At 38.6% G+C, this 144,179-nt stretch overlaps 2 protein-coding genes across 4 annotated transcripts; both read right to left on the reverse strand.

The window, feature by feature from the left end:
* Positions 1 to 26,962: 26,962 nt before the first annotated feature.
* LOC113118824 (extracellular calcium-sensing receptor-like) lies at positions 26,963 to 31,326 on the reverse strand. The gene is made up of 6 exons (XM_026288232.1): positions 31,154 to 31,326; positions 30,449 to 30,740; positions 29,499 to 30,317; positions 29,025 to 29,255; positions 28,183 to 28,306; positions 26,963 to 28,031 (listed from the first exon to the last, which is right to left on the reverse strand). The coding sequence occupies exons 1-6, from the start codon at positions 31,324 to 31,326 to the stop codon at positions 27,133 to 27,135; spliced, it is 2,538 nt and encodes an 845-aa protein (XP_026144017.1). The 3' UTR covers positions 26,963 to 27,132.
* A 40,627-nt stretch (positions 31,327 to 71,953) lies between these two features.
* LOC113118535 (neprilysin) lies at positions 71,954 to 117,075 on the reverse strand. Of its 3 annotated transcripts, XM_026287778.1 has the most exons (24): positions 116,724 to 117,074; positions 105,165 to 105,222; positions 103,494 to 103,664; positions 102,153 to 102,188; positions 101,844 to 102,005; positions 95,722 to 95,802; positions 94,832 to 94,927; positions 94,618 to 94,736; positions 94,269 to 94,334; positions 93,346 to 93,480; positions 84,355 to 84,456; positions 84,099 to 84,235; positions 83,358 to 83,451; positions 83,139 to 83,267; positions 81,397 to 81,495; positions 81,084 to 81,161; positions 80,896 to 80,999; positions 80,696 to 80,754; positions 80,433 to 80,552; positions 80,208 to 80,341; positions 79,950 to 80,015; positions 79,328 to 79,423; positions 73,410 to 73,486; positions 71,954 to 73,306 (listed from the first exon to the last, which is right to left on the reverse strand). In XM_026287778.1, exons 3-24 carry the CDS (start codon positions 103,624 to 103,626, stop codon positions 73,207 to 73,209), a joined length of 2,223 nt encoding a protein of 740 aa, XP_026143563.1. In that variant the 5' UTR covers positions 103,627 to 103,664; positions 105,165 to 105,222; positions 116,724 to 117,074; the 3' UTR covers positions 71,954 to 73,206. The 3 variants fall into 3 exon arrangements, with proteins under 3 accessions (XP_026143563.1, XP_026143562.1, XP_026143564.1); XM_026287777.1 differs by lacking the exon at positions 105,165 to 105,222 and having other exon boundaries at positions 116,724 to 117,075; XM_026287779.1 differs by lacking the exons at positions 105,165 to 105,222; positions 116,724 to 117,074 and adding an exon at positions 103,752 to 103,766.
* Between the last annotated feature and the right edge of the window lie 27,104 nt (positions 117,076 to 144,179).

Below are 144,179 nucleotides of genomic sequence, written 5' to 3' on the forward strand. Positions count from 1 at the left end.
ACGTGAATACCTTTACAGTTCTGTAACATACAGTTCACTGTATGTGATGACGCTAGTGTTACTCAAATGCTCATGAAGTGACTCTCAGAACAGTTCTGGAGATGTTCCTCATGTGTTCACGTTCTTATTTAGAGAGACGACAGAAGCTGAAATCACTGCGAGTGTCGCGCGCGGTTCCGTGTGTGTGATGAATGAAGCCGCGCTCCTGCACCATTCATTAACACAGACACACAGAACATGCAGGATTCATATTTAAATAGACTTTTCCGGCTTAATATTTACAGATACTAGTCCATATCGCGATTTGATGTAAGTGCAATGAATTGTTAACAGTGCATTCTGAGTAAATATGGATAGTTTCGCGACTTTACAACACTGTATGGATAACAGAAAATTAAAAAACTGTCAGACATCTCATCTCACTCTGTCCCTCTGTTTGAGTATATGTGCTGAGACTTACATTGTCTGAGAGAAATTGCGCCCCTACAGGTGCAATTCCCGGACTGAAGACTCTCTTTTACTTTCACTTTTAAATCGGTTAAAAATACAAATAAATACTTAGATTTAATTCACACTGACAAGCTAAACCAACATATCTGATTATTACTGGTTCAGGGCTCATGGATAATTGATTTCTGGCCAGAGATACGTGAGAAAGACGAGAGATGAATCACCGCTGTGATCACGAGCGTCTGGAGTCAAGAGCTCAGAAAAAAACTAATTTATTCTTGTTTTAAAGCTTTTAAAAATAAAATATTACAGCGATATCACACAATACACCAATTAGAACACACCAATAGCTAAATTCAGATGTTTTTGAACTGTTTGTGTGAAAATGAAATATTTGCGGCTGTCTATGTGAAATCACTGCCTCTGATCAGTGCGTACAGTGTCTCAGAGCTCAAAACAAACAAATTTATTCTTGTTTAAGAGCTTTTTAAAATAAAATATTACCCCAAATGCACACAATACATCCATTATAACACAACAAGAGCTAAATGAATGTATTTGTGAACCGTTTAAGTGTGAAAGACTATTTGAAACGAACCCAGACAACAAGCAGTTTTGGCCCAGAACCGGCCCACATTTGGCCCGCGTGAAATCCATGCGGGCCAAATGTGGGCAAGATCTGGGCCAAAACTGCTTTCTGTCTGGGAACGAACACATCACGGAGAAGATTATTTCAAAATACATAATAGCTTGGCAAATATAAACGAAAACAGCCATATGAACATAAACTGTTGAGAAATAAATCTGTAGTGGATCTACTGGATTTGAATATTAAAGTGACAGCATTTACCAGCTGCTTCAATTTTAATCTATAAAAAAATACAGAAAATCATTTGTCTTGGCTGCTTTTTTATTTGTGTATGTATGTATGTATTTATTATTATTATAATTATTATTATTATTTATTATATAAAGTGTTTTAATTATCATGGCTACGACTTACATCTTAAGAAAATAAAATAATTCAGTATCTCAAAAGTTTTTATATTCTATTTTGAGTATAAATACAGGGTACCTCCTGGGCTAGTTTAGAACATGCAACCACAATTATGGGAAAGACTACTGACTTCAGACAACTGAGTTCATCAACACCCTCCACAAGGAGGGTCAGCCTCAGAAGGTCATTGCTGAAAAGGCTGGCTGTTCACAGAGTGCTGTATCAAAATATATTGATAGAAAGTTGACTGGAAGTAGAAGGTGTGGTAGGAAAAGGTGCACAAGCAAGCAGGCATGACCACAGCCTTGGGAAGATTATCATGAAAAGCTGACTAAAGAACTTGGGAGTGTCAAGGAGTGGACTGAAGCTGGAGTCAGCACATCAAGAGTCACCATACTCCGAAGTCTTCAGGAAAAAGCTACAGCTGCCACATTCCTAGAACCAAGCCACTCCTGAACCAGATAATAACGTCTGAAGCATCTCACCTGGGGTAAGGAGAAAAAGAACTGGACTGTTGCTCAGGGGTCCACAGTCCTCTTTTCAGATGAAAGTAAATTTAGCATTTCATTTGGAAATGAAGGTCTGGAGTCTGGAGGAACACTGGAGAGGCACATAATCCAAAGTCCAGTGTGAAGTTTCTGAAGTTAGAGATGATTTGGGTGCGTGACGTCTGCTGGTGTTGCTCCATTGTGTTTTATCAAGTCCAGAGTCATGTGACGGCTGGTGAAAGGACAGTCTGGAAACAATAGCGAGTACAAGTATTTAATGAGAGGATATGATTTGGTACAAAGTCACACAAAGACGATGATACAGCAACACTCCAGAGGGATGGTAAGGCGGTGAGAAGTCCAGACGGTAGTGGAGAGAAGGTGAGGAATCCGGGTGTTGACGGCGTGAGGCAGCAGGAGAGAGTGGCACAGGAACTGCGGGGAACAGAGCCGAAGGTAAGTGTCCGTGGCTGAGTGATCGTGCGGAGAGTGGATGAGGTTCTGGGGAAACACAGACATCCAACGCAAACTACACAGAAGCCAGACGGGGATAAACACAACGACATGAAACAACGATCTCACAAACACAGGACGTGAGACAAGCCATTACATAGTGGATGAGTAATGAGTGGCAGCTGTTGCTGATACAATTAACGGAGACGCCCACAACTAATCAGTGCAGACGCAGAACACACAGAATTCACCACAAAGTGTAAACAACCCGAGATCACGGTTTACCAACCGTGACAGTACACCCCCCCCCCCCTCTAAGAACTCCTCCTGGAGTTCCCAGAAGGGCCTACCTGCTGATTGAATTCTTTAATAAGGGAGTGATCCAATATGTCCCTAGCAGGTACCCAACTCCTCTCCTCTGGACCGAAACCTTCCCAGTCCACCAGATACCGGAATCCTCGTCCCCTCCGTCTCGAGTCCAGAATGCGATTAACCGAATAAGTTGGTTCCCCATCTACGAGACGTGGCGGCGGGGGAACCGGAGTAGGCGGATTAATACGTGCATAAAACACGGGTTTAATTTTGGACACATAAAAGGCGGGGTGTATCCTCTTGTACGCAGGAGGTAGTTTGAGGCGGACTGTCACCGGACTAATGATCTTGGTGATAGTGAACGGGCCGATAAATTTGGGAGCTAGTTTATTAGAAATGGATCGCAATGGAATGTTACTGGTAGAAAGCCACACTTTTTGACCCACAACGTAAATGGGAGGCTTTGACCGGTGGCGATCGGCCTTGGCCTTAGTGCGGTCCCTCACCCGGAGCAGAGTCTCACGGGCTCTGGTCCAGGTGCGGTGGCACCTCTGGACAAACGCATGAGCGGAGGGGACCGCGACTTCAGATTCCAGACTGGGAAACGCTGGTGGCTGGTACCCTACACTACACTGAAACAAGAGAGGCCCGTAGCTGACACTGGCAACGAATTGTGGGCGTACTCCACCATACAGAGTTGTTGACTCCAGGAAGAAGGATTCTTGGAGACCAAACATCTCAACATCCTCTCTAAATCTTGGTTGGCTCGCTCAGATTGTCCGTTGCTTTGGGGATGATAACCCGATGACAAGCTAACTGACGCTCCTAATAATTAGCAAAACTCTTTCCAAAATTTGGATATGAACTGTCTATAAATATAAATATAAATAATCCCCTGTCTGAAACTACGTCTACCGGGAGGCCATGAAGCTGAAAGACATGATCTAAAACAGTAACCGCTGTCTCCTTGGCTGTAGGTAATTTGGGCAATGGAATGAAATGTGCCGCCTTCGAGAACTGGTCTACTACAGTCAAAACGACTGTCATGCCATTAGAGGGCGGGAGGGCGGTGACAAAATCTAGAGCGATATGTGACCAGGGTCTCGAAGGGACAGACAGCGGTTGAAGAAGCCCATCAGGAGGTCGGTTAGATGACTTACCACTGGCGCAAACTGAACAAGCCAAAACAAAATCGCGGACATCGCGAGCCATACGTGGCCACCAGAATCGTTGTCTAACCAACCCATTAGTTCTACTTATCCCTGGATGACAAGCCACGTTGGAACAATGACCCCACTGGACAACTTCGGACCTTAACTCTTCCGGCACAAATAAGCGGTTCGGTGGGCAACCGGACGGAGGCATTACACCTTCTGAGGTCGTCTTGACCTTCGACTCGACCTCCCATACGAGTGCTGAGACTTCTAATCTCTCAGGCAAAATACACTCGGGAGTAGCGGGACGGGCGGAGGGATCAAAAAGACGTGACAAAGAATTGGGTTTAACAATTTTGGAACCCGGGCGGTACGATAGGGTAAATTCAAAACGGCCGAAAAAAGGTGCCCACCGAGCATGTCTGGAATTGAGTCTTTTGGCAGATCTAATGTACTCTAAATTCTTATGATCGGTCCAAACAATAAAGTGAACCCCTGAACCCTCTAACCAGTGGCGCCACTCCTCCAACGCTAATTTGACCGCCAACAACTCTCTATTGCCAATGTCATAATTACGTCCAGCAGGAGATAATCGATGAGAGAAAAACGCCAAAGGGGTGGACCTTATTGTCTGAAGCAGCACGTTGGGACTTACGGGAATCTGGAGATGGCCAATCTATCACAGCCTTTACCTTGTCAGGGTCCATTCGTATTCCCTCAGACGATACGATATACCCTAGGAAGGGGACCGACTGTGCATGGAATACGCACTTCTCCACCTTGAGAAAAAGCCCATTCTCTAATAACCTCTGGAGCACTCGTCTGACGTGTTGGACATGTTCCTGGAGAGATGAAGAAAAAATCAGTATGTCATCCAGGTAAACATATATAAACTGAACTACCATATCTCTCAACACGTCATTCACGAGTGCTTGAAAAACCCTGGGCGAGTTGGAGAGCCCGAACGGCATCACCAAATATTCAAAGTGGCCTCAAGGGGTATTAAAGGCAGTTTTCCATTCATCCCCCTTCCTGATGCGGACCAAATGATAAGCGTTACGTAAATCCAATTTTGTGAATACTGATGCTCCCTGCAACCTCTCGAAAGCTGAAGACATGAGTGGTAACGGATAAGTATTCTTAATAGTAATGTTGTTCAGCTCTCGGTAATCAATGCAAGGTCGCAGAGAACCATCCTTCTTACCCACAAAAAAGAACCCCGCCCCCGCTGGAGAAGAGGAAGGACGGATGAACCCAGAGGCTAAGGAATCAGAAATATATTTCTCCATGGCCTCCCTCTCAGGAATAGAAAGAGAGTATAACTTGCCTTTAGGCGGAGATTTACCTGACACTAAGTCTATGGCACAGTCGTAGGGACGATGCGGAGGAAGAGAAGCAGCCCGGGACTTACTGAACACTTCCTTCAGGTCCAGATACTCAACGGGCACATTTGGCAAAGCCATGGTCTCCTTCTGAAAAACAGAAACAGGAACAACAGGACAGGCAGAAACCAGACAAGACTCATGACAACTTTCACTCCACAATGTGACAGTGTTAGAACCCCATTCCACTCGTGGATTATGTTTGAACAACCAGGGGTGACCTAAAACAATGGGAGCAACAGGGGAGTCCATGAGGAAAAAGGATATGGTTTCTTGATGGTTGCCAGATGTGATGAGTGTGATGGGTTCAGTATGGTGGGTGACATGAGGCAGTTCTTGGCCGTTGAGTGCGGTGACATGGATGGGAAGAGACACAGGAAGGACAGGAATGTTCAGGTGATGTGCAAGTGAAGAATCAATGAAATTACCTTCGGCTCCGGAGTCCAGAAGGGCTTGGCATTCATGATGGTGATTCTTCCACCGCAGTTTCACCGGAAGGAGGGTCGATGATGTGGGTGAGGACTTCTCAGCGGAGATCCCACCCGATAATAGCCTCAGGTTTACTATCGGGCTGACTCTTTTACCGGGCAAGAGTAGTTGTTATGGTCAGAGCCTCCACAGTATAAACATAGTCCTTGGGACCTCCGCCATTCCCTCTCCCTCCGGGACAGCCGAGCTCGACCCACCTGCATGGGCTCGTGATCGTCGACAGAACCGACCATGTTCTCTCGACTCAAGCGCCCCCTACTGGGAGAGAATGGAGGTCTGGAAGGACTGTGTTGGCGGCCCAGGCGATTAAACCTGGCCTCCACCCGCAACGCCAGGTCTTTGAGTTCGTTGAGAGTAGGGGGCAGCTCGAGGAGGTAGATCTCCTGCTTAACACGGTCGGATAACCCATGAAGGAATCTATCCCACTAAACCGCCTCGTTCCACTGGCACGCGGCCGCCAGGGTACGGAACTCGATGGAATACTCGGTGACAGATGAATGTCCTTGTCGGAGTTCCGAGAGGCGATGGGCGGCCTCCCTGCCGGTCGCAGCCCAGTCGAAGACTCTCTTCATTTCATCAGATAGGAGGTGGAACGAGGCACAACACGGATGTTGATTTTCCCACACCGCCGTTCCCCATAAGGCAGCCTTGCCAGAGAGAAGTGTGAGCGTGAATGCTACTTTGGATTCTTCCGTAGCGAAACTGCGGGGCTGCAGCGCAAAATGCATCGAGCATTTGTTAAGGAATGTTCTACAAAAAGTTGGCTCACCAGCGTAGTTCTCCGGCGCCGGAAGTCGCGGCTCTGGCCAGAAGTGGTCCTGGGGAATCCCCGGGGGAACGGTCGGTGCAGGCGGTGCGATGGGCGCAGTGGGAGACGTGAGCTGATGGATCTGCTGGGTGAGCTCGGACACCTGTGCCACCAGCGCTTGGACAGCGCGTCCGGTGTTCGAGATGCTCTCCTGCTGCTGATCCATTCTTTTGACGCCGTGGTGCATGAATTCGGTGAGGGTATTGGTGCTCGCTACTTCCATGTTGGTGAGATCGTTCTGTGATGGCTGGTGAAAGGACAGTCTGGAAACAATAGCGAGTACAAGTATTTAATGAGAGGATATGATATGGTACAAAGTCACACAAAGACGATGATACAGCAACACTCCAGAGGGATGGTAAGGCGGTGAGAAGTCCAGACGGTAGTGGAGAGAAGGTGAGGAATCCGGGTGTTGAAGGCGTGAGGCAGCAGGAGAGAGTGGCACATGAACTGCGGGGAACAGAGCCGAAGGTAAGTGTCCGTGGCTGAGTGATCGTGTGGAGAGTGAATGAGGTTCTGGGGAAACACAGACATCCAACGCAAACTACACAGAAGCCAGACGGGGGTAAACACAACGACATGAAACAACGATCTCACAAACACAGGACGTGAGAAAAGCCATTATATAGTGGATGGGTAATGAGTGGCAGCTGTTGCTGATACAATTAACGGAGACGCCCACAACTAATCAGTGCAGACGCGGAACACACAGAATTCACCACAAAGTGTAAACAAGCCGAGATCACGGTTTACCAACTGTGACAAGTCAATGTAGCCATCTACCAGGAGATTTTGGGAGCACTTCCATCTTCCATCTGCTGACAAGCTTTATGGAGATGCTGATTTCCTCTTCTAGTAGGGGTTTAGCACCCGCCCACAGTAAAAAAAAAAAAAACACTTCCAAGTGCTTTGCTGACCATGATATTACCATGCTTGATTGGCCAGCCAGCTCACCTGACCTGAACCTCACAGAGAATCTATGGGGTATTGTGAAGAGGAAGAGAAGTAACATCTGACAAACAAAGCAGAAGAGCTGAAGGCCGCTATCAAAGCAACCTGGTCTTCAGTAATGCCTCAGCAGTGCCACAAGCTGATCGCCTTCATGCCATGCTAAACCTGAACCGCCATCCAAGTATTGAGTGCATAATTAAACCTACTTTGGATTTAAATTTTTCTTTTTCTTTAAAAGTTTTCCTACTATTCATTTTTCTAAGCTGTAGGTCACCATCAGAATTAAAAAAAAAAAAAAAAAAACTCATACTGAAATATTTTCAGTCTGTGAATCTAGAATATAAGAAAGTTTGCTTATTTGAATTAAATTAGAAAAAACAAAGAACTTTTCCATGAAATTCAAATTTTTTGGCATGCACCTGTATATGATCACTATGGTTACCGCTAAAGGCACAATTGAGGCAGCTACCAGCTCCTCGTAGGACCCCGGGGTCAGGAGTCATAGCAATACACATAAAGAGAACATAAACGTCAGTGGAAGCACCATCGTCATGTGTGTTTATTGACAACAGAACAGTGTGTAGTGAGAATGTGGGTAAAGTAATGGCTAGACTATTATTGTGCTTCAGCCTGCATCTGCCCTAACCCGATTCTTTAGCACCAAAACAAACACACCCATACCCCAACAGGACCTGCTACGGTGGTCGAGAGAGCTAAACATGCTGCAAATGACAAAAATACCTGTAAATTATGAAAACATCTTCATCAGTTTGACAACACGTGCTGCAAATACTCACAATACAAAAAAAATAAAGAAATGTGCTGCAAAAACACAGACCACATCGGAAATATTTCAGGGAACCGTGAAGTGACAAATGTGGCTGGGACATAATTTATAAATCTTTGCTCTGAAAAAATATTTTTTTAAAACCGGAAGGTTGGTGGTTCAATCTCCGGCTCCACCTGACCAAGTGTCGAGGTGTCCTTGAGCAAGACACCTAACCCCAGCTGCTCCCGACGAGCTGGATGGCGCCTTGAATGGCTGACACCGCAGTCGGTGTATGAATGAGTTTGTGAATGGGTGAATGTGAGACAACTTGTAAAGCGCTTTGGATGGCCATCTGGTCTGTTGAAAGCGCTATATAAATGCAGTCCATTTACCATTTACCAAAAAATGGTTACTGTAATCATTAACAAATTAACCATGGATTTACTACTATAACCATAGTTTAACCATGGTATTTGTACAAATATGGTCATTCAAATGGTATCAATACTCAAAATACTCTTTTTGTTGGGGTAATTTTGTTTGTGTTGAGTATTTGCAGAGCGTTTCTGTATTTGTTTGTGTTGTGAGCATTTGTAGCTTGTTTTTGTATTTCATTGAGTATTTGCAGCATGTGTGCTGTCAAACTGATTAAGAGTTTTTTTTTTTTTTATTTGCTGGTGTTTTTTCTATTTGAATGTGTTTTGTGAAGTTGAGCTCTTTCGGCCACCGTGCATCGCCCCTATTTTGAAATCTTCACCCCACACGTACATACGCAACCATGGTAACAACGATCGCGGAAACAAGCAAAGATGACACACAAGCATATTCAAACAAAAGCCAACATGGATAAGTTGTGTGAAACAACGCAAAATCGTTACTCACCTATCAAAAAGAAGCAAATAAACCTCGGCATACGATTCGAGCCCTTCCCAATCCTTGAGTTTCTCTCCACCGCTGGAAAGCTGCTCCGATATTTACGCGGGTCCTACCTCTTGCTTGATTGTAATCCCTCTTTTTTATCCGCCATCTCTCTCAATAAAAGCGTCAGCTAAATGACTAAATGTAAATGAAGCTAATGTAATATGTGTCCTGTGCACTAAAATTGAGCACTCTCTTCTCGCCATCAGGACAAGACACGTCCCCTTACCGCTGATTGGCTACAAGTGTGTTTTGGGACTCGGTCAAACACAGCTGTCAAAAGCGTGTTTCAAAAATCGTTTAGTTAGTACACGTTTAAAGGAGTGGCGGGCCGGGTCGCTTCTACTTAGACAAATGTAAATCGCGGAAACTCGCGGATTAATCCTCTGTTTACCAATACAACCATTCATTGAGAAAGTGAGGGGGACGGATCTGGTTACTATGAATCTGGGGGGGTTATGTCCCCCCCGTCCCTCGTGCCATCTGCGTGCCTGCTCATCAGTTCATGCTATAAAAAGTCTTGTCCCAACATTAATAGTCCTTAGTAAGCAGCTTATAAATACAGCTATAAATATATATATATATGTGTGTGTGTGTAGTAGGAGCCATTTTGGGGATGGTAAAGGTTTTGTCCACTGGGTGGTGCTGTGGCTATGTTTAATTAGAGCACCTGTCCTGAGCTTGAGTGTGTGTGTTGGTATTTGGGATGCAAACAGTTTTTGAGTGCACTGCAGAGTAGTTCGCAAGGAGGATTCTAGTTGTATGCGGTCCATAAAGTATGGCTTTGTTTGACATGTGAACAAGGAGAGGCCAAAAGAAGTTTGAGATCACGTTTAATGGAGCTCAAGTAATAAAGAAAGACATTTGTTATGCATCTACATCTGTCTACATGGACTCTGTTTGTACGTGTTCTACACTTGCTTAATCCTATTATCAACAGCAATGGCATTGGAAAGCTATTATATATATATATATATATATATATATATATATATATATATATATATATATATATATATATATACAGTATTGTTCAAAATAATAGCAGTACAATGTGACTAACCAGAATATTGAAAATTGAATTCAAGCCACAGTACACAGTGACGACAGTGAAGCATGGAGGTGCAAGCATCATGATATGGGCATGTTTCTCCTACTATGGTGTTGGGCCTATTTATCGCATACCAGGGATCATGGATCAGTTTGCATATGTTAAAATACTTGAAGAGGTCATGTTGCCCTATGCTGAAGAGGACATGCCCTTGAAATGGTTGTTTCAACAAGACAATGACCCAAAACACACTAGTAAACGGGCAAAGTCTTGGTTCCAAACCAACAAAATTAATGTTATGGAGTGGCCAGCCCAATCTCCAGACCTTAATCCAATTGAGAACTTGTGGGGTGATATCAAAAATGCTGTTTCTGAAGCAAAACCAAGAAATGTGAATGAATTGTGGAATGTTGTTAAAGAATCATGGAGTGGAATAACAGCTGAGAGGTGCTACAAGTTGGTTGACTCCATGCCACATATATATATTAGGTGTGTAACGGTTCACAAAATTCACGGTTTGGTTCGATACGATTCACTGGTGTCACGGTTCGGTTCGGTACGTTTTAGATACAGCAAAAAGAAAAAATTGGCAGATAAATTTCCTTGATTTTTTAAAAATGTTTTATTTATTAAAACTAACAAAGTATGTGTTTTTTTTTTTTTTTTTTTACATTGAACAATGATGGAGCTATTCTTTACCCATCTTCTATGGTGTTTTCTTAGCAGCATACTGTATAAAACAAAAACAGCTCATAAAAAAATGAAAATGTTATATTGTTGTAGTAGTTATGAACAAATACAAAGATATAACTTTTTATATGAAACTCTATAACTCTTTATATTGAGTGTGTTTTTACTCATTTCGTTCTCTATAGGGCTTATGTTTTTTGGAACAAAACAGGAATTACAGTCTGGCTGAAATGGGCTCATGAAGGAATATTGTAACGGGGCTCAATTACGCATGTTCTTAAACCTGAGTTTTCCACTACAGAGTAAGGCGCTCGCTCACTCAGTACGGGCTTGAAGGCTTGTTGCAAAATGGCTAAAGGGTCTTTCACACAGGACGCGGTATGCGCTGCGCTGGACCCTGGGCTCAGCGTTGCCCTTCAGATACAACGCGATTTGCGCTGCACTATGCCAATAGCAAAGTAGGTGGTGTTTTCAAAACTGCCCGTGCATATGTTCTATTTATAACAGTTCTTTTATCTAATAACGTGCAGGCCTGTTAATTGTATCGTACTGTTTAGGAAATTCCGACACAGTACAGTACTAGTCCATTTTGATTTCCGTGCTTGTTTGGATTGGTAAAGTGGACCCAAACACCAGACCTGTTGGTTATTGGAGGATCTTCTATTTCTGGTCTGTTAAACGCATTGGCCATTTTGCAACGAGCCTTCAGTGCGTACTGCGTGAGCGAGCGCCTGACTGAGTAGCCTAACATAAACATATAAGTTGGTGTTTTTTTTTCTTCTTCGGGGGTGTCTGGGGCATTGCCTGTTACGTCATTTGTGTTATTGGGCTACCTTGTTGAATGCATATCATTATATTTCACAATTTTTTATTTATTTTCCAAACCTTTCGGTACATAATGCATACCGCGTACCGAACCGAAAGCCTCCTACCGAACGGTTCAATACGAATACGCGTATCGTTACACCCCTAATATATATATATATATATATATATATATATATATATATATATATATATATATATATATATATATGAAATATAAACATGTGCAATTATACAAAAATCACTTTTTAAAAACTACAACAAATTGGACTACATCAAGCATTTTCTGTGATTTGTGATATCACAAATATTGACGAATGGGATGTGAATTGGTTGAGCTGCACTAGAGAAGGCAATGAGTGTGATATATACGTAGTTGACCATGAAGACTGGAAGAGAAAAAATAACTCCTTATATTCAAGTGTGCAGAATTATTAGGCACTTTTCCTTTACTGATAAAATGAGCCAAAAAAAGACATTTTACTCACACTGAAAAAAAAAAAAATTATTAGATCCTCATGAGAAATATTCAAAATTAGATCACTACAGTAATTGCAAAGTAAAGACATAACCACTGGACAGCAAAATGCTTACTGGGTCAGAAGGGTCAGAAAAAAAACAGGTGGAGAAGAACAGAAACACATAAACTGCAAAAGAATTAAGAATTAAAGTGAAGAATTAGGTGTGACAGTATCAGGGAGCATTTAGTCTACAGTGCCACCATTTCCAGAACTGCAACTTTCCTGGAGTCTCAGAATTACAATGTGTCAGGTTCTGAGAGATGTAAAAGATCCCGAAAAATGACTTAATTAGAATAGCATGACGTATTGTGGAATATTATTTATTAAGACCTTATATATTAACCCTTTTAACTGCCGTATCCCTTAAAACTTGATTGCCAGAGGGTTACTGTAAATGCTTATGCCTGTTGGGCTGTTACAAACTAAGGTAGTGCTAAACATAAAACAAAGTGCGAGAAGAGGATCTGGAACAAATAAGGAGTTTACTGATGAAGAAGGGGAAAACAGACAATATACAAGATTACATTTAGCATTAACACTCAGATGCACATTCAGGTAAGGTAACACGTTTACACATCTACATTCAAACACATCAACATCTAAACATTATCTGGTAACCATACAAACAAGCAATCAGACCAACAAGAGAACAACAACAGTATACAAATGATGTGACAAGTCTCAGTTAGTCTATGTTACGATCGGAGACCCAGGGAAACACAGGAGAAGAGAGATCCAAATGCAGTGTGGGTTTATTTGGGTAATCCAAATCAGAATCCAACATGCAGGGGTCAAAACCAAAAATCCATCCAAACAAACAAACAAACAGGAATAGGAATAGGAACAGGAACAGGAACAGGAACATGACTTGAAACTCGGAAGGCGAGGAACCTGGGTGACGGAAAGAAAGGACTCTATGAAGACAAACAGAAAAAGACCGGTGAATATAGGCAGGGTCAAGTGAAGACACCTGAGTGCAATTAACAGGAGTGCAATAACTGTGATGAAGGGGCAAGGCTTTGTGGGAATTGTAGTGCCAACGGTGAGGTGCCTATGGGGAAGTGAGACCACTAGTGGAGACTCAGGGAAACAGAGACCAGACAGCATGACAGTCTAGCACAGAACACATAGCCAGGTTTTTTTTTTTTTTTTTTTTTTTTTTTTAAGAATATGATAGACAAGAAAAGAAAAGGTAATGATAGTATTAGTTGGTTAAGTGCTGGCGAAAAAGCCAGTTTTTTGAAAATGAGTAAAGACTCTAAATTGAGATTGGGACTTCATTCCATCAGCTGGGCACAGTCCAGGAAAAGGTCTGTGAGAGTGATTTTGAACCTCTTTGAGATGGCACCTCAAAGCGTCGTTCATTTGCAGAAAGCAAACTTCTGGTGGGCACATAGGATTGTACTAGTGAGTTTAGGTATGTTGATGCCATGCCAGTGGTTGTCTTGTAGGCAAGCATCAGTACCTTGAATTTGATGCGAGCAGCTACTGGTAGCCAGTGTAACCTGATGAAGAGAGGAGTAACGTGAGCTTTTTTTGGCTCATTGAAGTTACAGAGACTTGATAGTACATGCAGGAAGGCCCGCCAGGAGAGCAAAAATATCAGTACTGACTCCAAACATTCTATTTTTAGCAAATATCAGACACTGCCACTGGGAAAGAGACTAAGAATGCTAATGTGTAAAACTAATAGACTGAAGCTTTTGTTTGTTCCTGCCTCGATAAAAATGCTGAATTCTACCAAAAATAATACCTATATAAAATATAGGAACTTTGTATTTTGCACTGTATGTATGTTTACATCTTAGGCTTATACATTGTTGTATATTAAGTTTATTTTTATTTGTATTATTATTATTGTCTGTTCAGAACAACACTGTAAAACTTTGCCCAAGACAAATATCCTTTGGGGGACAAATAAAGTTTATCCTTATCCTTATCCTTATAGTACTCGATGGCGCCGCACATGGCTGCTTCAGTGCTTGGCTCTCCAGTGTTTGTGCTGTTTTTGTTCGTTTTTCCTGTTTTTTGTTTAACAAACACGATCAGTTTCACCAGGGATGAACTGCTGAACATTCGGCAGAACACACCACAAGATCTTTTACCGGATTTAAATTATTCAGACGTTTTACTGAACGTTGTTATCGGAGGAGCGGCAGCGCTGATCAAGCGCTTCAGGACGCGCAGGCGGGGGAAGCGAGCGGGAGCGCTCGTCAGACTCAGGAAGCGCGGATTTCGAACGCCGTTGCCTAGCATCCATCTAGCAAATCTCCGCTCTCTACCCAACAAAACAGACGAACTCCTTCTGCTCTCTCGGACAAATAAGGATTTCTCTCACTCTGCTGCTCTGTGTTTCACGGAAACCTGGCTGAATGACGCCATACCGGACAGCGCGCTCCATCTGCCGGGCTTTCAGCTGTTCAGAGCGGATCGCGAATCAGAATCAATTGGGAAATCGCGCGGCGGTGGGACATGCTTTTACATCAATGAACGGTGGTGTACAGATGTAACTGTGTTAAAGAAGAGGTGCTGTCCTGATCTAGAAATGCAGTTTGTCAACTGCAAGCCGTTCTATTTGCCGCGGGAGTTTCATTCGTTCATTCTGGTCAGTGTTTACATCCATCCTCAAGCGCATGTGAGCTCAGCTTTACAGAAACTTGCTGATCAGATCACAGACACAGAACAACAACACCCGTACTCTGTTTTAATCATTCTTGGGGACTTTAACAAAGCCAATCTCTCCCGTGAACTGCCAAAATACAGACAGCATGTTACATGTCCCACCAGAGACAGTAATATATTGGATCACTGTTACACCACAATAAAGGATGCATATCACTCTGTTCCACGATCAGCTTTGGGACGTTCTGATCACTGTCTGGTTCATCTCATACCGTCCTACAAGCAAAAACTTAAATCTGCTAAACCTGTAGTAAAGACCGTGAAGAGATGGACCAGCGAAACAGAGCAGGATTTACAATCTTGTTTTGACCTCACTGATTGGAGTGTTTTTGAAGCTGCTACCACCGATCTGGACGAACTCACAGAGACCATAACCATAACCTATATTAGTTTCTGTGAGGATATATGCATTCCTACCAAGACTTATTTAACATTCAACAATGATAAGCCATGGTTTACAGTAAAACTCAGACATCTTCGTCAGGCCAAAGAGGATGCCTACAGAAATGGGGACAGGGTCTTGTACAATCAGGCCAGGAACACACTGAACAAAGAGATCAAAGCGGCTAAAAAGACCTACGCTAAAAAGTTGGAAGACCAGTTTACTTCCAACGACTCAACTTCAGTGTGGAGAGGTCTAAGAACCATCACGAACTACAAGACACCATCCCCTTGCGCTGAGGCTAATCAACGACTTGCTAACGACCTGAATGAGTTTTATTGCAGATTTGAAACCCCCAACACCCATTCTGACCACCTCCCTACACAACCATTAACACATCCTGCAATCCCACCCTCCACACCTCCTGCTCTTCAAATCTGTGAAGATGATGTGCGCCAGGTCTTCAAGAAGAACAAAAGAAGAAAAGCACCAGGCCCAGATGGTGTTACACCAGCCTATCTGAAAATCTGTGCTGACCAGCTGGCCCCCATCTTTTCACAGATCTTCAACAGATCCCTGGAGTTGTGTGAAGTGCCTTCCTGCTTCAAACGCTCCACCATCATCCCCATCCCAAAGAAACCCAAGATAGCAGAACTTAACGACTACAGACCTGTGGCTCTAACGTCTGTCGTCATGAAGTCGTTTGAAAAACTGGTTCTGGCTTATCTGAAGGACATCACTGGATCCTTACTGGACCCCCTCCAGTTTGCCTACCGAGCAAACAGGTCCGTGGATGATGCAATCAATTCAATTCAATTCAAGTTTATTTGTATAGCGCTTTTTACAAAACAAATCGTTACAAAGCAACTTTACAGAAAATTCTGTTTCTACAATATTTAGTAGTAGCTAGTAGTTTGTGCACATTTGACAGGATTTTAGAAAAAATAAAAATAATAATAATAATAATACAAGACGTAGTCAGCTAGACGATGAACTATCAATATTATTAATTAAGTTATTATATGATTCAGTCACACATTTAGCAATAATTGTTAGTTCTGTTTGTTGATTCAGGGTTAGCATCATCTGAGGTCCTCTGAGGGTCAGCATCATCTCTTCTCAGGTGTTCTGGATCCAGACTGGAGCTTGTGTAAATCCTAGTTACCACGGGATGTGAATCCCGTGGCGAAACATAGAAACAAAATACAGACATCATTAGCATAGCTGCTGATCCAACAAAGTAAAATTAGTTTAACCCAAGCTAATGAATAAAAAAAGCACCTTTGATCAGATGCAACTACACTCACAATTTAAAAGATAGATTATTCGAATGCTTGACAAAAGAGATGTGTTTTTAATCTAGATTTAAACAGAGAGAGTGTGTCTGAACCCCAAACATTATCAGGAAGGCTATTCCAGAGTTTGGGAGCCAAATGTGAGAAAGCTCTACCTCCTTTAGAGGACTTCGCTATCCTAGGTACGACCAAAAGTCCAGCGTTTTGTGGCCTTAGGGTGCGTGATGGGTTGTAGCGTGGTAGAAGGCTAGTTAGGTACGCTGGAGCTAAACCATTTAGGGCCTTATAGGTAAGTAATGATAATTTGTAACTGATACGGAACTTAATAGGTAGCCAGTGCAGAGACTGTAAAATGGGGTAATATGATCATATTTTCTTGACCTCGTAAGGACTCTAGCTGCTGCATTTTGGACTACCTGTAGCTTGTTTATTGACGAAGCAGGACAACCACCTAGAAGTGCATTACAATAGTCCAGTCTAGAGGTCATGAATGCATGAACTAGCTTTTCTGCATCAGAAACAGATAACATGTTTCGTAGCTTGGCAATGTTTCTAAGATGGAAGAATGCAGTTTTTGTAACATTGGAAATATGATTTTCAAAAGACAAATTGCTGTCTAATATAACACCCAGATTTCTGACTGTAGAGGAAGTAACAGTACATCCGTCTAGTTGCAGATTGTAATCTACAAGATTCTGTGTAGTGTTTTTTGGTCCAATAATTAGTATCTCTGTCTTATCCGAATTTAATTGGAGAAAATTATTTGTCATCCAATCTTTTACATTTTTAACACACTCCGTTAGCTTAGATAATTGGGAAGTTTCATCTGGTCTCGTTGAGATATATAGCTGAGTATCATCAGCATAACAGTGGAAGCTAATTCCGTATTTTCTAATAATATTACCAAGGGGCGACATGTATACTGAAAATAGAAGGGGACCTAGGACGGATCCTTGTGGAACTCCATATTTTACTGATGATAAATGAGATGACTCCCCATTTAAGTAAACAAAATGGTAGCGATCGGACAGGTAGGATCTAAACCATCTTAGAGCCTGCCCTTGAATACCTGTATAGTTTTGTAATCGATCTATGAGTATGTCATGATCTATGGTGTCGAACGCAGCACTAAGATCAAGTAAGACTAGAAATGAGATGCAGCCTTGGTCTGACGCAAGGAGCAGGTCATTTGTAAATTTAACAAGTGCAGTTTCTGTGCTATGGTGAGGCCTAAAACCTGACTGAAATTCTTCATACAGATCATTTTTATGTAGGAAGGTGCTCAATTGAGCAGACACAACTTTTTCTAAAATTTTAGACATAAATGGAAGATTTGAAATAGGCCTATAATTTGCCAGTACACTAGGATCTAGTTTTGGTTTCTTAATAAGAGGCTTGATAACCGCCAGCTTGAATGGTTTTGGGACGTGTCCTAAAGATAACGACGAGTTTATGATATTGAGAAGCGGTTCTTCGGCTACAGCTAACAGCTCTTTCAGTAATTTAGTGGGTACAGGATCTAATAAACATGTTGTTGGTTTAGATACAGTGATAAGTTTATTTAGCTCTTCCTGTCCTATGGTTGTAAAGCACTGCAATTTATCTTTGGGTGCGATGGATGAAACTGAAGTGTTAGATGCTGTAGAATCTACATTCGCTATTGTATTTCTAATGTTATCTATTTTATCAGTGAAGAAATTCGTAAAAAGTCATTACTATTTAACGTTGGTGGAATATTTGAATCAGGTGGCGTCTGGTAATTTGTTAACTTAGCCACTGTGCTAAATAAAAACCTTGGATTGTTTTGGTTATTTTCAATGAGTTTGTGTATATGCTCTGCCCTAGCAGTTTTTAGAGCCTGTCTATAGCTGGACATACTGTTTTTCCATGCAATCCTAAAAACTTCTAAGTTAGTTTTTCTCCATTTGCGTTCAAGACTACGAGTTACTTTCTTGAGAGAGTGAGTATTACTGTTATACCATGGTACAGTACGTTTTTCTCTAACTTTTTTCAATTTGATTGGGGCAACAGCTTCTAATGTATTAGAGAAAATAGTGCCCATGTTGTCAGTAATTTCGTCTAATTCATGTGTATTTTTGGGTACAAATAGCAGTTGAGATAGATCAGGCAGGTTATTTGCGAATCTTTCTTTGGTGGCTGGAACAATAGTTCTGCCCAGACGGTATCGCTGTGACATATAGTTAATATCAGTTATACACAGCATGCACGATACAAGGAAATGGTCTGTAATATCATCACTTTGAGGTACAATATCTATAGCAGTAAGATCGATTCCATGCGATATAATTAAATCTAGTGTATGATTAAAACGATGAGTGGGCCCGGTGACATTTTGCTTGACTCCAAAGGAGTTTATTAGGTCAGTAAACGCAAGTCCTAATGTATCATTTGCATTATCAACGTGAATATTAAAATCTCCCATGATTAGCGCCTTATCAACTGTAACTAGAAGGTCTGAGAGGAAATCTGCAAATTCTTTTAGGAATTCTGTATACGGCCCTGGTGGTCTATACACAGTAGCCAGAGCAAGAGATACATTCGATTACTTTTGCATGTCTGACAGTGTAACATTTAGCAGAAGTATTTCAAAAGAGTTAAACCTGTATCCTGTTTTCTGGGTAACATTGAGAATATCACTATATATTGTTGCAACACCCCCGCCACGACCAGTCTGACGGGGCTCATGCTTATAACAGTAGTTTGGTGGAGTAGACTCATTATCTGTGATCATTTCATTTACAATAACTGCTTTTGGTGTGAGTGATCTAATATTTATGAGCCCAAACTTTAAAAATTGTTTTTGTTCATTTACTTTACATTTTTCTGGTTTAATTACGATAAGATTTTTTCTAGATCCTACATTATATTTATATTTATATTTTGACCTCACTATTCGGGGAACAGACACGGTCTTAATAGATTTTACAGCGCAAGTACTTTTAGCATTTAAGCGGGTGGAACAAAACTCATCATAATGGTTATTTGAGAATTGTCTTACTAGTCACATGGAGCAAAGTGTCCTGGAGATGTTGTCAGAGAGAAGCTCCGCTCCAAATCTGCTGGGGTGTAATCCATCAGCGCGAAACAGTCTAGGACGCTCCCAGAAAAGATTCCAGTTATTAACAAATAGCAGTTTCTGTTCTTTACACCATGACAACAACCATTCATTTAAAGCAAAAAGTCTACTGAATCTTTCGTGTCCTCGTCGATACGTGGGCAGTGGTCCTGACACGACGATCGTCGCCGCGGGCGTCGTGCTGCGAACCGTCTCGATCAGGCTCCTGAAGTCCCTCTTCAGCGTCTCCGTCTGCCGCAGCGTGGTGTCGTTAACCCCGGCGTGAAGCACGACCGCTCTGGGGCTCTCGTCGTCCTTCAGGATCGCGGGTATCTGCGCAGAAACATCGAGAACACGAGCACCAGGCAAACAATGAGTGTGCACTTTACCTTCAGCTAACGTAGCACTTAGGTGTCGGACGATGGAGTCTCCGATGATCACAGCGTCACGTCCTGTCTCGCGGAGGGGAGCGAAGCGGTTCTGGATGGAGATCTCGAAGGCAGGAGGGGGAGAAGTCGTCGCACGGGACCCAGCTCGCGTCCTCCACTGTGGATGCACCCAGGGTCCGTGGTGTCCCGGCGTCGGAGTGAAGGACATCTGGGAAGATCGCGTCCTGGGTGCACCGGGCCTGCGCAGAGAAACACACGGAGTAGACGTGGTGGGACTGTTAACAGCACGCTGTATACTTATCAACATGGGATTGCACTTCATCCTGCAACATCTGGACAAAACAGGGACTTATGTGAGGATCCTATTTGTGGACTTTAGTTCGGCATTCAACACCATCATCCCAACAGCCCTTCAGACCAAACTGACCCAGCTCTCTGTTCCTAGCTCTATCTGTCAGTGGATCACCAGCTTTCTGACAGATAGGCAACAGTTAGTGAGACTGGGGAAATTCACATCAAACAGCTGCTCCACCAACACTGGTGCCCCTCAAGGATGTGTTCTCTCCCCTCTGCTTTTCTCCCTGTACACCAACGACTGCACCTCTAAAGACCCCTCTGTCAAGCTCCTAAAGTTTGCAGACGACACTACAGTCATCGGCCTCATCCAGGACGGTGATGAGTCTGCTTACAGACAAGAGGTTGAGCAGCTGGCTGTCTGGTGCAGTCTTAACAACCTGGAGCTGAACACGCTCAAAACAGTGGAGATGATCGTGGACTTTAGGAGAAACCCACCTGCACTTTCCCCACTCACCATCATGAACAGCACTGTGACTGCAGTGGAGTCATTCAGATTCCTGGGAACCACCATCTCTCAGGACCTGAAGTGGGACAATCACATTGACTCTATTGTTAAAAAGGCCCAGCAAAGGTTGTATTTCCTTCGCCAGCTGAGGAAGTTTAACTTGCCACAGGAGCTGCTGAAACAGTTCTACTCGGCCGTCATTGAGTCTGTCCTCTGTACTTCAATAACTGTCTGGTTTGGTTCAGCAACAAAATCAGACATCAGAAGACTACAGAAAACTGTTCGGACTGCTGAAAGGATTATTGGTGCTCCCCTGCCCACCCTTCAAGAACTGTATACATCCAGAGTGAGGAAAAGGGCTCAGAAAATCACTCTGGATCCCTCACATCCAAGTCACCCCATCTTTGAACTTTTGCCATCTGGCCGGCGCCTCAGAGCCGCAAACACCAGAACAGCAAGGCACAAGAACAGTTTCTTCCCCCAGGCAATCTACCTCATGAACAGTTAAATGTTCCCTACTTATGCTTATAAACGTGCAATATCCTTATATTTATTTGTTAACCCTCCATCCTAGAACATCCCTGCATCTCACTCAATCCTATTCCATTATCATTTATAGCACAATTGTTTATACACTTATTTATTTGCCAATTTGTACATTTTTTTTTTTTTTTTGTCTGTGTGTTGTTGTCTCTGTGTACTGGAAGCTTATGTCACTAAAACAAATTCCTTGTATGCGTAAGCATACTTGGCAATAAAGCTCTTTCTGATTCTGATTCTGATTGAGAGTTTCTTCCCAGTGGAAAGTTAAATAAAAAAAAGAGATCCTAGGAGGGTCTGGCACATGCTTAGGGTATTCTTAGAAGCATTCTAGCTCACATCCTCATCTGGAAGACAGAAGATTTAGCAAAACATGGGCGGCACTGTACGTGAGCCCTTTAAGGTCTGAGAAGATTCACGCCTCTCAGGATGGGCTTTTTTAATGAGAAAGGCTGAAATTTCAAGCGGGAGGTTGGAGATACTGGAGAGAAAGTCCTTTGTCTGAAAGCATGGTAATTTGCATATGGAACCCTGTTGAGTCTTAATGCAAAATTACTAAAGATTCTTAAATTAATTAATATACACTATTGTTTAAATCATCAGAAGATGAATTCATAGATACTAAACATGGTTAGATTACATATAGGTAATATTACATCAATGAGTGGTTCTATCATAAGCATGCATAAAACAGTATGCAATACAAAAAAACAATATACAAGAAGAGTAACAACATACACAGTTACCTGAAGTATATATGTGTTCATTAAAAAGAAAGGTTTTCCTATTAATTAATTTGAGAAGAGTCCTGTTTTATGGACATTATGTCTCTGTTTTAGAGAGACTTGAGTAAGAGTTGCTTTACCCACATTTCTTTAAAGCCATAAAACTAGTGTTATCAGATAGTTTGTCTTTGGTTGCTTTAGAACAGAGGTTCCCATCCGAATCCATGAGTTTTATCACTGAGATGATATGTAAAAAATTTTTTATAGACGTCCACATGAGAAACAATTACCATCCGAATCGGGCTATAGTTGGCACTTTGGTTAGGTGAAGGGGGTGTTAGGGTCTATTTGTTAAATATAACAAATAGTTGTGTGTCTGATTGGTCCAAATGCTACACCGTTGTCACTTGTGAAATCAAATGACAGTGCCGTGGATGAAAATTTAGAGATTAAGGGGCGGTAATATTATAATGAGATCCCTCATTACTGGGTTAATCTTTTTCAACTTTCCTTGGTTGGTAGATTCATCATGGTTTATGATGACCTGATTATAGCACTTAAAACCTGGAAAAGTCAGATTTTTATGATGTCACCTTTAAGTATAAATGTCTTCACTACTGACTCACTCATAAAAGCAGTCTCGTCACCATCTATGATGCTAATCTGATGCTGATCTGATGCTGATCTAATGAACAATGAAACTAAAATCAGCATCACAAACAAAGAACATTTCTCAATGCTAAACACTACTATTAAATACTATTATTATTTAAAATAATATCTAAATTAAATATTATTTATTGAATAATAATATTTAATAAACAACAACAACAGCCATAAAAGTTGCTAGGCAATTCAGTCAAAAGTACATTGCTCTGATATACAACACTGAATTTACATAAACATGGGATTTTGCCAAAACCATCTTCTCTGGAACAAATTATAGATTAATGAGGCCAAAGACTGTCCATTAGATTTACACAAAATTAATTACATCTCATGTTTAACCACAACAGATACATCTGAGCCAGTGGTAAATTCCAGAAGATCTGGCCGAGGTGAGGCACTCTTGGGCGGCTTCATGAGCACAGAATGGGTGTGGACGATCTGGAGCTCACGTTCCAAAACGTTGAAGCAAATTTTCAAATAGACATTATTGGTATTAACAAACTGCATATTTGAATTATAAACAAGTACATTCTCGCCTGAAAACCACGTAAAACTACATTCATGACACAAAAACAGTAATATTTATGAAATGATACCGGATTTTGGCATCCACCATGACACTCACTGTAAGAAGTACTACAAGTGGAGTGATAAGATTTCAAACGGTGAAACGGTTGTTGGAGTTCTGATATCACTCTACTATCACACTCTTATCAGCAAATTAGATTTGAGGACCAGAAAGAACTGTTGTAAAATGTTTTTACAATATAACCAGTGGTGGAATGTAACGAAGTATTTGTACTTCGTTACTGTACTTAAGTAAATTTTTACGTATCTATACTTTACTTAAGTAAAAAAAATAATGCATACTTATACTTTTACTCAAGTAGATTTTTCAGCAATTATCTGTACTTTCTACTCCACTACATTATTAAAATGCGTGTCGTTACATCCTTCCGAATCTTGCATAAAATTTTTTTTGGTCGACTGACGTTTTGGCGTTGCTGGCCAATGCACGTTGAAACAGATCGGAGATCTGATTGGCCAAAGAACTCACGCGCTCAGCGCGTGTTTTGAAACAACACAAGCGGAACTGATGTAAATCGAAGATATTATAATATTTGTTTGACGTAAGTTAGTGGTAACTGTTACCCTAACAGGGCAACTTCTTTAGCTGGTTATTAGCACAGCAGGGACGATAGCTTGCTAGGACGTTACATTTTTGGAGATGAGCAAACTACTGCTATATCTGTACATTCGTAGTTGGCTAAAATAGCTGTTTGTTTTGACTCGATGAAAAAATGTTCAAACTATTTATACGTCGTCGGCTCCTAGCTTCTTTACCAGACAACATTGGGTATTTATTTGACATTCACAAGTAAGCATGCAGGCAAAACTATATCTTGGTTTGATTCGATTGTGAACAATTTTGAACTATGACAGTGGTTTTTCGTCAATATCATGATATTATATACATATATATATATATATATATATATAATATAAAATTTATATAAAAATTATATAAAAATAGTAATGTTTCCAAACTTTTGGCCTGTACTGTATGTATGTATATATATATATATATATATATATATATATATACATACATACAGTACAGGCCAAAAGTTTGGAAACATTACTATTTTTAATGTTTTTGACACAAGTTTCTTCTTCTTATCAAGCCTGCATTTATTTGATCAAAAATACAGAAATAAATGTAATATTGAGCAGAATAATATTGTGCAGAATAAACTGGTCATACAAATTTGATTAAAGTGTTCAGTATAACACTCACCTGTGTACTTTTGAGTTTTTTTTACTGCTCTTAATAGTATAGTAAAAATAAAATAAATTGTATGTCATAATAAAATAAATTGTACGTCATAATTGGCTTAGCCTAATTATTATTTAATGAGTAATTAGTAAATAACCAGATTTTTACAGTGTCAGTATTGCACAACAACTTTTTCCAGTACACAATAGATATTGTTTGTGATTGTTACAATTGAACAGCCAAGACATTGAGACAACTGATTGTACTTTTACTTAAAAAAATACTTTAAAGTAAATTTAAAAGTATGTACTTATGACTTTTACTTAAGTAAGATGTTGATGTAGTAATTATACTTTTACTTAAGTATATATTTTGCAGGGTAGTTGTACTTTTACTTAAGTACTAAACTTAAGTACTTCCTCCACCACTGAATATAACTCAGCCCTTTTCAATGTCTTCCAGTAAAGAACAAATTAATAAACAGAGGCGAGATTTTTGTGTTCCCAAAACAAACCAGGGCACAAAATTAACACGTGCCATTTGTGCTAAATGCAAGTAAATGTTCTGTTTGGCCATACCACTGTGGAGAGTGATAATTTAATTGTCAACTGTGTGCTGTCAGTAACTCCACTTACAATACAGTAGTGTTTGTATTGCAGCTGAGAAATGGACACATCAATAAAATACACTAAATTATTTTTTTAGAGTATTTACAGTCCTGTTCCCCATGTACATACTATGTACCTATTATAATAATTACAATAACTATGTAATAACTAGGTACTAACCCTGAACCTACCCCTAAACCTAACCCTACCCCCCATGTATTTACCTTGTATTACCAGAACTTTCTTAGATAAATACACTGTAAGTACACTATAAGTACATGTAAGTACACGTACTGTAAAATAAAGTGCAACCATTATTTTGGTTTGTAGATGTAGGTAGATGTGTTGGTGTGTTAGTAAAACAATAAATAACAATGTTTTTAGAGGAGTGTATGTGTGTGTTCCTAAAGGTGACATATTAACATCTAGATTGCTTTTTCATTGTCTATATACTATACTTAAAACTTTATTTATAACTGTAGATAGTTAGTTTATAATGTAAATACTTATACACTTTTTACCCGACACACTAAAGTAGTAATGTTAGCTACCTAATCAGCATAGATGGGAGGAAAGTTTATTTTAAAAAAAAGTGCATCTGGTACCACATTAGTTGTATGGTAATAAAGTATGTAGTAGGCCTATTAAAATTAAATAAAAAATAAATCATTGGATCCATCTAGGGGTATTTGCTTGATTCAGTCAATGAAATGTAACTACACCTGAGCAACCAAAAATTGGCTAAATTCCATGGATCTAAGTCATGTTTTTGAGTCATACTGTAGGTTACAGTATTTTTTGTAATACATCTATGTCACAATTATTGATTTATTCATATGTATTCATTATTCATGGCCAAGTCAAAAGAGCTCTCACAAAAGCTATAGAGAACTAATTGTTTTATTACATTAGAAAGTTAATGGATACAGGAAAACGTATAAATAAAAAATAAAACTCGGTTTAATTCCGAAACGCTTGCAAAATGACCTAGTAAACGGAGGAGAAAAAAAATTAATTTCAATGAATGAGTTTAAGAAGAATACTAGAAACATGTGGCCTTCATTTCAGGTAATCTTGCCACTCTTGACCAAACAGTACATAAAAGGGTGACTTGAATATGGTAAATGTGTATACACCTGTGGAGTTCGGGAAGAAAGCTTTATGGAATGAAAGTAGAACTTTTTGGATCAGTGGTACGTCTGATGCAAAAAAAGCCAAAGCTTATAAGCAGAAGAAAACCATCTCCAATTGTCAAATAAGGAGGTGGACCAGTCTTTTAATGGGGCTGCTTTGCTGCATGGGTGATTGTTTGAAGTATCAGGCCATTGTGGCAAAGACTGGGATGCCTTCAGTGCAGAAACTGAAGCTTGATGATCGATTGTCTTTCCTTCAGGACAGCCATCCTAAAGTATACATCCAAATCTACTTAAGCTTGGTTCTTCAGGAATCATTTGTAATGTTCTTAAGTGGCCTGTTCTATCTTCAGATTTAATTCTCATTGAAAATATTTGACTGAATCTGAAGAAAGCAGTGGCACAATGAAAACAAAAGATTATCAGTGATCTGGAAAAGAAATGGGCCAAGTCTGCAGTAAAGAGGTAAGAGCCTATTTGAATGTATTTATTTATTTATTTATTTAATTTCAGATTTATTTATTTATGTATTCTCAAAATCATTCAAATGTGTATTAATAAACTTTTTTGGTAGTTTTTTTTTTTTCATATTATAATCATTATTTACTGAGACGGTGCATGAAAATACACATATAAAGCAAAACATCTCTAATATTTCAGTTAGAATGTTTCATCAAACTGATTAGTGCACATTTTTGTTGTTGTTATAGTGATAATATGCAAATGTCTAGTTAAATATAGTTATATATTGCTCTCAGGAAAATTGTTGCCAAATCATGTCTTTGATTTGTAAACCTTATCTAGCCATCATGTTCTTTTTTGTATTTTTCTCAGGTTTAAGTAGAATAATATAACATTTTGGGGTGAATATACACAGCAACAGGCCATAACTGGAAGCCAAAATAGCGAAAATCTCCACAGCTACTGTGTACTTCCCTGGTGAGCTGACGTAAGCTGGCACAAATGCAATCCACACAGCACAGAAGATCAGCATGCTGAAAGTAATGAATTTAGCTTCATTGAAATTGTCTGGGAGTTTTCGAGCAAAGAAGGCCAGCAGGAAGCAGACCACTGCTAACAGACCGATGTACCCCAGTACTAGTACAAACCCCACAACAGATCCCACCGTGCACTGCAGGATCACTCGAGCACCAAGCTCACCTCCTGCACTCTCTGTGGGCAGAGGGGGAGCCAGCAGCAGCCACAGTAAACATATGACAATCTGAACCAGCGTGCAAAGGAAGATGCCTGCCCTCTGCTGGATGGGTCCAAAGTACTGCATCAAGTTAGATCCAGGCAGAGTGGCCCGAAAAGCCACTAAAACCACCACAGTCTTACTGAGGACACAGGCAATGCAGATCACAAAGCTGACTCCAAACAAGGTGTGACGTAGCATGCAGTTCCACGGCGCAGGGCGGCCAATAAAAACTAGTGCACACAGGAAGCAAAGGGTGAGCGATACCAATAGCAGAAAGCTCAGCTCCGAGTTGTTGGCCCGTATGAGGGGTGTGTCACGATGATGGAAAAAAGCTGCCAGAATAGTTGTGGTCAGTGTTGCCCCGGTGACAGATAAGACTGTCAGGACAATTCCCATGGTATCTTGCAGGGACAGAAACTCCACAACCTTTGGGATACACTTTGTTCTTTCATTGTTTGACCAGAACCTCTCAGGACATCTCATACACACTGTAGAGTCTAAAGAACATTATGATACAGATAAAGACATTGCACATTCTAAGTGTGGTCTTACATTTGAAAGACCAGAAGTTCTTAACTTGTGAATCATGACACACAATGGCATTCTTGGAATTATTTAAATGAAAGTATGTACAAAGGTTATTAATACCTGTCATATTGCTGATTTCCCCTGCTGCACAAGGGAGACAGTCAAAACAACAGACAGGTTTTCCTTTTTGTGCAGCCTTTCTAGTGCCTGGAAGACAGCTTGCACTGCACACAGATACAGGAACCTGAATGATTGAGAAAGAAAGTTTGTCAGACTAAAAGCACAATATCTATCAAGAATCAAATAAAGATAAACAAAAATAATACAATTTAAAAAAAATAATAAATAAACAAATAAATAATAATAATAATAATAATAATATATATATATATATATATATATATATATATATATATATATATATATATATATATATATATATATATATATATATATATATATATATATCCACACACATATACAAAACGTTTTAGACTAATTTCCATGGAATATCTCCACTTTCTCAACAGTCTGTCCATTAAAGGATTTTATCGACTATGTCCCTAACTGAGAGGATAATGGACACACTCACAACATTTTACAAATTAATGTTTTCTGAATAGTGAAATAACAGGAGTAGGATTAATGCACAGGATAATACAATATACACCTCACATACAACAAAAGTAACACAACATTTTTATTAAGCTTTAAAAATAACATTTGCATGCATTTTTTTTATTAAAAATAACGTTTTGCAAAATTACAATCTACAAATAAATCTGTATTTATTTATTTGTTTGTTTGTTTTCAACTTTGCTGATATTATAAAAATAAATGCTACTTGGTTAGATTTTTTGTTATTTAATATAACATTCTTATATTATGGCTTAAGTGTCCAAATCCTGTTTTTTGGGGGGCCGGTGTAGAGAAAATAAATAAATAAAAATCAAATCACTTACCTTGTCAGCCCAGCCTCCTCCCCAAACAACTTTTTCAAGGTTTATGCTCAGTTCCTGGCCTGGTCCTTTGGCTGCATCAAACTGTCCAATCTGGATGAAATTCACTGCTGCACTTTCATCTACATGCCAGTTCATAATGTCATAAGAGGCAGATGGCTCACCGTTATCTTCAAAATAGAACAGCTCACCCACTGGTGTGGTGAAGTTTACTGCATTTAAGTAGTACAGAAGCTGTGAAAGGAAAGATGATAGAACATGTAACAGTAAATATATTTAAAAAAATAAATAAGAGTTAATGCTATCAAAATTAAAGTAGCAATTCTACATCTAAAAGTTGTTAATGTAGACAAAATAAAATAAAAATATGTATATATTATTTTTTCTTTTATAACAAAATATATTATACATTTGTTATTTTAAGAAATTTAAATATTATTTAAAATTAATATTTTAAGACTCCCCTTCCATCTGTACCTGTCTGGGGTTTATTCGGGTCACATCAGGACATTCTCCATCTTCAAATGGCCCTCTACCAGGCTGACAGGTCATCATGTTGTGAATAGCATTGGCAATAGCATACACAGCCTTATACACGTTGTAAGTGACTCTCAGCTGTGAAACATCTGTGTAGATGCGACCATGTTTCTCCACATTCTCTGAGCCTGTGCACTTTGGTCTCTGAGATGAAGGCTGCCAGTCCTGTGCCAGCAAGCATCCAAAAATTTCTTCCCAAACATCTTTTACAAATGGTTCATTTGGCTGCTTCACAGGGTTCAGCCGGGCAAGAAAAGCACCAAGACCCTGAATATCAGCCCGACGCAAGGCAAAACCGATTGTACCGGCCAGGAGAGGAATGCTTGCTGGAACAGAATACTGAATAGAGGTGCTCCAGGCCTCTGTAGCTATCCACTGCTTGTTGCTCACATTCTGCACCACAACTTCCTTGAACACAACTTCAAGGTCTGGGCCAATGGCAAATGTTACCACAACATGAGCTGTGGAACTCTGGATCCTCTCCACAATCCGCCTGATCCGGCTTTGGGAATGTGATTTAGGAATAACTTCCACATAGTCCACACAGACGCCTGTATTTTCCAGTTCTTTCAAAAGCAGCTGCGAGCCACTTTTACCATATTCATCGTCTCCTGCAACTACCCCCACCCAGGTCCAGCCCAGCAGGTGCAGCAGACGGGCCATAGCCTTGGCCTGGAAAGCGTCACTGGGAACAGTGCGCAGGAAAGAGTGAAATCTGCGACTGTCACTGAGACAAGCACAGGATGCAAAATAACTCACCTGCACAGATGAAGCAGAAAGACAAGCATTTAACTGAAATGTATGAATTTCTGATTACTGAAATTGTTGGTCAAAAATAATATAATAAATATGTAAATCACATCTGTAAAATACAGAACACCTCATTTTACCATGGGGATATCAAACACTCCCAGCGTGTCAGCCACCACTATTGAGGCAGAGGAACGAGCGTCACCAATAATGACAGGCACAACTGGGGCCTTGTTGCATTCTGCTCCCAACACTTTCTCATCCTGCCCCGTAACCAGAGCTAAAGCAGCACTCAGTGTTGTGCCTTCAGCTAGGCAGGTGTCAGCTACCAGGTACCCCAGAGTAATGTTTGAAAGCAGTACAGGGTCCCGATTAATCTCCTCCACTGTGAAAATCATAGATTTGAGCCAGCGGTATGAGCGAAGGTCAACACTAAGGGAAAACAAAAAATGTACAGTTTAATGAGAGACATATTGTAGCATTTTCCCAAAGAAGATTCTTGACATTATATTAAAGTATACACTGTAAAATATAAAATAGCCCAGTTGTGCTTTATCTAAATTAACTGGTAGAAAATATAATTTAACTGATGGCATTTAATCAAATTAATAAATATAAATTAATAAAAAAAAGAAAGAAATCATTATATGCTAGATTAATTTTTCCACTTTATTTTTTTATTTAATTGTATTTTTTTTTTTTTTTTTTTTTTACAAATTATTATAGGTAAATTGTAGTTAGCAAAATCCCTTAAAAACTACATAAAATTGTTGCATTCAAAATGTGTAAATGGCTTCTCTGCAGCTCTGCCTTTCAGTTCATTTCAACACTAATTTTATACTCACCCCTGGCAGCGAGAACCATGCTGTATATGAGTGAAAGCATGATCAGGTTCTGGTGCTTCAACATGAACTGGAAAGAGACCACCAATTATCACATCTCCCTCTTTATACAGGCTTTCTGAAACAGATCTGCCCTGCAGACCACAGGACAGTCCTGCACCACAAACCCTTGTCATCTCAACAATAAATACCCCTACCCAAAACCACATAGTAAATCCCATCACTTTACACAAACATACAGAGAGACAGAAAGAGAGACCATGAAAAATTACAATCTCACACTTTGCCTGCAAAGAAAGAAGGGTTGGACAATTTCTCCACTTTTGTAGACTTTAATATGCCTGGGGCAAAATAACATGCAACAGGAAAACAGGTGAGTGGGGGCATAATTACTGAAAGCCCTTGTGGAGAGTAATTCTCATGTAGAATGGAGTAAAAAACAGCTTTTAGAACTGATATTTTGAAGATGAGCACATTATTGAAATAAAAAGACACAATAATATATATATATATATATATATATATATATATATATATATTCATGCTGATAGAGCTTAAAAACAATTATTTTGTGTTGTCAGCCCTCAAAGCCATTTTGCATGTCTGTGCTTTTGAGGACATTGTTCAGCCTACAGGGAAAATTGAGGTCATTATAGCAATTTAAGCTATTGCTATGATGCCAGAGTTAATCATTATGATTTCTGGAGCTGTGTGAGTGTTCTACACACAATTTCACTCATGGTCCACACACACACACACACACGCACACACACACACACACTGACTCCTTTTCAGAGGAAGTAACGAATTACATTTATGTGCGTTACTGTAATTGAGTAGCTTTTTGGTTTCTTCTAATTTTTTAAGTAATTTTTTTAAATCTGTAATTTTACCTATGCTTAAATATATTTAGTTTGAAGTATCTCACTTTTTAAAACACATTAATTACTGAGTAAAATAAATAAATAAAAGGCTCCTTGGAAACTACTGCAGTAAATAATGGGCAGGAGAACAAACTCACGCTAAAATCATAAGAAAGATGCAGACAGACAAGACACGCATTATAGTGCAGACCCAGCTGAAAACAAAACCGTCGTGTTCTGCTGAAGCTGAACTCGAAGGAAATGAAGTGAACCCATGGCCATATTTATGCTCTATTATGCAGTGTAAGCTGCGTTTGCCTAAGGAGACCAAACTAGCAGCTTATAAAATCTCAACATCAACCCTTCACAAGAATGTATAGGTCAGGTAAATACTTGCATTGTTGCATTGGTGGTTAAAATGAAGTGTTGACTGTTTAGCAAAAGGTTTTGCACAAATTAGCCAAAAAGACAGTGGTGCAGGGTGTGCGATACATATTGTCTGCGATAATATCGTAATTGTTGTTTTAACCAAATCGCAATTTGACATTATCATTATTTTGCCAAAAACAAAACAAAACAGTCCCACAGAGTGCTGTGAATTTTAGTAGATTAGAATAGTCGACTAGACTAAATGAGACTAGCATTTAGAGTGTGTTCTTTTACTACATCATTTAGTCTGTTAAAACACGTTTAGAATGATCACAAAATGTCAGATATAGGGGCAGAAAATGTATAAACTTCCTGTCTGTTTGTTTATCAGTCTGGCTAGTGACGCCGGCTACAAATGCAGTTTCCCTTACATTTATTTGTGGCGATCCGTCACAATATCAAAACTTACCTTTGCTTTGTTGAATAAACATGAGCTTGAACTGCATGTTTAAAAATCTAAACAAGGCACAGGTGTTTTAATATCACAGTATTTCGGAAGAAATTTTCGATGTCATTTTAATTTCATCTTGCATGTTATATGCCTGATAAAGCAGGGCTTGTAAGATCACCACTTATTATATGAATTTGTATTTTTTTTATATATATAAGTCTGTCTACACAGCAAACATATTTTGCTTGTTATCAAAAATAATCTACACTAGAGGGACTAAGTTGTTTTTATTGATTCTATTTGGAAGTCTACCAGAAGTCAAGTTAGGGGCACAAAAGTGCAGTAACATTTGTTTATGTTGTTGCCAACAACAAAAAATTCCAAACACAGCCACCATAGCACAGTTCTGTGTTTCATCGCAATGACTCACTTGTTAACAGTGACTTGCTGACATCTACTGGCAGTTTTAATTTCACATTTAAAGTATCTTTTGATATATATAATTTCAAATGAGTATTCAATGTATTGTCTTGCATTTGTAATTTCCAGAAGGGCCTCAGCCTTTTAGAGTTTAGTTACAAACCTGCTCCAACACACATACCATGTAGAATATTTTCATACTCTTTCCACTTCTGCTCCTTTTGAGATGGACTCACACATACACACATACTTGGTATTTAGTAATAGATCATACCCCAACCCAACTCCATATAATTTGTTGTCTTTAGTATTATTTATATACCGCTGTACTATTACATTATTTATTTGTAATTAGCTTTTATTGTTATAGTATATTCATTTTAAGTTTAATTAAAGTTATAGTAATTTTGTTATGTTATTACTTGTATTTTTTATATATCCGTTTAGCTTTTGTTTTATTGTTGTTTTAGATTTATACTTATTCAACTTATATTTCAACTTATTTCAGTTAGATGCCAAGGCATTTTAAAAAGTTTAAAGGGAACCTATAATGCAAAAATCACATTCATAAGGTAAGATCATAAAGTGTTTGAACACATCTGTGTGGACATAGTGTGGGAAAACAATCCTTACACTCAGTTTTTGGTTTTTAATCCCAATAAATCATAAACAGTTTCTTAAAACAAGCAATTTCAGATTTCTCCCTTTGTATAGGACATTTGGGACTCTGCCCTATTAGCATAAACAACGTGAGAAGCAGCAGTCCGGCATTAATGTTTTCTTGCTGTAACTGCTGGAGATGCAATATTAGTGCAGAGGTTAAAATATGACAGAATCAATTTGATTTAAGTATAATGTCTGGAGCGTCTACTAAGGAGATTGAAGGTTGCAGGTAGATTGCCATATGATAACATCCCACCTTGCCACCACAATAGGAGGTCAGTGGTGTGTGGTCAGTAGTCTCACAACCAGACGGGCAGAAGTCAGAGTAATATGAGGTTCCTCACCCAACCAGGAGAGCTACAAGTAGACATTCTACTTTATACTGACACTAACCACTCATCCACAACCAACATGAACACATTGGAGGTTTTGAGACTTAAAGTAGTGGGGACACTTTACTCACTAAACAGTGATTATTTGTTTGCAATTTGTGATTTTCTAAATATTGTCGGTACGCAAAGAGAGAATGTTTCCAGGAAAAGTCTCTAATTTCTAATAGTACATATTGTAAAGTATATTGAAAGAGATGAGACAGGGGAACTTGAAGACCAGGGTTTTCAAACAAACAGGCTAAAGTTCAGCAATCTAAATAAAAGCATCATTCAGCCGGTCTGTGTTCTGTCATGAGATCTCGACTGTATTGTTTGCGATTTTGTTCGCTGTATAAAATGACCTTATACAATTGGTGTTGTGTGAATAGAGAAATATAGGCCATAGCAATGTGGAATGACTATTCTACTATCTATCTACTGTATTTTTCAGATTATAAGTCACACCAGTCCAAAAATACATCATGATGAGGAAAACTTATATAAGTCGCACTGGACTATAAGTCGCATTTATTTAGAGAGAAAACCAAGAGAAAACATTACCGTCTACAGCCGTGAGAGGGCGCTCTATGTTCTCACAGCTGGAGACGGTAATGTTTTCTATTTGTTCATTTCTCTTGGTTCATTTCTCTTGGTTCATTTCTCTCGGTTCATGTCAAATTAATTTTGATAAATAAGACGCACCTGACTATAAGTCGCAGCACCAGCCAAACTATGAAAAACAAGTGAAAGTGAAAGTGAAGTGACATTCAGCCAAGTATGGTGACCCATACTCAGAATTTGTGCTCTGCATTTAACCCATCCGAAATGCACACACACAGAGCAGTGAACACACACACACACTGTGAGCACACACCCGGAGCAGTGGGCAGCCATTTATGCTGCGGCGCCCGGGGAGCAGTTGGGGGTTCGATGCCTTGCTCAAGGGCACCTAAGTCGTGGTATTGAAGGTGGAGAGAGAGCTATTCATGCACTATCCCCACCCACAATTCCGTCCGGCCCGAGACTAGAACCCACAACCCTTCGATTGGGAGTCCAACCCTCTAACCATTAGGCCACGACTTCCCCTATAAGTGTGACTTATAGTCTGGAAAATATGGTATCCATCTATCTATCTATCTATCTATCTATCTATCTATATATATATATATATATATATATATATATATATATATATATATATATATATATATATATATATATATATATATCTGAGAGGGTTTTTAGTGCCAGTGGTAACATAGTTTTTCCATAGAGCTTCTCTTAAACCACAGACAGTAGACAGACTTGTGTTCTTAGCTAAAAACCTGTAAAAAAAATAAAAAAAATACTTATCCCAGTTTATTTCCCAGAGTTGCACAGTGTAAATTGTGAATTGCATGCACTTTAAAAAGTTGACAGAATGCACTTTCTGTACTTGTTTTGCACTTCTTGAGTTACATATACGTGACCAATCACGGAAAGTAGGGACACAAGTCGGTTCTGGGGCATTTTGAGTTATTCACAGATTCTGAAAGTGTAGTCTCCAAGCTTTCCAACGATGTGTAACACATGGAAATCTGATAATATTTGGAGAAGTTGTGGCCATTTGAAGGTAGGCACTCAAAAAAGCTCAAAAAGCAGAAATAGCCTCTGAAGATTGTGCAGTTTTCACTGCTGCGAGTGACAATGGGGCTCATTTACATCTCATTTAGATAAGCCATACCCCCTGCATAGCAACAAACAAATAATAAAGGAGAATTTGCATTGTAAATGTCAGTAATTTATCTTTTTTGACTTTTATAAAAATGATTTAGAGGCAGAAACATGTGAGTTTTATCTTTTTATAAAAAATCTTTAATCTTTCAAATGTGGCCATCATTTTTAATGTTATTATTTTAATGTTTATGTAACCAAAAAGTACATATTGATGCTAATTTTATTTGTTATTTGCTGGTTTTCTACATAAAACTTGGTGAATTGATTTCATTGTGTAGCATTAGGACTTTTTTAACAGGATTCTGTGATAACCGATGAGCTAGCTAATAACAATAGGTAGATATGGGAAGGTCTAAACATGGACTAAACATGAGATAACGTGTGTTCTTAGAATGAACACAAAATGACAAACTTTGATGTTTATGGAAACTCACCCCATAAGAAACAGAAAAGTATTCTTGCAGATCCGAAGTTTGCACTTTGTGCGTCTGTTTGCCCCTAAATGTTACGGATTTTCCCCATTTCTCTGTCTTTATCCCCATCAAATGTTACTATCGATATAGCCTCTGATATCTTACGGTCCAACTCGTCTGACGCCAGTCCAATACATTCTTCCTCGTTGTCATCTTCGCTCAGTTGTAGATTAGGGATATTATACAGTCTTGTTATGCCGCTTTCATCGTCGCTCAGATCGTCTTCAGAATCAGTGTGCGCTTTTTCCCTAGAGCCGGCCAGAGCGCTGCATACTAAGTAGCCACGCTTCCCTCGGAGGGCGGTGGCAATAACAAAAGAAACAAAAGCCGGCTTATCCAGTATGGAAATACAGACAGACAATGAAACGGCCCTAATGCGTGATAGAATCTCCGACAAACTAGCTGATTTCAACCTCAAAATGTACGCTTTTAAATATACCAATACTGCTATCTCAAACACGGAGAGGCTTCTTTGTGATATCAACTAACAGATTCTGCAAAAAAAACAAAAATCACCAATTTTGAAAAAAAAAAAAAAAAAACGCTTCTTTCTCACTTTGCTCGAAAGTTGTGCTGCCGACTTGTGTCACTGGTTTCTGGGTCACGTATTACATGTAATACATGTTCATTTAATAAAAAGCAGTAAGTGATCACTTGGTCTATAGTTTTTATATGATGCAAATGCAAACATTTCAAGATATATATTGAATATTGTAGAATATTGTAAAAATTTTGACAAATCGAGATATAATTAATAATATATATATATATGTGTGTGTGTGTGTGTGTGTGTGTGTGTCCTACCTGGCATGCAGTTACACAGCTATCTAGAGGGCAAAGCAAACTTTACACTGCCTACCTTGAGAAGGATCCTTTGCTCACATTACCAGGAGAGGGGTGCCAAACTTTACAAGCAACTGATGTCAGAAGTTGAAGACAGAAAGGAGACAATCAGAAGATTATATTTGCATCACAGGAAGCTGAGTCTAGTCTCAAATATAACCCAATTTTTGTGCAAAATATGTTTCTGCATAAAGTTCTTACCTGTCTTTAAAATGACTACATCAGAGGGGATCTAAAGCCATACCTGCAACAAACAGAGGTGAGTGATGAGCCGTTGTTAGAGAAATTAAACTGTGCACGCATGACTGAAACAGAGAGACAAAACAAAAATAAAGCTGCAGTCCAGCATCACCCAGTGGTGGTACATTCGGCGGAATGCAACAATCTCTCTGCACCTGATGAAAAGAAAGGAAAAACATCTCTTGAGGAATATAAAAATAAGAATAACCCTGATTTGTAAAATAAACTCAGACATGGCACTATTAAAGAATCTGAGCATTGAAGTGTCACAAATCAGAGAGCTGGTTCAGTTGCCCCAGACAACTGCAGAACAGGCCCTCAAGGCTACAGAAACTATGCCTCTGTTACCCACCCCAAATTCTCATTACCTGGGTATTGACCCAATTACAATCCAGGACAGAGAAGAAGAACAGCTCAGTTCCAGCTTGGATTTGCAACACACCATCTTTCTGCCCAGACAAGGATATGCTTCAACTGTCAGCAGTGACAATGAAAATTATTGCACCCACTGCTATAGATGTGGAAGTAGCAGCAATGTTCACAGGTCTTTAACTTTGAGTCCGTGTAAAGACTGAAGTCTTTATCATTGTAGTCTAAGTAAAGTCTTGAGTCTTTGGTCATGAGTCCGAGTCAAGTCCCAAGTATTTTAATGGCTTGCTAAAAAAAAAAATCTCATTCAGGATCCTCATGTATTGAAATGTTCCTATTTATGAAGCTGTTTTAGAGGCTATAGACAAATTATATATTCTATGATCTGCTTTGTAAAAAAAAAACTGATATTTGAAAAATGACAGATATTACAAACCATAAAAATATATATATTTTTATTATTATTAAATTAAATTTTATTAAACTTTTTATTTTTCTAATATTATTTCAAACAAACAGGGAAGAGGGAACAACAGACATATTATCGATAATTACAATCCGAAAGAGAAATGTATTTATATTATAATTAAATAATATTATTGTATTATCATTCCTTTATATTGTCAGGGATCTGGCAAGCCCGGTCTCCACCAATCAGCAATGACCACAGTCACCTGAGTACTAACCAGCCACACCTGCCACGCTTTACCAAACCAATCACCACCAGTATAAATACACTCACCCGCACCGCAGATCCCCATCAAGCCTCCAACAGGAACAGTCTCATTCCTCTTGTCTCCAGAGCTCCAATAAGCCAAGCGTAATGTAACGTATACTCACCTTTTGGTGTTACACTAACCTGTGTCTTTGTTCTGCTGCCCTCAGGACCACGGATCACCTGTTTACTACCAGTGATTCAATGGTTGCTGAAGTCTCCTATGATTACCCTCAGTTGATACTGTCTTCGGCACCTAATGAGAAAGATAATAAAAGTGAGTGATCAGTGACTGTGGCTTTGACATTACAAGAACCAAGCGAACTCACCTGTTTGCATGACCAACCCATGTGACTCTCATACAGCCCATATCTCATTATTGGAGATTCTCCCGAGTCATCCTGACAGAAGGCTTGACCTAACAAAACAATAGGATGAATTCAGCGCAGTCTGAGGATATAAAAGCTAGAACAGCCCTATTCCATCTACATGCTCACAGGAGAAATGATCAATAGGGGGTACGTGACAGATCAAATTGCAACAAATGTCAGAATGTCCAAGAAAGTCAGTCCATGTCCAATGTAAATAACAAACCTGTTCTAACGCCATTGAATTCCACGTCCATTGAAAGTCCCAAGGAAAATCAATCTGTCAATGTCCCACCTTGTTATGCCTCCTTTGCAGATGTCTTTAACCCTCTCACAGCCTCTAAGCTCCCGCCACATCATCATTGGGATTGCGCAATTGATCTGGTCCCCGGAGAAGCCATTCCGAAAGGTTGTATATACTCCCTGTCCATTCCGGGACAGAAGGCAATGAAGGAGTATGTAGACGAAGCCTTTAGGCAGGGGTACATCTGACCATCTACCTCACAAGCAGTGGCTAGTTTCTTCTTTGTTCCAAAAATGGATGGAGGATTAAGGCCTTGCATCGACATCGAGCTCTAAACAAAATAACGGTAAAATTCAGCTATCCTCTTCCACTAATTCCGTCCTCTCTTGAACAGCTCTGAGATGCCCGTATGGTCTTATAAACGCCCCTTCTGTCTTTTAAAGTTTCATGGATGAGGTCCTCCATGAGTATCTGAACCGTTTTGCTCTCATCTACATAGATGACATCTTAATTTACTCACCAAATGAAAGAGATCACCAATGTCATGTTGCTCAAGTGCTCCAACGATTAAGAGAATTCTCTCTCTATGTAAAGGATGAGAAGTGTGTTTTTCACCAGCAATCCATAGAATTCCGTGGATATACAATCACCAGGGACGCAATACCTTATGGCGCACACCTAAAACCATCAAAGAGCTCCAGAGATTCCTTGGCTTCGCCAACTTTTATTATAAGTTTATTCACAACTACAGTATGATAACTGCACCCCTAACCTCCCTATTGAAGTGGAAGCCCAAGTCTTTGCAGTGGAGTCAAGAAGCTGAGAACGCATTCCAAACGCTGAAAACCGCCTTTACCACAGCCCCGCTACTTCAACACTCAGATCCCAAAAAGAAATTCATTGTTGAGGTGGACACCTCCACTACTGGCGTCAGCGTATCCGGATAATGCAACCAAACCTATGCCCTGTGCCTATTTCTTGAAGAAACTGTCTCCAGTAGAAGGAAATTATGATATAGGCACCAGTGAGTTCCTTGGAGTTAAACTGGCATTGGAAGAGTGGAGACACTGGCTAGAGGGGACTAGACAACCATTTCTTGTACTCCCTGATCATAAGAATCTGCAATTACTAAAGGAAGCCAAGAGACTCAATTCACGACAAGCCAGATGGGCTTTATTTTTTTACCAGGTTCCATTTTCAGATAGCCTATCGACCAGGCTCTAAGAACACCAGAGCAGATACTTTGTCCCTTCTTCACAACCTGGAAGAAACCCTTGAAGAACCAGAACCTATCCTACCCACTAGAATCTTTGTGATTGAGATGCTCTGTGAAAGGGCTCAACAGCGACCCCCTCCTCCTACATGTCCACAGGGTAAAATCTGAGGGTAAAACCTGAGTACTATCCAGTCACACCTGCCACGCATTACCAAACCAATCACCACCAGTATAAATACACTCACCCGCACCACAAGCCTCCAACAGGAACAGTCTCATCCCTCTTGTCTCCAGAGCTCCAACAAGCCCAGCGTAACATATACTCACCTTTTGGTGTTACACTTACCTGTGTCTTTGTTCTGCTGCCCTCAGGACCGCGGATCACCTGTTCACTACCAGTGATTCAATGGTTGCTGAAGTCTCTTATGATTACCCTGAGTTGATACTGTCTTCGGCACCTCAGGAGAAAGAGAATATAACGGAGCGATCAATGACTGTGGCTTTGATGTTACAAGAACCAAGAGAACTCACCTGTTTGCATGACCAACCCATATGACTCTCAAACAGCCCATATATCATAATTGGAGATTCACCCCGGACTAAAGGAAAAGGATTCACCACACACTTGTATATATATCACTCAATGAATCACTGTTCTGAATTTACCTACCTCTGTCTCCCGAGTCATCCTGACATATATAGTCCAACATATCAGAAGAAAAATATTGCCATGCATCAATGGTACTAGGTTTAGCCTTGTTAATTTGTGCTGTTGTGTATTCAAATTGTGAAATCCAAAATATTTTTGCACACATTTGCGGAGTAAACCAGTTTTATATTATCGTCTTCTTTGCAGCTGTAAAACTACAGTAGCAAACATCAACGAACTTATAAAGGAGTTAGAATCGCCATTAAAGAGACATTAACCTGGTTTACACATGTAATCAGTTTGAAGTAAAAAGGACAAAACAGAATTCACAAGTCCATAGGTTGACAACTGGACATAAACGTGGAAAAAAGAACCTGATAAGTATTTCAGTGTTTCAGATATGACAGTTAAAGTTCGATTGCAGTTTCATGTTAAACCTCTTATAAGGAGTTATGTATGCTCTATGAATGACTTTGAAAAGTATAAGATGTTGAGCCAAGTTTTTAGAAGTTAAGATTATATTAGGCCACACCCTCTCCCAGTCTACCTATAAGTCAAAATCTGTTAATTAGCGATTCCATATATGATTAACAGAAAGAGGCTTTGCAGTGTGATCATTAAGTTTACTATATATTAAAGAAACAGATGGCTTGACCAGAGGGTGGTGCAATCCAATCCCACATAGGATGATAGGAAATGGGGGATGCCCAGGGAACTCCATAGGCTTTGAGAGCAGAGCATAACTGACAAATTCATTTTTATTTCCTGTGCCAGCTGACAGAATATCTTGGAGCTTATGTTGTTTAACCTTGTCAGCTTCAATCACTCTCCGTGAAACTTTAGATTGAGGATCGACCCAAGCATGAAGAGCCTTAAATTGAAAAGACAAATAATATAATAAAAAATTTGGTACAGCCAATCCATCTGTAAGTATAGGGCACTGCAGTTTGACAAGTTTTATTCTGGGTTGCTTACCATTCCAAATAAACTGGGAAGTATGTAGTTGATCTCCTTAAAGTAACCTGGAGGAGGGAAGAGCGGCAGCATAGAAAAAAGAAAATGAAGCAGAGGAAACAAATTCATTTTGCCTGTGGAGATTTTGCCTTGGGGAGAAAGACTTTAAGATTATTCCAACTTTGAGTATCACTCTTAATCTTGACTAACATATTTTTGAAATTGTTTCTGGCAATTTTATGAATATCTTTACATATGGTAATACCCAAACAAATGAAAGAATCTTTAATATAAATAAAATATAAGAGAGTTGACCTTAACATTGTTAATTAGCATTAAAGCAGAGTTGGTCCAGTTTATCTTGTACCACGATAAAATACTAAAGTGATCAAATTCCTTAATTATACCGTTATTAACATATCATCATGATCTAAATATAAGATAATGTCATCAGTGTACAATAAAAATAATATGATTGTGGTCATGCATCTTAATTGGTCTAACGTCAGATTTCCTTATGGCTTTTGCTAGTGGTTCAAGCGATAAACAAAACAATAAAGGGGAAAGTGGTCAGTTAAGACTGATGCCTCAGGTGAGTGGTAGAGTGCCTTAATCATAGAAATATAGTGTTCACCAAAACCAAAACACTACAGAACTGTCCTACAACATGAGTCCTACAACATCACCTATTTCTAAATGTAATTCAGGAGGAAGGACATTTAGGCCTGGTGATTTGCCCTTCTGAAGGCTTTTTAGTGCTTCATGCATCTCCTCCAAACTTAACGGGGCCTCCAATGAGTCTTTATCCATATGGGTGATCCAAGGCAGTTCTAATTTATCCAAGTACTCTCTACAAACTGACTCATCAAAATCGGTTTTAGTTTTGTACAGATTTGTGTAAAACCCCTTAAAGGTCATGTTGCAGGTTAACCACCACTTTCGATTAATGAGTACATAAATCACTCAAGATATGTATATATTTTTTAAAATGTCTCAAAAATGTCTTGAAAAGAAAAGTTGAAAAGTTTTTGGTATTAACGTTTTTTTAAAGCAATTTGGTGATGACGTCACGTTGGGGAGAATGGAGGAAAGGTAGCCTCAGCCTAGTATGATGCCGCATTCCAGGCAACCCGTAACCCGTGTTTTTCCAACCTTAAACCCGTGAAAGTGCACTGGAATGGCAGTCAAACCCATGACTTCCCACCCGTGAACTTGTACTAGATCGATGTACTCCGAATTCTGAGGTCACCCAGCACGTAAAACAACGATGGCAGCCCCTACGAATAATACTGCCTACGGATGCAGTGTTTATGATTTTAGGTCAATGTAACGTTGCAATAAAATAAATAATCTAGCTACAATTCCTTGCGCTCAGAAAGTTTGGCGTAACTTACCTGGAACGGTACAAAGTCGTTAGTCGTGGTATGAAATAGTGATTTCGAGCTCAAAAACCTACCTGGAACGCAGCATCAGAACTAACGTTATAGCGACTTACTGGGATGAGGAAGAGGTGGCAAGAGCCAACATGTATGATGGCCCGCAGCCGTGTAATTTCGAACATGCCAGACGTGAGAGGGCAAATGAGGAATTGCCAAGAACTGATGTCCATCAAAGCTAATTAAATGCATGGTCCAAAGAGAATGAGTGGAGAGTTGGTGAAGTTTCCTGGTGAGGTGCTATCATTTAGCATCGCAGCAATGAGCACTGGAGCTAGTCTACGAGCAGCAGTGCACAATAACGACACATATATTTTTTACTGTCATTGAATGAACGTTAAAAATCAACGTTTTCTTCATAATTAGTGGCAGTGATCATGACATTAGTTCAGATAAGTACCGGTAACCTTTGTCATAGTGTCGAAGAACTGGTTAACTATGTTTTTGTCAACTAGAAATAGAAGCTATCATGCTAGCTATATGGACGTTTCTAAGCGTTTAGAATGGACGTCTCTTCCTCTAGTGAAAATGTTGTTGCAAACGTTGCTGATTGTCAGTTGCTGTTTTTGGCAGGTGCTTGTGTGGGCGGTGCTGTCCCATGGAAACTGCATTGGAAAGGTTAAGATAGATAGACAGACAGATATGTCTATCTATCTGTCTGTCTATATATCTATATATTGTCTATCTATCTATCTATCTATCTATATCTGTGTATTTATCTATTTATCTATAATCTGCGCTATCTGAATAATCAAGTCTACGACTCGTCTCTCTAGTCACTCTCAATGCTCTCAAGGCGGGCTTTGGTAAATTCTCTCCCCAACGTGACGTGAAGCAATGCGTTGTGGGGGAAAGGAGACCGCTGTACGATAGTACCTACTTTTTCGTATTATATTCCGTTTTGTGATACCCAACAACATAAAATACAATGGATAACAGTTTAAATGTTTATTACCAACAAGCAAATTGCACAAATTCATTAAAAATTAACCCTGCAACACGGCCTTTAAATATGTTGTTAATTAACATAGGATTCATGGTTACCTGGTCATCTGAAGATTTTATTGCACTGATATATGCTTTAGCCTCACATTCCCTCAGCCTGAGGGCCAATAAGTGATTAGGTCTCTCCGGTTCAAAATAATATTTGTGCCTCATCCTGTGTAAAATAAACTCTGCCTTTGATTGTGAAAGTAAGTCATATTCCTCTTTCAAGGAGGTTAATCGTGCAGGTTGTTGATCATAGAAATTTAGTTTTTGTAAGTTTTGTAATAATTGAATCTTATTTTCGAATATTTTTTTTTTTTTTTGCTTTGGCAAGAGCAGAAGAAAATTATATACAGATTCTCATGTTGCACACTTTGTCATTTCCCACAATATTTGAGTGTTAATATCACAAGATTTAGTAATTTAGAGAAACTCCTTTATATGCTCTTTTAGCAAAGCAATGAATGTCTAATTATTTAGAAATTATGTGTTAAGACGCCATCTAGTGCCCTTGGCCTTTATGTCAGAGAGGTGAACGTTCTATAACACTGCAGAGTGATCAGACAATGCAACTGTTAAAGCTGCGGTAGGGAACTTTTGACGCTCTAGCGGTTAATAAACAGAACTGCTTGCGTCTTGCGGAAGAACATTGTAGCCAGAACTACTTCTCTCTGTTTATGTCTATGAAGAATCACAAAGGTACTGGGTTACTCCGCCGCGGTATCCCCGAAGCAATCTAAAATAGTCCGAATATAAACACTTATTATAGGTGCACCCTAGTGATTCAGGACAAGCCAAAAACACGGTTTGGAAAATGGATTCATGGCGTACTCGCTTATTATATACATTTTTCTACATTTTGAACACAAACAAAGTTACGGACTGCAGCTCTGATTGGTTGTTTTTTACCGGGAGCGGATGGCTTTCTGCAAATGGCAATAGGACCACTGGGAGGAGCCAGAGGAGCTTGATTTTTTTCACAGATTATCTGTCTCATATTCTACTGTCAGGACATAATGACAGGTTTAATAAATATGTAAAAAAATATGTTTTTACAAAAGCTCCCTACAGCACCTTTAATATAGAGATGGAAGAGTTAGATTAAATTAGAGATGGGCTGAGAAATATGTATTCTATACTAGAGAAATTCTTATGATTCTCCAAAGATCGATTACATTAAGTTCTGTGATAAATTTATTAAATAACTTAGATGATGGATTAGCTGTGGTATCAGGGTGATATTTATCCAATGCAGGATTTAAGAAAGCATTCAAATCACATCCCATCACTAAAGGACAATCAATTTGCTCAAGTAATATATTTGATATTTGATTATATATATTTGTCGAAAATGTATTGTCTGCCTCATTCAGGCAGTAAATTAAGAAAAAATTAACAATTAATAATTATGTACAGAATCCAAAGCAGACTGCTCATTACCAAGAGTGTAGGTCTGCATAAATGAAACACATGTTGATTTCCACTTCAACACAAAACATATTCCCCGGCCGGCCGGTCTGAGTTTTTCCTTCTGTCATACATGTGATGTGCCCGGTCAATCTTGATGTCATGGCCTTTCAGTGAAGAGATCCACTTGAAAGATAAACTCAAAAAAAGATAGCTGCATTGGAGCCCTTGGCCCCTTCCAGGAATCCCACCAGTCATACGTTATTTCTCCTGCTCCTATCTTCAGTGTCCATCATCTTTTCGGTGAGTTGTTTCAGCTGATTTCTTAAGTTTGTGTCTGTTTTGCTATCTTCACGTGCAGATGCTTGAACAGAATAAACTCTGTCTCATGTCTGCTTTGCTGCATTGGCTAGCTTTTCAACATCTGCTTTGCTCGTTGGTCGTTGTATATCCAAAAGTAGATCACAGAGTGCTGGGGTCACTACAGAGTCTACTGCTTCTCTTACAGTAGAAGCCACAGCCAAATAGAGTGTACTTTGTTGCTCTTTGAGCTTGATACCGTTAGCTGTAGCAGAATCCAGGTTCTCTCTGGAGATGGTGGAATCTTTGAATTTTTTCTTTATTGGTAATAGTTCAATCACTCTACTCCCGAATGTCATTGACTGCTGGGGTACTCATAGTGGGCTAGGTAAAGAATGGATCAAAATTTACTGACAGGATATGAACTAAGGGTGTGAGAAAATATTGATACACATGAGTATTACAATATTTTGTTTGGCGATACTGTATTCCACGCGGAACATAAATACAAACTGAAAAACCTGTGAAATCCTAGTGGAAAGGTTCGACATCTGTATTTAATGTTTCACAATTGTTTTGTTTTCAGTAGGAATCCAGTAAGCACTTTATTTTTCATTGAAATTAAGCAGATGCAGGTATTTGATTCAGATAAAAATATTGTATGTTAGAATTGTACAATTGCACAGTTGCCATTTTTGCTATTATCCTTGTTTGTTTCTTCACAATACCTGCAGAACTTCTGATGATTCGGCTGTGCAGGTTCGGCTGGCGGCTGGCATAGATCATGGGTGGGTAAATGTAAATGTTGGGGGCATAACTATTAGAGTTATGTTCCGATTTGCCTATTTTTCATCTTTTGCAAGCACAAGATTTACATAAGAAGGAGGAAAAAATTTGAGGATCAGGGTATGTCATTTCCATGTACAGAACTGTTATTATTCAACTATGCCAAGATAAATACAAGGACTGCAACAACTAATCGATAATAATCTATTCTCATTATCAATAAGTCGGGTCTTCCCACAGTGCACGTCCAACTTCAGCATCAAATTACAGCACTGAAGAATGCATTTTTTATGGACAAAAATTAATCCAAAAATAGTGGAGGAAACAGAATGAGTTCCTGCAGGAAAATTACATGATCCAAGCAGCCCAAATCATGAGAAATCTTTATTTTAAGCTTCAAGCTGATGCATTAGTGCATCCTCAGTGCAAAAAACTTTCAGTTAATGGACATATTGTATCTGTAAATGTCACAAATTCAATGGAGCCTTTCCATTTTTGCATAATGGCCCATTCAGAAAAAATGCGTTAAGTTTAAGTCTTTACTGAAAGAGCATGGTGCATTAAACAAACCGAACACAGTAGAGAGGGAGATACTATTCAGTGCAAAAACATCTAAGGTTACATAACGAGACGTTGTGTTAGAGAATGCTTTGGGGAACACCTTCAGCGTGAGGGCTCTGAATCACGTGTGTAATCGGTCCAAAGGATGGGCAAGATGGGTATATGCGGGTGACGTCAGAGACCAAGAAGTTTTAAAGCACGAGCAGCGAAGCTAGCATTTAGCCTCAAAGGATGAAGCAAGTGCCTGGCCAGAGATGCCTGAAGTGTGGCATTGTGACGCAGCATCTCGTTCCCTCAAGGAACCATGGTAACATATTTAACCTTAGATGTTCCTCTTCAGGAACTTGAGCTGCGTCGGGAGAACGCTTTGGGGAACAAGAATGCCCACGTCGCCAGACTTTCAAATCTCTGCCTAGTGTGGAAGAGCACAGCTAAAGCAAGAGAAGGATGCGGGAGACTGACAGTAATTGGGGACAACCCGTCCAATGGCCAAACTTCAGAAGGAGTGAGTCTTGACTCCCAGAGAGGGGAGATCAAAGGACTCGAGGCTTAGGATAGCATCCTGATCACCACTTTGCATAAGCTTCTTCTGACCGGAGGCCTCAGCCTCAGCGCACCATGGAGGAAACATGTAACAAGAGGGTGTCTTCCCACTGACTGGCCACCGAGAGGGGCACAGTATGCCAAGTAGACCTTCAGGGTGGAGTGGTTCGACCCTGTGGAGAGAAGAGCCTGCAGGAACTCCAGAACTGTACCAACTGGGCAGTTAACTGGATCGAGCTGTCGGTCTCTGCACCAAGAGGTAAAAGCTTGTATTTCAAGGCATACAGTTTCCTCATTGAGGGTGCTCTGGATTGGAGAATGGTCTCAACAACTTCAGTTGAGAGACCGGAAGCTAAGAGTTGTGCCTCCTCAGAGACCACACCTACAGCCTCCAAGCTCCATGGGGGGGGGGGGGTGCTCACCCTCCGCCTGTGAGAGGAGATCTCTCCTGATGGGAACCTCCCATGGAGTGCCATCAAAAAGAGAAATCAGGCCCAAGAACCATACCCGGCCCAGCCAGAACAGGGCTACTAACAGCAATCGACTCAGTCCCAGTGTACTCTCTCCAGAACTCCCGGGAGCAGAGCAATCGGGGGGAAAATTTACAGATGAAGCCTCGGCCACGTCTGTACCATGGCGTCTTGCCCCAGTGGAACTGGATGAGTCAGAGGGAGCCAGAGGGGACAAGGAGCTACCATCACAAGGCACTGAGACAAGAAGGATGAGGAGATACCCCTTGACTATGTAAGCGCTTTGAGTGTCTAGAAAAAAAAGCGCTATATAAATGTAAAGAATTATTATTATTATTATTACTCCAAACAAGAAGGTTTTCTACACATGTCCAAGGCACGTAGGCATCGAAGTGGATTTCCCCTCGGGGAGAACACCTTGGTCTTGAGCCACCACTGTAGGGGTCTTATGTACAGCAGGCCAATAGTATTCACATTGGACGCAGCTGCCATCAGACCCAGCAATCTCAGAGACTGCTTGACAGTGAGTGACCGGCTTTCTCTCGCTCTCTTGACTGCAGTGAGGAACAACACGATCCGAGCAGGTGACATACGTGCCTGAATCGTGGTCAAATTCCACACCATGCCCAGATGTGGTTCTCTGTACTGGAGAAAGCACACTTTTCTTGGCGTTAAGTCTTAACCACAGCTCTTTCATGTGAGTGAGAATAACACCTCGATGTTGAACTGTCATCTGCTCTGATTGAGCTAATGTCAACCAATTGTCGTTAAAGTGTGGGGTGAGAGTGCAAGGCCAGCAGAAGAACCATATTGGTAGGCTTTTCCCCCCAAAAGCAAACCTTAGGAACTTCTGGTGAGGAAGGATGGAGATAAGCGTATTTTTTTTTTTTTTTGATAGATCATGACACACCAGTCCTCAGACTTAGTCTGTGCAAGAATGCTGAACTTCAGTTCCCTGACTGCTCTGGGCCCATCAGAACTGGATTCCGTGGCCTCTCACTACAGTGTGCAGGACCCACTGAGACACATTTGGCAGTAGTTTTCATGCTGCCAAATAGTCTACTACGGGAATAAGCCTCTCAAGACTGATCTCTGGTGTGATCAGAGCAGTTAGCTCGGTGCCCTGAAGTGGCGCACTGTCAGGAGATGGCCAAAGTAGCTTCTCTAGAAACCTCCCAGGAGGTCGCGAGCCTTTTAGCACCGCTACGTTATCGGGCGGTCACTGGGAGAAGCGACGGGCACTGAGGGCACTGAGGAGAGACGGGCACCGCGATGAAGGCTATCCAGCGAAAATGATGGTCTGCAGAACCGCTTTCCACTAGAAGCCTTCGGCCTGGGAGTGCCACTCTTACTCTAGTGTCTGCAGAGTACAAGAAGTGACACCCCTGGCACCAGGGGCTGGAACATGGTAAGGTTGGGACTGCTCCGCCCAGCAGCACCTGACTCCCTCAACCTCCTCAGAGGAACAGAGGTAGACAAGTGTTCTCACAAGAGAAATTACATTCCAAGAGCCCCTGTACATCTAACTTCTCATAGTCAGATAAATATTTCATTTTATTCCTCAGAATTAAGTGTAGTCAACAACCAGACAAGTAAACATGGTCTGGTGTAGAAAAACTCACATCAAAATTAAACAAAGTAATACACGTGTTGCCTCGGCAGCGCACATGATTTTATTTATTTATTTGCCACTCAATCACACAAATAACATCAATCTCCTCAGAGAATTATGAATGCTGCAGTGAGCTCTGCCTCAGAGGGGGAAGACACCGCAGTGCAGGCTTCCAAGCCTCAAGAACGAGCTCTAGATCTAGGGAACATGGGTGGAGAAAGGACGAGCCATCTCCAACCCATTCGCCAGATCATGTGTGATTCCCGCGATCACGGTCGCCACCATGCCTCAGCAGCAGTGCAACTGTAACTGCAAGATCGCATGCACGGACACACTCCTTGGAGCGTGCCTGGCGAGAGAGAGCTTAGCAAAGAGAAAAGCATGCTGCAGCGAGCTCTGCCTCAGATGGGGATGAAACCACAGCATGGGCTTCCAAGCCTCGAGGATGAGCTCTTGATCTAGGGAACACTGGTGGAGATAGGACGAGCTGTCTCCAACCCGTTTGCCAGATCATGTGCGATTCCCGTGATCGCGGTCGCTGCCGGGCCTCAACCGCAACCACAAGATCGCATGCACGGACACACTCCTTGGAGCGTGCCCGGCAAGAGCGGAGAGCTTAACAGCGAGAAAAGCACTATCAGCTCCCCGAGAGCCAACGGCACGAGCTCCACTCCTCATTAATGCTGCTCATTATAATATTAGGCATAATATACTTGTGTAACTGGTGCTTGTGCAATTGATGCTTGTGCAACTGGCAAGCTCATTGACGCCCTCCACATCAATCTCATCAGAGAAAGACAGGCAATGCTTCGCGCCCTCTCACCAGGGAGAAAGTACAGCAAATGCAGGCTTCCGAACCCCCGAGAGTGGGCGCCGGATCTGGTGGTTAAGGAAGAAGATAGGGACTTGCCTGTCTACATTCCTTCCAGCGGATCCGAAAGTGAAACCCGCAAGCACAACCACCGCTCCGCCTCGGTGAAAGTGGGGCTGGCACAGCGCGAAATGCCAGTGAAAGCTCCATCCTCAAAGAGAGCCTTCTGAGAGTGGAGCAAAATGCTCACATCGCAGAGCTGATTCTGCATACTTCACTCTCAAGCAGACAACACACGAACTGCGTGTGTCCCTAACACCCTTTTTTTTTTCTTTTTTGGCTGGCAGGGAAAACACACCGCCTGAATGCTGCCTGCTCTCATCCAAGACTTCTCTTGATTGAAGCTTTGACAAATGGAGCTTATCAGAGGACAAACGACACTAACAGATAGCGACTGACACACACACAGAGCGCTTGCTGAAGACAGGAGACCAAATGCCGGCTTCGCCTCTCATGCTTTTAAGCTTCCTGGTCTCTGACGTCACCTGCCTATAACGTCTCGCCCATCCTTTGGACTGATTACATACGTGATTCAGAGCCGTCACGCTGGAGGCATTCCCCAAAGCGTTCTCCGACACAGCTTGAGTCAGTGGGGCTGTAGTCATTTGGAAATAAGGCTAGGTAAATCTGGGTATCCTCAGAACAGCTGTGATAGGCAATTTGGTTCTTTCTCATTACTTGACTTAGTGAGAGCATTTACAGGCTAAACAAAAGCAGTGCAAGAATTTGAGCCTTTTGGGACTCGGCAAGTCATGGACATCCACTTAGTCTTATGTTCTTCTATACTCACATAATAACCTCTCTCTTCTAATTATTACCTGAACCATTTGAGTACTATCACAGAAAGCCTGACCCAGTTTTCCAGTCTCTGTAGAATTATATTATGATCAACAGTGTCAAAAGCAGCACTGAGATCTAGTAAGAACAGCACTGTTATTTTGCCAGAATCAGAATTAAAGGCAAAAATCATTTATTATCTTAATGAGTGTTGTTGTGGAGGGTTAGTTGAATAAGTTTACAAAGAAAGTGTTAGAAGATATTAAGCAGACAGTCTACAAATGCTCTACAAGAGCCGGACAGTAAAATGAGTTTATTTACTTGAGTACAGTACTTAAGTACAATTTTGAGGGATCTGTACTTTACTCGAGTATCATTTTTGGGGAGTACTTAAGACTTCACTCATGTACATTTGAGAGGAAAATATTGTACTCTTTACTCCGCTACATTTCTATCCAAAACTGTAAGTACCCGTTACTTCTTCGGCCTCGTCCACACGGAGTTTACCCCAATCCGATATTTTTTTTTCCTCGTCTCAAGGAATATCCACATCCACATGAAACCACAGACCAGCATGTGCCGCTGTAATAGCAGGGACCCGACACACATCACTGAGAGCTGCTTTCAGTTGTTTTCAGTTCACCTACAGATGGAGGGTTTGGGCCCTGGCATTGTGGCAGTGGCCGGAGAGCTCTCACAGGAGGAGGAGAACGAGCTGGGCCAACAGGCTTTGATGGTTGGGAGGCCCACTTTTTAGGTGATATCTGGGGGCTTGCAGTGAATGAGTGGCAGAGTTTGGTCCCAGCATACACCAGTTCTTCCATTTTCTGTGAGAAGCTTAGAAGTGGAGATGCTGGAGAGAGGGGTAATGTGTCTAGTGAGCAAGGCGATGGCTCTGGTGTTTCCAGTGGCTGTGATTTGTTGTCCTGGCTTCCCTGGCTATTTTCCAGAAAGTCATCCTTGGGTGCTTAGTCTTGATATATCACAGTCTGTCTGTGATGAGCTCTGTGGGCAGGGCTTGGCCGGGATGGTGTCCATGAGCAGTGCTTGTTGTGGCTGCGTGCTGTTATCAGTGTCCTTGTGGGATGTGTCAACCACATGATGACTCGGACCAGGTGTGTGTGTGCTGCATGGATTGAAACACTCTGCTGAAGGATGACAGAGGAGAAGTAAATAATGTCCTTTAGCACTCTAGCACCAAGTTTGTTTGTGTGGAGGCCATCCGGTTTAAACAGTTGTCTATGGCCCCAGAAAAGATTGAAGTTGTCGATGAAATTCACTCCTTTTATATTGCAAGATCTTTGTCTTTGTACACAAGCTCCAGTCTGGATCCAGAACACCTGAGAAGAGATGATGCTGACCCTGAATCAACAAACAGAACTAACAAATATTGCTACAAGTGTGACTGCATCATATAATAATTATTAATTGTTAATAATATTAATAATGTTCATCGTCTGGCTGACTACATCTTGTATTAATTTTTCTAAAAATACTGTCATACGTGCACAATCTTACAGTCACCACTTATAAGCTATTACTTAATATTGTAGAAACATAATTTTCTGTAAAGTTGCTTTGTAATGATTTGTATTGTAAAAAGCGCTTTACAAATAAACTTGAATTAAATTGAATTTAACTGATTACAGGATGTATGGTTAGCACATTCAAGATTTTTTTTTTTTTATATATATTTTATTTAAAGTTTTAAAGTTGCATTAACAAACACAGAAACATAAATAAACAACCAACAGTAGACAACAAGGATACACAAAAAAAAAAAAAAAAAAAACATCTGGATTGCCTCAGTCAGCAAATATATATTCACAGTTGTGTTGTAAATCAGTAATATCACCATTGGAGAAGTAAATAAAACTGGTACGAATTAAAAAAAATAAATAAAAAAAATAAAAGGATATGATTACAGAGTATATTATTTTTGAACTTCCAAAAGACTCAAGAGAGGTCCCCAAGTGGCTTCAAATCTTTTTAGTGCGCCAAGCTCACCAAAACGTAGCTGTTCCATTTGAATGATATGAAGCATCTCATTTAACCATCTCTGAAAACAAGGAGCTTGTGAGGTTTTCCAATTGAGGAGTATAATCTTTTTGGCTGCGATTAAGCCTACCATTAGCGCGTGGTGATGAGTACGAGGGATAGTATCCATAACATCAGAATAGCCCAAAATGGCCAGATTGTGGTCGGGCTGAATGTTAACTCCATATGCACTTGAATTCAAAAATGTTAGACCAAAAATCATAAAGAATAGGGCAAAACCAAAATAAATGTGCCAATGTCCCATCTGCCATCTTGCACCTATCACATTGAGAAGAAATTGAGGAAAATATTTTGTTCAATCTAGTTTTGGAGTAATAAATACGATGCATAACTTTGAACTGGATTAGTTTATATCTTGAATTTACGGAACAACTCTTTATTCTCGACAGACCTTCTTCCCAGATCTCATCAGACACATCGTTGCTTAATTCAGTAGACCAGGCTATTTTAAGGTGCTTGGTGCTTATAGGTGTTGTAAAAGCATGAACAAAACGAGATACCAAATGTCTAGTTTCAGGATTAGAGGAGAAAAGCATGTGAATAACATTACTTTTAGGTTTATTCATAAATTGTGGAATATTTTTCTTTACATAATTTCTAATTTGCAGATAACGGAAGAAGTGAGACTGCGGGAGTACAAATGTATTTTTAAGCTGCAAAAAGGATGCACATTTATCTGCTACATAAAGATCTCCTATACAGCATAAACCTTTTTTTTCTCCATCCTGAAAAAGCTCCATCAGTCCGAGAAGGCTCAAACGAAGGATTGCATGATATTGGTGTATTGACTGAGACTTTTGGTAGTTTATAGATTTTTTGATCTGATTCAAAATGTTGAGGGAATTTCTTAATACAAAATTATTGCTAGCTAATTTATGTATAAATTTACACTCTGTAAAAAGTAAAGCTGGGAGAGAAGACTCTGGCACTGACATCGCCTCTGCACGTACCCATAAAGGAGAAGTCTCAGGTAGCATATCATCCAGAATACCCCTTTGCCAGAAAGTGAGAACCCTGGCATTTGCTGCTCAATAATAGTGCTTAAGGTTGGGAAGGCCAAGGCCTCCACAATCAGAAAGTTTTTGCAAGTGAGCTTTTGCTATGCAAGATGTTTTACCATTCCATACAAATGAAAGAATTATTGAATCAAGTTGCTTAAAAAAAAGTTTCCGGCAAAAAAATTGGGAGATTTTGAAAAAGATATAGAAACTTAGGAAGAGTAATCATCTTTATCACATTCACACGGCCAATTAGCGATAAAGGGAGCAGTTTCCAGCTTTCAATGCTTCGTTTAAGTTTATTAATCATGTCTAAAAAATTTAAATTAAACAGCTGCTTAGGGTTCTTTGAAATTTTCAGTCAGAGATATGTAAAGTGATCATCCACTATTTTAAATGGTATACTGTTCAAAAAAGTATCACTTAATTTATTTGTTAGGGGCAAAAATTCACTTTTACTCCAATTTATGGTGTATCCTGAAAGTTTACTAAAAGTGTCAATGTAATCTAAGATTTTCGGGACAGAAACCACAGGATCTGTGATATACAGTAAGAGATCATCTGCATATAAGCTTATCATACTTTCAGCATTGCCCAAAGAGATTCCATGGATATGTAGATGAGTTCTAATTCCTACCGCTAATGGCTCGAGCGCAATGTTAAAAAATAGAGGTGAAAGAGGATCACCTTGTCGTACACCCCGGTTCAGTTCAAAAGAGCTGGATCTAATACCATTGGTCAATACAGATGAGGACGGATGGAAGTAAACAATTTTGATCCAGTTGATAAATTTGTCGCCAAATCTGAACTGTTTCAAAGTCTCAAACATATATGGCCACTCAATCTGATCGAAGGCTTTTTGTTCATCTAGTGAAATAACGGCTGCAGAATTGTCGGCTAACTGATGATCAAAATATAAAATAATAAGTAGTAGGCGGACATTACAGAATGTAAACCTTCCAGTTTGGTCAGGATGAATAATTGTTGAGATATGTTGTGCTAACCTGGAAGCCAATATTTTAGTCAAAACTTTTTGATCAAAATTTAAAAGAGCAATGGGTCTATAGTTAGCTGGATCTGTTTCAGCTTTTCCTTTTTTCAGAATTACACAAATATTTGCTTCATACAAAGAATCAGGAAGCCTTTTCCTTTGCATTGAATCTTGTAGCATTCTCAGCATATAAGGGGCCAGCTTCTTACTAAAAGCTTAAAAAAATTCACAGCCAAACCCATCCGGGCCTGCTGCTTTCCCAGATGGAAAAGCATGAATTGCCTCTAGTTCAGATTCTAGATCAGACCTAGAGGATTCACTAAGTTTTGGAAGATTAAGTTACATAAAAAGCTATCATAATTAAGGTCAGAATCTGTAATTTTAGAAGTATATAGTTCAGAATAAAACTCCCTGAAACATTCATTTATCTTATTAGGATTAGTTATTAGAATGCCTGTTTTTGATTTAACCATGTGAATTGCCTTCTTGGCTTGTTTGCCCCTCAATTGCCTAGCAAGCAACTTTCCAGGTTTATCCCCTAACTCAAAATTATTATGCTTGAGTTTGAGGAGGAGGTTACCTATTTGGCCATTTAGGATAGAATTATATTCATATTTTAGTTTTAATATTTTATTATAATCAGACTTTGAGCACATTCAAGAATTTTTCACCAACTTGTTCACGACAAGACTCAAGCAGTTTCTTCACTAAGCTAGTGTTGGTCCCAAGTAAAATAGCTATTCCTTCCTGTTTCACAGGGTCGGGGCATACAATGGCAAGTGTGTCAATCACTTGATGCACTCCAGCTACACTTTCTGTGAACTCAAGTCTAGGGGGCAAATATCCATCATAGGGGTATTTATGTGAGCTTAGACTCCAAATCTCAAGTTTTTCCACAGGCTGAAGTTCCAAATGTTTCAGATATGTTTCATAAAAGCTGCTGTCAAAAGAACTTTTGCAAGGCACAGTCGCCACCTTCAACAGTTGACTCACCTGCGTAGATAGCTCTTTAACCTCCTTCGTCAGGTTTTGTAATTCAGATGGCACATATGCCTGGGGAGAGATGACAGTGGCCACAGATGCTTTAACATTTTCCCTTGCAGTTACCCAGTGTTCTTCCTCACGTATATCCTTCATCAACTGTGAAAAAGAAGGAGGACTCTGCATGAGTCATCTGCCAGTTACATCACCACGGCGACCTCATATTCTAGTGCGACCAAACACTTTTACTGTGTTTAACACCTTTTTAATAGTGTCATCACTTGTGCCTAAAGGAACATTGCTCAATACAATGGCACGCGAGAGATTTGCATTCTCTTCTCTGCTCCACTCAACAGTCTTTGCCAGGTTCATAATTTCAAAAGTCAAAGCAAGGAACTAGCACTGAGATGAAATAAAGTGTTTCAAATAAACGGTCACTGTTATACTAAATTATAATGGAAAAGATAAAGAAAATGCTGGTAAACAGGAGAAAAGAGGTGCCTCCAAAAATGTAACCCTTTCCTTAAACCTGGGGGTTAATTTAATTATTTACTTCAACAATAATCCTGGATTCCCGGCAGTTGGATGGTGAATTAGGCCGGTAGTTCCTCTTTGTAATAACAATAACAATTGTAAAATGAATTTTCCTCCTGTACCAATTTTTACTCAATTTAACAATTCTTATTTACATTCCCAAGGATTCAGTGACTTAATAAATTAATTAACAAGGACAAATGTTAAAGGGGAAAAAATATAACAATTTTTTTTTGTACATTAATGTAACAACTCCTTTGTTATTAAAGCAGGTAAACAATTCTTCCTGATGACCTCTTTTGGGAAATCGTTCTTAAGTAGTTCTGACTGCTCTTTGCAAATATAATTTTTCCTGACATGGATGATGTTTCAATTTGCATTCTTGTGCTTCATCAAAATGTTCCTAAGTTCCTTGTTCACATCACAGATCGTTGTTTGATATTGCAGCATATTGTTGTTTTTCTGCTATTGATGTTTCTGATAATAGAGTCACCCACTATCAGAGTCCTGGGCTCAGCTGCGCTCTGCCTTTTAGTAGTGATGTTAGCTGTGGCTAATCTGATCCATGTTTAATCACATTTGGGGATTCCTCACCCGGATACATTAATGCTTCAAATCTGTTCACAAGATGTAGAGGAGGTGGTAAAATAGCAGTATTCACAAGCCTTGTCATAGACAAATCTGGGATAGAGAATGCTATGGCAGCAATACGAGAAACTTGTGACAATCTGATCACACCTTTGGGTCTCACTCCCTGTTTGTGCCATCAATTAGTGTGACGTTCAGTAACAGTTTGTTCCTCTACACTTGGTATAAACTGTTGGGATTTACTAGATTCATGTACTTGTAACCCGAAGGTCGTGGGTTCGAGTCTCAGGTCTGGCAGGGATTGTAGGTTTGGGGAGTGAATATCTCTCTCCACCATCAATACCAGACTGAGGTAAGACCCTTGAGCAAGCCACCGAACCCCCAACTGTGCTGCAGCATCGGCTGCCCACTGCTCTGCATATGTGTTCACGGTGTGTCTGTGTTTCACTACTCACTGGTATGTGTGTGCTCTTGGATGGGTAAAATGCATTTTACCCATCAAAAACGATCTAAGTCTGTTCTAAGTATGATGGAGGTAAAGTGATTATCTGGCAATATCTGTGAATTGCTTGGGTCTATTCATATTAGACACAACAGGACTATATGTAAACTCTAATGCCATATGCAATAGTAAAATGACCTCTCTATAGAGTCCTATACAGGAATCTACTGTTTACACGATAAAATTACAGGTTTGTGTTTTTTTTTTTTTTTTTTTTGCTCTCACCAGGAATCGCTATTCTGCCATCAAAAATTTGATTAAGTTTGAAATGTGATAAAGGCCTTGTCTCTATTTTAATCTGAAATACTGCATTAATTTAATTTTATTAGAATTTTTATTAGAAAATACAAATATTGTACTATTTTCAATGGGAAAAACTGATCATAATTATTGCATAAATATTGGTTAGTACTGTAAGAATCTATAATCTGCCCTGACCCAGATTCCATTTCACAATATGTTTGATCATGCTCATTTCCCAAAATGGCTTAATTATTATAGAGAAAAAGAAAGTCAACAGTTAGGTTGTTTGTAGGCCATTTGGGATGATCACATCCTGAGCAAATGGTGTCCAAATGTAGAGTGGGAGCAGGTGTGGGACACTGAGAACCACCTCAGATAAAGGGGCATCAGAACTTATTGAATGTACAGACCACAGCTGTAATGACAGGAGCAACTTCATTTACATTAAGGGTAGTATAAAATGTTTGAGCTTAGGATGTTCGTGGTTCATTCTGACTCAGTTGAACCCAAGGTACTACATGTACTTTGTCACTGCTATGCTGCGATAAACATCTTCATCAAGATCTTCAAAGGCCTCATCATTTTCTTAAATGTCAAAATACAAAATAAAATATATTATTGAATAAAATGATATTAGATTGACTTTACCGAAGAGAAAAAAAAAAAAAGTTACATTTCAGGTGTCCCGTCAATTTTGACAGCAGAGATCATGAGTGTGACTCCAAAATGAGGAGCACACAATGGCAAAGAAGTGACAATATATTTGATTTCTGTGTTTAGTGTTTTACAAACAATGTGTGTAATGTTTCGCAAAAAGTGGGAGGCTGAGAATGTGATTATAGTTTTGCAAATTTGGGCTGAGATATTTATCTTTGAGTGTTAGGTTTCATTAACTGTGTGATATTTTTAATTTCAGTGTGTAAGTAATCATTAAAAAAAAAAACTTTGTTAACTGTAACTGTATTTCTTTTGCGATAAGTAATTTTTCTGTTGTCTTTGAAATATAGTTAGAGGGTACTGCTGAATGTACTAACCAGGATTTATAATAACTAAAATAGACTTTAACATCAGTGTAATTGATATTAGTTTTTAACTCTTTCCCTGCCAGTGTTTTGGGAAAAGTTGCCAGTCACTGCCATGGCCCCCAAAATATTTTGTTGAAGATCAAAATGAACAGAAACAACAACAAAAAAATGATTTTATTCTAATGTAGCTTCAAACACAAAGTGTTGTTTTGTTGTTGTTTGTTTGTTTTCTTTAATTATTGTTATTTATTTATTTTTATCGCCACTTGAATATAGGTAGGTTTCTTTCTTTTTTTTAAGTAACATTTGGAGCAAAAAGCTGAGAAAATCACACTTTTATCAAATACTTCATCTTGGATTTTTTGGATTATATACAGTGACATTATCAAAGCAAAGATGTGGTGGATGGGTTCCATCATTATTCCCAAAACTTGCACAGGCCTTTACCACCAGTGTTGGGAGTAACGCATTACAAAAGTAATGCATTACAGTAACATGTTACTTTTTGCTGTAACGCAGTAGTGTAGGGCATTACTAATACATTTTCAGTAATATTTTACTCGGTACAAGTTTAGTAACACTTGCTTTACAACTCACTTTTAGCCCAAAATGTAATTGTTCAAAAAAAAAAAAAAAAAAAAAAAAACAGCAAGAACGCAAGACATTAACAAATAAAAATGCAGCAAATAAGTTATATTTCCTTTTTGTGGTTAGTCAATAGCTGTACATTCAAGAGATGGAGGTATGCGCATCTTGTCATTTTACAATTGCATATGGCATTAGAGTTTACATATTATTGTCTTGTGTCTAATATGAATGGACCCAAGCAAATCACAGATATTGCCAGATAATCACTTTACCTCTACCATACTTTTAACAGACTTGGATCATTTGTGATTCTGGCTGTTATCCTTTCTTGCATTGTCTTGAGACTTTACTGAATTAGTACTGTAAGAATCTATAATCTGCCCCAATCCAGATTCCAATTTCACATTTTGTTTGATCATGCTCATTTCCCAAAATGGCTTAAGTATTATAGAGAAGAAGAAAGTCAACAGTTAGGTTGTTTGTAGGCCATTTGGGATGATCACACCCTGAGCAAATGGTGACCAAATGTAGAATGGGAGCAGGTGTGGGACACTGAGAACCACCTCAGATAAAGGGGCATCAGAACTTATTGAATGTACAGACCACAGCTGTAATGACAGGAGCAACTTCATTTACATTAAGGGTAGTATAAAATGTTTGAGCTTAGGATGTTCGTGGTTCATTCTGACTCAGTTGAACCCAAGGTACTACATGTACTTTGTCACTGCTATGCTGCAATAAACATCTTCAACAAGATCTTCAAAGGCCTCATCATTTTCTTAAATGTCAAAATAAAAAATAAAATATATTATTGAATAAAATTATATTAGATTGATTTTACTAAAGAGAAAAAAAAAGTTAAATTTCAAGTGTCCGTCACTTTTGTCACGTCTCGTGATGCAAGGAACGAGGAGAGAGAACCAATTGCGGGTATGATCCCAGACGCTCCACGATAAACACAACACAGAGACCAGGAGGGAGGCGGACAGGTGGAGGCTTAGGGGGAGGGACGGAGGGCCAGACTAACTGAGGGGAACAGACAGAAACATAACAGAAACCAAGAACACAAAACAGAAGTCCATGAAGGACATGTTGAGGCGCCCACCAGGGCGGAGCAGAGGACCACCACAGCCGTGTGGTCAAGGCAGAAGCCCACCAGGGCGGAGCGGAAGACCACCACAACTGTGTGGTCAGGGCGGAGCAGAAGACCACTACGTCCTTGTGGTCACTGCCAGAGTCCCCCAGGGCGGAGCGGATGACCACCACGTCCTCGTGGTCGACGTCGGAGTCCCCCAGGGCAGAGCAGATGACCACCACGCCCCCGTGGTCGATGCCGGAGTCCAACAGCGCGGAGCAGAAGACAAGCACACCCATGTGGTTGAGGCTGGAGTCCCCCAGGGCGGAGCAGCAGGCCACCCAGTGACTTGACTTGACTCTGGAGGGTCATCGGTGACTGGCCCTGGCTCTGGAGAGTCATCGGTGACTGGCCCTGGCTCTGGAGGGTCCACAAACACCTGACTCGACTCTGGAGGGTCCGCTGGCACCTGACTCGACTCTGGAGGGTCCGCTGGCACCTGACTCGACTCTGGAGGGTCCGCTGGCACCTGACTCGACTCTGGAGGGTCCGCTGGAACCTGTCTCGACTCTGGAGGGTCCGCTGGAACCTGACTCGACTCTGGAGGGTCCGCTGGAACCTGACTCGACTCTGGAGGGTCCGCTGGAACCTGACTCGACTCCGGAGGGTCCGCCGGAACCTGACTCGACTCCGGAGAGTCCGCCGGAACCTGACTAGACTCGAGAAGGTCAACAGGAATCTGACTTGATTCAGGAGGAACAACTGGAACATGACTCGACTCTGGATGATCAACAGGAACTAGCCCTGACTCTAGAGGGTCAATGGTAACTAACCCTGACTCTGGAAGGTCGACGGTGACTAACCCTGACTCTGGAGGGTCCATGAACACCTGACTCGACTCTAGATGGTCAACCGGGAACTGACTCAACTCTGGAAAGTCAATGGGCACCTGACTTGACTTTGGACTGCCTGTGGAGACGTGAGGTGCCCCGGCTTCGAGCAGCGCCTCTCGAATGGCCTCTAACACTGCCTCAGCATCGGGCACCGCCTCGGCCACCGGAACAGCATCAGTCACCGCCTCGGCCTCTGGAACAGCATCGGGCACCGCCTCGGCATCGGGCACCACCTCGGCCTCCGGAACAGCATCGGGCACCACCTCGACCTCCAGAACAGCATCGGGCACAGCATCGGGAACGACCTCGGGCACCGCCTCGGCCATGGCATCGGGAGTGGCCTCGGGCACCGCCTTGGCCTCCGGAACAGCATCGGGCACCGCCTCGGTCACTGCATCAGGAACGGCCTCGGGCACCGCCTCGGGGATGGCAGCGGCCCGCTTGGGAACGTCCTCCTGGACGGCAGTGGCCCGCTCGGGAACGTCCTCCTGGACGGCAGCGGCCCGCTCGGGAACGTCCTCCTGGACGGCAGCGGCCCGCTCGGGAACGTCCCCCTGGACGGCAGCGGCCCGCTCGTGAACGTTCTCCAGGCTTTGAGGATCGGTAGACGCCTGTCTCCTCGTCCTCCACCCTCTATGATGGCGAGTCGGTGGCACCTTGACTGGCGACTCAGGCGTTGAGTCAGCCATCTTGTGCTGTGGCGCTGGGCTGGCGGCCATCTTGTGCTGTGGCTCTAAGCTGGCGACCATCTTGTGCTGTGGTGCTAGGCTGGCGACCATCTTGGGCTGTGGCGCTAGGCTGGCGGCCATCTTGGGTTTTGGCGCTGGACTGGCGGCCATCTTGTACTGTGGCGCTGGACCGGTTGCCAATTTGGGCATTGGCGCTGGGTTAGCTGCCATCTTGTGCTGTGGCGCTGGGCTGACAGTCATCTTGTGCTGTGGCGCTGGATTGGCGGCCATCTTGGGTTGTGGCGCTGGCTCAGCAGCTTTGACGTGAACAGTCTTGGGAATTTCTAGGATCTGTGACAGCATGGAGAAATACAGCATGAAGAATGAGTCAGCGGCCATCTTTGGCGTCGGCGTTGAGCTGGTGGCCATCCTGCATCGTGGCACTGGATTGGTGACCACTTTGTGCTGTGGCGCTGTGTTGGCGTCCATATTGCCTCGTGGCGCTGGGTTGGTGGCCATCTTGTGCTGTGGCGCTGGGCTGGCGGCCATTTTGATTTGTGGTGCTGGGTTGGCGGCCATGTTGCCTCGTGGCGCTGAGCTGGCGGCCATCTGGTACTGTGGTGTGAGGCTGGCTTCCATCTTGCCTCGTGATGCGGGGTTGGTGGCCATGCACCGCAGCGGTGCTGGGTTGGCGGCCATCTTGGGTTGTGGCGCTGTGCTGGCGTCCATCCTGCCTCTTGGCGCTGATCTAGTGGCCATCATGGGCAGTGGCGAAACCATGTCGGGTGTGCGCTTCTTCTCACCTCTCCGTCCGCCATGGTGAGACGGTGGCTCTGACCCATTCCACAGGAGCCCCGGGTCAAACGGAGGCCATGGTTGAGAGCGATGCTGAATCTCCTCTCGACCACTCCCTCCTCGGCGACCTCCCCTGGTCCCCCGGAAAACCACCAGGCGATTTCCCTCAAATCTGCCTCTCTCCCGCTCTGTGGCTGGGGATGAGACATGGGCAGACATACCGCTGGTTCTCGTGTTGACGGAGTCCTTCTGTCACGTCTCGTGATGCAAGGAACGAGGAGAGAGAACCAATTGCAAGTATGATGTTTATTAAGGGTAATCCAAACGGGTAAACAAGCCAGGCAGGGTCAAAACCAGAAGATCCAAAACATAACATAAACAAGGCAAGGCAAGGCAAGGCAAGAATGATGGACATGAATTAACTTTAACATTAAACAAGGACTCCGTAAAACAGACTCAGACAGACCGGGTATAAATACACAGAAGGATAATGGGGAAACGGGAGACAGGTGGGGGAACAATCAATTAACTAAAACAAGGAGGAAGGTGACTAAATAAGGGAACAGGAAGTGATAAGATGACAAACACTGTGGGAACAGAGGACACCTAGTGGACACCCAGGGAACACAACCCAGACACTGTGACAACTTTTTTCAGCAGAGATCATGAGTTTGACCCTCAAATGAGGAGTACACAATGGCAAAGAAGTAACAATATTTTCAATTTCTTTGTCTAATGTAGGGAACTGTGTTTAGTGTTTTGCAAACAATGTGTGTAATGTTTTGCAAAAAGTGGGAGGCTGAGAATGTGATTATAGTTTTGCAAATTTGGGCTGAAATTTCTATTTTTGTGTGTTAGGTTTCACTAACTGTGTTATTTTTAAATTCAGTGTTTAGGTAATCATTAAAAAAAAAAAAATTGTAAACTGTAACTGCATTTCTTTTGCAATAAGTAATTTTTCTGTTGTCTTTGAAATATGGTTAAAGGGTACTGCTGAATGTACTAACCAGCTTGTATAATAACTAAAATAGACTTTAACATCAGTGTAATTAATATTAGTTTTTAACTCTTTCCCTGCCAGCGTTTTTGAAAAAAGTTGCCAGTCACTGCCAGCGGTTTTGCCGATTTTCACAAAAATTTCATGGCCCCCAGAATATTTTGTTGAAGATCAAAATGAACAACAACAACTAAAAAAAATATATTTTATTCTACTGTAGCTTCAAACACTTTTTTTTTTTTTTGCTGTTGTTGTTGTTTGTTTTCTTTAATTATTATTATTTATTTTATCAGCACTTGAAAATAGGTAGGTTTCATTTAAGAAAAAAAGTAACATTTTGAGCAAAAAGCTGAGAAAATCACACTTTTATCAAACACTTAATCTTGGATTTTATGGATTATATACAGTGACATTATCAAAGCAAAGATGTGGTGGATGGGTTCCATCAGTATTCCCAAAGCTTGTACAGGACTTTACCACCAGTGTTGGAAGTAACGCATTACAAAAGTAATGCATTACAGTAACATGTTACTTTTTGCTGTAACACAATAGTGTAAGGCATTACTAATACATTTTCATTAATATTTTTCTCGGTACAAATTCAGTAACACTTTCATTACAACAAATTTTTATCCCAAAATTTAATTGTTCAATGAAAAGAAAAAAGAAAAACAGCAAGAACGCAAGACATTAACGAATAAAAATGCAGTAAATAAGTTATATTTCCTTTTTGTGGTCAGTCAATAGCTGTACATTCACGAGATGGACGTATGCGTATAAAGTCATTTTACAATTGCATATGGTATTAGAGTTTACATATAGTCGTCTTGTGTCTAATATGAATGGACCCAAGCAAATCACAGATATTGCCAGATAATCACTTTACCTCTACCATACTTTTAACAGACTTGGATCGTTTGTGATTCTGACTGTCATCCTTTCTTGCATTGTCTTGAGACTTTACTGCCAATTATAAGCTATATTGTTAGTAGTCTGGATAGCTCACAGTTGTTATGCTATACCATATCTTCCTCTACTCGATGTAAAATGCTCTGCAGTACATTTTGACATTTCAGAATATGCATTAAAATTCTGAGACAGTGATATTGTAAGGTAAGGAATTACTTTTAAATGACATTAAAAAATAATTTATAATGTATTATAGTTTGGAAGTAACTTGTACAACACTGTTTACCACTTCCTTTTTATTTATATAGTGTTGATGATAGCATTATTTTTCATATGCATATGCTTAACATATGAGATTGCTCGTTTCCGCGTCTTCCTGGTCTGTGTTTGAGATTGGCACTTTCTATATATGTAATAGCGGAATAGCAAATATTAGCGATTTTTTGGAAACATGTCTTTGAGTAACATGAACGTTAATATGAACTCACAATTGATTTTAACATAAAACAAATGATTACTTTTCGTTAAAATCTTTATTTATGCCAAAAAGCTTACATTTAAGTGTCTTTTTATTCGCTGTAGCAGCCATGCTGCCGAGATAATTCATACCCTTTTGTTTGAAGTGTGGTCCCGAAAAATCTTAGTTTGAAGAGCTATCTGGCCCTTCCCTTTCCCCCTAACCCTCCAACCAAAAGAGAATCGTGACATCCCTACCCCTTCACGTGAACGCTCGGAACAGAGGGGTAGGGGAAAGGGGAAGGACTAAGGGGTAGAATTGGGATTGGGCTTTTGTCTCACGAATAACAGAAAATTCAGTGTTTGGTGGGGAAAAAGTTAAATATTATGTAGGTGCACATTTATAACAAATTTTCAATTCAGTACATTTAAAATATATTTTAGCATTGTTCTGGCAGCAATTGGGGGGTTAGTGTGGAGGGTTCTCATTCCCTCTTGGTAAATGGGTTTAGGGCACCTCCATAGGAACATAAGGCCACTTTAGCATTGGTGATAATATATAGGAACAGGCACTTCAATGTGAAGCAACTATTAAATGAAATTCTTAAAATTAATGTTAATCAAATTAATTGATTAATGTTAATCAATTAATTAAAATATTAGGTCTGCCAGATAGATGTTCAATTTAAATGTTTTCTATTATACAGTAAATATGTTTAAAAGACTTCACATCACATGACCATTCATTTCAAATGACATTTAAAAAGATGGTGGGGTTGCATAACATCCTTCAGCTGTTAAATAACAAGGTGCCTCTATAACAATACAATTACATAAATAAAGCTGTTTTGTTACAGTTAATGTTAAGCAAGATTTACACACAAACACAAAAGCAACCTGTCACTCTGAAAAAACAATGTTCTCTTTCTTCCTCTGTCTGGCTGTTTTATTGATTGCTGTTGGACTTAAGTGATCATGAGAGTGCTTGGGGGAGTGCAGAGGTCCAGAGACACATACTAAACATCGGTGTTGAGAGGGATGCTGTTGCTATGGTGACACGTGGGACCAGTGGGTTATTTGAACATTTTGTTCTGTAAACATCTGAGTTTGAGTTGGGTTTTGAAAGCCTGGTTACAAATGTTCCATCAAAGACTCTATTAATATTAATGCATGCTTATGTATATTAAACAGTGTTTTATTATTATTGTTATTATTATTATTACTTTACTTTATTTATTAATAAAAGTTCAAGTATCTGCATCTGAAAGTAAGGACTTTCCTACAATGTGAAGGATTTTTCCTATTCTGCAGTCTAGCATAAGTTGAAATTAATTTACTTGGTAATTTCATGCTGTCATTTTACAATCATTTCAGAAAGAACAGCAGGAAATGGAAGTGGCAATCATCTTTCATTCCTTTTTGTGATGTTTATCTGAGTGAAACGTTAAGAGAATAAGAGAATCGTAGCTACATACATCCGTTCCTATTCTATGAGACATTAATATTTTTCAATGAACTTAACACAGAGTGGTATCTGAATATCCTAGCTGGTTTGGTGCCCAACTATCTAGCTGTGCTTAGTTAGTGTTTCAATTCAATAGTTGTGTCATGCAATCTCATATTATACATCTGCCTGTTGATGAAATGAATGTCAATCGGATTCTGTGTGTTTTTATTTAAAACATAATATGTTGACCCTGAGGAATGAATAGCACTTTCCACATATTGCATTAAAGACACAAAAAAGTAAAGTCATAAAAATGTGAAGGCTATTAAATTAGTAAAGTTTTGACCCACATGGATGTATACAAATTTATTTTAAACATTTTAGTATATCTCGTTGCCGACACCATTTCATATTTGATGTTAGATTAAAAGTTTGTCAGGCATTAATTTAGTGACGTGCACATTGATAGAATTCTATAATTATCTGCAATACCATATACCGCCACATGATGTCGTTGCATCATCCTGTGTTGTGTATCCAGCCAGTGCTTGTAAATTTAATGCAGAGCTTTTTTATTTTTTATTATTATTATTATTATTATTATTATTATTATTATTATTATTATTATTATTATTATTATTATTATTTTAATTAAACACAAGAAAAAAGCACAAAGCAAAATTTATCAAACAAAACAGGTAATAGTATTATTATTACTAAATTACTAAAGTACTATTGAGTAAACCAGAGTAGTAAACATAAAGCAGAAATTAGAAATTAAACAGTAGAGTATTATATTATATTATATTATATTATATTATATTATATTATATTATATTATATTATATTATATTATATTATATTATATTATATTATATTATATTACATTGCTGCTTATAAATGCATGTAGCAAAGTAATTTGTCTTCTTTGTAACTTATGGCAATCTTTTCTTTTTTTCCGGCAATTTTTTTTTGCTAAATGACTGGCTCCTTGTCACAGACCAGAATGTTTGTCTTCAGACACAGAGACATTTTTTTATGAACAGGTCTATTGTAGCATATAAAAAAGCTTAATGATTTGTATTTGTTGGTCTCTCCTTTGAACACATTAGTCAAATGGTTTCACATTCACATTAAATATAGGTTCCTTAAACTATTAAATTGTGTGTGTATTGCGGTAGGGGTCATTAAGAGAGAAAGAAAATATTTATGCACTCATACCCAATGTAAATTAGTGCTTGATGGATTGGTAAGAATAAAACCCCATGAGCAGTGACTGCTGTGCAATGCATTCCAGATACTCCGTGAACTAATATCACCGCATACCATGGTCCCCACACACCATAATGGTCAGTCAGGGGTCATGCCATTAGACAACAACACACAGTAGTGAAGTTAGAAGAGGTTAGCACTGGGTGCAAAGGGCAAATTACAGGTTCCCTTTTATAAGCTGTTTCAAAAGGTTCTTCTTCTGAGGAATGTGTGTTTGGACCTACAGATTGCTTATTAGAGATAGCCGTTCATCTCTGTGTGGGAAAATGTCACAGTGCTGCCCCTTTCTTTGTAATACCCACATACTTAAAACATTGTTTACTTGTCCTGTATCTGTCTTCACTCTCACACCTAATCAGGTCCTACTCTCACACCTAATCTTTTTTATCCTTCATCGGATTATCCAAGAGTTATAATGTTTTATATAATTGACTTCTATACAAAATGCAAAATAAGGCATATAATAGTGGGATAGTGTAAAAATAATTTAACATAGTGAAGGATAGAATTTATGAATATATAGATTGAATGGGGCTCTCCATTTATGTAAAAACATTTAGAATAGTCATAGTCTGTATATGGTGAAGTCATCCTCCTTTAAAAATTCCTTCATAGACTGCCAATGGCTTTTTTAGAACTGTTCGACAAAAGGTTAATGTTGAGAAACTTACATTTTAATGGCACACATTAATTGCTCTCCTTGGTGGGAGCTTCAATGCTGTGTCAGGATGTGTCTGAAGCTTGTCATTTGTTTGGGCGGATAAATTGTCTAGAGGGATGTATTTCTCAGCTTGAAGTTCTTTCTTCTAGACCAGAGTGTTCTACAACATCACTGTCCACACAGACAAATGTCTTAGTGTCTTATATTGCTAAGGTGGGTTTTTTTATTAACTCACCTGCATGTGATATAGTTATAGCAGGCCAGAAGTTAAATTGTTCAACTCAATCGAGTCAACCAGTTGTCATCCTTGATTGGAGATGTGGGTTCGGCTCTTGATATTTATAACATATATGAAGCTAGCCTAGTTAAGCAATTTGACACGACCAAGAGTGCAGTTTATCCAGAAGACGAGTATGACTGCAAATTTGACATTGATTTTATGGAAGAGTTCAAACAATTAGTTAATATTAAGTGACTTAAATCTTAGACAGAGTCAGTGCTGACTGTGCTTGATTTAATGAAAATAGTTCCAAACTAAGATCACAGAACTAGTTGAGCATGTCTGAGCAACACACGCTGTGTTTCGTTACCAAATGATTCATTGTATTGAATGAATCAATAATTCAATAACCCATTCATAAACACAGGCACTTGGTTCATTCTTGAATGAATCAGCCGTCTGAATGAATCGTTTGAATCAATTACTCAGTGACTTACTCAATAAGCCTGCTGGTGGTTTAGGCCTACTTTCATATTTAAAAGTAATTCATATTTTTATATTAAAATAAAAATAAAAAAACCCAGTTTAATTTAACATTTTAATTTAAAGCATAACATAATTTATGCAGTTGCAATTTCTTCTGAAGTGGAGAGATCTGTTTTGGTGATTCTGATTTAATTTAATTTGTAACAGTCCTATAGTGTCTCATTATATTAACTGTAATTATAAGTAAAGTTTTACTATGTAAAATAGGCAAAAGTTAGCTGGAAATCTAGGTATTAAGGTTGAAATCATAGTTAGAATAATTATATAGTTTTCTCAATAAGAGGAACTTAGTGTTATAGTTGCTAAATGATCTTCTGTGGGTTAGTGAGGAGATAATATTAGGCCTGCGCATTAACAAGCAAACTTTCATGGTATGGGCCAAAAATGGCATTTTTTTTATTCTAAATAATGTTATAAAACTTTCTGGACATATTTTAGATTGGTGGTTATGTTGATGCCCATGCAATTACAAGATTGTAAAATTACAGATAGTGGAATAAACTATTCAACCATACTGAATTGAAAACAGATTAAAACAAGACAGCAAACTTATTGTGTTTCAAGACTGGAAACTGAACAACTTTGTACTCAAGGTAAGCTTGAATTTTCTCTGCAATAAAAAAATAAATAATAATAATAATAAAAATAAATAAATACATAAAATAATAATACATTAAAATAAATTAATAAATAGCTGATTTTTATACAGTATTTGTGTTGTCTGGTTTTAGAATGTCACTGGCTCTGAAAACGATGAAAGTCAATGGAAAGTAATTATTATAAAAATAAATCAATACATTAATATATTGTGTGTTAATATCAAACATTAAACACACTACAAGTTTAATAGTGATATGCAGCAGGGAGTGAAGAGGGTATGGCAGACTCGCAGTTCAAGTTTCAGCCCTCACTGTAACCTGTCACCAGTCAGCCAACAAATCTGTTTTTAATCAGGTGGGTGGCAGCATGAGGTATATTTAACTCATCTGCAAAGAGGCGGTAAAGATGGTGAACAGGACCTACAGGACTAATATGAAGTGAAGAGCAGCAAATCTTTATGGTGAAATTTTACAAAGGGTCAGAAGATTTGTGAGCATGCACTGCAAAGGGCTGTACACTCCTACTTTTCCAAGGCCCCAAATGGGAGCAAGTACCCAAACCAAATTTGTCTCAGTGCAGTATAAAGGCATTACACATGAAAAAATAACAGTGATTCTTTTCACTGGGCTGCTTATATTCTGCATTACACTCTCCCAGGGCTTGTTCGCCCGCCAAAGAAAATGCAACAGAGGTTTTTGAGGGCTGTTTTTGTTCCTCGTTCAACACTTCTCATCAAAGAAGCCTTGAGACCTTGAGAAAACAAAATGCACAACAAAGACATTTTTACTTTCACAATTTATTCATAAACCAAATATTCTCTTCTGAATATGCTTATTACAAAGTATCTAAATACAGGCATCTGAGGTATATTTGTCTGAGAAGTGGTTGAGATGGATTTTGGTGAACAGTGTTTTATCAGAGAGGGGAAAACAGTGTGCAAAGATGTAAAATAGCAAACAATGCTGAGAAGTAAAGAAAAAAAGAAAAGAAAGACCCCTGGGATAAAATGGACAGAATAGAAAAATAATGTAAAGGAAAAAAAACAGCAGCATTTTGATGAGCTTCTTGTTTTTTAAACTTAAATCCTATCCCATTACCCATGAAAATGAATATATTTTGTAATGCTAATGTAAAAAACATGTTATATTACTATGCCTGATGACTAACAAAATCACAAATATAAGCTTCTACATTTTCAAAAATTCAAATAAAAAATTGCCATTGCTAATGAAGATGTAATAGACAAGTTAAGCAATTCAAAAACGATTATGAATAAGATACATAGATTTTTAAAAAAGCAAAGTAAGGATATGTGTAAAAATCTTTGGCATAAACACTGTCTGCATGAATTGGTCTCAATATGATTAATTTAGTCCTCCACATCATATGAAACATTGACAAATGTTGAACACAGAATTAAAAACACTTTAAGGCTTTAATTCAGTGACGCTTGACAGAATGACATTATTTGTCACATGCGCATCCATTCATACAAATATCAAGGACAGCACAAATGAAAGAAGAAATAAAAAAAAGATGCATTTTAATTGTCTGTCCATCTGTCATGTTTGGGATTTTCAAATCAAACACTCAGTGTCTGATTTACAGAAAATGTATATTGTCTCAGTTAATATTTTATGATAATAAGCTAATCTTCTAAAGAAAATAAATTCAATGACACAAATTAATCTTTTTTTTTTAATTACAGATCAGATAATTTGCTAATGAGATAAATTAATACAGAGTTTAACAATTTTCTTGGAATACACTTAAATATCTATTAACTCCCATGGTACTATAGTATACATAATATTCTTGGGCATGTTTGGGAAGCTTCATAATTACTTACTGAATCTAATCAAATTGACCTGTATAAGCAATGTACACTAGTATTGCATTAAATATGTATATACATAATGCTACTAATATCTCCAATTCACAGTTTTATTTGATTAACATTATTTGATATTTTTTGACAGTATCTCTACATAACCTTTACTTTGTTTTTGTTTTTTTGTTTTTTTTGTTTTTTGTTTTTTACTTTATTCTTCAGATTTACCAAGTCTATAAAACAGTAAGAGCCATGAACTGAGTAATCATCTCACAAACTGTATTAAAATAATTTGGCTGATGCTTATAGGAGTGTTCTGAGACAGTTACCCCTCAATATATATGGCTCAAGTGCACTGGTGGAGTTGAGCATAGTAGCCATAGCTTACACCGATGAGAACATTTATCAGCATCTGCCATCATGGTCTAAGAGTCAGCAGAGAGGTGAGAGGATATATGGACCACGGGCCCTCAATATAACCCTCATCTTCTGTTCCTCTAGTAATCACCACACTCTGCATATCTTCTCAGGCACCATGTTGGTGTTTTTCTGACACTGGAAGGCTTTGGCGAACTCTGGGAAGTTCTGTAATGACCCAAGAACTCTGTACATAAATGGAAAAGTAGTGATTACCAACACATTCTAATAAGAGTCTGAAAGGCATAAAACAGAAGTGCATGATTGTCAGTGAAAGAACGTTAACATACCTAAACTTCCCTGGACTGTGGACATCAGTTTTGATGGAATTGACAGCATGCTCTGGTCTATGTGTTCCACACCAAACCTTGTAAAAAAAAAAAAAAAAGAAAACCCTTAAAGCATTACTATTTGTATTCAACAGACTGGTCATATGCAGGAGTTCAGTGGAAGGTAAGTCAAGTCAAGTCTAGTCTACTTTATTGTCAATTCTTCCACATGTACATTACATACATACAGAGATTTGAAACTGTGTTACTCTAAGACCCTTGGTGCATACAGATAACACTAATAGTAGAACATTAAATACAGATAAAAATTATAAAGTACAACTATACAAATATACAAATAGGTCATAAGTACATAAGCAGCCAAAGGCACATGGCAGGTAGAGTGCAAACCAGTGACGTAAACAGTGCAGATATAATGATTGTAGTGCAAAAGAGCTTAATCAGTCTGATTAGAGTGTCAAAAATCTCAGAGACCAGTTGTTTATTTAAACTGACAGAGGTAGTTGATTGAGGTCAGTTAACTGCTGAATGAGGTAGTGAGCAGACCAGTGCTCTACAAAGTGTCTGTTGCAGGTCCCTGTGTGGGAGCTGGGGTGGGGGGGCTGTTGGGGGCGGTGGGGATTGAGGTTAAGAGTTCAGTGGTGCATGGGGAAAAAGAGGAGAGGGGAGGGGAGTCAAGGTTGGGTTCAGCTTCCTGATAGCCTGATGAATGAAATTGTCCTTCAGTCTGCTGGTCCTGGCCTGGAGACTCCACAGTCTCCTCCAAGATGGCAGCAGACTGAAGAAGCTGTGTGACAGGTGCGTGGGATCACCTGCGATGCAGTGGGCTTTACGGGTGAGATGGGTTCCATAAATTTCCTGAAGGGAGGGGAGAGAGACACCAACGATCTTCTCAGTTGCTCTCACTATGCGTTGAAGAGTCTTCCAGCAGGACGTGTTGCAAGCGCCAAAACACACAGTGATGCAGGAAGAAGTAGAGATGCTGCTGTGCTTTCTTGGCCAGTGCTGCTGTGTTGTCGGTCCAGGAGAGGTCATCTGTGATGTGCACAGCTAGGAACTTGGTGCTGTTCACTCTCTTTACAGTCACAATGTTGATAGTCAGAGTGTGTACTCTCCTAAAGTAACTGCACCACCCAGCCAGGTGGCTCACCTTGCTCCTGTAGTTTGTCTCATCTATGTTGCTAATGAAACCCACCACAGTCATGTCATCGGCAAACTTAATAAATAGGTTGGAGTTGTGAGATGGTGTGCAGTCATGGATGAGCAGAGTGAAGAGGAGGGGGCTCAGCACACATCCTTGGGGGGCCCCAGTGTTCAGTGTGATGGTGCTGGAGGATTTGCTGCTGACCCGTACTGCCTGAGGTCTTCCAGTCAGAAAGTCTAACAGCCAGTTGCACAGCGAAGTGTTGAGCCCCAGCTGGACCAGTTTGTGAATGAGCTGTTGAGGGATGATTGTGTTGAATGCTGAACTGAAATCTATGAACAGCATTCTGACGTATGAGTCTTTTTTGCTAGATGTGTGAGTGCTGAGTGGCAGTGGTGGTGGCATTATCGGTCAAGCGGTTGGACCGAAATGCAAACTTGGTCCTGGGAGTGGGGGTGGGACAGACTTGATGTGGTGCATGACTAGACATTAAAAGCACTTCATTAGAATAGGTGTAGGTCCAACTGGATGGTAGTCACTGAAGCAGGATAGAGACGGCTTTCTTCTGGACTGGAATGATGGTGGTAGCTTTTAAGCATGTGGGAACAATAGCCCGACTAAGCAAAATGCTCAAAATGTCTGTGAAGACATCAGTGAGTTCCACTGCACAGTCTCTCAATACTGGTGTATTTTGGGGAACACACTCTTTAAGTCTGCGTGGTTGAAATCCCCATTCAAGATAAGAAAAGTATCACAGTGGGCTTTCTGCTGCTCACTGATGTGCTGGTACAGTGCATCTAGTGCCTCACTCCTGTTGTAAACAGCAACGAGCAGTATGGCTGAATATTCCCTTGGCAGAATGGCCAGCACTTAATAATCATAAACTCCACCATGGTGAGCAGTGTTTGCAGACCACAACAGCATCACGGCACCATGCATCATTGATGTAAACACAAAGCACGCCGCCGCATGATAGCATGTCTGCTGATCTGGAACGCTGTTGCGGAGCCATGTTTCCATAAACACAAAAACACAACAGTCTCTTACAGTCCTCTGAGTTGAGCGTAGTAATTAGATGTAGTCCAGTTTATTGTCAAAAGAGCTTATGTTAGCCAGTACGATGGTGGGGATAGCTGGCATGCATGGGTTAACCATTAGCCTAGCCCGGATACCGCCACGCTTACCTCTCTTCTGCTTCCTCTCACGCCACTTGTGACGCCTTTGCTGTGGGCAAGATGCAGCAGTGGGGTTCAGTGATGGTCAAGGCCTCCGGAGCAGACTTTGGCTTGAGCGGAGTTTAACTTTAAGTGGTACTGCCGACATTGAGCAGAAACACATGACTGTATGTGCTCTGAAAGATGCGATGAAGATGTACAAAAGCACTGCAACTCAAAAGCCAAAAAACACTGTTCTGATGGGAGAGAGAGAAGCTTCTGTATGTGGATGTGCCGCCATCTTGAATTTAGTTGTATTGTATTTGTGACAATGTTGATATATTTGAGCCTAAGGGTTCATTGGCATTATGGGCCAGATTTACTAAACAGGACAATTTAGTGTGAGTGTTTAGGCCCAAAAAGGGTTTGCAGCAGGCACAGCTCGTCTATATGTGTTATGTGGAGGGTAGGGATGAACTCAGTAGCAGACGGGAAGTACAACACAAGATTTATTTACACGAAAAAGGGGAAAACAAAACCCACGAGGGGGAAAACAAGGACTAGGGCAGATACAAAATAACTTAACAGGACTGAGTTGACAAGATAAACAAAGACTCAAAACACAAGAACACTAACTACAAGTAAACACTCACGGTTATACAAAGACTTCTTAAAGGGGTTACAAGGATACAATATCTCACGAGGCTGACATGTAGAAACACATATGAGGAAACAATCACAATGAACCGACAAAAGACAGAGCACACTAGGGGATCTAAATAGGAGAACAAATCAAGACACGACAGGTGGCACAGGTAAGGCAATCACGACAACTAGGATAACAAGGGCCGCCAAGGGCAAGGGAACGAGACAACACAAGCACATGGCCCAAAGACAAGGCCATGTGCTTGTACACAAAACATGGGTCTGTCATGATCCTGCCTCAAGACTAGAGGAAAGTCAGGACATGAAGGCAGAATCATGACAGAACCCCTCCCTTAAGGAGCGGCTTCCAGGAGTCTTAGGAGGATGGGACGAAAGCTGACGACGAGGGGTCCGGGCAGGTCTGGGTGGTCTAGGGTGGGGAGTGGTCTCAGGACAAATGACAACATCAGGGGACATGACAGGAGAAATCACAGGGCACTGGACAACATCTACTGGACACGGGGCAACATCAACAGGACACTCGACAACATCAGTGGAGACAGAAACTGGGTCTGGAACCGCGCTAACTGCGGCTGGCTCGGGATCTCTGGGGACAAGACAGGACTGGTAGGGACTTCAAGGATCTGAACAAGACGAGAAAAATAATCAGACAGATTCCTGGCAGCAATAACAACAGGCATCTCCTTACGAGCCGAGACAGACTGTAACAACGCCTCTGCTGCAGAGTCGGCTGCGGCTCTCTCCTCCGCCCTCACGACTGCGGACTTGGAAACAGTTCTCTTAGTCGCCGGTTCGGGGTCAAGGGTCACCGCTGCTGGCTCGGGCACACTAGCGCTCACCGCTGCTGGCTCGGGCACGCCAGTGCTCACCGCTGCTGACTCGGTCGGCATGGCCGACTAAGGAGGAGACAGAGACCCAGGACCGGAAGACCCCTTCTTCCTCCTCTTCCTCCTTGGTCGCAGTGCAGAGGTCACATCTGGGTCTGAGACAGGTTGAGGAAGTTCGGTCTCTGGCAGGGCTGACTCCGTCGATGAGGCCTCCGAAGCAGACTCCCACGAGAACCGTCTCCCTCGCTTCTTGGGGAGACTGATGGGTGTGGGAGGCGCCTCAGGATTCGGGGAGGGATCTGCCTGTTCCCCCAGTGTTGTAACGGCCAGGAGACGACCCCCTGGGATCACTGGCAGCTGGGTAGATGGTGGGGACCTCTGCGGCTCCTCCTGGGAGAAACTCTCCCACAGCCGGGCATAGTTGCGAAGAACCCACTCACCCTCAGACGAGTATGGGAGGGCGACCCTCTTCTTGTCGGTGGGGGACGACATCCAGCATTGCTGGCGGAACTCCAATTGATGTTGTAGATTGGAGGACTTCCTGTCTGCAGAGTTCTTGGTTGGTCGGTTCATTCTGTTATGTGGAGGGTAGGGATGAACTCAGTAGCAGACGGGAAGTACAACACAAGATTTATATACACGAAAAAGGGGAAAACAAAACCCACGAGGGGGAAAACAAGGACTAGGGCAGATACAAAATAACTTAACAGGACTGAGTTGACAAGATAAACAAAGACTCAAAACACAAGAACACTAACTACAAGTAAACACTCACGGTTATACAAAGACTTCTTAAAGGAGTTACAAGGATACAATATCTCACGAGGCTGACATGAAGAAACACATATGAGGAAACAATCACAATGAACCGACAAAAGACAGATCACACTAGGGGATCTAAATAGGAGACCTAATCAAGAAACGACAGGTGGCACAGGTAAGGCAATCACGACAACTAGGATAACAAGGGGGGCGGGGTAAGGGAACGAGACAACACAAGCACATGGCCCAAAGACAAGGCCATGTGCTTGTACACAAAACATGGGTCTGTCATGATCCTGCCTCAAGACTAGAGGAAAGTCAGGACATGAAGGCAGAATCATGACAATATGGGCAGTTGGGACAGAGCCCCACCAAAATATTCATCCACAACATAGACCTCTATATAAACTGAAACAAAATAAATTGTAAAAGTGTTCGGCATTCTGCAACAAATATTTTTTTCAGATTTTCACTACTTTTTTAAGTCGTAAAGCAATATGTAGTTAAATCCCGCCTTTGGCTTTAGTAGGCATGGATACACGATACTAAGCAGGACAGATGGTGCCCGAGACCTCCCAAGCTCAACAGCGCCCCACAATTTTGCAATGTAAATCTGTGGTGAAAGGGGAACTGCAGCACACTCTAATTGAGAGGCATTGGGGCAGATTTGAGACTGCTCCGCTTGTTTTCACGACACCTTATGTGAATCACGCTCCACCAAGACCATATCAATCGCTTCAGCTATGTGTCTGCATCAGATCAGTAACTAGTTGGCATGTCTGCTTTTTTTTTGTACGTGGAGTAGTGGATCAAAATCAACAAAGTATAAATAATTTAGCCTTTTATGGTTATATTGTGTTTGTTACATTGTTATTCTGAGAATAGATACTGTATATGATCATTTGTCATCACCTGAATTGCTCCACAACTTGTAACATTCTAAATAAACATTTGGAAATGATAAATGCTATATTAAAGCAATTATAATACAGCATTTTATGAGTGCTCTCCGAGCCTGTCAATCAACATTAGCGCACCACCAACAGGATAACGCAAGGACATCTCTGCCAAAATTTTGTCCGCATTTGTTCCAAGATTAAAATAGAAAATTTACAAAATGTTTTTCCTACAGTATATTAATGCTATGATACAGAATCTGCCCCACCTAAATTTATGGCCAGGAGCCGCTACTGGTTGGCGGTGCGGTATTGTCATGACAATGAAATTTAAAATAACTTAACATTCAATGTAATTTTTGTGTGTGTGTGTTAATAAACATTATGTCACAAGTGCTGTCATTTGATCTTAAGTTTAGAGGTACCGAACCTGAAATATTCCTGCAAGTTCTCTAATTAAGTGTATCACCTGTGCAAAGTTAAGGAAAAAGAGTTGCTCGTGATTGAGGTCAATTCCAGGGAGAGGAGCCTCTTTCCCATGTTTTTTCACATAGTTCTGGTAGGCCTGAAAAAGTAAGCACAGTGATTCTGATGAATCTTGGGAAACAGTTACTGAAAAACAAACTTTTGTCTCTCACATTTCTAAATAATAATTAACATCAAAAATTAAGTTTTATCTCACAACCAAATGCCTTCTGAAGGCTTTCCTAAATTACAGATTTGGGATTATATATTATATACAGTTGACTATATTTGATGGTTCGGTAAGGCTTCACTGAACTACAGGCCATGAGCAATTTTATCTCCCTTTGGTTTTTCTAAGAGTCCAAACTATTAAGCCGATTCCCTCTGTCATCACAGTCTGACAGAAATCCATCCCCAGTGAAACAAATTGAGCTGCCCTCTCTGCTCAACATATGAGTATCCGAGTATGTATTTCTTTTTTTTAACCTTCAAACTAATTCATTTTGACTGCAGAGACATTCATTAAATGATTGAAGCTTTGTCCCCTTTTGCAAATGAGAAAGCACATCAAACTAAACCAATTCTTCTAGCAGTAAAAAAAAAAGGCTAAATTGCCCTCTCTTTACTTGATAAGACTGGCGAATGCCCCCGTTGTCCGCAATGTTCTCCCCAAGGGTATTATTCCCATTTAACTGTTCACACAAAGGACAGAAGAGAGAAAAAAAAGAAGAAAGGGGATGGAAAATGAGACAGTAATTTAGAAAAAAAAACACAGCTTATTCCATTTCCAGGAAAACTATTATATTTGTAATAAAAATACAGATAATGTAAAAGAAATTGAATTTTTAAAATGGTCATGTTCATATTAAACAGTTATTGAATACATTGTGTCCATTCGCCAAATCCCAAGAGAAGCTTCCATACTGGTCCACAATGCATTTGGAAAGCTCTTGGAATTTCTGAGTTGAAGATGGAGTCCACCAGTCTTTGAGGTCACCATCTTTATCAAAATTACGTCCTGAACAAGGAAAGAAATGTGGAAAAAGTTAGCTTGCAGCACTGTTACATGACAAAATATGGGGGGGGGGGGTCTGTTTGGAGTCTGATACCATTGTCATCAAAGCCGTGAGTGATCTCATGCCCAATGACCATCCCAATGCCGCCATAGTTCAGAGACCAGGGCTGACCTTTACCAAAGAATGGTGGCTGAAGAATACCTGCAGGAAATACTAAAAGAAAGCAGATAACGCGAATGAGTTCTTCATGGTTAGACAAAGCAGGTTATTATAAGTTTTTTAGAAATTTTTATTTTATTTTTTATTATTATTTTCTTTTTAGTTACTACAACATTGTGTAATTGCAATTCAAATACCTATTTGGTTTCTGCTAGATGAGTAGAATGCATTGACAACAGCAGCTCCTGTTATCCACCTTGAATTAAAGATGCATATCACTTTAATATTTAATTAGAGATCTTTATTCGTTAGGGTTTTATGACAGTTACTAAACTGGGAAAATGGAAAGACTATTTTAGAACACAGATATGCAATCACATATCTTATAAGTTCTTACTCTTCTTTGTTCACTTTGATTTTCAGTTTCTTTAGGCGTTTCTTCTGACCAAACTCCAAGTTCTTTAGAATGTTCTCAAAGTATTCTTCTGCACTGTAGCTTAACTAATAGAAAAATAGAAGATTTATTTTCAATTGTTTCAATTAACGTTATCTTTTTAATTCACCCCTCATCTTGTAGGCACTCACATTTTGGTATTCCTGGTCCAGGTATGTGTTGTTCAAGATATTTTCTGAAAAACCAATTCTTTCTCTGATTGCTCGTGCCTGTAATAAAGAAAAGTAAAAAAAAAAATACAAAGGACAATAGTTTTATTAATGTCTGTATTTGGTACAGCAACAAGTCAATTATAAGCAAACTCTTTATTTGTTTATTCAATATTTCTATGGAATGAGCTTTCAAAGAAACAGATTTAGTCATGTCCTGGCATTTTTGATCAGCAGTGATTGTGCAGTATCATTAACCTTTAACCTGAAACACAGAATTAAAAATAAGTCTCACCTTCTCCTCTGCAGCTTTCTTAGTTTCAGCATCCATCCAAGCTAGATCATCCAGATTACTCACAAATACTTCTGTGATGTTAGTGATCATCTCATCCATCTGAGAAAAACACAGAGAATGATGTCATCAGATACCATTTCTCCACAGAAATTCCATACATATTCTGGTTGGGAATTATTTAGTAGGTTGTGCATACTGTTCATTATTTGGATGCAAGTCCAATATAAATTATCTACTAGAAGATGTCCGTGATACAATGAAAAATTTTCCGTGTTTCCGTGTGGTTTAGACAAAAAGCTATATGCAGGCCAATATCCACCCCAAACATTAGTAGAATGTCTTATCTATCAAGGGTGGAAAACCAAAAAAGAAATTTGTAAAAAAAAAAAAAAAAAAATATTCTGAAAGGTTTTGTGTTCTTTATCATCCATTTAAAACCAATGACCTGTGCATAAATAACAAAACTGCATCTATTTGTTCTTATCTGTTTATGTTTGACAATGATTAAGTTACAGAAAATTGGAGAAATAATCAACAATCTGTAAAGCATGTTCACACTCTGCATGATGGATTTGTTTTAACTGGAAATTACTAAATATCTTGTTCTCCCATTTATAAAACTGGCAAACTGAGAGACCACTGATAGTCCACTGCATGTTGTTCTCCAACAGATAAACAGATCTGGATAAGGATAATTATTGACATATGACTTGGTGTGAATATCTGTAACATTATCCTGATGACCTCAAACCCACTGGCACGACATTGATGTAAGGAATGATTTATGGGTGGGCCTTGTATGGGTCACCTGATTATAGACAAGCACCCACAATGCTAACACTTGCTGTTATGCATGTGCTTTTGTAGGCGAGTATAGTCATAAACCAAAATGCTGCTGACATACATAGGCGCAGGAAGTGGGGGTGCAGCAGCACCCTCAGCACCCCCACTTCCTGTGCCTATGTATGTCAGCAGCATTTGGGTTTATAGCTTATGTTTTTCCTGTGGGAAACTGTTTAACTGTTAGGAGTAATGAAAAAAAAAAAAAAATTCTCCCTTTTCAAATTTCAAACCACATCAGAAAAGCATTTATTTTTAATAAAAATTAAGGAAATGATCAAAAAGTTGAAAATAAAGTATCGGGTAGGGTTAGGGCTTTTGTCCTAATAAGATGGCATCCATTTAATAATTTGAATTAAATCAATATTTATTTGATAAAATCAATAAGATTTGCATTCTGTTTTATAATGCATTTCAATGCTGAGGTGCAGATAATTGCCACTATTTGCAATAAGTTATTAGCAGAATATCCTAATATTTAAACAGTATAAATAGAATCTCGTGATGGAATTGTTTATTTTAGGGTTTCACAAAATATTTGCATGTATGGCTGATGTTTTTTTGACAATGTCAGTAGAAAAATAAGTGAGCTGGATTTTTTTTTTTTTTTTTTTTTTCAGTTCCCAGAGGCCATATTTGATGAAACTGTGCAGTGTGTAGCCATGTACATGTGGTGGGCTTGAGGCAAGGAGAGTCGAGTGATTAATGGAGTGTCAGATGTCAGTGTGTTTTATGACAGGTGGTACTGGTGCAATGCTTAGCTGTTCTAAACTGCATATGAGAAAATGGATCCGATTCAAATCATCCCACACAGGACTCAAGAGTGTACAAACATACACAAGCACATTTTCAAGAACCATTATAGGACCCATACAGGCATATACTGCACACATACAGCTCACCATGTCTTTACTATCTCCTGGAAAGGCTTCCTCCACATATAGTCTCCCCACAGCATTCTCCATGTTGCTGTTTACATAGATGGCACACTGTCTCCAAACTGCTGGTTCAGAGGTGGTCCCATAGATAGCCTGAGAAAGGTTGTATCAAGATTATAAATGTAAACAGTTTTAAGTGTTTTGTTGTTGTTGTTGTTTGTTTGTTTGTTTTTTGCTCTTTACCTTTCTGAATGCTTTCCTGGTCTCCCTGTATGTCCTGCTCAAACCAACCACCAGATTCATAATGAAACGCCATACTATGTAGTTCTGAATGTCTCTGCACATACAATCACAGAATGAGTGATGCTGTATGTTCAGTCATGTGGAAAAATAAATACATCCCCTGGAAATGGCTTTTTTGACATTTTGACAAGCAAACATTTGATGCTTTTTGAAACATTGCATATTAATGAAATTGATACATCCTAACAAATGGCATATTCAATTTATATTACATAGAATTTTTCACAATTAAAATTGAAATTCACCTAAAAAACATATCAGTCACATGGAAAAATAAGCACTCAGTAACAAAAATAAATAAATAAATAAATAAAAGGGAAATGGTAAATTAGACTATGGTGCCAGTCAAGACTTGGTGGTAGTGATTAAAACCTGTTTAGCGCAGGTTGAACCTGTCATATTTAAACCTCTCATATGTCATATACAGTGTGGCATTCCCTTTCCTACTGAGGTGTGTGGTGTCATCATGACACAATCTCAAGAGTTTTGCAAGGAAAATAAATAAATAAAAAGGTTGTGGATTCCTATTTGAGACTGGAAATATCTCCACATTATTTTAAATACCTCATTCCACTATAAGAAAATCATCTACAGGCTGCTCACATATTAAACGTAGAAATCTTATAGTAACATTAATAACACATTCTAAAGCCCTATACAGAAGATTGCATCTGAAAGTACCTCTTTGTGTACTTGGCAAGGACAGGGTTCAGCCTCTTAAAATAGTTTGGGGCATACACAATAACCTCCTCACTGTCTGTAATGGGAATGCCAACTGTGTCCATGATCTTATTAGTGAAGAGTGTCCAGTTGAACACCTGAAAAGGAGCAATGCAGACCTAAATGAAAATCCATAATAGTTTTTATGAGGATAAGATAATAATACTTTTCACTGCATTGGAGTTGAAGGTTTTTTTATTATTATTATTATTATTACCCTGGAATTAATCTCCAGAGTGAAGTTGTTGTTCAGGATCTCCAGAGGCATCTTGTTGTAAAGTAGAACTGGGTTGTTTCTGTCCTCTGGTGTGTCTGTTGCCTGTGAAGACAAGGAGAGCATTAAACTGCAAAAAGGTTGACAGCATTTCATATGATGTGAGAAGGAGATTTAACAGCTTTTTGTCCAGTTATTTCAGTCTCTTCACTTTATACATACAGCAGTCCAGTCCCCAGTACTGTAATATTAATTTTGAACTGTTTGGAATGCCATTGCCTCTAGAGTATTTAGAACATAAAATTGCTGTGTGCAGTCCTCCTAACCAAACCCCAAATACGCAAATGCAGAATTATGAGCATTTACTGTCAAGAAAAAAGTCTCGAAAGCAGTGTGGGTCTGATTCGAACTCCAACACACAGGCCTGTAATTCATACTGTGTAAACTAAACAGGAATGAGTTAGAACACGTAAAGACATCACCAGGAACATTGGGGAAAACATGCAGAGATATGTATCAAATGCCGCGTTTCCACCGCAGGAACTTTACCCAGGAACTAGGGACTAGGTGTTTCCACCGCAAGAACCAGGAACTAAATAAAGTTCCAGGTAAAAGAAATGCCCCTCAGAAAGACCCTGCTGGCAAGGTAGTACTTTTTCAAGTTACGGAACTTTTGGGGGCAGGACTTGGGCGCTAAACATCCTGATTGGTTGAGTTCAACCGCCATTTATTTGGATAATTTTCAAAATATTACCGTTATTGTGTCATGAAATTTTTTTTATTTTAAAAGTATTTCAGGCAAGAATGTAGTTGTTTAAAACTCAAATCTGTGGTTTATTCATAAAGACAGAGTCTATTTGAAAATGTGTTTCGTGGATCTCGGAGATGGTGAGCTCCATGCGATCAGTGGGAGCTCAGTGCTTACGTATCCGCCGAGAGCATCCTCACCTCGGCTAGACCCTCTGATATGTGCCAGTAGGTGGACAGCCTATCTGGGCCTTACAGTGCCGCAGCAGTAACTGTAATTCAGTCGCATGTTAAAATAATTCGCAAAACTACCGCCAGGTGGCGAAAAAAGGACGGATTGCGAAATGAATGTAATTGTCAAATGAGATAAAAGAAGGAAGTAAAACAACAATAACATTATGATATAACATTGTAACATAAAAAAAAAAAACATAAAAAATGAACATTTTGTTAATTTCAAATTGTAGGATAGTCTTAGGCTACATTCTACCAAACAAAAATTAAAAGACCTTTACACAAAGGATCATTTGCATGCTATTTTTATTAAACAGTGAATAAATATAAGGCCCATGTATATATATATATATATATATATATATATATATATATATATATATATATATATATATATATATATATATATATATATATTTTTTTTTTTTTTTTTTTTTTTTATTGTAATGGCTGTATATGTACACATATCCCTGAACTAAGTACATTTTTGCAGCTGTTATTTTGTTGAAATGAAAACGAAAGGAGACAGTGGTATTTGATATCATAATTTGTTTTATTGTAAATATACAGAGAGGAAAATTGCAGTAGCCAAGGCAAGCTGACTGATGTTATCAAGTACACTGCTGTTTGCAGAATTACCGGTTTTACGTCATCGCGGACATCACACTCCCGAGTCGAATGCACAAAGTCTGAACTACCGAGGATGCACGTCCAAAATCACACCCAGTCCTACATCACCAGTCTATTTGCCTAATCTTCCTGGTACTTAAGACCGCGGTGGAAACGCAGAAAGCAACAGGTCTGGGGGGACAAAAGATCCTAGGGAAAAAAGTTCCTGGTATAAATGTTCCGGATAATTTCGGTTGAAACGCGGCAAAAGTTAAGCTGTGCAGCCACTCTTGCAAACAGTTTCAGTGTGGAGCACAAACTTTTATGGGTTAAACAAAGAAACATACTGTTTTTTGGTCAATAAATGTACTATAAAGTTTCAAGTAACTCCCAAGTATTTTCCAGATTTAGCTAAAACATATATTAAACATTATATCTCCTTAATCAGAAAGGGATATCCACATACCTTAGGCCATGTAGTGAACGATGCAAATAATAATACATGTGCAATTAAACAATAAATTAAAAAAAAAATTAAAAATGTAAATCAAACCTAAATTAATTGTAAATGTGGAGCACTTTCTCAGGCAAGTGTGCTCACATAGAGGTTTTCAGGGGCCATTGTAAATAAATTTATATTTAAATTCAAAGAGAAAAGATGCTAAGATGACCCGATGTGCCACTTTATCTTGCGCTGATTGATCGTTGTATGACATTAAAGTACCGCAAGACGATTCGAAAGCATAGAGCCATTTGCTCTGCTCTCTATCCGATCAAGTCTGACGTCAAGTCAAGTCGAGTCACCTTTATTTATATAGTGCTTTAAAAAAAATACATTGCGTCAAAGCAACTGAACGACGTTCATTAGGAAAACAGTGTGTCAATAATGCAAAATGACAGTTAAAGCAGATCCTTTTCTTATCTGGCGCCTAAACTCTGGAATAACCTACCTAACAGGATCCAGTACGTATCCAGACCAGATCATGGATCAGCACCAAGAAAGGACCTCCACAGCCCTGAAAGACAGCGGAGATCAGGACAACTAGAGCCCCAAATACAGATCCCCTTTAAAGACCTTGTCTCAGACGACCACCTGGAAAAGACCACAGGAAACAGATGATTCTTCCGCCAAACTGACTTTGCTGCAACCTGGAATTGAACTGCTGGTTTCGTCTGGTCAGAGGAGAACTGGCCCCCCGACTGAGCCTGGTTTCTCCCAAGGTTTGTTCTCCATTCTGTCACCGATGGAGTTTTGGTTTCTTGCTGTTGTCGCCTCTGGCTTGCTTAGTTGGGGTCAATTCATTTACAGCGATATCATTGACTTGATTGCAAATGATTGCACAGATGCTATTTAAACTGAACTGAGATGATGACATCACTGAATTCAATAATGAACTGACTTTAACTGTCATTTTGCATTATTGACACACTGTTTTCCTAATTAATGTTGTTCAGTTGCTTTGATCCAATCCTTTTTGTTTAAAGCGCTATATAAATAAAGGTAACTTGCCTTGACAGAAGGTGACACGCACCTCTGAGATGGTGACAAAGCCTGAATCGGATTCGGAGATGACTTATACTAGTATTCGTCTAACTGGCAGTGCCTATGTGGATTGTGGAGAAGCTGCTTCTGCCTTACACGCAATGGCATTACTGCAGGTGCACCCGGCCAAGGCACTGAAGGACTTGCACGAGATCAGTCTCGGCTATGCGATTCAATTCGCCCGGCATCCCCCCAAGTTCAGCATTTTCTGCTTCACTACAGTGAAAGCATCCAATGCCACTGTTCTGTGGGTAAAGATTGCAATCCTACTAGCGAAGGACGTGATAGAGCCGGTCCCTCCAGCCGATATGAGGACGCGGTTTTACAGCCCTTACTTCATTGTACCCAAGAAAGGCGGTGGGTTACGAACGATCTTGGATCTGCAAGTTTTGAACCAGGCCCTTCATTGGCTACCATTCCAGATGTTGACGCAAAAAACACATCTTTGGGTGCATCCGTCCTGAGATTGGTTTGCAGTGATTGACCTGAAGCATGAATGGGAAGGTTCCTTAGAGGGGCCAGGAGGTTAAATCCTTCCAGATTTCTGCCTTCCCAAGAGGGTTTTAATCACCAAAAATTTCTTCATATACACCTAAACGGATATGTGTATTTGCTCCCGGAAAGACAGATGGGGCTTCCACAGTATCCCTGTTCCAAGCGGAACGGGTACGTTTTACCAGTGTTATCCAATTACAACTTGTTCCGAGCCCCGGCCTACACCTAATAGGTGTGGCTCGCACAGGGCACTGGAAGGGGCAGCACCCATTGTGGTTTTGTAGGGATCCCAATTTCAACAGTCATCGATGTGACGTCGAGAGTGACCAACTGAAAGAGAACGTCTTGTGTTTTCTTAAACAAGAAAATAGCTAGATAGAAAACAATATCACATTAAACCACAGAATCTGGATATATCACATTCTGCAAAAAAAAAAAAAAAAAAAAACATAACCCAATAACTCTGCGAACATCACATTTTGTGCAAAATTGAAAATTTACTTTTCAATACCGACCAGAAACAATACTGATTTTGGTGGAAACTATTATTATTATGTATTTTTTTATGCCATTTATCGCATTTTGAGACCAAACTCTTAATATATAAAATAAATAAATATAAAAATTAGGGATGCTGTGAGCATGGAGACTGTAGTGTACACGGTAAATTTGAAAAAGTTTAGCTAAAATGTTTAATATGAATAAACAGTGCTCATAAACAGCTGCTGAGGTAGTATTCTCAAGTGAAGTGAGTTGAGGCTTGGACCCGGAAACAGCACTTAAGAGAAAACTGCAACTCACACTATGGTGGATTAGTCCCACCTTCAAAATGAAAGAGCCAGTAGCGGATTGGTAAAGTTGTTGCAGCTGCCATTGGAAACTTCTGTTCCCATAAAAACCTGAGACTAGTTGAGCCAATGCGCACAAGCATGTTTTGATGCCCATGCGCATTAGCTGGTCTAGCCTGAAATAAACTTTTTAAATACCATTAGAGCATAAGAAACAACATTTATGGGGTAGTTCATTTCAGATTTTACTGAGTTTAAATATGTATTTAGATAGGACTTGATTTTTTATAAGCAACCGAGAGTGTCAAGGTCAGCAGGAAGGGACTCAAATGCACAGTGAGAGAATTAAAGATTTACTGAAAACACACAAGGTCACCCAGCACAGGAGTGGACAATCTTGAGACAGCTCCAACCAGTAGGGAGAGAATTATGCCCCAAGAGGTAGAACAGTCAAAGTTGTTGGCCAAACCAGGCAGGAGGATGGGAAGAAGACCAGAGAAGAGAAGCATGCAGAGCATGCAATCAGAGTGAAGGGACTGAAATCAGGCCAGTATCAGAGATTAGGGGCCTCATATATAAAATATAAAACGTTGCAGAGAAACCATCCCAAATTTGATCTTAAGATCATCCATCATGTATGCATTCATACACCTCTCTTTCAGATGTGAAATATGAATCGCAAATTAACTTGCACGTATCTGTTTTCAGCTCTCTGCTGAATTTAAAAACTTTGAAAAATCATTTATTTAAAATGAATTTTAGATAATTGAGCACAGTGCTCTTTCAATAAATACACAGCTAAACAGATGATTTTTTTAGTCTTGATTTAAAAGTGACTAATGTTTTATCACATCTGATCTCTTCTGGAAGCTGATTCCAACTACGGGTGGCATAATAACAAATAGCAGATTCCCCTTTTTTTGTGTGAAGCCTTGGTATTTCTAACAGACTCTATCCTAATGATCTGAGTGGTCTGTTAGGTTTATATTCAGTGAGCATATCTGCAATATATTTTGGTCCTAGATATAGGTCATTGAGAGATAATATATATGAGTAAAAGTACTTTAAAATCAATCCTAAAATTTAGGGTCGGGCCCTTGATAAAGCACTTCACGTGTGACGCATCACACCTGCTGTGCGTGCTGTAGCCTGCTATTCAGTAGATTAAGTGCAACATGGAGCTTGAAGAAGCCAAGAAAAAAAACAGGAGAATTAACTTTGAGCAAGTTTGGAGGAAAATCGGAGTTATGGAAACATTTTAAAATAGTCGTGAGGAGTGACAACGTATGTGTTGACTTTGTCTCATACATTAAATGCGGCACGCATATATATATATATATATATATATATATATATATATATATATATATATATATATATATGTATATATACTGTATATATATATATATATATATATATATATATATATATATATATATATATATATATATATATACACACAATATATACAGCTCCCCCGTACTACAGCAGCACCTGCGGTAAAAAAAAAAAAAAATCTGGCGCCGCCCCTGGTTATAACGGGCCATATAATAAAAATGGTCAAGTTTAAATCAGGCTCGGGCTCATAATTACAGTGAACGTGTCGGGCCGGGCCGGGCTCAGACACAACGTGCTCGGGCTCGGGTAGGGTCGGGCTTGATTTGTTGGGCCCGATCAAAGCTCTAGTTGGAACTACTTAATGTTTTTGTTTTTGTGAATATTAAGGTATTTTGTGCAATTTACAATAAAACTTTATAATAAGTAATAAAGTACTTACAAATCCTTACTTTAGTTAATACATTAATAGACATTAATTAAGTGCTTTAAACTAACTTTTACTTTTGCAGGAAAACGCATACGCACACACACACACACGCATACATACACACGCACACACACACACACACACACGCATACACACACACACACAAACATATGTAAACCACATACAGTAAATGTTATGTCAGTTAGCACTGCATTATTCAGATACTTTATTTATTACTTGGAGATCACTTGAAAAACACATAAAACATATATCATCGCAATCGTGCATGTATTGCCTTTCTGCACAAGAGCGTCTTTCAGCTTTGAGTTTGAATGAAACATACACTGCACGAGAGTGTTTAGCTCTCTGTTATGTTGACATCCCTTTAAAGGAAAGTTCACTCGGCAGCCATATTTGCTACATCTCCGTATCAGGGCTAGTCTGTGTTGTCTTTATTTATTGTATATATATATATTTGTGGTGGGCATAGATTAATTTTTTTAATCTAGATTAATCTCACTGTGATCTTGAAATTAATCTAGATTAATCTAGATTAAAATGGCTCATTCGAATTCTGCCGAAGGCATTCAGAATATGTGTGTTACCCAAATAAAATTGACAAACAGTAAGTCTTTGAGAAGGGGTTTATCAAGCTAGGTGGTGCATTAGAAAAGGGGCTCATCTCCTGTTTCCAAAATGCATCACAAAGTGCTTGAAAAAGCTGTAAACTAATTCCACATTGCACAAGGTGCAAACTACATTAAGCCTGTTTCACACCAATGTTTAAGTTTTTAGGTGTCAAGGTACAGAAACCAAATAATTTAATGTAAAATAGCACTGGATAGTCTTCAATGTAAAAATGAAATATACAATCAAACCTACATTTATTCAGACACCTTCAACATTTCTCACATTATTACAGTTTTGCTATATATATCAAAAATTATACCGTGTGTCTGAATAATTTTTGGTTTGACTGTTAGAACTACAAAGTAATTCAGTCAAGAGCAGTGAGTGATTTTCTTTCATTTTCTTGGATTAACATTACAGCAGCCAGTAGTTAAATTAGGCGCGGTCACTTTAAGAGACGATGAACGCATCCAATATAATACACATCCCATTTTTTTCCTCAACTGTTTACTTTTCACTTAAAAAATAACTGCTTTTTCGAGCATAATTTCCAAGGTGGATATTTTGACATATTTTGTATGTATTTGTCGGCACAAGAGCAAAAATAAGCAAATTCGATGTTCAAGTGTTTTGAGACGCCTTTCTCTTCGCAGAAGAGAGCTCGGTTCAGTGTCACTTTTCGTGATACGCGGCTCTCTCTCTCTCTCGTGCACACCGAACACCAGTAACCAGCTACTCCGTTCATCTTTTCCGCGTCTTGTGTTTGGATGTTTTAATGTTTAAATCGACAAGCGGTAAGGCGTAAAAACATGTGAAAAAGATAAGCTTTCGTGATGATGCGCAGCAGTGGCCCCTCAACTGTCCTGAGCATCTTTTTAGGCTGGCCTCAGCCAGTCGGTTATATAAAATATTAAGGTGAAAGTCATCATAGCTCGCCTAGACACAGCTCCCAACCCAACTTTGAGAATAGATTAACAGCGATATTTTTTTTATCGCCCGATAAGAGTCTCGCGTTAACGCAGCACGTTAACGCCGATAACGGCCCACAACTAATATATATATATATTAGGTGTAAATAGTAAAAATAGTTTAGCTCAGAAAATTGCTTAGCGTCACATCAGGGTCTGAATGCCTGAGTGCCTTAGTTTCAGTAGTCATGTCAAAGCAGTTACTAAATCAGCATACTATCATGTAAAAACATTGCAATAATTAGATATTTTGTTTCCCATCAAGACTTAGAGAAAATTGTTAATGTCTTTACCACCAGCAGGGTGGACTATTGTAATGGTCTCCTCACCATTAGACAGCTAAAGCTCATTCAGAATGCTGCTGCCAGAAGTTTGACTAGAAACAAAAAATCTGAGCATATCACACTAGAGCTTCGATCGTGCCCAACAAATCAAGCCCGACCCTACCCGAGCCCGAGCATGTTGTGTCCGAGCCCAGCCCGGCCCGACACTTTCACTGTAATTATGAGCCAGAGCCCGATTTAAACCCGACCATTTTTAATATATGGCCCGTTATAACCAGGGGCGGAGCCAGATTATTATTATTTATTTATTTTTTTTTACCGCAGGTGCTGCTGTAGTATGGGGGAGCTGTATATATTGTATATATATATATATATATATATATATATATATGTGTGTGTGTGTGTGTGTGTGTGTGTGTGTGTGTGGCGCATTTAATGCATGAAACAAAGCCAACACATATGTTGTCACTCCTCACGACTAGTTTAAAATGTTTCCATACCTCCGATTTTCCTCCAAACTTGCTCAAAGTTTATTCTCCTGTTTTTTTTCTTTGCTTCTTCAAGCTCCATGTTGCACTTAATCTACTGAATAGTAGGCTACAGCGCGCACAGCAGGTGTGATGCGTCACGCATGCGAGACTGCGAGTGGACGAGACGCTGCGCATGACACGTGACGTGCTTTATCAAGGGCCCGACCCGACCCGGCCCGAGGACGGTGGCGGGAAATATCGGCCCGGCCCGCAGAGAATCTAAGCTCTAGTTCCAACATGCATTACTGAACATCTGGTGACATTCAAATACTGCAGTTACTCTAACCTTTCCAACAGGTTGAAAGGTGTTAATTTTGCTAAAGTGTTTCAGGACTTATAAGACACCAGTAGATTTTATCAGAGTGGTTATTGTTTTAATTTTAGAAGTGTTCCATGCTTACATTAGCAATTTCCTTTTCCATCATCATCATCCGGGCAACCTCTTGCCTGATATTAGTGTCATTGACTTCCAGACGCCGCTCTTTTCGGATAAGCTTTGCCAAGTCAGTCATGAAGTTCTCATATGTCACACAGGCCTGAGAAAAACACACATTGAAAACACATGAGTGCTAAATTTAGTACCTGTTAGCATTCATATTTTCGTCATTCATTTAGGATAGTAGCCAGATTCTGGGTTCCAGTCGTTAAGGAAGCATTTGGGCACTCTGTGAAATTATCATTCTCTGCTTTTCCTGCAAAAAGTTCTTAGAGATCTTAATAAGTTCAAAATGTAAACAGAGACAAGATTTTGGTCCAAGTATTTTTATCTGTTTGACCCTTTCTAGCTTTCTTTATTGCATTAAATAAGCCAGGCCTGGAACATAATAAAGGCAGACAGGACTTAAATGTCTGACCTGAATAATGATCAGTTGATGATAACTAATGATGATAACAGATTGTGTCCACTGAGTCTGAACACTCCAGTCTAAGAGAGACGTTTCAAAAGAAATTATATGCAAATTATCTTATTTTAATTGAGTAGACTGTTGGATCTTTTAGGAGATGGACTGTGTTTATCTTTCACTTCTAGCTTGTGTGGTCTGGGAAAATCCAATATGGGTTGTTTTATCTGTAACTCCTAAATAAAATGTGTTGTAGAAAAATACAGACAACTAGAGACCCTTCTTGTCCATTGGTTAGACTAGCCTAAGACAGAAAATTAATTAATTAATTAATTATTATTAATTACTAAGCTCATATTTTTAGCATGGAGAAGAGAGATGAAGGGAAGAAAGAGAGAAGGAGATAAAAGCACGAGGATCAGTTTGTACACCTGTCCACATGAAATCCACCTGTTCCTTTCTTTTTAACAGGCTATTCTTACCTCCTCATATGGTCCCGTGCAAACATAGTAGTCTCTTGAGGAGAGGCCAAGACTTGGCTGGTCAAACTGGCACAGAGAATAAAACCAAGAGACAATCACTCTTTCATTCTTAATAGAAAACTCAACACATGCACATGTAATGCCACCCCATTTAAACTGTAAAATTTACTCCAATTGAAAACCTCACAAAGCAATAAACAAGGATAATGTTTGTTTAAAGCAATTATGCAGTTTTGCGACTTAAAATACACTTTTTTTCCTGTGGAGAAGTGTTTTCACCAAAAGCAAACATGCATTTGTGTTTGTATGTAAAAGAGAAAAGAGGTAGTCTGTAGATGCGCACACCTACATGAATGATGTGCGCATTGGAGTCTCTGTCATCTGTGCCAATGAAAAAGCTTATTAGGACTTGCTTTCCATATTTCTCATTCAGTTTGGCTATGGTATCTTCCGCTCTCCAATTCATTCCTGTAGAGGAGATGAGAGAGGGGAAAATGGGATATAAAGTACTTATGAGGTAATTGGGCACATGTATAAAAATCTACTGAGAAATTTTTTCCTACCGTAGGTGGTGTCCCAATCGTCCATTGCTATAGGCCACTCAAAGACATCTGGCAGCACTTTAAGAAGAGGCGCCCCACCTCTCTGTTCAATGACGCCTGTCAGGAAAATATTAAAGTAATGCAACATTATTTAAGCATCCAGTGAATACTGAAGTTGTGGAAATTTGAATTTGTTTGTTGAGAATCTCTTATGAATCTCATGTTTGGCAGCTCATTTGAAGAGATGCATATTGGTTTGAATAAGACATCTTCCATGGACAGAGTCATAACATAATCTTTCTGACAATTAATGAAGACATAATAATAAATGGATAGTTCACCCAAAAATCGTCAAAGTCCAGAAACATAGCAAGGAGATTGGTAAAATAATGCATGTGACATCAGGGTTTCAACCGTAATTTTATGAAGCTACGAGAATCCTTTTTGTACGCAAAAGAAAACAAAAAAACTTTAAAACTTTATTCAACAATTTGTCTCCTCTGCATAACACTAATGCCATTTTGGAGAGTATCCACTGAACGTAAACAGTATATGCTGTTCCATGTCAGCCGCACCACATGGTCACGTTGTTTATGTACAGATCAAAGTGTAAACGATGTAAACAGCGTATCCATGTGGTGCAGCCATAATAATCCATAATGTCACATGGATTATTTTACCGATCTTCTTGATATGTTTCTGGATGTTGATTGTGTTAATTACATTGCTGTCTACGGGAGGGTCAGAGAGCTCTAAAAAAGCATAAAAAATATCTTAATTTGTGTTCCGTAGATGAACGGAGGTGGTTTAGAACGACATGCGGGTGAGTAATTAATGACAGAATATTTATTTTTGGGTAATCTATCCCTTTAAACCTGAGCTATATAAGTTTTTAATAAATCAATACTCACTCTCATTAGTGCAGGACCTGTAGAGAACTTTGGCTTTGGTCAGTGAGCTACTGCTTCCACTCTCTTCTCTCTCCAGCACTCCTATAGTAAAATAATATAAAGTATCATTGCATTTGTTGGACAGTATAAAAAACTGTGTTGGAGATGGATTTTATATGTCAGTTTTGCATCACCATCATAGAGAGTAGGTAAACATACTCCCAAATGAAACCCTCATACATTGTGCTTTTGTGACTACTTTGCTCCCATCTACCTCTCTTTCAGTAAGTGGCCCAGTTGTTGCTTTAAATCGCTTATATCCTGTTTGCAGTACTTGTGTTCAGATTTTGTTTTAATTAGTGCTTGGGTCCCAGTGCTTCCTGTGAAAGGGCACAGATCATGTGTGAGTGATTGGATTAGAGACCGCTTGGTGGCCATGTGGCAAGAACCCCTACAGCTTCAAAACTCTGTCACTTCATCTCAGTCACTCTTTTTCTCCAACCATCTGACGTGCAGATTAATCGTTTTTTCTCTTTCATTATACGTAGAGCTAATTTACAGACAAAATGCTTGTTTCAGAAACCCTTAAAAAACTTGTTCCATTAACCAGCCTATAGAGCTATAGTTTATATATTGTGCCCATTACTTTGTTTTAGCAGCTGATTCAATTATAGGGATATTTAGTATTTTAATATTTACAGTCAACGCAAATCTTGTGGAATTCTCTCACAACTATTTAGTACATTTTCCAGACTACTGACTAAATACACCACAGATTTAGTCATTAGTTAGCCCAAACAGTACTTTAACAAGCAATAAAATGTTTTTATATTCTTTGTTTGTTGTAAGCCATAATTTGTGGAACACAAATTACAAATGTAAAAAACAACAACACTGAATTTCCAAACACACCCATTGAAGTGGAAATAAATGAAAACAGATGTATCTATATCAAAGCCAAACTACTGTTGGCTCTCTCTCTCTCTCTCTCTCTCTCTCTCTCTCTCTCTCTCTCTCTCTCTCTCTCTCTCTCTCTCTCTCTCTCTCTCTCTCTCTCAATGGAATGACCACAAAAGCTTATATATAGCTCCACTGAAAGTTACTTTTTTTGATATTGAGATCAGTAGCCTTATCTGACCCACATCTCCTGACAAAGCCCACTCTGTCCCGGCAGGAAACAGCCCTTTCCTTGAGCATCTCCTGCATGTATATTCATGAGTATTTTGCTGGCCCTGTTCAGAAAGCTTCTAGTATTTATAACCCATTTTCTGTCAGCTTGATTATGCCTCTCTCAGCCTATCACAGAGGGCTAAGTCTGCTAGAGACATGTTAACATTTAGACATTGAGATCCATAATGTAGTAAATTTATCTTCCATTTTCTGTGATGGCAAAAACCCCCAAATTATAGGATAGAATTGATGCAAAGTGCCCTGTCTGCCGAAAATGGAAAAAAGACTGATGCCTTTTTCTTTCCTCTTTTTTCCTCCTTTATCTTCCTATTTGCCGGTTTTAAAAAAAAAAACTCTCTCTCACTCTTTGTATTTCCTTCCTGCTTCTCTCTTTTTTATCAGCTTTACACTCTCTATACGTTTTGGATTGTACTGTAACTCTGGCTATTTCCAGCGGTTATGCTGAAAATACTCCCTGGCCAGATATATAATTTGAACAGCATTTAGGGTAAATAGCCACATTTGCTGTAATAAGGTAATGAATTAATGCCACAAGTATGTGAAGCTTGGTGCTGAAGATGGACGACTTGAATTATTATTTATGCCAAAAAATGGCTTAGAAAAACAGCTAATATGTTGTGTAGAATAAAATTAAATTCAAAATACCCTTTTATGTATGTTCTTACTGGAAGGTTTAATATAGGTTTGCTTTTTGGTGCTAAGCAGGATCATTAAATAAAAGTAATATTAAATAGAAGTGATCAAAGTCTGCACCAAGAGTGAAATGGAACATCTGACTCTTGACTGGCAAAGGTGCAATGTAAGCATTATTAAAGGGCACCTATTATGCCCTCAAAATACCCCACAGATAAATTATTATATAATTTTAAAAATGCCTATTTTGAGTGGAAGCAGAAACAGGCTGTTTTAGTTAATATATCTTTAAATGTAAATGATCTGCTGCTCCATGCCCTCTTTCCCAGAACAGGACTGTGCAATTTTAGCTTGTATCTCAGATCTCTACCAAAAAACATGTTTGGTTTTGATTATCATGCATATTGCACTGAAATAACACTTTTTAAAGCCATATCAGTTTAAATTTCTGATATACGTTTTTCTGGACGCTTACATCCGAAGCACGCAAACAGAGAGCGGCTTTCACAAACAAGTTTATGTTAAATATTTTTATAATACCGCAAATATCAAAATCAACTACAGGTGGCAGATCATTTTCCTACTTAGCTTCCTAACTCTGGAATAACCTACCTAACATTGTTTAGGAGGCAGACACACTCTGTCGGTTTAAATCTAGATTAAAGACCCATCTCTTTAACCTGGCTTACACATACCACACTCATACATTTCTTTAGGAATTCTTTAAAGGATTTTTAGGGTGCAATCATTTTGAAAATCTGTAACCGGGAACACTTCCCATAACTAGGGATGGGTATCGTTAAGGTTTTAACGATATTACTACTCTTAACGATACTGCTTAATGGTCCGGTACTTTAACGGTATTCTTATCGGTACTTTTTTTTTTTTTTTAAGAACAAGCTGAGAACAGAATTAATATTTCTTTATTCTTTAATGTAAAATTAATAAAACAATTATTTGTAGTGCAAGAAACAGCCATAATGTACAGCACATAATGCACTTTTGAAAGATGCTTTAACAGATTGCTTTTGTTTTCACCCTTACATGCAAAAATTTTGTTTGTTGCAATGAGCGTTGTCTGCATCAACTCTAGTGAAGTATAACCACACTTTGGAAAGTTTTGCTCTCTCCGCCATCGTCACTCTTTTTATTAAGCGGGAGCCTCAGCGGTGTGCATTAGAGATCTCGCAGATCTCACAGACAAACATCTTAATATGATCGCACATTAGAAATGTTTGGTGAGATAAAATGTGCCCGATAACATTATTAAGCAAAAATACATAGTACATTATTATTTTTTTCCCTCCAGTAATGAAAGCAGAACGATAGCATCAGATCTTACTGATACTACGGTCTTTCAAAATTTATCCCCGGGAACCAGTTTAATACCGGGTGTCGGTACCCATCCCTACCCATAACACACGATGTACTTGCTACATCGTTAGAAGAATAGCATATACACTAATATTAGTCTGATTCTCTCTTATTCTGAGGTCACTGTAGCAACCAGATCCAGTCTGTATCCAGGTCAGATGGTGGATCAGCACCTAGAGATGACCTCGACAGCCCTGAATGTCAGCAGAGACCAGGACAACTAGATGAGCCCCAGAGACAGATCCACAGTCCACAGAGAGAACTGTACATGCACTCCCCCCACCCACAATTCCTGCTGGCCTGGGACTCGAACTCACAACCTTTCGATTGGGAGTCCGACTCTCTAACCATTAGGCCATAACTTCCCTATTTGGGTCTATGCTGTTAATATGACCCAAACAATAAAATAAATCAGAAAATCTCTCACTGCTCTGGACTCAACAACTTAATAGCTCTAATAAGAAGAGTATTTCTTACTTGAATGCTGCTTTTAAATTCTGGGGCTGATAAAGTGTGATGTCACACTTTATAGATTCTGTGATCAATGAGCTCTGAGACACTGCTTCATGATTTATAAAAAAGTAGTGGATGGATTTGTATCATTATAAGGTAGTTGTGTACACACACTGCCAATATACATTTATGTTCAAACAACATCTAAAAGTGGATTTTGCATAATAACCCTTTAAAGTGTTTTCAACACTTGTTTTTTACAGACTTTTATGGCATGAGCTTTGGCTAATCTCACTATACACACAATAGCTATACAGCAAGTGAAAGTGTGTGATCAAATGTAATCATTTGATGCTGAACTACTAAGAAACCATTAAGGCTGAATGCTAATTTGAATATTAGAATGGAATGTGTCTCGTGGTGACTTTGGTCCCATAAGTATAGTCTTCATAAGCATTTACTCCACAATTTAAAACCATCTCTCAAGTCCCAACAGCTGAAATACAAAAGTGAGGTTGGGAAACCGAAGGAAAGGCCCTGAACAATAATTTCATCAAAACTGCATTTGCATAAGTCTAATCGAATCTCTAAATAGACTCTTATTTTCCAATCAGCATTTCCTTTCATCCCTCAAAAGCTCATCACACTGAAAAATGCTAATGAGAGGATTTAGATTTCTCTTGGGAAGACACAATCCTCACTACTCCTTGATGGTTATTTTTATTTCACCCTCAGAGTTTGTTCATTGATTAGCAATGATTTTCAATTAATTAAACGTTAAATAAGGTGAGAAATGTCATAGAAATTCTCATCAAGGCAATAATAAATTAAAAATTAAGCACGTCCTTGTTGATTTTGCTGTAAATCAATAACTCAATACCACTCTGAATTAAAAGCTCATGAAGAAAGGGCTGATTGTAACAGATCATTAATTTTTAAAAGGTGGCACAGAGAGAGCTGAGCGAGCTATGTTTTGACAAGCACTACCATCCAGGTTAAGTTATAGCTCTAGTAGCATTTGACCCCTGAATCTTGAGCCCCCCTGAGATTCAATAAATTTTAACTCCACAAAACATCCACAAGCATCTGTCTGTGCACAGCCCCCTACAGCTCATAACCTCTCCAGCCAAACCTCCTGCGTTTATGAGGTCAAGCCATCCTCCCTACACCTCCTGGAGTATGATGATTAGTACACATGCTTCCTCATCTACGCCCCCTTTAAAAAATCTCTTGAAATCTCAAGGGGCCACTCTGAAATTGTCCCTGTAAATCAGTGCCCATGCAAAGGTTAAAAATCTCTTCATTCCTGGTCAGACAGCTAAGGTCATATGGCTCCCGGAGCTGAGGACCCTCAAATTGAAGCCTCTGATCACCCCAGAGCCATTCCCACATCATCAGTCCACATCCTTTACAACCCTGCAGTATTACATCAATGGGTAACACTTTAGAATAATAGTCCGTTGTTAACAACGCAGGAAGAAATAGGTAGTACTGCATTAACACTTAACTTAATACTATTAACTAATAGAGGAGCGAGATTAACTAAGCAGTAAGTAGTAGCAAATTCAGGACAAAAGGTAGTTCCTTATTTGATAATTATTAAATAAAAATATCCTAACTGAGAACTACTTGCGAATTATGACCAGTTAACAAAGAATCAATGCTCTCTCCATACCTCAAGACACATTACAGTGCTGTCAGCATTTACAGATGAAATTTTGTCTGACAGGTTCCACAACTGTGTTAAAAGGAACAAGAAGCACAGCTTTAAATTTCAACGTCTGAGCCTCAGGCAGGGTCTCACTGAGCTTAAAATAGCTCATATCAGACACATCTCAATGGATTCTACCTGTTTTTAGTTGCTGTTTTTGTGGCCCACAGGAGGAAAACAAAATATTATAGTGACTTTATTAATTAATTCACTTAACGTATTCATTGGTTCCCCCATTTTAAGTGAATCATGGTCATAATTTAAATAAATGAATACAAAAGAACAAATTACAACATGGCTATGATTTAGAGCAATTAAGTATAACGTGGTAAATATTTACAGAAAACGGGAAATAAAAATTAATAAACTGCAGCCACAAATTATTAAGCCATGGGAACCTAATTGTACATTTTTGGACACAATATCTTTTTTCCCAGTATATCATGTCTGGGGCTCCATATTTTTGTGATCATTAAAGTACATGCTAACATCAAACTCTTCAGAAATCAATTGCACTTCACCCCATGAGTTTCTGCCTATGTAAAGCACTCTAAATTAGTTACTCTGCTACCTTAGTAGACGACTGCCTATGTAGGTAGGATACAGTAAGCAGCTCACTAACAACAAAGCAACATTACAATATTGTGTCATGGACTTAGTGAGAGACATGGCCCGACGGGTATGCCTTTTTCTTTTTTGATCTTATTGCCTTTGAATTACATGCATACATATTTTTAGTTGCTGATAACTAGCCCTACAGCATATAATAGTGTCATTCTACCTTTGAGTACCACCTCCAGTTCATCTCTTAGAATGTCAAAGGTACTGTAACGTGAACTGGTCTCAGGTATGATGTTCTTCTTTAGCCAGCCACCACAGGCATACTGGTAGAAGTTGTCACAGGGGTCCACTGTGGGGTCCATGTTCTCAATGAGGCGGGATGCTATAATGCCAGATAATTTTTTATGTATGAACTTTATGACAATTAAAAAAGTAATAAAAAAAATCTATAATACGTGTGCAAGAAAGACATTTTACTTTCAGACATTACATGATTAATTATTTGCAGTATGTTGTGAAATATCTTTACCTGACTGTGTGCAGTCAGCTGTTATGCAGACACCATCTACAAAGGAAAAAGAAGCACAAGGGATCAGAGGTCAGGAGCAAATTAACACTATTAATAATTGATTAAATAATAAATCAAATTGTATTTAAAAATTCTTTCTCTGTGGTGGGTTGATTTTTCATCTCCACAGAAAATGTTCTCTATACATGTTATATGTATCCATAGACATAGAGTATTATTTATGAGAATTTATCACTGAACTAATATTCAATAGGCATCCACTATCTGACCTTAGTCCCTACCGCCCTGCCCTCTTATCCAGACCCCCGGGGCTGAGAGGAAGAGCATGTGGAGATCATCTCTGTATTTCAGCATTCAATCTGCCTTTGCTGTTTAAACATTTATCCAACACATTAATGGCAGATGATCAGGGTGTGAAAGGCAAGCTGCAGTGAGTCCCTATAAGCTCCATATGCTGCTCAGAGGCCTAACAAGGGAAAGGGGCTTACATGGGTAACCAACCATATTACAGAGTAGATATTATTTGGGGAACACCAGTATGTGCCAGCTTGATTCAATACTGCCCTAGGAAAATAACCACAGAATCGAAATATGTTTTCACTTACCAACAGTTGTCTGGTTAAAGAAAACATTTTTTGTGAGGCATGGCAATGTATTCAATATTTACAGTACATGACAATTCACTGTGATTTTGTTGCCAATATAATTATTGTTTTTATATATATATAATGTACCGTACTCTAAACAAATGTGGGACATCTGTGTCATTTATTAAAAGTACATTTTTATATATTGTTCTAATGGAAAATCATGATTTCCAATTGAAACCTTTTTCATTCAGCTGAAAACAATAATAATACTCCCTATAAAGCGAACTAACAAATAGTATTTTTAATTTTGTGTTGATGTGCAAAACACTGAACTGGCTACTGGCAACCTGGCAATGCACAATTTTTTATGGGATTTATAATTTTATTTTATTATGTTTTATTCATTTATTTTTGTTAGAACAAAACAGAAAATATGCTGCATACACACACATGTTGAATTTACAAATAATGTTGCTCAACTGGTTCATGTGGAATTGATGTACATGATTAAATCATGTAAATCCAACACAACTTTTTCTGTGCATCATCTTTATGATAAAGTTTTGTTGTATGAATGTTTCCTTTGGGAAATATAATTATAAATATAATTCCAACTTGGGTTTTCATGGACAAAAGGGTAAAAAAAGCTTTGCCAATAATTTCTGGACAGACCACAATGGAAAAGGTGTCTCAAAAGCAGCACTGCCAGTTTTTCTGTCACATGATGATGAAAAGAATCGCATGCACTCACCTTTGCCACTATGTGTGATGAAGAGTACGATGAGAGCCACAATAATGATGAACAGCAGAGAAACAATCGTCAGAAGACCGATCTCTAGTGATGTGCAGCGAGGCTTTTTTTCCTGAGAGTTGTTGTCAGCCATGGTCTGCTGTCCCTCTGGGGCAGCCTGTAGAAACTCACCTAAAAACAGTTGAAGAGATTCAGATTCAGTGGAAATCAAGCACAGATGATTTCACTGTGAGTTTCTTAGAGCATGGTCACAAATACCACTTGTCCTTGGTCACAGAACATGGTTGTTTTTTAAAGATTTCAGAAATGCACAGTCCACATTTTGAGCTGTTAATTTTTTTGAACTTGTAATTAATTATTTATCCCTCTAGGCCACACAAACACACACTCTTCAACTAAGAAATTGTACTTAAAGGGATAGTTCACCCAAAATATGAAAATTTTATGTTTACCCCCATTGCATCCAAGATGTACTGTAGGTGATTTTGTTTCTTCAGTATAAGACAAACAGAGATTTTTAGTCTATCTTTTTGCAGTCTATCACACTCATAATGTAAGTGGATGGGAATCACGGCTAAAACATACAATAAAAAACACAAAACGATTGGTCTGTGCAGTATTTATATAGTTTTTTTTTTCCTCTAATGCACTTTCAACACCTGGACAGTTCAGGCATTGCAGTGCATATGATTTAAAAAAACAATATAAATACTGTTCAGGTTCTTGCACAGACTGATCGTTTTATGTCTTTCCACATCAATGTATCATCACGATCCGAAGGGTTTAATTTAGTTTTTTTTTTTTTTTTTGGTTATAGTACCCGTGATTCCCATTTACCTCGATTATAAGACTGACATACTGCAACGGTTTAAAACATTTCCATTTGTGTACTACTAAAGAAACAAAGTCACCTACATCTTGGATGCCCTGGGGTTAAGCAGATAAACAATAAATATACATTTATTGCTACTTAAGGAATAATTTACATGGGTGCAAGTACTGAAAAATAATATGCATCAAGTAAGAGTAAAAAAAAAAGTAGTTTGCTAAAAACAAACTCAATGTACTGTGTTACAAAGTACTTTAGTATTATGTTTTCTATTTTTAACCAAAATGAGATGATGTGAGCATTATGGAGCAGGGTTGACCCTAACCCTAACACTTGTTTACTGCAAATTTATTTCACAAGGGAGACCTAGGAAATCCCTTATATGGGACAAATGCATCAGATATCACTACAGCTGAATAACATGCAGATAGAGCATGGACTCCTTGCACATTTTTGGTAGGACACACAAAAAAAGCATTTTATTTAACATTAACCCATACCTAGGCTTGGGAATCCAGTGAAACCAAAAAGATATATTCTTAATTTGGATATAATTAGAGGCACTTTTTATTAAAATTAAAGTGGAATACTTTTGGTGAAAAATAAACTTAGTGAAGTTGAATACTTTAGTTTTATCCTACTCAAGTAAATGTAAAAGTACTACAATTGAATTATACATTGTACATTACAATTCTCATGAAAGTAAAAAAAAAAATTGTAAAACTGTACTCAATACTGAAATGAAAGTATTTGTAATTAGTTACTTTCCACCTCTGCTCTAGTCACAAATATGATGAAGTGCTCACACTGTTACACACTGGGTTACAAGCTGAGGCAGAGACCTGACTCTGCAGATGGGCAGCTCCTGCTGTGTTCTGGCTGACATGACAGGACCCCGACCTGGGGACAAAGTCTTAAAGTCATCCTTTGAAGGAGGCTGACACTCTCTCACACACATATACAAATACACAACACAGCATTTCAAGCCAAATACACACGAACCCAGACTCTCATTTACACTGCGACACATAGCAGTCTTGTCTCTTTTCATTTCTGCTGTATTTATTGATAATAAAAGTAAAGTCTGTTTAACAACAGGGTGCCATTTTTAGGTGGTTGGGGGGCAGGAAGGAAAAACGTCAGGGATAATTTGGCTTAATAGTCTGGCAAAATCGTACTTCCAGGGGGCAGTGGCTCTCATCTCAATCACATCACAACATCTACAGGGGTTAGATCTGTCCGGTTAATCTTGTGGACTTTTAGAGGAAAACGTGTGACTGGTTTAACTATTTTCAGAGGCTGGTTTTATAACGGCACTTCGGTTAATTATATTTAAACATTAATAATAAACAAATTGTAAAACTGTAAGCTGGATCCAGGCACACTTTTAATCACACTTTTGATCACACTTATAACACATACTGTGATACAATGGCTCCTCTTTCATGTGTAAGCATTTGCAGGTGCAAAAAACCCTATCAATACTACTTGAAAATTCTGAATCTTCTTCCAAAATCCATGTAGCTAATGTGATCTTGAGCGTATTCATATGTACTTTATAATAAATGTGGTTCTACCACACATACATTTACTTATAATTGTATAGACATTGAAACATAAAATACTATTGACAGCATAAATCTAGTTTGTTAACAGACAGACAACAAATCCTATTTAATTAGTGAATATTTATATCATGTACTTAACTGGGATTGGTTCTATTGCATTTATAATGAGCAAGATTATTTTTAAAGTTCCATTTAATTAAAAGCAGTTGGCTCATTTACTCAATTTGAAATTCTAACATTTAACTCAGTTCTGGGTGACTTCTGGAGCTAACTTGTTTCAAAGAATTACATAATTTTAAAGAAGAATACACTTTAAAATCTTAAAATGAATAACATTATTTATGTAATATGAGGAAACTGACAAATATTTTTGGTGAACTATATCCCTTTAAGAGTCTAAATACATAACCTAGACAAAAAATATAAGAAATTTTGAAATTACTGTAAAAGGTAGAGATAAAGTATTTAGTATTTCTGTACAGCTAAATTTTGCACGTCATTGTGTGGCTTAGAATGCTTAGTGTATGCTGTTAGACTGTAGTTTCCTCCATATGTGCTGATAACAAGCCATTAAAGAAATAGAGAGTGAATTACTCTGAGCTGAATAATTGAGAGGCTTTACTGGCCACAGAACCGCTCCCGGGCTACCCACTAAATGGCAGTTTTACTTGTTTTCATGTAGAGACTCAGCCATTGTAGCTAATGCAGATAAAGTGTATTTTTTGTTTATTTTTCATAAACAAAACATGCTTCATCATTTTTTTGGTTGCATGAGTAGGGTTTTCAACAGGGGGTTCTCTAAAAACTGCAGGGAGTTCATGAGATTGTGTCAGAGGTCTGTAGTAAAATTAAACTGTGGTCATTTTTGAACTTTAAAATTATATTCAGTGTAGCTAAAAATAACAAAATTAATATTTTTTTGCAGCAATATGATGTTTTGCTGCTCAATGAGCTTTTCTTATTATAACAAATTCTGAAAGCAGTTTTATTGCTTACTATTTTTGTATTCAAACTTTCAGTGTTCTATGATAAATTTCAAGTTTAAAACAACAGCATTTATTTGAAGTAGAAATATTTTCTAACATTTGTCACTGTCATACATCAATTTAATGCATTTAAAGCATTCACATCTTCTTCTTTTTTTTAAAGACCCCAAACTTTTAATCGTTAGTATATAATATACTTTACGCTGTGATGCAAGCAGCAAAACATTTTGTACCATATGTAAGATTGAGATTCAGCATATTGTTCTATTTTTACAACTCCTGCATTCACATTAAAAATAATAATAATAATCACATAAAGAGTTTATCTTGTAGGCAAAACCGTTACAATATTCTGTTTAGAAAAGGTACATCTACAGCGATGAACAAAGTTGTGTATCTCTCCAAGCCCTGGTCTGTGATATTACCCTAAGTGGCTATAGAACAGCTTATGCATGTCCTCTGACTCCCCACTGTGGACATGATCAGAGCTCAGGGCAGAACAGTTTCTCCTTGTTTATCTGCTCGTGACTGCGACAGGTCTGGAGCAAATCAGAACCAAGGGCGTCTTCATCAGCTTTGACTTTCCAAATCCATCTAGGACACTCCGGCAGGGATTTGATTTAGATTATTGTAAAAGGGGAGGGAGTGTGCAAAGAGATAGTGACAGATGCGTCATTTGCTGCACCAGGCATAATCCTGACATGCATGGAGAGTCCCAGGACCCCCGGATCGGATGTCGTCTGACGTATGTGAATCGGCAGGGAACCAACCCGCCTTAGCGGGGGTACTGCATCTCCCTGAAGGAGTAGGGAACAGGAAGACCTTTCAACCTAATCTCTTCCAGCACAGTCATGCTGGTGTGTTCACAAACCACACTTAAGAAAATTAATAATGTTTTTATTCCAGGAATTTGTGGCAGTTAACCAGGATATATTTGTATATTTGTAATTTTTGTGTTAAAATATCATCCTGTACAATCCCTGTGGACTGAGACATTGGGATAGGCCTCAGGAACCCCACCACACTGAAAGATATGGGAAAATATATTCTCAATATGCAGTGACTTTAATAAGTCCCTGAAGTGAGTTTCAGGGAGAGACTATGTATGTATTTACTGTATTTTAATATTTATTTACTTGCTTACTTACATACTTTTTATATTTTGAAAAAATATATGCGTTTGTTTGTTTTTCAAATACTGAATGTCACTGTGGAGTCCAAAACAAAATGCACAATGAATAAAAACCTTTTATATATTTTGTGTTACACAGAGAAAAATACTGAAACAGTGAGTAAATGATGATATACAGAATTTAAGGGGGCCTCATTTGAAAAGTTCTCAGTCTGTAAAAATCATGCGAATTAATTCAATTTCATAAATCAATGGGTTTTTATTATAATATATAGGGTAAGATGTGGAAGATGTCCTTAAGAACAGTGTGCATTTACTTTTAAATAGTAACATATTTAGATGTAAGCATGTGCAGGATGATGATGCATAAGCCTGTGTGTTGTTGATGGAAATAAATAAATATAAACATTTGCTAATTTAGTTGTTATGGAACAAAATATACTCTATGACTTACATTCAGGAACATGAATATTTACATATTTAATTGCCAATATTTTGGATCACTATAAATGCAAAGTGAATGATTACACTCAGTTGGCCTACAGGTTTTGATGAAAAGTGAAGATTTCTAAAATGTACAACTAATTCATGAAATATTTAATAATAACCTGTAGCAATCTGTTTCTGTTCTGTCTTCTCCTTAATAGATTAGTTTGTAATTCGTTTAGTCCCTGATTCCTTTGTTCCCATTTCTAGTTTGTTTCCATGGTTAACCGATTAGTCCCAACTGTGCCTTGTTTTAACTCTCACTATAATTCATATTTGGCCTTCAGTTTAAGTTCCTTGACTTTGTTTAAATTTAATGTTGCATGTTATTATTACACCTTTTTTCCTCAAGTTTATCTTTTTACTTCAAAATGAAAACCCAAGGGTGTCAACGAATGTTCTAAAATTGAATATGTATTCTAATAGTTTATAAAAAAACGAATTTCGAAGGTGAAAATTAATATTCTAATTAAAAAAATGTTGAAAAAAAAACGTCCGCGGTAGTAGAGGCGTGGTTGTCTGCTTTGCGAGTGGGCGCGCTAGCGCGCCTGAGGGTTCAGGGACAGGTCACAGGAGTTGCACTGTCTGGCACAGCATCACTGCTGAAAGTTGATGCATCTTCATGGAAGATGCCAGCAAGTGCAGAGCCCAACTCGACCGCAGCAGAGAAAGTGAGGTAAAATTGTTGAGCCACGAGATAAAGTTGTATGCAAGCTATTTAAGATACAGTTAGCATACCATTCGACCATTAGCAACATGAGGTCACATCTCAAAAATGAGCACCCAAATGAGCATGGCATAATGTGTGGAACTCCAGCTAAACAGTCACGTCTTGACACTTAACGTTACTTTGCATCGCCCGCCACAAGCTCTTTGTCTGCAACACGACAAGAGGCCATAACGGATAAAATAATTTTGTTCATTTGTAAGGACATGAGACCGATCAGTATCGTGGATGGGGCAGGCTTCGGGAAGTTCTGTCAAGCAATGGTTCCAAGGTTTGATTATTTATCGTTTCATGTCAAGGAAAAGGTCCATGTTTACCACACAGCTTGCTCGGAGCATTCAATGTCAGTTCTATATGCTGTAAAACTTCAATTAATATTAATAATATTTGTTTCAATCACTGAAGCCTTCTATATTTGGGACAACAGTCGCGACCTTAAATTGCTTGCACAAAAATTTGTTTGTTCATTTAAACCGTTATGCGCAGAGAACGTGAGGGTGAGAGAGCTTGAGGTCTGCAGTCTTGGCAATTAGTTGATTTCCTTGTTTTTGTGTAGGTAATAAGTTGTCATATCAGTGTTAATTTTGACACGAAATTTTAATTTAGTTTTAGTCTTAGTCTTTTGACTATATTTCTTTTTAGTTTTAGTCAAGTTTTAGTCATCTGATTTGTTTTAATTTTAGTCTTATTTTAGTCGACTAAAATTGCTTGGTATTTTAGTCGACTAAAATTGCTTGGTATTTTAGTCGACTAAAATAAGACTAAAATCAATAACAGACTTACTAGACAATTTTTTACAGCTGGTATAGGAAACAAACTTAACCAAAATATATAAAACACAAATTCAACTTTATTTCAACCAGTGTTAATTTCGTTGACTAAATATTTTCGTCATTATTTTCGTCACGAATATATTTTTGTGGACGAAAACGAAACGAAAACTAAAATAGAAGGCACTGATGGAGACTAAAACTATGACTAAATTGATTGACATTATCGTCAACGAATAAAGGACGAGACGAAAATAGACTGTGACGAAAATCAAATCAGCAGACGGGAGAGATGCGAGGAATGAACAAAAGAACCAGCAAAACATAACAGGCGAGACTGCGTGAGAGAAGAGAACCAATCCGAGCCTGACTTATTGAGACGTGAAGCGAAGGTTTTCAGTTTTTAAATGAGCTCCCGGGAAGTCGGCATTCGAAGAGGTGATGTCTAAAAGAGCGACAAAATGTCCACAGCTCACTTCACGTTTGACGAAGAACAAAACAAAACAAAGCGTAAAGCACGCGGAGCGCTCATTCGTGGCAAGAACACAACCAATTTGAAAAGACATTTACAGACGAGCCACCCGGACATTTTCTCAAATGTAATTTCACAAAGATGTTCTTTTGTTTATTGGGCTAAGCAAAATTGGAAGACTGCAGTGCGTAGATGTTGTAGCATTAAATATTACGAACTGAAAAGTACTGTAAAATAGCCCCTTCTTCAAGTTAGATGAGAGCACAATACTAATACATAATATCATGATAAATACATTTGATTAATACTAATGTTTAGTATATTTTATAATGTTCTACTTGTTGACAATATCACAAATATTTCTATATTCGTCATGTGAAACATGAATGTTCACATCCTATCATTATACATACAAATCTAGCAATATTGTAGTATTTAAAACATACAATATTGCTAGACTAATGAATACCTTATAAAATCTTGTTACTTTTTTATATCCACCTAGCTGCCAACTTATTAAATATTTACTTTAAATGTATGCACTTATTGTTCAGCTCAGCTGTAAGCTTTAAGGTCCTGGACCTAACTTTATGTTTCTTTTATTGATGGTCAATTGGCAGCTAGTTATTGTTTACATTATCATGACAGTGTTTGTTGCTGCATAAAAGCTTTTGAATCGAAATAAAGACACAGTTGTGTTGAAATAAAGTTGAATTTGTGTTTTATATATTTTGGTTAAGTTTGTTTCCTATACCAGCTGTAAAAAATTGTCTAGTAAATCTGTTATTGATTTTAGTCTTATTTTAGTCGACTAAAATACCAACCAATTTTAGTCGACTAAAATACCAAGCAATTTTAGTCGACTAAAATACCAAGCAATTTTAGTCGACTAAAATAAGACTAAAATTAAAACAAACCAGATGACTAAAACTTGACTAAAACTAAAAAGAATTATAGTCAAAAGACTAAGACTAAAACTAAATTAAAATTTTGTGTCAAAATTAACACTGATTTCAACACAACTGTGTCTTTATTTCGATTCAAAAGCTTTTATGCAGCAACAAACACTGTCATGATAATGTAAACAATAACTAGCTGCCAATTGACCATCAATAAAAGAAAAATAAAGTTAGGTCCAGGACCTTAAAGCTTACAGCTGAGCTGAACAATAAGTGCATACATTTAAAGTAAATATTTAATAAGTTGGGTGGATAAAAAAGTAACAAGATTTTATAAGGTATTCATTTGTCTAGCAATATTGTAAATACTACAATATTGCTAGATTAGTATGTATAATGAGAGGATGTGAACATTCACGTTTCACATGACTAATATAGAAATATTTGTGATATTGTCAACAAGTAGAACATTATAAAATATACTAAACATTAGTATTAATCAAATGTATGTATCATAATATTACGTATTAGCATCTAACTTGAAGAAGGGGCTATTTTACAGTACTTTTCAGTTCGTAATATTTAATGCTACAACATTTAAGCACTGCAGTTTTCCAGTTTTGCTTAGCTCAATAAACAAAAGAACATCCTTGTGAAATTACATTTGAGAAAATGTGCAGGTGGCTCGTCTGTAAATGTCTTTTCAAATTGGTTGTGTTCTTGCCATGAATGAGCGTTCCGCGTGCTTTACGCTTTGTTTTGTTTTGTTCGTCGTCAAACGTGAAGTGAGCTGTGGACATTTTATCGCTCTTTTAGACATCACCTCTTCGAATGCCGACTTCCCGGGAGCTCATTTAAAAACTGAAAACCTTCGCTTCACGTCTCAATAAGTCAGGCTCGGATTGGTTCTCTTCTTTCATGCAGTCTCGCCTGTTCCGTTTTGCCGGTTCTTTTGTTCATTCCTCGCATCTCTCCCGTCTGCTGATTTGATTTTCGTCACAGTCTATTTTCGTCTCGTCCTTTATATAATGTCAATCAATTTAGTCATAGTTTTAGTCTCCGTCAGTGCCTTCTTTTTTAGTTTTCGTTTCGTTTTCGTCCGCAAAAATATATTCGTGATGAAAATAATGACGAAAATATTTAGTCAACGAAATTAACACTGTGTCATATATGTTTAAACTTAAACAGACTACCTATACAAGTAGTTATATCTCTTTGTATTATTTTGTCCTGTTATTGACATAATGCGCGTCATTGACAACATGCACAAACAGATGTTCGAATAGTTCGAATATTCTTGTATTTTTCAGAGGGAATATTCGAACGATATTTTTTAAACGCAATTTTGACAGCCCTAGAAAACACACAAAAATGGACCAGACACACACACAATTTTTTTTTTAATAAAAACACCTAACCTCAATCCGGTTTCAACTGACTGAATCTCACAAATGTTGATGTGCAGATGAAATGAATGAATAAACGCTTACATGCATAAACAGCCATTTAAAAAATTAGGAGGGTGTCATGTTGCCCAGGGAGTAGTATCAGCCTCAGATGTCACGTCCACAGACCGTTGGCTAAACGTCTAATGCATATGGGACACAAAAGTGGAAACACTTCAGGACTGTCAAAGTCGTCAATGGATTAGTTAAATTCTACAGGATTTCCAGGAGACGTGTGCATCACGTTCTTTAACGTTCTGCCTGGAAACAAAGATGCCATGGCGCCAAACCCCCTCACAAAAGAGGAAAGCCGTAGTGTTTACAACTGTGACGACAAGCGCTTATCAGGATCAACTAAACACTGAAATTTCAAAAGTATGTGAAATATTTAAAGTTTGCGGCATACAATCTTTATAATACATCCGAGAGTTTTACACACCGGTGTGCTATTGTGGTGAGATTCCAATGCCTCAAAACGTGACGCTGAACAAAACAGACTGTGATTGGTTTTTTTACATGTAGGTCAAACGGCCTCATGGGCAATGAAAGCAGCCATGGATTCAGGGGTACACAGGGAGACATCTTACACTATACATTTTTCTAGTTATGCCAAGTTCTAAAATATTTACCCAGGTATAATCTTAATTTGTATCCAGTAAATCAGAAACAACTGGAGAAGTCATGAGGTCTTTGAATATTGTTTTTTTTACCCCTGCTTTAAAAGCAGGCATATGTACATTGACAGTTGTGGAACAATACGATCTTCATCACTGTCCACTAAACAATTACAAACCAAGCTTCTGTTTTGGCAGGAAACAAAGATTATTTAAGGGTTTCTTCTAATTTTAATAAGCCACTATTAATTATCAACCATCATAAGGTAGAGGGTGCCTTTTCCATGTTTTTCAGAAATAAAGATTGCAGCATCTTAGTAATCGGTAAATAAGTTCATATTCCACAGATATTTCACAGTGGCAATTACCCTAAGTGTGGCAGAGACTTTAGAATCTAATTAGCAATCTAATACTTAAGGGAAAGTTGTCTCATGCTTGCTTCAAAAATTCTAGGTCAGAGCGTAACTGTGAGGGTCACCCATAATGCAAATTTAGTGCTTCAGTGCAGCTTTTACTGTAAGAGCTTCTGTTCAATTTCTTGTTGGCACTGCCATGGTGAATCACAGACTTGGCTATAATATTTGTAGTCTGCTTCGCTTTTGGCACAGCAATGGTGAATCCTCTAAGCATGTCTGTTAAGACAGACACATACCCTCCAGATGACTTCTCCATCAAAATGTATCCATAACAGCTCTTGGAAACTTTTGTGTTTGTACACTTCATAGAGAATACATCTGTTCTATAACTAAACCACACTGTTTATACCTCCATCTTAAATGACTTCGATCAGGCTTCTGAACTTTTTATGTTGTTAAACTCAGCCCCAGTGTTTCTGCTAGGCTTTCAATACTCTATAGAAACAATAGCAGTATCCACATACTTTTTTGCTCTTTTCTGTGGTTTTGCACTCTGACTGAAGTTTGACAGGAATACATGACAAGGTGTCCACAATTACATTCTATTTACAAGTCTCACAGTATACTTCAAACGCAGTTGGTCTTAAATTCTCCATGTTTATGCTGAATTTTCAAACCATTCCTCGCCTTTCATGAACACTGTTTAATAAAATAGGTGTTGAGGATTGGTACAAAATGGTTAGTTCATGGAGTGAGGTATAAGACCTATGAAATGAATTTAAGGAATGTGTTACATATTGTATTTTTATTGCAACTAACCCAAACCACCAGCCCTAACCTCAACAAAAAAAAAATATTTATAGCAACATTAAAACTGCTCTGTTAGTGAATCACTTTGTTAAAATAACAATTGCTTGTTCACTAATGCTTATGATTACATGTAATTGGAAATAGATTGTGCAAATTGAAAAAGAGGAACAGAAAATATGAAGATTCATGCTAATTTGGCAACATCCTTATCTTTCAGCACAAAATGAGGTAATACTAAAATAAAATAGGCCAACTGATAAGCAGACTCTCACATCTGAAGGCATTTGATGAAAAAACATGTCAAATAGTGAGTTTTAAAAAACCATTTTACATTTTAAACCCAATTATATTGGAAAAATGTGCTGTTATTACGTTGGATGCAATCATTTTGGAAATGAAATGTCCAGCAAGTTACATTAAAATATTGATGCTCTCTAGCATTTGAAGTACACACACAAAACCCATACCCTAAACCTAACCAATTGTTTTAACAAAAGCAGATGTAAGATGAAAATGCGTTTGCTGAAACAAACATGCCATTTTAGCTTTTACTGCTGTAACTACCCAGCAAGTTCATTATATGTCAGAAAAGCCATATATATGGAGCTCATCATATGGAAAAGGAGATTATAATATAGTAACAGTGCAAGGAACCATGTGAAAATAAGTCTTGTTAGAATAATCGGCCCTATATCATAATGTTAAGTTGTCAGCAACAAGATGTCCAAAGCTCTTTTAACACTTGTCAATTTGTCTGCTGTACTCGGAAACATCTCTAAAACACCTTAGCAGAACTATAATATCTTGTTTTCTAGGGCTTTATAAACGATAATGAAATTATGGGGACTTCAGGTTTTAATTTTAAGAGGAACATGACAGAGAGCAATGTCACTCAGAAACAGGAACATTGCATTCTGAGTTCATTTCACATATCTCAAAACTTAAGATAAATAACAATCTTGTGTCAAAACTATTGATGCATAAATATTAGTGCAGATGTTCCAGTCATGGAGATTTGACGTTTCTTTGATGTTTTGGAAAAACTGTTCATAAAAGTCTATCAGCAACAGTAGATTGGTTGAGTATGTTGTGCTGATCTGAGATAAAACACTCATGACCACATGGTTTATCATGTGTTCAGTGAGGAGGTGTCACCACTGTTGTAGCTTCTAGGTCCTATTATGTACTTTTCTCCATCTCTCTGTCCTCTGTGTCACTATAGAACATTTATCTAGAACAGCCTGAGCCGATAACAAATACATGTCTTAAATGGTTTCCAAATATGCAAAACATGACTGATGCATTTACATTTACATTTCAGCCCATGATAACTCAGCTGTAGGGAACCGTTTAAGACCAGAATGTTGTAGCATGTGACGAGTTGTAAACCCAACATTGTATTGCATTAGAAATGAGTTACATGTATGAAATCAACATCAAACATGACCATAACCATCTTATTTCTATTTATATAAAACTAGAAATATAATGGGCGATCAGATGAATATCACTTTAAAATATTATTCTAAAGACTGCACAAAATGAAGACTATATATATATATATATATATATATATATATATATATATATATATATATATATATATCATTTGTTGTTTTGATTGTCAGTGGTTTCCTGTAGGCTATGTGTTCCACTAGAAAGGTAGTTTGTACTGTATAAACAGCACAGTTTTGGAATGTTATAAATTTATGAACTACTTCTATTTGTAACAAACAAAGATTGGAATATTTGCAAGAAAAAAAAAACACTTCCACAGATGTACAGTAAAATGTTTTACAGTGCTTGAATGTGACAGGCATTAACATATATGCCACATAAATAAATAAAAAGTCGTTAAATTACATGGACATCAGCAGTTCTGAGTTGTTAATTGCGCATATAATTTTAGATTTCCCTTTCTTTGTATTTTATTTTATCTGAGATCCTATTTAAAGGATCGCATTAAGTAGGCAGCCCATGCTTTCAGAGCAGTGTGTATCTTAATATGTAATAAAAACACATTTCCAAATGTTATTAAATTAAAAAACTTTTACCATTTCCCAAACAGTGCCTAAATGAAATCTTGGTCAGCACACAATGTTTCTAAGCCATGTGTAACATGCGTAACAGACTCACCAGGTGTCTCTGGAAATTTGCGATCGATGATATAAATGGGCATCACCAACCGATCAAACATCCATCAAATCCGTGAGAAAGATATCCTCCTTCCAGATCGATGACTTTTAAGAGTATTCTGGGTTCCCGGGATATCAATTACAAATCATTAAATGCTGTCAGTTCCCTAGGCTACCTGTTAACGTCGCGATAACGGGGTTTCCTTGTGTCTCACAGTTATTATTGGTTCGCATAAGAAAACACCTGAAAAACGCCTTAGAAATAATTCAGCGAAAGGAACGATGTGAGACAGCGCCGAAGTACTTAAGTTCAGCCGGTGTCTAATGTTGCCTCCCACGAAAGGCGGTGTTTAGGAGTGACTGAGGCTGGCAGCAATGCCAGCGCGGAGTAGAGCGCGGCAACTGTGCGCTGATCTCGCACCATTAAAGGATCAGAGCGTAACTCTGCGCTCCACTTAAAAACGTAAATTTCACCCCCCTCTGCACCTTTTCTAGAATATGTAGGGTTTTCCTTACTGTGAGCGTTATAATAAGATATTAAGGGGTTCCGGCGGTCATTTTCGGTGAGCAATCCATATTCTTCTCTCACAAAATGTTCTGATGGCTCCTCTAGAACAGTTGGCTATAACTGTCAAATGTCTTCAGTACGTTAACAAACCATTTACGGTTTTTTTTTTGTTTGTTTTTTTTTTGTGATTATTTGTATTTATTATATCTACAAGCGTATGAATAGCGTACTGTTGCCATAGCAACCTCTTCAAACGACTTTTGTTCATGTGCAACAATTTAACGTGTGTGTGTGTGTTTATTATTATATTTATTTTTTATTTTTTGAAAACCTTTATTATGGGTTATGGTTTTAACCCCAACCCATATAAACAAATATATAAACATATTTTACAAAATTCCATTATTTATAAAGGCCGACATGGATGATTGATGAAAACAAAGCATCAAAGCATTTTAGCAAGTAGCCTCTTAATCATCGGCCATTTTCATTGCCCTCTTATATTTTAAAGCGCAATGATCTTGAAACTTGTTTGTCTTGCTTTACCCCTAATGTCTCACTTCTTGCTGAACTTACCAAAATCACCCCTAAAACTAGCCTATCTGAAAAACGTGATTTCTTTTTCTTTCTTTTTTTCCCCATTTGATTTGATTTATATTTGCAATTAATCAATCAAATTCAAACTGCAATTGCAATTTCAGACCAGCTTCTCCCATAGCCAGATGGGAGATAAATAGCATTGCTTAAAGTAGGTTATGTCTAAGTTATCAGATTATTGTTTATTTTAACATTGAAAATGTGGAAAGTTTTATAATTGCAGCTGTGTGACAAATAAAACATTATGTTTGCAGTCAATGTAGAAATAACAAGCTTGATCAGGCTTAATCAGTACTGTAAAATAGCTAAATTAATAAGTGCTTTGCATGTCTTTGTGTTTTCATATGTTGGAAAGGATTGCTTGCATTATTACAGACCCTGCTGCTTCCCCATTTAACAGCAGAAGGTCAATACAACACAAACCTGTGAGATCAGTGACATGCCACAAGTTTAACACAGTAGTGAAACTATATGGAAATTTGACACCAAGCACTATACTCTCTGTGAAGCAAACTATGTTCACAGTCATTTTAAACATGTTTTAGGCCTATGTGAAATGAAATATGTTTAAAAATTATTTATTACAGGAGTGATCACCTTAAAACATGAGTTCTGAAATGGTTATAAGTTTTCATTTAAGTTCTTTTCCAAGTCCTTTGTGTTATGTTTCACTCTAAATCAGTTAGAACAGATAGAATCGCTGTGTCCACATTTTTATTTTGTAGAAGGGACTTTGGAAAACTGTAGCACAGTTCATATTACCATATGCAGTCACTCTGTTGTATTGCGCAATCAGTTGTATCGTGAAACTTTTCTTCCACCATCACTGAGAGCCCGGTGCACTTAATATAATGACGCACATCAGGACAGGATGTGTTTGGTGACTCCGGAGGTTACTTGAGATCTAAAATGTTGTAGTGGTGTATTGCATTTATTAGGAATAATGAGGACCACTTTTTATGTGATTTGTTATCTGACTGTCCAAAGGGAGTACAAAAGACAGCAGACCAGTTGGTAGTTCAGTGAGAAGACCCCCATCTGTTAAAACTCTGCCAATAATTTCCCTTACGCCATCATCAGATTTATCCCCTTTTCTGTAGAATGTTTATTTCCTTTTCTCTTTCACCACATCCATGTTTTGCATTAACTTTATCTGCTCCTTGTTTTCTTTTCTGATATATATCCATCTGTTTTCACACATTAAAATTTGCAGTCTCTCTGAGATTCTGTCACTCCGACAGTGCAGGCCTTGCTAGGGAGTTCTGGGATCAGGTCATCCCCTTGCTTCATGTGTCTTTATCTAGATGGTCTGTTTGGTATTAGTGTGATGGCATAAGCCCAATTTTTCTCAGCATTTTTCCAGTCCACTGAAATTAGTATTGGCATTTACTAAAATTCATGCTAACACCAAATAAACGTTGTGTCCCTTACATCATTTCAATCTTTCAACTGAAAACCAAAATTACATTTATTTAACCACAGATTTACAGGGATAGATATTACTTTATTTCCTTTAAAATAGTTTCAGTGAAGACAGTTCTTTTTAGGAAGAACTTTTTGCAATGAGGAAAATAAAATATTCGCTAATTTAGTTCTCAAAGCACAAAATGTACAATGCTTCAAAGAGGCCATCTTACGGGGTATGAATATATTTAAACTTAATTGCCTTTATTTGAAATGAATATATATCATAATAGCAACAATTCAGATTGGATGATTTCACTCAATTAGCATGCAGCTTTGAATTAATCGATGACTGAAATGTACATGTCAAAATGATGTCATGGAATTACTGAATAATTATCATATTACTATTTTAAAAAGGCAGTAGCTGTTTGCGCTTAGTGTAAAGAGTGATAGAGACTATTTACACTAAGTTAAAATAGCATATTTTCTTAGTGATAGATGCTATACTAAGTGCAAACAGTGATAGGCCTATTTACACTAAGTGCTAATGGCAATGGATTCTATATAAAATATAGTAAAAATAGCAGTATTTTAGCAATATGCTATTTACACTAAATGGAAACAGCTAGAATCTATTTATACTATGTTAAAATAGCAGGATTTTTTGCTATTAATTGCCTTTTACTTAATACAAATAGTGGCAATTATCTGCACCTCAGTATTCTAATAGCCTACATTATAAAACAGTATGCAATAATAAAGTTTTGAGTGTATATCATAAATATAATTCAAATTATAGCTGCAAGCATCATTTATCTGGGAGCAAGTGTATTAAGACCGTAATGCCATCCATGGTGTTAGTGTCTAGGCCGACATGAAAGCATTGAAGATTTATAGGCTTTTGAGTACATTTGGAGATGGCCATTTTCTTAATGATCCTGTAATGGCTATCCAAATTGGCAAAGTTCAACAGTTTTTGATAATTGTTGACCTAAAAAATCTAGAGGATTGGACTGCAGTAGTTTTGTGGTTTAGTAAAATACTAAGGACCTTAAGGCAAAGTTGTAGCGAATAAGGAGATTTAACATATGGTATGAATTCTGTTTATGCTTAACATGTAGCGCCACCCAGTGACTGATTTCCTTCATACTTCACACAGACCCCAAACAGGCCCACCAAGTAATAAACAAAGTGCAAATAGACACGAAAATCTACAACATATTTAATGTAATGTCACATATCACTATATTCCAGAAAGGCAACATTTCTCTCAAATAGGGTGACCAGATGTCTATGTTTTCTGTGTTCTGTCCCTGACTGAAACTGTCCCCAGAAATGTCATAACGTTTTACAGAATGTTCAAACCACAAATGCACTGTACAAGCCTGACAAAGTTAGCTAGCTGGCAATTGTATGATTGTGATTATTTTTACCAGCAGAGGGTGCTGCAAGCTACTGATTACTTGTTTGTGCACTGATACTTCTTGGACAGAAGCGCTATTATCATCAAGTATCAAAAGAGATCAAAATCCGCTATTGGATTCAAGGTAATCACATAATAACTATACATGTTAAACCAAAGTAATAGCATACTGTTTGTGTACATTCACTGACACTGACAAACACTGACATATATATATATTTCAACAAAATAAAAATAAAAAATTCAGACATCTTCATCCTGTTCAAAAGTCACCTCCCGGCTCTTAATGCATCATGTTTCCTTAGGGAGCTTCAGTGAATGTTTGAAGATTTTTTAATAGTTGTGTTTGAGTCCCTCAGTTGTCCTCAGTGTGAAAAGATGGATCTCAAAATCATACATTCACTGCTGGAAAGGGTTTAAATATTCAAGAGATGCTGGGAAACTGAAGAATCTGCAGGACCTGGAGGATTTTTCTGAAGAACAATGCTCAATTTTACTGTTCAGAACAAACAAGGGACTCGTGATCAACCATCACAAAAAAAAAAAAAAAAACTAGTTGTAGATTATACAAGTAACCACACAGTGTGCTCTCAGTAAATGTAGATGCTGATTTAAAACATTTTTTAGAAACACATTCTTTGTTTTTATTTCAGGGCTGAATTAGTTTTAAGTGCTTTATAATGCAAAATAATCACATGAGAGTCAACCACTCGCTAAAACCTCAGTCAAGGAATTCACACATTTCCCAAAAACTATTACGGTAATGGGCAATAAAATATCACTCTAATCATTTATAAGCAGAATTTGCAACTGTCAGAGGATTCACACAAAATTTGTTTAGCTTTAAGGAATGTGAACTTTATGGCATATTTTATGTTTATAGAATTAACCTCTTATGGTGTGTTGCCAGATTTATTTGTCAGCGCAGTGGCAGGTATTCAGTATAGCAGCCCTTTTTAACACTGCTTCAAAAAATAAGTTAAATAAAAATGCCTTGGTTGACTCTATATTTCTGTTATTATATGATGATACTTACAAAAATGGAAGCTATAGACTATGTAAAAAACAAATGCTATTATGTGTAAGTGTTTCTTATTGCTTTATTGGTAGATATACCAGGGACTGTGTATAGGCATTATCCAGGCCATCATCCATCTGATTACATCTCCCAACAAGCACACACACACACACACACACATACTAACCCTGTCTGGACAGTCTGTAGTCTGGAGGCCTAGGGGACCGGGTAAACATTTTATTTGCAATTTCCTCCAAATTTACATCTGCACTGTTGCTTTTAAAGACAAATACAAACACATTCCAGCAGGAGACTATAATTAGACAGTTAGAATTTACCTTTGTCTTGGTCTACTACCCCCTAGCCACACTACTCTGTGATGAAGAGACACTTTATTTTTAGCATACAAGCACAGTAGGATTTTATGATATGTATGAGGCTGGAGTGAGTTTAGGGTCACAGGAATCCAGTGGATTAGAAGGTGGGCATAGGTTAAGAAAACTATCCTTATAAAACGTGATAGTGATCGTGATGGAGCATGATTGCTCAAATGCTCAAGTTTCTCAGATTCTTTGTCCCTATAGCGAAACTGTAGTTTTTGTTGTTGTTGTTTGTACATTTCTAACTTTTAATTATTTATTTATTGATTTATTGTAATTTTTTTTTTTTTTTTTTTGGTGTGTGGGAGTTTAAGAATTGTATTGATTTATCTCTGTAAAGATTTAATTCTCAATATCTATATGTCTCAATATTTTATGCTGCCACAATCAGCAAGGAACTAAGCAAGGTGCTTTAGCTCAACAGATGGTACAGATACAATTCAAAGAGTTTTTTACTTTCCATATTAAAGATGTACAACCTATTAAAAAGTATAAAAATATAATATAATATAATATAATATAATATAATATAATATAATATAATATAATATAATATAAGCCTGCTGTGACCAAGATAACCCTTCCCAAAAAGTAGTATACTTCAAGTATATTTTATTAAGTATACTTAAGTAAAGTTCTAGTATATAAAATTATACTTTAAGTATACAGTATAACAGAAGCAAACTGAGTACACAACTAGTTTACCTCTATGTTTGTCGTTTTATACTGCAACTTATAGGTTTACTGATAGTTTACTAATTAAATAATTTGTATACTTTGATGTTTAGTGTCAGTAAACTGCTAGTTTCGTAGTTTTATACTGCAAGTATACTCATAAGTTTTCTTCAAGTGAACTTTACATCATACTTTAAGTATACTTATATGTCCCTATTTAGGTTTTCATTGATATATATTTTGTTATATGAATATCTGAACATACAAAACATACAAAGAAAGAACAGGGTATCTGCTTGTAAACAAAAACATTTTATTCTAGCTACATGCATTCTTTTTAAAAAAAAACACTTTAATGTGGGTAAGTTTAATAAAAAAATAAAGAAATAACATTTTGAACATAAAGCTGAAAAAGACTATGAATTGGAATAAGAATGATAATCAAAACACCCCAAAGCTTGACTGTAATTATAACCTCTCCATCGGTTGACATTTTACTCCATAACGTTACAGTTTTGATGCTGTTTCATGTCAAACGATCGTGTTACATGTGTTAGTATCTGGAATACATAAATCTACATAAAGCCTTTTTCTTTTTATTTCATAAATAATTAACTAAAAGCATACTTTCCTATTTTTAGTTTAAAGGTATACTAATAGCACACTTGAATAAACTTCTTTTTCATAGGGAACATATGTTTGCCATCTGTTTCATTATTGCTGTATTCTTCATAGCAATATTGACAACAAATAAAAACATCCCACACATCCCCAACATTTCACATAATTTATTATAAAGTTCTCCAGCATATTAAGACTTTTTTTTTTCTACCCACCCATCAACGACACCTGTAATTCACTTCTCTTACATACGAATTTTGCTGCTAATGTGACAGAAGGTGAGTATGCAGTTTGTTTTGATGGAATATTTTGGTGTGTTTTTATCAGTGTTGGTGTGTCCCAGAGACCCAAGCCACATTAGTGGGTGATCTGTCTTCACGGCAGGCATGTTAAGTAGGCAGTAGCTGATGAAAGCTATCTCTCTGCATTCCTGCTCTGACACTGCCACTCTCAGATATCTGCACCTATAATGAAGTGTTGATTTTGCTAACAATCCACGGATAGAGATCAGAGATGGGATGAAAGGACCGAGTACACAGATATACTCGTGCAGCAAAACACACATGCACAAGCACGTCATTGTGTCTGTTACTTTTGTTCTTTATAGAAAGTGGTTAAAGTGAAACCAAAACAGAGAGAGAGAGACAGAGAGGGGGAGGGGGAGAGAGAGAGAGAGGGCAGAAAGAGACACAACAGAAAAATGACTTAGTACAGAAAGCAACTACTGGCTTACAAATTAAAATAGACAAAGAACAAAAGTGTAAGCAAATACACTAAAACCAAAAGGTGTTTAAACACCAGATCATTTTTGATATTTTTTTTACCAGTGGGTGCAGGACATAGCTCATTAATGTAAGTGAGAATAGCAAAATAAAGAGACATTTTACACCTAAACATTCTTCATAGATTACAATTTGGGATAAAAAATTATTCACACACTGTGACCTGACCATGTTTTGCTTAAGTGTTTTTAATGCATTGCTTAAGTGTTTTTAAGTCTTTTAAGTGTTTTTGCAACACAGACTTAACAAAATTAAGCATTAATTGGTAATTGGTATTATCTAATTGTGCAATTTACATTTTAAAATAATTTTTGGCTGATTGTAATGCACTGAATACCTTTCTATCAAAGTTATCTGACATTATTAAGATGAATTTGTTCTGACACAGTTTAACTCTGAGTTCTTCTCAAATTCTATAACAATATCTAAACTATCCTCCTGGGACACTGTGTCCTCATATGAGGACATTATATTTTAGTGAATTTCTCTGAGACTAAACATGCCATAGTCTGAATGTCCTGTACAGAGCACATTCAGGGCTTTTCAGAGATACCAAATGTTTGGATATTTCACCATGACCACTCCCTCTCTCCAAAATGGCTGATATTAGTTAAGGGACTAAGGAAATATGATAATATTTTGTAATTATCATTTAAATATGACTCTTTTTTTATTGTGTGTCATAAATCAACTGCTCAGGAAAATGTTATGGGGTTTCGAATCAAAATATGACTTTCTGTTATAAACCGGGTTTTTGATTTCATACATGTCCTCATATGAGGACACCGGGACTAAAAGCATGTTTTAAAGCATGTAAAAGCACAACAAATGAATAAGGAAGGAAATTATATTTCAGTATTCCTATAAAATATTAGATATGCTTATGAAAATCTTGACAATTATGACTGCATTATTAGATTTATTTTTCATTAGATGTTGCCCCAAAAACACATTAATATGCAAATTAGATACAGTTGATGAATTGTATATAATGAGAAAACCAATTTATAGCTATTTTACACACATTTTGCATAAATAAAAATGGTATACCAAATCATTCTTTTATAGTTGAGAATCACCTTTAAACATAGTGTGGTATAAAAAATCCTGACACCTAAAATGTATTGGTGATAAAAAAAAATAAAAAATACAAATGCTTTTGCCCATATTTGCATGATTATTCATGTCTTTCCTTTTTCTTTTTTTCTTTCTTGTTTCGGTGTCAACTTAAGAATTAATTAAATATATTTTTCTATATAATAATATGAATATATACATATATGTGTGTGTGTGTGTGTGTGTGTGTGTGTGTTCTAAACAATGTAATGACATTAAAAAAACTACTTTTTTCCCTCTTTATTTTTTATTTCTGGAATAATGATATTCTCTATGTATATATCAGTTCATAAATTATTATATACACTGTACAATTCTTTATCATTATTATTATTAGTAGTAGTAGTAGTAGTAGTAGTGGTAGTAGTATATTAACACTTTTTACCTGCACACAATGACAAAAAAATGTAAGCCTGCTGGTTTGAGCTCTCTCTCTCTTTCTCTCCAGTTTATTTCAGTTTCATCATAATAATAGAAAAATGTGAAGCTTATGTGGCAAATCATATTTTTTCTTTTGATAATACTTAGTTATTTATGTATAGTACATGTGGAAGATATGCTGCTTAGAAACACTTTTTGGGGAGCTAACTCTCTTGTAATTCTTATATTAAAACCTCTTCAGGCCTCTTCAGAAAATAAGCCTTTATACTGTGCACATGGCCTGAATTGTCACATGACTAAAAGTTGGATTCAAATTATTTATTTCTGTTTAAACTGATTATATTAGTGATTTATTTAGAAACTGCTCGTTTCTGGCACTGTCACTGTTTTCCAGACAGCATTTCCCACAAGCGAGGCAACCACAGGCACACATGGAGCAGACCATTCCACTGACTTACTGCCAGAAAGTGACTGTGAGTGTGTGCATTTATTTATTTATGTTTCTAAGAGCACAATCTCTTTTGAACAACTTCATGATTTTAATAATTTCTATTGTTTTTATGCTGCATTAAGCAATTATTTGAGTTTGAATCTGAACTCCATGTTTCTCAGTATATATAATTGATTAGCCATTATATAAACCATGCAAAACTGCTGCCCTCTAGTGTACAAAATGGAATGGAATTTACTATTTTGCAATTAATACTTTTCAACACATTACATTTACTTAAAATTACGACTTAAGAATTCTTACAAGCAATTGAAATATTTTTTTAAATGTTCCAAATCAGTAGTGCAATTTTTTTTTTTTTTTTTAGCTTTGTTCTCTCTAAGTACTATTGAATAATTATATGTTATCTAGTATCTATTATTGCTTTTCTGCAGCTCAGTCAGTAGCACAAGACTCTAGTGACACTGGTGTTGTGATTTCAATTCCCAGAAAATATATATTACATAAATAAATATATATAAAAAAATTTATTACATTTTTTCCGTAATTTGAGTTATTACTGCTAGCCCTATTATAATTACAGTAGGCCTACAGCAATGACCTTAGGTACAAAGTGTTTATGTTACACAATACTCCCTGGATATGTATGTGTACACTTAGGGAGGTGATATACTCATAAACACTTCCTCATATGCTCAGATGATTGTGGTTGTCAGGAGATCAAAGCACAACTCCCAAATGTGCAAGTGTTGACTAATAAATTGTTTCCAGACTGCTTATTAGAGACTAGCACACATGTACTCTTTCAAACACACATACACACACACTCACACACCTCACCAGGCCTTTCCACCACATGGTTTTTTTATTAACTCTGAATGAGATCCCTTTACCTGCATCAAATCACCCGTCTGCCACTCTCTTCTCCACCTTTTCACCTTCTTGTAATGGCTGATGTTTAATCCCTCAGATCTGGGTTGTTTTTTCAGTGATCTGGGCTTTGAGTGTCCAGATGGATGGGTGTAAAAATGTGGGAGTGAGCATGTGCATGGATGATCTAGGCCACGTACAATTTGTACTTAATCAGTCTGTTCTTTTGGTACTTGAAATGCAGGTTCATTTGGAGATGTCTGAACCGTTTCTTTATGTTTGTTGTTGTAGGTTGTTTCTTGATAATTGCTCGAATTATTATTACTATTATTTTTTATCATGCTAATTGATTCCATTTAGTGCTAGTGAATACATTATCCTGATTTGAGTGGATAGACATCTGAAATATAATTCTTATGTGGGTTTGTTACAGCTTTAATTGACAGGGGGCCATGTGTCACTATGCAGATGGCCCCGTCAGTTTCATGTATCACAGATGTTTACTTAGTACAGGTGTGTGTGTGTGTGTGTGTGTGTGTGTGTGTGTGTGTGTGTGTGTGTGTGTGTGTGTGTGTGTGTGTGTGTGTGTGTGTGTGTGTGTGCGTGCGCGTGTGTGTGTGTGTCTGTGTGTGTGTGTGTGTTTTGAATTGCGTTTTAATTAGCACTTAATTTAGCCATGGCATGTTCTTATGGGGGTAGAATTGTTGCATAATTCCAAATAAATAGATAATGATCCACAAATAAATGTAAATAAATTTAGAGAAGCCTACTGACAAATAAATAGATTGAGATCCACAAATAAATCTTAGAGCTTCACAAACATAAATTCAATTCACACACACACACACACACACACACACACACACACACATGCTAATAAAAACATATTCATAAGTATATTTTTATGTCACAAACACAACTATACCTGGCATTCATTTGTGAATCGCATCCTTTGTAGATCATTCAAATTTTTGATCACTGCATGCACTTGTGAATGGCTTTTTGTGTATTTGTGGATTTTATTTACATATGTAGCAGCAAGATACTGCCAATTCACAAATGTGTGGACTCCACCCACCGTCTATTCAAACTAATCTGATAACAGCCTTACGTTTTCTTAGTCTTAGAGTTTATACTTGACAAACTGTGGCCAGGTGAGGAAGCACACAGACTGGCCAAATCGACCGTCTGCTAGCCGCCTCACATCACTGAAGTCAGTTAATTCTCAGCACATAGAGACTCTTTCACCTAGATATCACACTATAGAGACTGTGTCTGTTCCCCGAACTAGAAAATATATAAAAACGTCCAAACTCATTTAAGTGTATCAATTTAATTGAGGTTCAACAAATAAAAAACAGATGGAATATGGATAAACAAATGATAAAGCTTGGCTTATTAAATATCAGGTCCCTTTCTACGAAAACACTTTTTGTAAATAATATGATCACTGATCATAATCTAGATGTGCTCTGTTTGACAGAAACCTGGCTAAAACCTGATGATTACATTATTTTAAATGAGTGTACCCCCAAGATTACTGTTATAAACATGAGCCACGTCCAAAAGGTAAAGGGGGACATGTTGATTCAATTTATAACAACGTTTTCAGGATTTCTCAGATGGCAGGCTTCAAGCATAACTCATTTGAAGTAATGGTGCTTCATATAACATTATCCAGAGAAACAAATGTTAATGATAAATCCCCTGTGATGTTTATAATGGCTACTGTATACAGGCCAGCAGGGCACCATACAGACTTAATTAAAGAGATTTATGATTTTACATACGAGTTAGTGCTGGCTTTAGAAAAAGTTTTAATAGTTGGTGATTTTAATATCCATGTTGATAATGAAAAAATGCATTGGGATCAGCATTTATAGACATTCTGAACTCTATTGGGGTAAGACAACACATCTCAGGACCTACTCATTGTCAAAATAATACCCTAGATTTAATACTGTCACATGGAATTGATGTTAATGGTGCTGAAATTATGCAGCCAAGTGATGATATCTCAGATCATAATTTATTTTTGTGCAAACTTCATATAGCTAAAACTGTAAATTCTACTTCTGTTACAAGTATGGACGATCACTTCTACCACAAAAGACTGCTTTGTAAGTAATCTTCCTGATGTATCTGAATTCCCTAGCATATCCAAAACCTCAGAACAACTCTTTTCTAGCATTTTAAATACAGTTGCTCATTTACACTTAAGGAAGGTTAAGGAAAACAGTCTCACACAATGGTATAATGAGCATACTTGCACCCTAAAGAGAACAGTCTGGAAAATGGAGCACAGCTGGAGGAAAACAAACCTAGAGCATTAAGCATTAAGAACTAAGCATTAAAAACTTCTAGATCTGATTTCTTTTCGTCTCTTTTAGAAGAAAACATACATAACCCAAGGTATTTATTCAATACAGTGGCTAAATTGATGAAAAATAAAGCATCAGCAAGTGTTGACATTTCCCAACATCACAGCAGTAATTACTAAAATCTAAAATCGATAATATCAGAGATAAAATTGTAACCATTCAGCCATCAGCTACAGTATCGCATCAGATCCCCTGAGGAACAGTTCCACTCATTCTATACTATAGGAGAGGAAGAATTGTATAAACTTGTTAAATTATCTAAACCAACAACATGTATGTTATACCCTATTCCATCCAAGCTCCTAAAAGAGGTGCTTCAAGAAGTCATAGATCCTCTTCTGACTATTATTAATTCCTCATTGTCATTAGGATATGTATCCAAAACCTTCAAACTGGCTGTTAAGCCTCTTATCAAATAACCACAAATTGACCCCAAAGAACTTGTTAATTATAGACCGATCTCGAATCTCCCTTTTCTGTCCAAGATACTAGAAGAGGTGGTATCCTCACAATAATAATATTCCTTCTTAGAGAAAAATGGTATCTGTGAAGATTTCCAGTCAGGATTTAGACCGTTTCATAATACTTAGACTGCTGTCCTTAGAGTTACAAATGACCTCCTCTTATCATCTGATCGTGGTTGTATCGATACTCAGCTCGTTGATGATACTCAGCTCTATATTTCTTCTCGGGCTGGCGAAACATACCAATTTGAAAAACTAACGGAATGCATGGTCAATATAAACATCTGGATGACGAGTAATTTCTTACTGCTAAATTCTGAAAAACAGAGGTGTTAATTATATGACCTAAAAACTCTGCAGAAATGTTAATCCATGCATTTATGACCTCAAGGTTAGATTATTCTAATGCTTTTTGAACAACCCAAGGTTGTTCTGCACGCTTGATAAACAAACTCCAGCTAATCCAAAATGCAACAGCTAGAGTTCTTACTAGAACCAGGAAGTATGACCATATTAGCCCTGTTCTGTCAGCACTGCACTGGCTCCCTATTAAACATTGTATAGATTTTAAAATCTTGCTTATTACTTATAAAGCCCTAAATGGTTTAGCACCTCAGTATTTGAATGAGCTTTTGTTACATTATAATCCTCCACATCCGCTGCGTTCTCAAATCTCAATTTGATAATACCTAGAATATCAAAATCGACTGCAGGCAGCATATCCTTTTCATATTCGGCACCTACACTCTGGAATAACCTACCTAACATTGTTCGGGAGGCAGATACACTCTTGCAGTTTAAATCTAGATCATTGGTTTTCAACCTATGGTCCGCGGTGGTATTGCAGGTGGGCCGCCAATTACTATTAAAATAAATAATAATATTGTTATTAATATATGTAAAAATGTCTAAATCATAGCATAATAACATAACTTCATATATATAATTAAATAACAAAAAATAATAAAAATATTAAACTGTTATGCTTCCACTATTCGAGCTCACTGATTGGTTTAAGAATAAACCACCAATTTATCTTAGATATTTTTGCTGCATATGTTACAGAACAACAAATTCTAACATGCATAAAGGGCTGTCAACAGGCTCAACATAAATGACTGTCAACGTGTTCTCCTGACTGCTTGCTCCAATGACTGTCTACCTGCTGCCTAGCTCTGCCTGGATCTGATTTTCCCGTTTTTTTGAGCAGTGCCAGCCCTAGTGACTTTTTTTAAATCTGCGTGCGAACAGAGAGATTTGCACTCGTGCATTATTTTAATGTGCTTTCGTGTTACAATAACGTGCTCTCGCTGCTGCTTCTGCACCGCAGACACAACCTGTAGTATAAACACTGCAAACGGAGTACATCTGAACCTGTATAATGCATAATAACAAATCTATTTCAACACCTGAGGCACTGCTACAATTAATGAGCTCTATGAACAAAGCATGGCAAAAAAGAAAAAAAGTCCCTTGACACGGGATTTATTTATTTATATATGTTTGCCATAAGTCTATCATTTTTATTACACCTTTACTATAGTGGTTATTTTGACTTATGTCTGTTCTAGAGACATCACAACTTTTTGATAAAGCTCTACTTGGTTTTCTTTTGGAAATATGTTTCAAATTCAACATGAATGCATTTATGACTGTAAAGCATATCTGTGTGTGTCAAAATCGTAACCCAACAATAGCGGGGTCAGTTAATTTTTTTGTAGTGGGCCGCGCAAACATATGTGTGAAAAAGGTTGGGAACCATTGATCTAGATTAAAGACCCATCTCTTTAACCTGGCTTACACATAACACACTAATATGCTTCTAATATCCAAATGCGTTAAAGGATTTTTAGGCTGCACAATTGTTTCACGATGCCAATCTTTTGACTGGACAAGGCACTACATGAAGGACAAACGATTCACACATTTACTTTGATGCGTCCGGTTGCAGTTACAGTTGTTGCAGTGCAGCGAGACTGCAATTAAAGACATGGCCTTTTAAAGCACAATAGCAGTGACAAAAATAGGGCATAACATGTATAATATGAAATATGTGCCCACACATGACAGTCTCAGCATCTCTGCAGCATGTACTGGGGATTCGTGAGTGGATGATGAAAATAAAAGCTATCAATTTAATTTCAATGCTTGTTAATTAACTTTAACAATCAAAACTAGTACATCTGATTCATATACAATATTGTTTGTGTGATCAAGTGTAATCTTGTCTTACATTTATATATATTCAACACACTTGCACCATGTTTAAAAAACGTTTTCCGCCCTGAACAATGGCAACTTTGTAATACTTTTAATTAATAATTATAATGTTTTATACATCATTAGACCCACATAGCTGCTCATATAGCTCATTTAAATGGCTTGATTGAAAAACTGGGAAACACTGTTGACTATTGTGTGATAAACGTTGACATTTATCATGAGGTTGAATCCAGTTATTTATTAGTCAGTTACTTATGTTTTTCTCTACATGTAAAATATAATATTGTGTCTTGGCCTGATACATAGTCTAATGGTCTAATGAAATCAAATTTTAAACATATTTAACTCTATATGGCCCTTATATTTGAACCGATGCAGATTAATAAAGTTATTCAGGACGAGGCCACCGTGAGTGTAAAGCCCAAAACACACTGCACGATTTTAGCAATCCTATTAGATTACTGCATGTCACATTGTGGATTATGGATCTAATAAACTACGACAGGTTTGTAGAGTGTCCGAGGAGGACACCTATTGACTCGTACACTACAACGCATTTTACTATAAAAAAATAAATAAAACATCATCAGCATGTGCTAGTGGTAAACAAAAGGAGCATGATAAATTACACTTTAGCAGTTGTAGTTTTCATGTGTGCTGAAAAAAGTGTAAACAGTGAAAGAGATCTAAGCATACACAGGACACCATTCACAAAAGAATGCCAGGCAAAGTTGTGTTTGTGACATAAAAGACGTTTGTGAATATGTTTTCTCTTGTTTTTTTTTTTTTTTGTTGTTGTTTTTTTTTGTTTTTTGCAAATCTCACTTTAGTTTTTGGCAAATTTAATTATTTTTTGTGAAACTAAGATTTATTTGTGGACCTCATTTTATTTATTGTTCAAAATTTTTATTTTTGGATCTTTGTTCATTTGAAATTATGCAATAATAATACCCCCATACAATGACATTAGATGACTGCAGCTTTCTACCTTACACTTTAAGTATTTAAAAGGTATTTTATAGAACAAAGTGTGAAGCTGATGGACGTTTAAAAATCAGAACATGAAAAAAATAGTTGTATGTAATATGAATGTGTATAAATACAGTATAGATAGATAGATAGATAGATAGATAGATAGATAGATAGATAGATAGATAGATAGATTATATAATTTTGAAAAAAAAAATCTAATTCTCAACAAACTTGCATTTATTTGAGCAATATTGTGAAATATTATTGTAGTATATTATTAATATTAATGCTGTTCAGTTTAAAATATTTTGATATGTAATTCATTCCGGTAATGGTAACCTGAATTTTCAGCAGTGGCACATGATCCTACTTTGCTGATTTGATTCTCAAACACACACACATTATAACACATGTTCTTATTTGATTATGATCAGATACAGGAATCAATTTGTGTCTGTGTGTCAGCATAATTAGGCTAGTGGATAACATGCAGTCCGTCTGATCTAATCATTAGGGTGAAGACACATGGAAAGTTTAGCACCTCAAGACAACATTTCACAAGGCTTGGGTTCTTGAGCCCTGACGCTGACAAATCGGTCAAATTCATTAGCACTTTCTAACACCAACCTTGAAATGTTAGATAAAATGTAAAATTTATAGTTTCCATGGTAACTGATAGTGTTCCAAAAAAAAAAAAAAAAAACAAGAGCAGGACAGGTTGCAAGTGTATTACTCTTGTTTATAATGGTAGGATGTGAGAGGTTATGCCATCGCAGACATCCCTGCTTCAGTATGGTTTTATGACCATGCTTTGTCTTCAAAAGTATGATATGGATAAGCTAGATAAGGCTGTGCCAGATGGCATATTCATTCACTTTTCTTATTAAATGAATGACGTATCACCCATTTCCCACAATCAAACACTCCCGTGTTTGCCTTCAGTGACTTCACTGTATCCATAGAAACAAGTCATTGGTGTTAGGCAGGGTGTTATATCTCATATCATTTAGAGTTTCACACTACTAGAGTACACATACACACAAAAACTATACAAATTAGACAAGGTGAGCATTTGGTGAGGGTTTCTAATCACTGAAAACTGTCCCTGCTGTTATCCAAATAATGTTTTCAACCATCATATCATTTACCTCTAAAGGCCAGTTAGAATGTGCCTCTTAAAAGGTTAGTTCACCCAAAAATGAATATTAGCTCATAAATTACACAACATCACAAGTCATCGTATGTATATATCACTTTTTTCTTTCAGACAAATCCAGCTGGAGTTATTTTAAAAATGGTCTTTTATCTTTCAAGTTGTTTAATGCTACTCAGCGGTTGTTGCAGTGTATCAGTCCAAGAGAAATTAAATAAAACGCATACATTCATAAAAAAAAAGCATCTCACACAACTCCGGGGGGTGAACAAAGAACTCCTGTAGTGAATTGATGTGTTTTTGTAAAAAAAAGAATATCCACATTCAAAATGTAATAATCACTTTAATCTAGCTTGTGCTCAATGTTGTACACTCGTGGCGTAGCAAAAGGGCAGGCAATTGCCTGGGGCCCACATTTTGACAGCTGAACATTTGAACAATTGGAAATGTCATTACAGAGCCCGTCTACGGAGAGCCTTCCCACTCCCTATTAAGTCCTTTTGTACCAAATTTTGGTTGCAGTTCCACCAGAGTTCCACTGGGGGCGATCGCCATGAGTGCAAAATGAATGGGAGTCTATAGGGCTAGATGGCTAAATTTGTCCCTTTCACCCGATAGCTGTTGAGAAATCTCAGATCTGATTGTAAGTTTTGCAAGTTCAACATGGGTTATAGGTCGAAAGTTGAATGAACGAGTACATACAGTATGTCCTTTCAATTTCTTACAGGAACGCTGATTGGTCAGTGAAGGACTGATTACAACCAGAGATACTGCTTGATATCATCCAAATCAGAATCAGTGGGATCAGAATGTTAAGGCAGACTTTTTCGCCCAAGTTTTTCTTTTCATCACAGCAACTTTTTTTTGGGTTGCTGGCACTTTTATCTGCCTATTGTTATGTATGTATTGTGAAATTTAAATGGAAAATAAATTGAATTTGTGTACTTGTTGTATTATTCTTGTGTTAAGAAATACCGGATACATATGGTATAGTATTACCACCTTAAAAAAAAAAATGTCACGCTCAATAGTGCTAAATATAAATAGCCTGACAGCCAGCTGATTGATAACTGATAGCCAGCTACATCACCAAACATCCAACGACCATTGTGTGTGTATTTTCGGCGTGGTCTTTCAAAAAAAAAAAAAAAATCAAAAACTCTTCTAGCACGTGTATTTACCTGTGTCAACTGTGTTGTCGATGCCTTGAGAGAAAAGAAAGTGCAGAGCACGAAAGCACCAGAGCCGTTAAATAATAATTTTTTTTCAACGGCTCTGGAAAGCACCATAGACATTCTCTGAAAGCACCAAAGTGACTGAAGGATTGCCATAAAGCAGTATCTCTGGTCGTACAATGTGTATGACGTCATTGACATTTTAAAAACCTTTTTAAAGCAAATAAGTGACTCTAAAAAAATCTAACACCCAGCAATGTTTAATTTCTTTGCATCTCCTTTTGAATACAACATTCAAATTACTAGACTACTGCCATTGACCTCCATTCATTCTGCACTCATCCTGTGAGCACCCTTAAACGGAATCAGAGTGGAACTGCAACCAGTTCAGAAGCCGGAAGGGTAGTGAGAGTGAAACTTCTTGCCATATTAAACATTCTCTGGTCATTATTAATATAACATGGAGCACTATATCTGGGATGTTAATCCCGTGGCAAAACACAGAAACAAAATAGAGACATCCTTAGCTTAGCTGCTGATCCAACAAAGTAAAATTAGTTTAACCCAAGCTAATGAACCTTAGGGTGCGTGATGGGTTGTAGCGTGGTAGAAGGCTATTTAGGTACGCAGGAGCTAAACCATTTAGGGCCTTTTAGGTAAGTAATGATACTTTGTAACTGATATGGTACTTAATAGGTAGCCAGTGCATGCAGAGACTGTAAAATTGGGGTAATATGATCATATTTTCTTGACCTTGTAAGGACTCTAGCTGCTGCATTTTGGACTACCTGCAGCTTGTTTATTGACGAAGCAGGACAACCACCTAGAAGTGCATTACAATAGTCCAGTCTAGAGGTCATAAATGCATGAACTAGCTTTTCTGCATCAGAAACAGATAACATGTTTCGTAGCTTGGCAATGTTTCTAAGATGGAAGAATGCAGTTTTTGTAACATTGGAAATATGATTTTCAAAAGACTATTTGACAGCTGACCACATCAGCTGGTCGCAGCCTATGCCTCCGTGGCCTGAATGAACTAACACTGCGCTCGATATGTGCACATTTACATTGTGCGCTTTCACTGCATAATTCAATCTATTAAAATACATTCAGAAATATCACAAATTCAAGACACGGGGGTAGAAAATGTACATATTTATATTATACCACTTCATATCAATGTCGATTTTTTTCTTCCAAAATTGACCATGATTACAAATGTTGATTTTTATTTATGTATTTTTTACAATAGTTCAATAAACTAAAAGTTAATTAAGAGACCCATATTCCCTTGTTTGCACTATTTCGACAACATATATAATTCCAAACAAAGCCACAGTCACTGATCTATAATAAAGATCAGTGGCCACAGGGCTGTTTTGGGTCTCTGAGCAACATGATGGTGTTTCGTTCATGAATTAATCAAACATTAGGTGCGTTCAACTTCACGCAGCATTGCCCAAAACGATCGCAGTCTGACTTGAAGCAGTGCATGCTGGTTAGAAATGAGACTTGAGATGGCGCCGACGCCACATGACTGTCACGTGTGGCATCAAAGTACCGCAAGAGCATTTAGAGAGCAGCTGGCTGAATCAATCGCCACAGTTTATCCAGAGCGACTGCAGGAGCGCAGATGACGACACAGCTGCTTCACGATTGGCCAGATCACGTGTACTTTGGGTTACAAATGCAGTAACTCTGCATTGGGAGTGCTGCCCCGGAGGGGAGAGCCCTGATTGACGCTATCTGGAATACGACTGTTTTGAGGGACTCTTGCTGCGTCCGAAGGGAGCTGCGGCTCTGTTGCACCCGAAAAGCGAGCCCCTTTGCGATGCAAGGCACGGTTTGTTGCATCGGATGGAGAGATCCTGCTGCGAATGAAGGGAGCCAGCAGCTCTATTCCCCCAGGAGGGAGATCCCTGTCCGCCATTGAGCATGCAACATTATTTAGACAGGGGGTTCACCCTGCGACCGAAGGGAGCGGTGCACCGGTAGGGGAGCCCCGTCCGATGCAGAGTAAGCAAGAAGACGCGACTGATGGAGGGACTCTCACTGCATCCGAAGGGAGCTGGGGCTCTGCTGCACCGGAAGGGACTGGATATGAGGCATGATTTTAAGCCTTGGATGGAGGGCTCTCACAGTGACCAAAGGGGGCAACGTTCCTGCTCAAGGGAGCGCCCTGTCCAATCCTGAACAAGCAGAAAAACACAACAGATGGAGGGACTCTCGCTGCGTCCGAAGGGAGCTGCGGCTCTGCTGCACCAGAGGGGAGAGTCCCCCTTTCGACTGAATAAGAGGCATGGTTTCATGCATCGGATGGAGGGCTCCCACTGCGACCGAAGGGGGCCTGTGGGTCTGCTGCACCAGGAGGGAGAACCCCGTCTGCCGCTGAGCGTGCAGCCCAACTCAATGACAGACGAAGGTCTCATGCTGCGACCGAAGGGAGCCACTGCCCTGCTGCACCGGAAGGGACAGCCCTGTCCGATGTTGAATAGCAAGGAGATTGTAACGACGGCTGGAAGGCCTTTACTTTGGACGAAGAAGCGATAACTGACTGCATTCATATTATTATTATTATTATTATTTTCATTATTATTATTATTATTTTTATTATATTATTATTATTATTATATCATTTATTTATTCATTTATATTTTTATTTTTTATTTTTTTTGGATCAGCTGATCAGGGCTGCATGGGCTGCCTTTATGTGGCTTTGATTGTACCTGATGTAACTTTTGAAAGCTTCTGATGACCAACAACCCAGAGCCTGTATCTGATTTTGGGAGAGTCCTTTCTGAGCTGCTGTAGTTGCTGCCCCAATGCGGAATGAGTGGCTGGAAAAATTTTCTACGGGAAAGCCTGATTGCGTAAGGATCAGCTTTAAGTGTTTTTGGAACCAAAAACGTGTTGTCGACAAAGAGAGGGTCCAGTGCAGATTTAGATTTGCCATTCCAGAATTGGATATAAGAAACCAGAGCCTGATAAGGTTGAATTGGAGATGGAAGATTGAAAATGTATGTGTATTGGCCTTTCCTTTCTTGGTCCGTCTTACTATGTTTAATAGAGTAAGCGATGGTTTTGTTATCCATTATGCACAAATCAGAGATTTTCGGGTGGAGTTTGGGGTTGAATTTAGAGGTTATTGCAATTTCTGAGCATCTCATAAAACCAAAAAAAGCCAATAGGAACATGGCATCTAGGGTACGAGCGGTATGGATCGAATGATACCCTGTGTGGAGATTTTGCATGCAGTTTGTGAGGATGTCCAGAGTTATGGGTTGTTTGGAATCCGGGTTTGATGGGCGAGCTCTCTGGATTAATTTGATTAGAAGAGAAGTTTGTGAATTATTTATCTTGGAGGAGGGGAAGCCGTGGATTAGTTTGTGAAAAAATTGAACACCACTTAAGTAACCTTTAATAGAACCTGCTTGGAGGTTCTTCGCGGAACTGAGAAAGGAAATAAATGAAGTAATTGAGAGGAGAGAAAAATTGGGGAATGGGAGGTGATAGGAGAGGTGAAAAGTTTTGAAATATCTCCACGCTGCAAGATACGACTGCATGGTTCTGGGAGAAACTGCATGTAGGATATCGATGGATACGTTGAGGAGGGGTTTGAGGGGATGCGTTATGGGAATATGAGTTGTGAATAGAGAGGAACTGGGGTTGGTGATGTGTCTGCCTCCGGAGCCAGCGTTCTGAATTTCTAAAACATGAAACGAGAGAGAGAATCAGCAATTCGATTTTTGGATCCGGGAATGTGTTTAGCAGTTATGATAAATTGATCACATTCTGAAATCCAGATTAGACGTCTTAGTAGTGGAATGAGAGCGAGGGAATTGGAACGGCCTTTATTTATGCAATGCAATGGTTGCTTCGTTATCGCAGTATACTAAAATGCAGCTTGACGTCCAATTTTTTCCCCATAGAAAGGCTGCAACGACTAAGGGGTAGAGTTCAAACAGCGTGGAGGATTGAGGAGACACAAGCATCTGGGGGGGCCACGGAGATGCGAACCAATGGTCTTGATAAAATCTCCTGAAACCGACGGATGGGGCTGCATCGCTAAATAATTGGATGTTGTCGCAGAGAGACACCAGATCGCTGTAGAAAAAAGTTAAGCCGTTCCATTGTCTAAGGAAGGTGATCCATAAACTGAGTTCATTGCGACATGCCTGGTTTATGATAATTTGATCATCTAAGGCATGCACGGAGGACGCGAGTGCGAGAAGATGAGAGATGAAGGGGCGGCCTTGCGGGATTATGCGCATTGCGAAGTTAAGATTCCCGAGCAAAGAAAGGAGATCGCGCTTTGACAGCTTTGGCACTCTGCCAAGGAAGAAGCCACTAAAATTATTCTATCGAGTTTTTCCTTTGGCAGAGAACCTTTAAATTTTTTTTGAGGGGTATGAGGCTATTTATGCTGGGAAATGGGGAATTACGTGGGGCTGAGAGATCGATAATCAATCTCTTTTTTCCTGAAAATTTCCTAGTAGCCACTCCGATAGGGCTGATTCGAAATATTTGAAGGGGGGTTGGCATCGAAGGGCCCGATCATGAAGCCTGACTCGACTTCTTTTTTAATTAATTTATCTACTGTATCTGGTTCCGCAAATGTGGACTGAAAATTTTTGCAAATCCCTGTTTTAGGCCAAACAAAAGAAAATTGGTAAAATTTTTGTCTGGGTGGTGTGAAAGTTCAGAGGAAAGATGAGAAATATTAACCGGAGTCGATAAGTAGTTTCTAGATTTTTTATTGGTAGCTTTCTTGACTGGGCATACTGTACGAGCATGGGCTCCACCACAGTAATTACAGACATGGAGAAATCTGCTTTGCTGTCTCACGCAATTTCCTCTGTTGAAATTACCGCAGACCTGTTGGTTACCCGTGACTGAGAAGGATTCTCTCCTGAGATTTGATGATGGATGGGTGGTAGCCGAACGTGGAACGTAGCTGGTTGACTTGATTTGCGTCGATTCTGGGCAGGGAATAATAGCTGACTATTGTCATTGAGTTTGCGCCATCTATAGGGAAAAGCAGAGGAGATTACCTCCGTATAGAGGCTAAATGTGATCGTGAATTCTGAAAAAGAAAGGGGGCGGGAAGATCTGCGAGTCACATTTTTTAAAGTCACTGAGAAATCTCCGCAATCTATTTGTCGGTAGGAATTGGCCGGAGGGAGCAAAGAGAGGAGAGATCAACATCTGTGATTTGATGGAACTGGGCACGGGGGGTGGTTCCATAGCGGCGGCATTCGTTGGAGTATGTAGAGGGGTCACTGTGAATAGAGTATACAGTGGTTTAGCTTGGGAAGAAGAGTTGGAAGGAAGATGAGGAGGGGCCATAACCGTTTGTGGAGGCATCCTCATGCACGGAATATCCCCTGGAGCTAGGGTCGGCCCGTAGGGATAAGGATAGAGGGAGAAAGGCTGAAATGAGGGAGGGGTTGAACCTGTTTGTGGAGGCATCCTAACACATGGATTGAACCACGGTGCTTGGGGAAGCCCGTAAGGAGAGGAAGAGGAAGATGGAAGTGAGGAAGGAGGCCAGCCTGCTTGGGTTGCCGGCTGAGGATTCCCAGCCTGGGTGTCTGCAACTGGGGCTGCCAGCCATTGGTGGGGAAAAGAAAAAGTGGATGGGTAAAAATAAGGAGGCTGAGCTTGAGCGGCTAGCAGAGGCAGCCTCGTGCTAGTTTTTGCAGCCGAGGGTAAAGTGGAAAGCAGTGGAGGTTGGAAATTTGCGCCCCTGGGGACTGTTGCGTGCGACGAGGCAGCTGAAGGAGCTGCAGAGAGATTTTGTGAGGAGGGAGGCACTGCGATGGGAGGAGCGTCCGAATTTGGGGCATGGCCCTGACCTGCTGATGATCTGTTATGTCCTGATGCTCGGGGGGAGCCAGAACTTGAGCTGGAAGAAGATGACATTATTAAGACACGTTGTGTAGACCTGTGGGCTTTGGTTACCTTTTTGGAGGTAGGTGAATTATTTCCCAGTGTGCTATAAAGCTCATAGAGTTGAATTTTGCTCATATTATGAGAAAACCTAACGTCTGAATTTGACAGCGCTTGTCTCAATCCTGCGACGGAGCATTTTCCAATGGGTGGGATGGATGGTGAAGCCGATGCATATGATGATGACGGTGATTGAATTGGCTGTCTCGATGGTGGAGGTGAACGGAGACTTTGCGGCTTAGGTGTGTGCGTATCGGGCCTTGTTCGTCTTCGCCTGCGCTGAGGCCTGGGGCTCGCGGCTGCATCTGGTTTGAGAAGGAGGTGCCATGGGGCCGGCTGAGGATGGTGCTTTAGAGCCGGCGGCTTGCTGGGGAGCTTCTAGCTGGTTGTCCAAAGGAAAAAGTTTGAGTTCCGACATCTGGCAGATGAGTGGATGCCAAAAAACAGTTTTGGGTCAGGAGGTAGGAAGACTGGATATATACGCTTGTGTGCTAGTTAAGATGATTAGCTAAACGAGATACACCTGTGCCAAATTGGATGATTAACTGATCGTGCTCCTCCCGAACTTTGTTAATAAAACCACATATATGATTATGTTGAACTTTATTCTTGAAAATATGGTGCTGTATTAAACAGTATGTAAAAACTGTTTCTGTTGCTCGTGAAAACATTTCTAAAACATCTGTGAACATCTATGAATTCAATTCACTTAATCTGTGACAAAGTATGCGAATGTAGCAGTACGATCTGCCCTCCCCTGATGTCATCTAGTAAATTGAGGGCGTGTCTGGTTAGGGTTGTTTACCTGCCTATAAAATCGTTTCCGTTTGTGCTATGCGTGTGCGTTCGTCCGGTGTAAGCGAGCGAGCCACCGTACTTCCGGGCTATTGTGTGCATGGTGAAGAGGTGGACTGAGGAGCTTTTCGGGAAGCCCTTTAATCGCGGTCCGTTATGGAGACAGTTGTTTTGTACAGCTACATCTGTGCTTCGTGAGTCACAGTACAGGTGCGGGTGAATGTGCAAGGGACGTCGCAGTGGGCTGCTGTAGTGGGCTTGTCGTTTGCTGTGTGGCTTTTCTGCACTGTGCATCGTTTAATAGTTTTGATGTTTCGCCGACTAACTGTTACCTGTTCTATCCAACTACAGCTGCTTCACGCTGTGTCTAATTTGTTTGCTTCGCTTTGCTCAGCTGCGCGTCTCATTCCATACATTTGGTCTTTGGAACTGCGCTCTTCCATCTGCTTTCATGCGGCTGCATTAACAGCGGATTGATATTGACGTTAATATAACGTTGTCGGGTGACGACTGTGTATTGCTGCATCAACTGAGAACTTGCAGGATCAGCTGGTCAGCGGTCTGGACTCGGGGTATGGCGTTTATTTCCCACCAGTACCATGAGTAACTGATTGAAACGTGGCATGCAACAGGGTAATTGCTACCTAATTGTCACTAGCATTGTTTTCTTTCGTCTGGGGTAATTGTGTTTGATGTAATTGTTTATTTTGTATTATTCTCCTTTGTTTATTATAATCTTTCATGATTTTGGTTTTTGTTTTTTTTTATTTTTTTTATTTGTTTGACTTTGAAGTATGTCTTTTGGTTCTTGATCAATCCAGTGGATTTATTATTATTATATCATTGTTGTTTTTTTTGTGTACCTGTGTTCGGTGGTTCTTTGTACCGGCGTTCTGCTTCTTTCTGCCTGCTGGTAACCCAGTAGCTGGGCCGCTTTATGGAACCAGTAGTTTTGGATGTGACTGTTGAGAACCAGGTTGCTGTATGTGATGCTTGTTTCAATTTATGTGTTTTTAAACTGTGATTTTTGTTTCTTTTCCCTTCAGGAGTGGTGTGGCCACCGGCAGCAGTATAGCCTCTTGTGGTGGTGGGCCCTTTACCTATTTGCAGTGATCACAGTGGAGTGTGCCGTGCTGTGGTGTATGTGTGTGTGTGCACGCGTGAGTGTGTGATCTCCTCTGCTCAAAGGACGCCAGGCCTTCCCCCTACTTGAAGTGGGACGTTTTGTTTGTTTCTAATTATTTGATATAGTGAATAAAATTTGAATCTGTTTTAAATAAAGTTGTCCTAACTTAACTCTGGCCTGATACCTGACCCAGTCGTGACGAACCTGTGTGCTTTAAAGTTAAGGGCAGTCCCGGATATAGCCTCCGGGTGGCGTTGTCTGTAGAACTTACCAGTCCGTAACGCCACACAAACACCACATGAGTGCCACGGTAGCAGAAGATGTCCGGCTTGACATGTCTGTTTTCAACTCTGCCCCCGACTAAGCGACTACTCTCGTTGATTGCCGTGCTTCAAGTCGAACGCACCCATTTGAATGATTCGGTTCAATCGCAATGACTCACTTATTAACAGTGACTTGCTGCTGCCTACTGGCGGTTTTAATTTCACATTTAAAGTACCTTTTTATTATTTAAATATTTTCAAATATTTCAAACAATATTAAACATTTTCTTTTTTTATATATCAAAACATTATTTATGCATTTGTATAAATAAGCCTTTGTAAAGGTAAATAAAAATATGCAGATCTGAGTATGTAAAAGCTAACAAAACACTAATGAAAATATTTATTCTGAATGTATTGTTACTGTAACTGTATACTGTAGATTATTGTAATCCTGTATTGGGTGGTTGTTCTACATGGTTGGTAAACAAACTCCAGGTATTCCAAAATGCAGCAGCTATAGTTCTTACTAGAACCAGGAAGTATGACCATATTAGCCCTGTTCTGTCCACACTGCACTGGCTACCTATCAAACATTGTATAGATTTTTAACTCTTGCTTATTACTTATAAAGCCCTGAATGGTTTAGCACCTCAGTACTTGAATGAGCTTTTGTTACATTATAATCCCCCATGTCCGCTGCGTTCTCAAAACTCAATTTGCTAAA

The sequence above is a fragment of the Carassius auratus genome, chromosome 18, assembly GCF_003368295.1.
Source record: "Carassius auratus strain Wakin chromosome 18, ASM336829v1, whole genome shotgun sequence".
Lineage (NCBI taxonomy): Eukaryota > Metazoa > Chordata > Actinopteri > Cypriniformes > Cyprinidae > Carassius > Carassius auratus.

Coding starts and splice junctions, on each gene's coding strand:
- LOC113118824 (XM_026288232.1), bottom strand. CDS start 31,326: ATGACAAGGGTTTGTGGTGCAGGACTGTCCTGTGGTCTGCAGGGCAGA. Junction 30,741..31,153: donor CATGGTTCTCGCTGCCAGGG/GTGAGTATAAAA, acceptor GTTTTCCCTTAG/TGTTGACCTTCGCTCATACC. Junction 29,256..29,498: donor CCCGAATAAACCCCAGACAG/GTACAGATGGAA, acceptor TTCCTTTCACAG/CTTCTGTACTACTTAAATGC.
- LOC113118535 (XM_026287777.1), bottom strand. CDS start 116,784: ATGTTTGATCGGTTGGTGATGCCCATTTATATCATCGATCGCAAATTT. Junction 94,737..94,831: donor CGATTGGGACACCACCTACG/GTAGGAAAAAAT, acceptor TCTCCTCTACAG/GAATGAATTGGAGAGCGGAA. Junction 83,452..84,098: donor CTTGCCAAGTACACAAAGAG/GTACTTTCAGAT, acceptor TTGTATGTGCAG/AGACATTCAGAACTACATAG.